The 129992-nt window shown below is 38.7% G+C and overlaps 1 protein-coding gene and 1 non-coding gene across 2 annotated transcripts; one reads left to right on the forward strand and one right to left on the reverse strand.

The window, feature by feature from the left end:
* Window positions 1–30584: 30584 nt before the first annotated feature.
* Window positions 30585–109776, forward strand: MAP3K1 (mitogen-activated protein kinase kinase kinase 1). Its single transcript, XM_065874777.1, has 20 exons — window positions 30585–31066; window positions 71398–71548; window positions 72193–72393; window positions 76136–76336; window positions 76761–76877; window positions 77260–77408; window positions 86696–86817; window positions 87418–87499; window positions 87617–87800; window positions 89683–89961; window positions 99460–99581; window positions 101204–101295; window positions 101567–101756; window positions 102067–103348; window positions 103724–103876; window positions 104978–105140; window positions 106299–106430; window positions 107453–107595; window positions 108208–108339; window positions 109627–109776. The coding sequence occupies exons 1-20, from the start codon at window positions 30585–30587 to the stop codon at window positions 109774–109776; spliced, it is 4527 nt and encodes a 1508-aa protein (XP_065730849.1).
* Window positions 109777–121731: 11955 nt separating this feature from the next.
* On the reverse strand, window positions 121732–121895 carry LOC136121770 (U1 spliceosomal RNA). Its single transcript, XR_010655781.1, has one exon. It is a non-coding gene; the product is annotated as a U1 spliceosomal RNA (small nuclear RNA).
* Between the last annotated feature and the right edge of the window lie 8097 nt (window positions 121896–129992).

Here is a 129992-nt window from a genome sequence, read left to right on the forward strand (position 1 = left end):
ACTAAATGGGAGGTGTAGGTAAGAAGCCCAGGAAGACACTGCACCCACCAGGTCTTACGACCAAAACAAAAAGATTTAATGGGACAAGTAAGTAGTTGATAAATAAGGATTCACTTAGTATTGATATATAGTCTCTGACTAGACCTTTTATGAGTTGCTATTTGACTTTAGTTAGACCATAAGATTTCTCTGCTTATTATCTCTATGTATTTAATGAAAGTAGGGCTTCAATTTGTTTTCTGATAATGTTTACATTTGTCCTTTGGATTCACTTTATGCATGCTATTCGTTGATACTACCAAGACCAGCTAATTTTTATTTATAGAAGAAATAATATAAAGATATAATTTTCAAGTAAAAAAGAGGACTGGTCTGTTAAAAATCTTTTCAATCTTGTTATGATTTAATCTTAATTAAAAGTTGTGGCAACAAAAACCAAGAAATCTCAGGGTTCCTCAGGTCTATTTTGTTAGTATAAACCTCAGAAAACCACCTAATTGATTTCCGTACTAGATTCCTCATCTATAAAATAGGTTTAAAGTTAAGTTTTCTCAAAGCATTAATGCTGAAAGATGCTAAGAAAATATATTGATTCCTCTACATAAGTGGGTCTCAGAGAGTGGTCCCAGGTGATGCCTACACAGCTAGTATGACTCCAAGGTCAGCAGCCCCAGCAACACCTGAGAACTTAAGAAACAAATTCTCAGAGCCCACCCAAGACCTACTGAATCAAAAACTGTGGGGACAGGGTCTGGGAATCTATGATTTTAACAAGCTCTTGTGTGAATCTGATATATGCTAAAAATTTTAAAACCCCCGCTCTCTCTATAAAGTGTAACAATAATCATTCTTAGTCAGATTTTCCCAATTTTTAAAGGACTTTTATATTTAGTTACATAAGTTCATAGGGTTGCATGGTACAAAGATTTTATTTCTTTTTTTAATTGATAAATTTATTTTTGGCTGCATTGGGTCTTCGTTGCTGCACACAGGCTTTCTCTAGAGTTGCAGCAAGCAGGGGCTACTCTTCGTGCGGTGCGCAGGCTTCTCATTACAGTGGCTTCTCTTGCGGAGCATGGGCTCTAGGCGCATGGGCTTCAGTAGTTGTGACACATGGGCTCAGTAGTTGTGGCTCGCGGGCTCTAGAGCACAGGCTCAGTAGTTGTGGCGCACGGGCTTAGCTGCTCCGTGGCATGTGGGATCTTCCCAGGCCGGGGCTCGAACCCGTGTCCCCAGCATTGGCAGGAGGATTCTTAACCACTGTAGCACCAGGGAAGTCCCCAGAGATTTTGTTTTAACAGTATAAAAGCAATGTAAACTGGTTCCAAGAACATGGAAGACTGGGGTACTGGAGAATCTCTCATATCACAGCATATAGAAATGTATAATACAAAACTAAGCTCCAAAGAAATAATAGGAAATCTCAAGATGAAAAAAGTGATGTGGGAACTCACAGGCAGAAAAGTAAGCAAGGACGACAGAGTGTCCCAGGGGATGGGGTTTATTACCCACAAGGGAACAGAGATGTGGCCTGGGCCCAATGAAGTCAGGGACCTAAAATTAAGACTCCTTCAGAAAGCTGAGACACACACCCCCTCCCATAGTGAAAGGAGGATTAGAAAAACTCTGCTGTCTGCCCAAGGAAGCTTGTCTTTTCCTCAGGCTCTGAGGAGAAAAAGGAAAGATTATGTGGGAGATTTCAATCCCCAATGGGCCGTGTGTGAATGTGGAGACTGATTTAACACTGCAGGATGTGGAAATCCCAAAGTGAAATACCTGAAACTCCCGGGACCAGCGGAAGCAAAACTGAAACCTCCTTGCAGGAATGTTTCCACAGCCCAGAATAGCAGGCAAAAATGAAACCTCCTTGCAGGAATGTTTCCACAGCCCAGTATAGCAGACTGTCACAAGAAGACAGAGAGAGAAAAGGTAAGTGTAAAAAAAAAAAGACATTTTCAAACAAGGAAAGTCTACCATCCAAAAACCTTGGCCAAAGGAGCCACTAAAGATTGTACTTCAGTGCAAAGAAAAATGAACCCAGAAAGAATTTCTTACAATTCCACAATAAAAAGACAACCCAGTTTAAAAATGAGTAAAGAATTGGAATAGACATTTCTTCAAAGAAGATAAATGAGTGACCAATAAGCATAAGAAAAGATGCTCAACATCATTAGCCATTAGAGAAATGTAAACCAAAATCACAATGAAATACCAATTCATGCTCACTAGGACAGCTACAATTTAAAAAACCGATAGCAGTAAATGTTGGCAAAGGTGTGGAAAATTAGACCCCTTGTACCTTTCAAGTGTGAACGTAAAATAATGCAACCATTTTGGAAAATAGTTTGGCAGTTCCTCAAAATGCTAAACGTATAGTTGTCATGTGACCTCACAACTCCATTCCCAGGTATCTACCTATGAGAACTGAAACATGTTCACATAAAAACTTGTACATGAATATTCATAACAGCACTATTCGTAATAGCCAAAGGTGGAACAACTCAAATGTTCATCAACTGGCGAATGGATAAAGTGTGATGCATCTATACAATGAAATATTATTTAATAATAAAAAAGGAATGAAGTACTCCTACATGCTACAACATGGATGAACCTTGAAAACATTACAGTAAGTGAAAGAAGGCCATCCCAAAACTTGGGAAAATGTCTAAAATCTTTATGGAGGAAATTAGAAACATTTATTCCAGACAAAAATGAAGACTTAAATATTTGGTGGAAATCTCCCACCATATTTTCCTGTAGTAACTAACACTTTAGGCCTTGCTTCCCACTCCTTAAGTGAGTTTTTAGTAGAGAGTTTGTCTGACCTCCATGGGTCCCATTTTCTCTATTGGATGCAGCTAATCCATTAAATTGCTCCAAGCAGTGCAGATTCTCCCTCTCTGTTGTCCTTCTTCACTCTATCTGACCTTAAGTAACAAAGCTGGTTGGAGTGTTTACTTTGCAAGCCCAAACTTTCCCTAAATCCCAAGGTCTCCAAGACTGACTGGGGAAGAGAGTAGAGGAAACCATGTCTTCACAGATCTAAAGCACATTCCCTAACCACTTTTATCAACAATAAAAGCAATACTTTGATCACCATTTATCCATCTCTGCTAGAGCAATTTGGGAGGAAAAGGGGGGAATTATTTAATGATCTCCGAAAACCCCAACACGACATCATCACATTGAAGGCTTACTGTGTGCTGTACCCTATTCTAAGTGTGCTTTGTGAATTAGCATTCTTAAGCCCCACCAAATTCTGAAATAAACACTATTGTTAGCCTTTTTGCATATGAGGAGAGTGGGACACACTGAGTAAATAAAAGGATGTATCACCTCATGAATGGAAAGATCCAATAAAATAAAGTGGTCAGTTCTCTCCCAAATGATCCTGTAAATCCAGTGCAAACTACAGTCAAAACTGCAACAAGTATTTTCACTAAACTTGAAAGTGGATCCTAAAATACACATAGAAGAGGAGAAACAAGAATAAAAAGCAAGAATATTCAAGATTTTGAAGAAGAGTGGGGAGAGGGAGGTTAATCCTTCCAGATATTAAACTTAAGATAAATCAATGTGGTTGGTAGATAAATAGATCATCAATGGAGATTAACAAGTCCAGAAACAGAGCCAGTGTCCACGAGAACTTGGAGTGTGACAGAAGAAGCTTCACAAATCAGTGGAGAAAAGGGTATGCTCATCTAATTAGCTGTCCCTATAGAGCAATAAATTAGGCCTCACCTCACAAGAACATAGATTTATTTATTTATTTATTTATTTTTGCTGTGTTGGGTCTTCGTTTCTGTGCGAGGGCTTTCTCTAGTTGTGGCAAGCGGGGGCCACTCTTCATCACGGTGCGCGGGCCTCTAACTATCGCGGCCTCTCTTCTTGCAGATCAGAGGCTCCAAACGCGCAGGCTCAGTAGTTGTGGCTCACGGGCCTAGTTGCTCCGTGGCATGTGGGATTCCCCCCAGACCAGGGCTCGAACCCGTGTTCCCTGCATTAGCAGACAGATTCTCAACCACTGCGCCACCAGGGAAGCCCAAGAACATGGGTTTAAATCAACACTTATTAAAGGTATATGTATGAAAAATAAAACATTTAAAACTTTTTAAAAATTTTAATACATTAAAATTAAGTGTCTAGACAACAAGAGACACAACATACAAAATTAAGACAAATACTAAGAGAAGATACATCCAATGTAAAGTTCTTAAAATCCAGTAGCCCTAGTATAAATTTCTTAGAACTTTACAAATCAATTTGAAAAACACTATCCTTTTTTTTTCAAATGGGCAAAAGATAACAGCTAGTTCACATAAGAATGATCAATAAATATGTGAAAAGATTCTCATCAGCAATCAAGGAAACACAAAGGAAAAGAATATGGAATGCTATTTCTTACACAAAGGATTGGCAGAAGATCAAAAATCTAATAATATAAACATTGAGGGGTATGTGGGGAAGCAAGCACCCTAAGTGTAAATTATAAAATATGGCAATATCTAGTAAAACTGAAAATGTACATATCCTACAAACTAGCAATTCTACTTCTAGGAACTGACCTAGAGGCTCTCTTTCACATTTTCACTGGAAAGCTATACAAGGGTATTCCAGGTAGCATCTTTTATCTTCGGGAAAAACTGGAAGTAATCTAAATGTTCAATGATAGGCCAATAGATTAAAATAAAATTGAAGAATATTTACACCTAAGTGTTCATCAACACAGTGGAACACTATAGAGTCTTAAAATACATAAGATAGTTCTACACGCATGAAGGTGATGAAATCTCAAAAACATTTCAAGATAGATTCATATAAATTTTTACAAACCATGAAACAATGTTATATTTTGTTTATGGATACAAACACACATAGTAAGAGCATGAAAGTATGGAACAATTTCAGGATGGTGATTACTTTTGGGGTTCAGGGAAGGGAATAGGAAAAGGAAGATTTCATCCTTATCTGTCATACTGTTTTATTTCTGCAAAACAATATTTGAAGCAAGAGCAGTGAAGTATCAGCGCACATTAAAACTGGTTAGTGAGTATTTAACTCTTTACTACCGCCAGCAATTTTTGTAATTTTATATGGTTTAATAATTTAAGAAACAAAATATAAGCTTCATTTATTTCTGTGTTCCTCAAATTTTTTCTGTGCTCCTCAAATTTTTCTAAGTCATCAGCTACCTTTACGTCTCCTTAACTACATATGAGAAACATATGCTTTAAAAACTAATAAAAAAGTAACAAACTTCATTTTTATCGATTGTCACTATGATATCAAATATCTATAAAATTGTGAAGAAAACAAAAATATATGTACAAATAAAACCTTTCTAGTTGGTTTTGGAGTAGGGAAAATGCCAAAGTAGAGAATTTTCTGCATCTTTATGTGGTGTAGAAATGGACTTGAAGGCTATAAGGAAAAAATCAAGACCATAATTTATTCCCATGAATCCATCTAGAATGCACTGCTTGAATGAAGGAAAAAGTAGCTGTTTACCAATCCAAAAATGGGCAGAGGACCTAAATAGACATTTCTCCAAAGAAGATACACAGATTGCCAACAAACACATGAAAGGTTGCTCAACATCACTAATCATTAGAGAAATACAGATCAAAACTACAATGGGGTATCACCTCACACCAGTCAGAATGGCCATCATCAAAAAATCTATAAACAATAAATGCTGGAGAGGGTGTGGAGAAAGGGGAACCCTCTTGCACTGTTGGTGGGAATGTAAATTGGTACAGCCACTATGGAGAACAGTATAGAGGTTCCTCAAAAAGCTAAAAATAGAACTACCATGCGACCCAGCAATCCCACTACTGGGCAAATACCCTGAGAAAAGCATAATTCAAAAAGAGTCATGAACCACAATGGTCACTGCAGCACTATTTAGAATACCTAGGACATGGAAGCAACCTAAGTGTCCATCAACAGATGAACAGGTAAAGAAGATGTGACACATATATACAATGGAATATTACTCAGCCATAAAAGGAAACGAAATTGAGTTATTTGTAGTGAGGTGGATGGACCCAGAGTCTGTTACACAGAGTGAAGTAAGTCAGAAAGAGAAAAACAAATATATGCTAACACATATATATGGAATCCAAAAAAAAAAAATTATTCTGAAGAACATAGGGGCAGGACAGGAATAAAGACGAAGATGTAGAGAATGGACCTGAGGACACGGGGAGGGGGAAGGGTAAACTGAGATGAAGTGAGAGAGTGGCATGGACATATATATACTACCAAATGTAAAGTAGATAGATAGTGGGAAGCAGCCGCATAGCACAGGGAGATCAACTTGGTGCTTTGTGACCACCTAGAGGGGTGGGATAGGGAGGGTGGGAGGGAGACGCAAGAGGGAGGAGATATGGGGATATATGTATATGTATAGCTGATTCACTTTGTTATAAAGCAGAAGCTAACACACCATTGTAAAGCAATTATACTCCAATAAAGGTGTTTAAAAAAAAGTGGCTGTTTAGTGCTTAGGGGCTTTTTTAGAGGACTTAAGGGACTTATTAGATGCTTAGATATTTGAAACAGGATAACCAGCTTTCAGGCACAGGTGGGCCTTAATTCCAGTTGGTTTCCTTCTGGTAGGACAAAGTTTCCATATGCCCAGCTTCTAAAATGTTATCTCAATTTTACCTGCAAAAATTAGATTATCCAATTTATGTGTGGGGAGTTAGAGAATTGTCACTTGACTTTGTACATATAGGGTGTGGCTTCTCACAGCCAGGGCCCTTTGGAGACCACAAACACTGAAAAGATTATGGAGTCCTCTCACCCAATTGGTAATTCAAATTTCTATTTTGACACAAGATTTTCATGCATACTGAAATTAAAAGAATCCCTCTCTCCATTTTTGAGTGTGAAATTCTAGAAAACTATGTCAAAGTTAACTTGTTTATTTGTAGAGGGAGGATTCCCTTGCTTTTCTGGTGCTCTGAACACATCATAATCTATGGAGTAGTCCTGCACTGTCTCAGCTATCTGTAAAGCTAAAGGGCTCTTTAAGGCAACCCGTTATTTTAAACCTTAGAAGTGACTAGAAAAAGCTACTAGAAGCTGTAAGTTTTCTCACTGGTTTCAGGACTCAGATTCTAGTCTGAAAAAGCAAACACTCTAGTAGTTGAATGAGTAAGTACCACAGGGCTGAAGCCTAATGTTGAGATAGATGTTCATTTACACTCTCCCGTCCTCTGCCACAAAACGAGAATGTAAGACATCAGTGGAATTTGGACCTAAAACCTTATGAATGTGCTACGTGAATGCTTATTGGAAAAGGTATACACTTTAGCTTCAGGACTTCTTTTGTTGTGTTTGACAGAGTGCAATTACTGGAATAAGATTGCCAAAATGCCTTTCCCAACCAATGCTACAGACTTCTGCAAATAAAGGTCATGTAGACATGCTCTTTTAGGTTTCAAAAATAAGGTTAATTGTAACAGTAGGTATAGCTTTAAACCAATTAATTTTAAGCCCATGCAATCTTACCAAAGAGCTTTATATTTTTATAAACTTGTTTCAGCAAACTTATTGAGAGCCGGGTCTATCTATCTGTGACATTCTGCTCAGTGCCCAGTGAGGCGATGGGTAAAATGTCTACTTGTTACATTACAAATCATAAGTCACCTGTTTTCAAGTTATGTAAAGACATTCAAAAGTATATGAGTTAGGGACTTCCCTGGTGGCACAGTGGATAAGACTCTGCACTCCCAATACTGGGGGCCTGGGTTTGATCCCCAGTCAGGGAACTAGATCCCACATGCATGCTGCAACTAAGAGTTCACATGTCACAGCTAAGGAGCTGGCGAGCTGCAACTAAGGGGCCTGCCTGCCACAACTAAGACCCAGCACAACCAAACAAACAAATGAGTAAATACTCTTTTAAAAATAAATAAATAAAAATTTTTAAAAAGTACATGAGTTAAAATTCACATTAATCTAAAAATTTAATTTTTTAAAACACATTCGTGGAACGGTAGTAGGAAATACCACCTGAGACCTTTTTGTAAAAAGTCCTTTTTTTGTGTGATTCTCCAAATCAGTTTAGTAAATCCAAGAACACCACCAATCAATCTGTCAATTAATCAATGTTCTTGAGTCCTTGTTATATGAAAAGAATCATAACAGTTGTTGTGTGGAATTTTTTTTTTTTAAGTATAAAGGGTTTGCCCTTAAGAGATTTATAATTTGGTCAGGAAGAAAAGGCTTAAGTGCATTAAAACATAAATTACCACGTAAGAAAACAACACAAAAGCAGACAAAGGCAATGTATGATCAGTTGTCCAATCTAAATAAATGTGATTCTTTCATAAAAGGAAGAAATCATTGTGGAACAAAATTTGGTATGTGAAAATTTCACTATTTAACCAAGAAATGCTAAAGGACAGGCCAGTCACAGACCAGTTGAGCAAGAGGGCTCCCTTGCTCCAATGTTAAGACCAAACTAGGTCAAAACTATTGGGTATTTACATGTCTTTAAGGTTGTGAACTGAGATTGTAAACAGGGGAAAGATTAGGATAGCAAGCTGAGGTTGGAGAACCAAAATGCTGAGAGCTCCTTGCGCACTTCCTGGGAACCCTTCTGGTCAGCAATTCTGACACATTTGACGTGCTTATTGCGGATGGTTACATTTGCATGTGTTCTCACAAAACGGATAGTATTGTTTTAACTGCAGTTAACTGTATCTCAACCTTAATGATATAGTTCACGTACCATACAGTTCACTCATTTAAAGTGGACAGTTCATTGGTTTTTAGTACATTCACAAAGTTGTGCAACCATCACCACAATAAATTTTACTATATTATCTTCCCACAAAGAAACTCTGTACCCCCTGATGAGTCACTACCTATCTTCCCTCTGCCCAGCCCTTGGCAACCATGAATCTGCTTTCTGTCCCTATGGATTTGCCTCTTCAGGACATCTTGCATACGTGGAATCAGACAATATATGGCTTTTTGTGTCTCACTTCTTCCACTTAGCATAACAAGGTTTATCCATGTTGCAGCACAAATCAGTACATACTTCATTCCTTTTTATGGCTATATAATATTTCACTCTATGAATTTACCATACTTTGTTTTATCCACTCATCAGTTGACTGGATAACATTTGGGCTATTATGAATAATGCTGCTATGAACATTCATGCACAAGTTTTTGTGTGAACATATGTTTTCAATTCTCTTGGGTATAAACCCAAGAATGGAATTGCTGCATCATATGGTATGTCCATCTTTAGCATGTTGAGGAACCACCAAACTTTTTCAAAGTAGTTGCACAATTTTATATTCCCATAAGCAATTTCTCCACAATCTCACCAACACTTGTTATTATTTGTCTTTTTTTAAGTTATAACCATCATAGTGGGTGTAAACTGTTATTTCAGTGTGCTTCTGATTTTCATTTCCCTGATAGTTAATGACGTTAAGCATATTTTCGTGTGCTCATTGACCACTTGTATATTCTCCTTGGAGAAATGTCTATTTCAATCTTTTTCCCCCTTTTTAAAATAATTAATTAATTTTTATTTTTGGCTGCATTGGGTGTTCGTTGCTGCGCACGGGCTTTCTCTAGTTGCGGTGAGTAGGGGCTACTCTTCATTGCGGTGCACAGGCTTCTCATTAAGGTGGCTTTTCTTGTTGCGGAGCGTGGGCTCTAGGCATGCAGGCTTCAGCAGTTGTGGCACGTGGGTTCTAGAGCACAGGCTGAGTAGTTGTGGTGCACGGGCTTAGTTGCTTCGCAGCATGTGGGAACTTCCTGGACCAGGGCTCAAACCCATGTCCCCTGCATTGGCAGCCAGATTCTTAACCACTGAGTCACCAGGGAAGTCCTGCGCCTTTTTAAATCAGGTTATCTGTCTTTTTATTATTGAGTTGGAAGAATTCTTCATATGTATTCTAGATACAAGTTCTTTATCAGGGTTGTGTTTTCAATTTCTTAATAGTGTCCTACGAAACACAGAAGTTTTTCATTTTGATGAAGTCCACTTTGTCTATTTTTCTTTTGTCTCTTGTGCTTTTGGTGTCACATCTAAGAAATGATTATGAAACACAGGTCACAAAGATTTACCTCTATGTTTTCTTCCAAGAGTTTTATAAGTTTAGCTCTTACATTTGGCCCTTTGATCCAATTTGAGTTAATTTTTGTATATGCTATGAGGTAGGGATTCCACTTCATTCTTTTGCTTATGGTTATCTCATCCCAGAATCATTTGTTGAAAATACTATTCTTTCCCCATTTAATTTTCTTAGCACTCTTGTCAAAAATCAACTGACTCTAAACGTGAGGGTTTATTTCTGGATTCTCAATACATTCTATTGATCTAGATGCCTGTCCTTATGCTAGTACCTCAATGTTTTTGGGGTTTTTTTGGGTTTTTTTGGGGGGTTTTTTTGTGGTACGCGGGCCTCTCACCGTTGTGGCCTCTCTGGTTGTGGAGCACAGGCTCCGGACGCGCAGGCTCAGCGGCCATGGCTCACGGACCTAGCCGCTCCGCGACATGTGGGATCTTCTCGGACCGGGGCACGAACCCATGTCCCCTGCATTGTCAGGCGGACTCTCAACCACTGCGCCACCAGGGAAGCCCTCAATGTTTTGATTACTGTTGCTTTTTAAACTGTTTTGAAATGTTTGACTCTTCCAATTTTGTTATTTTTCAAGACTGCATATATTTTTTTATTTATAACATATTTCATTTTTTATCCACATATCCCTTTTATAGTTGATTTTGAAACAAAGTCCTAGTGATAATTTACATAAAATCTGTCTTTTCCTCTTTGTGGAGGTGTCCTGTCATTCTCTTCTTTGGGTTGATGTTAAACATCAAGGCTCCTCTTGCTGGAACTGACTGAGGCAAAGCTCCCGAAAAAAAGCCTTCTATGACGGTGGCAGTTCTTCCTTCTTCCTCAAAGTTCCTTCTTAAACCAGATCTTGTCTCTTTGCATTGTTTTCTTAAACTCTTGAGACCTTCAGGACAATTGCTCTATCTCTGATAATTGCAGTTGAACTGCCCAAACTGAAACTGAGTGAGTGAATGCCTTAATAATAGGCTTTTTAACCACACTATAAACTTCTTTGCTTTATACCTCTTTCAAATGCCCTCTTGGTTCCACATAGCTAGGGATATAATAGATTCTCTATAAGCAATCCAAATAATCCATGGTTAATTGATGATGTTAGGCGAAAAAACACCAGCTTTAAATATTGATAGCAGTTAGTGAAAAGAAATCCAAATCTATAATTTCTAAATTTCTTTACCTGTAACTACTTCATATATGTTGTTTTATATAGAAGTATAATAACTAACACTTATGTAGTACTCTCTGTGTTCCAGGCACTATTTAAGTGTTTTTCCTATTTTAACTCATTCACTCCTCTCACTGATACCACAAGTTTGGTATTACTATTAGTCCCATCTTACAGATGAGGAAAACAATGTATATGGAGATTAAGTAATTTGTTCAAGATTACATGACTATTAAGTTGCAGAGTCAAGTGCAAACCTGGACAGTCTTGCTCCAAAGTTTGTGTGTGTGTGTGTGTGTGTGTGTGTGTGTGTGTGTGTGTGTCAGTCGCCTGTTTATATCAACATGGTATGATACCATTATGTGGTAGAGGTAATTAGAGAATAGCATGCCATACCATAATGTACAGTGTGGTTCAGAGAGAGAATGTAAAAGGGATCAGAGAAGAGAGAGGTCCTTATGCATAGAAATGACTGGAAAAGAATTTCCTAAGTAGAGAAGATATGAGCAGGCCTTAGGTCCGTTTGCTCTAAGTCAATTTACCAAATGATCAATTTGCCAAATGACAAATTAGCTAAAATGTGTCAGAAAATTCATTGCAGCTATGGTACTACAAGAGCCATCCACATGGCCAAGAGCAGAAAGGGACAGAGCTATCTAAGTTGCAAGATTGATAACCAAAATTGATAGTCATTTGACAAGTCTAACAAGTCTCTATCTACAGAATTATGGCACAGCTTTAAGGAAGCTGAAATGTGGGAAAAGTCCCCATTAAGGCAATGCATTGATGATTCAGCACATTAATCATTTGTGGAACTGATTTTTGGTGAACTGGCTTGTGGCAAATTCACTGTCAATGAGTTGATTTTTGCTGCATGTGCCTGATTCAGCATCTAGAACTGTAACGTATAAACGTTGGTTTGATCCTACAATCCCCAACCTGATGACCTTGAATCCTTTTTTACTGTAACCTACAATAAGGAATACACTTTACAGTGTGACCACACACACACACACACACACACACACACACACACACACACACACACAAGATTCACATTGCCCTTACCTCAGGCAATGCACTCTGGTATTTTCTATTCTATTCTATTTCTTTTTTTCCCCAATACTGATTACAACCCAATAACACGATTTCATCATCACTCAGTTGGTTATGACCTGCAGTTTAGAAAACCTCCTAACAGAAAACCTGTTGTAACTTTGAATATACAGTACAAGGCTAACAGTCCTATAGCACCAAACTAACATGGGTAATGCTATTTTGGAGATAATAATGGATATAATCCCAACTCAGTGTTTCAGGATACAGTTCTCCACTTACAATGAAACCGGGAACATTCTGTCTACTCTAAATCCTGCTGTGGGGCTGTAGGGAGATCTTGCAGATCCAAATAGCTTGTATGGCTGCCATGGCCTGGTGGGTAGATGTAGAGCTAGTTAAGGGGCTGGGAGGCATATGCCTTGACCACCAGATGCCTCACTAGTGAGGCCATTTTTTTCCCTCTACCAAACCTGCAAGTCTCACTTTCCACTGCTAGAACTTGCTATCTGGTGCCCATAGAAATTGCTCTTTCCCTTGTTCCACTAATAAACCAAAGAGCATCTTTCAAGTCCTGGAATCAAGTCATCAATCCTTCGAGATTTTCTAGGGGGATATAGTGCTGGTGATAAGAAGGTAGAGATGGGATGGGAGTTTTATGCTGTGTTTGCCTCATGCCTTTCTTTTTCCCTTGGGCCATGTAGGAACGACAGAATTGCACATAGATTCTTGTGGTGGGTAGTCAAGTACAGTAACATTGATTCATCATCATTTCAAGAAAAACCAGACTTGGGCGGGTCTGACTGGGCTTTCAGATCGTCTGGCTAAAATCACTATTTTATGACATTATTTCTAATTCAGTGACATATATTAGAGGGAACAATAATTTTAATAAGTACGCCATGTGCTATTTTATAATGTCCTTTCATTTAGCCACGCATTTAAACAAGTTAGATGCTGATTATACTTCAAGTGTAAAATGCTGAAGGCCTATTCTGCTCTTTTGAGTCCAATTAAAATTTTAATTACTTGGTAAAGTGAAGCACTTCAGGAAGGAGAGGTGACATTTCACCCAAAGATTTTTCTAAAGTTAAGGGTTGAAAAACAATGTTTTTATGTGCTATTGTTCACTGATGACCAACCAGTGCTTTTCTTATGAGCTCATTTTGTTCAATTTTAACTCTCTCCATTTGTTCATCTCCACTGGATTTGTATCAACGCTACTGAATGCTAATAGAAAATATTCGAGTCAAAGACAAAGAATAAGGAAAATATCTGGGATTTGCAAATCTCTGGGATTACATCCTTTGCAGCTGGAACTTCCCATATTGGCGTCAACCCAAACTTAATTTAGAGAGAAAATTTGATTAGCATCCCTTTAGTTATGAGGACTTTATAAAGCAAAATGTTTTCTTGCCACTTTTGTTAGATTTTTTTCCTTCTTCATCCACGTATCTTTAGAAGAAGAAGGAGAAAAAAGAGCTGCCCTTTGAAACAGACTTAAGAAGATGAATGTGGGGACCCCCTGGTGGTCCAGGGGTAAGACTCCGTGCTCCCAATGCAGGGGGCCTGGGTTTGATCCCTAGTCGGGAAACTAGATCCCACACGCATACCGCAACTAAGACTTTGCATGCCGCAACTGAGTCCACATGTTGCAACTAAGAAGCCCGCACGCTGCAACTAAAAAAAAGATCCCACATGCTGCAAGAAAGACGCGGCACAGCCAAAATAAATAAATAAATAATATAAATAAATAAGGAAAATGTGAAGTACTCAATTTGCAAAACTGAGAAAATACAAAGCTGAGAGTATTACATTGGCATTTGAGTATCTCGAATGCCTACTGTGCGTGTTGGATGATCCTAGTGAATGCATGTGAATCTGTTGTGCAACTCCGGTCCCATGTTCTCTGGTGTGGCCCTGCTACCTCTGTGAATTAAAGTATAATGCTAATGAGGTGACATGGCAGGCATGGTCCCTGTTTGAGTTACTCAGCATCATTCAGAGAAATTTTACTTTTATCACCAGCTAAACTTCTAACTCCAGTGAACTGCTGGGACATTTTGTGCTACTGCTGACAATAGCACTGGCCGAGGACTGTGAGTGATAACGCCATCGATACTCAAGAAATCTTCAAGTGCCTGGTACCTCATAGGCACTCGATAAATATTTGTTGACTGATTAAGTGGTGCCTGATTGTTATACGAAGAATACATTTATTCTTCCTGGAAGCAGTGACGTAGAGTGGGAAGAATACCAAATATAGGACAAGCAGCCTATCCTGCCTGTTTGCCAGCTTAGTAATTTGGGGCAGCATAAAAAAAAAAAAATCTCCCTGAGGCCCCATTTCCAAGTCTGTAAAATGAGAGGAAGAACTCTGTCTCGAAAAAGAGTTGTGGGAGAATTAAATGGGGTGACAGAATGCAAAAACACCTGACACACAGGGGGGAACCTCAGTAAATGCTGGTTGAATCAAATCCCAAATTACTCATTCTCATGAATGAATTTGTCCCTAATTTTAGTCTTTCCACCAATAATTTTTATCTATATATTTATTTTGTTCTCTGCGTTATTTAGTATTCCTCCTCCCTTAAAAATAATCAACTCATTTTTGGCAAAGTACAGATGCAGGCAAAAATAATAAAAATATTAAATATTACAATGTCAATAAAAAAAGATTAAGACCTTCTTTGAGATATTAGTCAGCTCACAGAGCAGGCTCCTAAGTGTACATTAGTAAGGGAAGCAATGAATCCAACAGTAAATTCCCTGGGTAAAAACAACTGTGCTCTTCACAGAGAACCCAACTGATTGTAATTTTATGCCATCCTCTCATCAAGGATGGCCTCTTGGCAGTTACCTAAGCTGGCATTATTATTAGGTTAATATGAAAATTTATGACAGATGCTGAGATACTTCCCTTCAAATAAAATGAAAATAGCGTCCAAGGAAGAAGAAAGACATACATGTGAAGGGGCCAAAAATCAGCTGAGTTAGAAAGGGGCCACTCTGAAGCTGTGCTCTGCCTAATAGGAGACTGACAGCTCCAGTCTGTGACAGGCCAGACTTCTTGGGAGCTGCCTCTTCTCTTCCAGACCAGACCAGATGATAATCAGTAACTGTCACATGAATAGGCAGAGCTGGGCCTGGGCCTGAAACTGCAGTGAGGAACACCAGTTCCAGCCAACAAACCTGCAAAGCAGCTGGGAAATAGGAAAATGCAAATATCCTGGGTCTCCTCAGCCTTCAACGCAGAATCTAAGTACCACCCAACATACAGTCGGCTGTTTCGGGAACATAAAGAATTTCTTTTAGGGACTTCCCTGGTGACACAGTGGTTAAGAATCTGCCTGCCAATGCAGGGGACACAGGTTCAAGCCATGGTGCAAGAAGAACCCACATGCCATGAAGCAAGTAAGCGTGTGTGCACAACTACTGAGCCTGTGCTCTAGAGCCTGTGAGCCGCAACTACCGAGCCCACGCGCCTAGAGCTCATGTTCCGCAACAAGAGAAACCACTTCAGTGAGAAGCCCACACACCACAACGAGGAGTAGTCCCTGCTCGCCGCAACTAGAGAAGACCTGCGCACAGCAATGAAGACCCAACACAGCCAAAAATAAATAAATAAATAAATTTATTTTAAAAAAAGAAAAGAATTACTTTTAGGAAAAGACGGCAATTTAAAACTGGCTTTGAAATGTCCTTAATTTCAGAAGCTTTTGATTTCCAACGATATTCCCATATAATTTTCATCCCTGCAAATTTTAGTGTTTGAAAAATTAAAAAAACCTAAATCTTCTTGGAATTAGTTCAATTTACTTTGTCAGTATTTATTTCTAAAGAAGGAGATGACTCTTTTAAAAGAAAATTTTGAGACCTTCTGAGATATCAAGTGATTTGAATAAGAGGAAGTGTTTATTTACATGGTCTCATTCTGCCTAGTCCACTGTTTTCTTATCTTAAAAGGAGTTGGCATTCCAATGTTTTCATATGTACTAATGAGCTATAACAACAATTGCCCACCCACTTAAATGAATCTATTTAGTAATAAAGAAGGTAGTCTTGTGGTTTCCCCACCATTAGGAGCACTTCCCAAAGAAAAGCCGTTCTTAGTTTACCTTTGCCTCCTCTCTCAGACTGGGATAGGGTACAACTTGCTTTGTAGACTACAAAGTTGAGGAGAGTAAATGCTCCTTTTTAAGCTTCCATATCTTGCCATATTCTCCTACAACCTGTCCTGCAGGCTCTCTGCCCACTAAATCATCTGAAGCAACAGATGCATTCTGCAATTGCCAGTAAATATGTGTGAGGGGAGGGCTCTCTGCAGGCGTTTCCTGTGGTTTAGAGCCATTACTATATTGACACTTTTACTTTTTCAACTTAGAAATTATTTTTCTTTATAATTTAATTAGAGATGGAAGTCAATGATAGGTGTCCTCTTAGGAAAGGCAGAGCGGTACTAAACCAAGTCCCCAGGTCAAGACTGTTTCCCCCACCTCATGAGTTGTATTTCTTTTTTACTTTGGTTTCTTTTTTTGTAACTTGACAAAACCACTTTAATTACTTAATGTACTGAAGAACATACTGTGTCCACAACGTGCACTGAATATATAGCAAGGACCAGTCTCTCTGTGTTGTAATTTCAGACTGAAATGCAAAGTCTTCATAAGCAATTCAAATGTTCACCACTAAGGTTTGGGGAAAATAAGTAAATAAAATCAGTTGTAAAGTTTTATACTTCCAGAAGAGAACCTGGCATTCTAGCATTTATTTATTTATATATATATATTTTTTCTATTTATTTATTTGGCTGTGTCGAGTCTTCGTTGCTGCATGCAGGCTTTCTCTAGTTGCGGCAAGCGGGGCTACTCTTCGTTGCGGTGCGAGGGCTTCTCATTGCGGTGGCTTCTCTTGTTGTGGAGCACGGTCTCTAGGCACGCGGGCTTCGGTAGTTGCATCACGCAGGCTCAGTAGTTGTGGCGCACGGGCTTAGTTGCTCCATGGCATGTGGGATCTTCCCGGACCAGGGCTTGAACCCGTGTCCTCTGCATTGGCAGGTAGATTCTTAACCACTGTGCCACCAGATAAGCCCATTCTAGCATTTAATGTCACCCTGGCTATTTCCTAAAATGTAAACTTTGTAATGTATGTAAATTGGGGGATTCATTATAGAAACACTGATTTTCAAAAGTTAGGCAAGTTATATCAATCTAACTAAAACTTAGCCAAAACAATATCACTGATAATCAGGAACACTTTTTGGAAATATTTATTATGTTTATACATATTATTTAAATGTATTATTATTTATTATTGAAAAACTGATACATGTCTGTTTTAAAATGTACAAATAACACAGAAATAAAAAGTGTAAATTCCTCCATCCAACTCCCAAGAGTACTATTAACCATCTTACATGTATTTGAAATATATTTTTTAAAATTTTATCATATCATATTAGCATTATATATAATATACATATATATATAAAATAATATATGTATAGATTTTACAAAACTGGAATTATATAATGTTCTGCTGCTTGCTTTTCCACTTAACTACATTTCAGATACCTTTCTTTCTGCGTCAATACAATAAATAGGCAGAATGAGCTATTTCACTCTTCTTTATTACTGAATACTAATTCAGTTTGCATAATTTTTTAAATCTAGCCACTACTAATTGACATTTGGCTTACTGTTACTCTTTAATGAATATAAACACTGCCCTAAAGGACATTCTTGGTCTCTGTAGAATAGAAATTATTCTCTGCAGAGTAGAAATGCTGCTTCAGAGGATAGGTTTATTTAAATTTTTGAACAATATTTCACATTGGCCTTCAACTATGGGACTATATTGGATGCCTCTTGTGCCCACCTCACATCTCAGCCCACCGTTTACTTCCACTATTGCTGCAGCTTGGTGCAGCTGTCTGCAGCCTGACAGCACCTCACTCCAGCCTCACCTCGTCTCTAACCTCTGCTCCAGGTTTCTTAGGCTGTGAGGAGGGTGCCTGTGGGACCCTGATCAGCTTTGGCTCTTGCGCAAACCTTGGAATGTGAAAGGCTGACATCTCCTGGTGCAACCCTTGTCCAATGAGGACAGGAGCTTGTGGGGAAATGGTCCCCTCCCCTCTCCCATTCTTTAAGAGGGCAATTGGGAGGCCAGATCTACATAGCTCCTCAGTAGGTCCTGGAAGAATCCAGCCCTGATTGCCCACAAGGGTGGTGACCAGCTGGAAAAGGGTCCCCTGGACTGGTTTTTCTCTCACTTTTTACTCCCCTACTCCTGTTCCCCTGTCTCAGGCTCTACTTTCTGGGGGGACCTCAGCTAACACAGGTACAGATTAAATCTTACCACTGATGACTGGTTCTTCTTGTCCTCAGCCACAGCAGGCACTAGCTACGTTTTTAAATATTGTCTAGCTGATAGGAAATCTCACTGTTTTAATTTGCATGTCTGATTAACAGTAAGTTAAACATAAAACATGGGTTTAAAAATCAGCAAGTGAACCACAATCAAGAATCAGTCATTTCGTCTAACATTAAAACCCTAAGGAAAAACACTTTGTTGCCTCCCTCCCCATCAGGGTAGTACTTTCTGATTTTCACATAATCATTGATATAACAAAGGCAATACCAAGGAAACAACATGACCAGAAGTCTTTTCTTACTGCCTTATAGCCCTTGAAATGTTAAAAGAGGACCAGCAAATGATAACTACTTAATTTGAATTGGAGCTTTTGTCTATATGTGTTAGACTTTCATAAAATGTTAGAGCTGCAATAGATGTTAAATGTCCTCTGGTTCAGGATTCTTACTTTGAAAATGGAGGCACTAAGACCCAGGGAAGGGAAGTGCCTGAACGACTCACCCTATATGACACAGACAGAGGTAGCAACAACTTGGGACTCATGGCCCTTGGTTTGGCACTTTTTCTACTAAATCATAATGCCCTCTCCTCGGAAACTGATCATTTGGCTTTTCCAAAACATCCTCAGTTCTGGTATCTGTTAGGACCCCATTTACTTTTGTTTTTTTTGTTTTTCTTTTAATTAATTAATTAATTTATTCATTTATTTGGCTGTGTTGGGTCTTCGTTACTGCACGTGGGCTTTCTCTAGTTGTGGCGAGCAGGGGCTACTCTTCGTTGTGATGCGTGGGCTTCTCATTGCAGTGGCTTCTCTTGTTGTGGAGCATGGGCTTGAGGCATGCGGGCTTCAGTAGTTGTGGCTCTCAGGCTCTAGATCGCAGGCTCAGTAGTTGTGGCGCATGGGCTTAGTTGCTCTGCAGCATGTGGGATCTTCCCGGAGCAGGGATCGAACCCATGTCCCCTGCATTGGCAGGTGGATTCTTAACCACTGTGCAACCAGGGAAGTCCCAAGACCTCATTTATTTTGAAATAAGAAATGTTATTCATACTTTCACCATAAAGACACCACAAAGGACTATTTTTAAAGAAAAATATCCAGAGAGGTTATATCTTTGTAAGCAACTTTGTAACAGTGACCTCATGAAAGAGCTTTCCGGTGGCTCCAAAATTGTGATTTATTACTAGGATACTGGGATCCCGGCATACATCACTGTTCCAAGTTGACATAAAAATATGAGGTCAACACAAATATCTAAAATAAAAAACAAAATAAAATGAAACTGACAATTGCTAAGGAAACATCAAGATCAATTAGAGGTCAGAGGCCTTAAATTTATTAGAAGCCTATAGCTACCAGCAATGTAAAGGGAAACTGGAGATCTGTATCTCGCAAGACTAGATTCCAGAGTTAACTTTGTCTCTTTGGATGTATTAGAGATTTACCTTGAATTTTCATATGTGTAATTTTTATTTATTATGGTAAAACTCTATTTAAAATAATGAAAGTTTTAAAAAGTCATTGGAAGTGATTCATGTATTTGGGCAATTGAGTTTTTAATGCATACTTTCAATTCCTATTATGGTTAACTAACCTATAATAACTCTGCTGAGTTTGCTTTAGCCATATAGTATTTCAGCACAGGGAAGAGGTAATATTTGCGGTGCACCTACTAAGTGCTATGTACTTTGCATGATTTCAACTTCATTGCTAGACCCTGTCCTAGTTTGAGTTCCCATAAAAGCAGACCTTGAGACAAGATTCTAATGCAAATAGTTGTTTGGGAGGTGAAGGCAGAGTAGTGAAGAAATGATACAGGGAAGGCAGCTAATAAAGGTTTATTTCCAAGCTGGCTACTACTATGAATAACTGGAGCTTAGTCTTGCTGGGAAAAAATCGAGAAATCATTGTAGAACACACTCCTGGGTTATCCCACATCGAGGGTAAGAAAGCTGGTATGTTGGTCAATGTTTAACAAACAGCTCTGGGAGAGGGTGGGAGAGTTTTGATTTGTAGCGTTTGTTTATTCCTGTGGTGTAAATACTCCCATCATGGCCAGTTTTAAGCTGTCAACGTGACATCACTGAACTTGGAGTTGGGAAGACATGTGTATTCCAGGTTCTCATAAGTTGGTGCAAACCACCTGTAGTAGTACACCACTGCAACTTCCAACATTGGTTAAGGACCGCTCAGGATTGAAAATTGGGGCCCACTTCCAGCTGGCCACATGGTCAGCAAAGTGAGCTTCAGAGGCCAGAGAGATGCAGTGGCCAGCATGGCAAGCTGGCTGCTGTGTTCCAAAGTAGTGGTAAGGGTGAGAGGAAAAGGGCGAGGTTCCAACAGTATAGCCCCGCATTGATGATGACTAAAGTGTGTACAGCTTGCCAAAGGTCACACAGCTAATAATGGAAGAGCAGAGATTCAAACAGAGACCTGGCTAATACTAGAGCCCTCTTGTCTCTATGGCATGCTGCTTCTCCTATAGAAAGTTGTAAGTATTACAATGCATTAGTGAACAAAGAAAATTATACTGTGTTACTTAGGGTAGATTAAACTGCTATAACAAATAGATCTAAACAAGTACACTAGAATTCTATTCCTTGGTCAGCAAAATAGATTTTTTTTTTCCCCTGGGAAGGAATTCAGGAGGTTGTCTAATGGGGCTGTCCTCTACCTAATCATTTGGGGACCCTCTTATTCTGTGGCTCTGCCATCCCATGGGGCATTATAGTCATCTGTATCCAGACAGTGCCATGGCGCATATCCTATTGGTGAGAACAAGTTGCATGGCCATACCTAGCTGCAAGGCAGGCTAGGAAACATAGTCCCTGGCTGGGTAGCTGCTTTCCAACTACAACTATATGGTAATGGATGGAGAGAGGGAATTTGGTGGGCAGCTAACTGTTTCTAACACATCTTTCCAGAGAATATTTAGGCTAGATATTAATTTCCATTTCTTTGTATAATAAATTTAAAGATCTATAGTAATTCAAAGGTAATTTTTATGTTTGATAGACAATGATTTTTTTCAAATATAAGATTTGAAACAGCTTGCAACTTTGGGTTAAAAAATAATACAGAGTATAATATCCTTTTTCCCATTCAAAGGGATGTGTTAATAAAGATCCCCATGGTAAAATTTTCACTTGAGATGCTTAAATCGTTGGGGAATAAAAATTCCCCATTCTCACTGAGGCAAGAACTCTGAAAGATCTCATGAATATTTTTATGGTCACTAAGAGAATGATATCTAACCAGTGAAAATCAACAAATATATTTAATATGTTATATATCCAATATCTATAATGGATATATATTGCATTTTTAAGATTTGAAGAACAGGCTGTGCAGCCAGAGCATATAAGTTCAAACCCCACCTCCACCACTTCCTGGCTGAGTAACCTTGGTTAAGTTGCTTAACCTCTTCGTGGTTCAGTTTCATCTGGAAAATGCAAATGATAGTGCCTACTTCATAGGGTTATTGTGTAGATTAAATAAGTTAACATATATGAAGCACTTATCACCATACTGGCATATAGTAAATGCTCAATAAATCATTTATAACTATAAACTTTCTAGGATCCTGTTCCTACAAACTTTCAGATTTGTTTCATGTGTTACAGATATGGCTCCTTTTCTGCCATTCTCTTCTTCTGCATTTTAGATTCCCACTCCTCAGTTCTCTCTCATTTTCTCTCTGTCTCTCCCTTCTCTCCTTATGTTCCTCCTTCTCTCTCTCCCTCCCTCCCTCTCAATTATCCCCAATAAGAGACAATTAGAATGCATATAGAAATAAATTCTCACCTTCTTCTAAAGAAAGTGCAAAATTATATTTGCAGATGCATTCATATTCTTTTAAGGAAAGAGAACTTTTCCCCCATTAGGGATGGAATGTTGTGATTGAAGCTCAAATCCTAAGGAGTCTTGGACAGTTTGTGTTTTGTAACAACTGGAGTCAACTCCTTTTAATTGAGCATCTACTACATGAAAGGCACTGAGCTAGAGGCTCTGGGGAGACAAGGATGATGAAGGGGAGATGGTTCCTCTCTCCAGGGTCTCATGAGCTGGTGGAAAATGCAGACACGGACAAAAGTGGCTCTCCCACAAGGGCAGCCTCTGGAAGTTCTCTGAGGGAAAGGGCATCGTCTCACTTTCTCTACTCCCAGCACCTGGAACAGGGCCTGCTCATTAGCAGGTGCTTAGCAGTACCTCCCTCAGACCTGGGCAGGAGAATACAGTGCACCATGCATCACAAATCTGGAAAAGCAAATGTATTAAAGAACACACAGCTACCCTGGTCACTCAGATCTGGTGTGCAGTGCTGGCTTAGCATGACCCAGAACCCTAAACATCTGCTCTAGAGACCAGTGCCTTTCAGGCCCTAGGGAAACACTGCTTCACATGTCTTGTCCCATGACCTTGACGTGTCGAGAAGGTCTGTGGCTGTGCTCCTGCCGATGTTGGACATCAACGTTAATTTGCAGTCGGGGAGAATTTCACTAGTTGAAGTGTTCAGTAGGAGAAGAGATAAGCTAACTTGTCAAATCTGCCCCTCTGATAACAGGAATGCAATAGATTCCTGTATAACAACGTGTCATATCCTCTTCGTCGGAGTGCTCCTGTTCTTGCTTCTCTTTTTTTTTTTTTTTTTTTTTGCGGTACGCGGGCCTCTCACTGTTGTGGCCTCTCCCGTTGCGGAGCACAGCCTCCGGATGCGCAGGCTCAGCGGCCACGGCTCACGGGCCCAGCCGCTCCGCGGCATGCGGGATCCTCCCGGACCGGGGCACGAACCCGTATCTTCTGCATCGGCAGGCAGACTCTCAACCACTGCGCCACAAGGGAAGCCCTTGCTTCTCTTTTTGGCCTATTTCATAGGTCCTGAGCTAGTCACCCATTAGGCCAGTATTCGCAACAGTTGCTCACAAATGCTGAGGAAAATTTTGCAGTATTAAGCAATATGTATGACTTAGACTTGTATTTATGGAAGTATAAATAAAACATGTGAAGTATGTTGCTATTCCTTACATTGGCAACTGTATGGATGTTGAATGCTAGGACTGCAAATAGTTTTATCCTAATAAAATATTTGATGACATTTAATTAAATTTTCAGAGTTAAAGACTCAGCTTTATTTGAATAATTTTTATTTAACATTTTGATATTCATCAAATTTGTAGTTTAAAATAGAATTTTGCCTCTTAATAATAACAGATAATTGGATTGTCTCAAGTGATCAAATGCCAATTATGTGAAAATCCCAATTATAACAACATAATTAGTAATTTTGTTGAAATAAAAGTAGGAAGTTAATGTTTGTCTTTATTTTAGTACTCATCCAAACACTCTCAGCCCATCAATGGAACACCAGATATAAATACAATTGTCTTTAATATTTTGTTGCCAGTCATATAAAAATCACAACTTTACATGTAACATTCAAATTTGTCTTTATATATATCCAGGTAGGAGCCTAGAACATATTTTATTTACTGTTGGTTTACAATTTGACTTTTAACTAATTTAAAATGTTGTATGGGGCCTTCATGTGTACTCACCCTGGCCCTCCAAATGTTAGGAATGGGCCAGACCCAGGGGTAGTGGTGTCCAGACTTTGGGGGTGGGGTGGATATAAGGAAGTGTTTTCAGAAGAAGAGGGCTCATGGGTGAAAGCACGGAGGAAAGAGAGCATGATCTGTTCCTAATCTGTGGCTGGAGCCCAGGCGCAGGACAGGGTGAGCTGTGTTGAGAACTGAACAGTCAATGGTGGAGGCAGAGGGACGTGGTAGACTGGGAGTGTGATAAGGGCAGATGGTAGGTCTACTCTGATCTCTGTGACATCCTTCGGCCTTGCATGGTGCCCAGCACATAGGAGCTAATGCATTTAATACTCACTGAATGAATGAAAGAAGGAATTTGGACCCTATACTGTATGTAATGTAGAACCTCTAAAGAGTTTGAGGAGATGGGACAGAATCAGAACCGTAGTTTGGAAAGATAGCTGACAATGGTGCCTGAAATTTGTTTGAAAGTTTAGCTGCTGGAAGTAGAAAGATTAATATACTTAGTTATAACTAAGACTATACTTAGTCTTAGTTAAAGACTAATATACTTAATTAACTAATATATTAGTTATATGTTACCAATTTATATCTATTTTGATTCTTTATTTCCTGAACATATAAATGTGGATATTTAAAATTATACACTAATCTGGCCTAACCAGACATTTAATGGTCCATGAAGTCTTAGGTACAATGGCTTAGGTCCTAAGTCTTAGGTACAATGGCTCTAGGGCTATGCTGTCTGTTAACACTGGCCACTATCTACATGTGCCCTTTTAAGCACCTGAAATGTGGCTCAAATTATGTTCAAGATGTTCTGAAGAGTAAAAAACACACCAGATTTCAAAGATCTAGTACAAAAAGAAATGGTAAAAGATCTCATTATAATATTTTACAATGTTGATTACATATTGAAATAGTAATATTTTGGATATATTGTGTAAAATAAAATATATTATTGAAATTAATTTCACTTGTTTCTCTTTAGTTTTTTTAATGTGGCTACTAGAAAATTTTTAATTACATATGTGCCCTGCATTTGTAGCTTGCGTTATAGTTTATCAGGCAGCACTGTTCTAGTGGATGCCAATTTTGTATATATCTTTAGCAGTTTGGACCCCAAAACAATGCACATCGATTGCAAACTGAAGGTGCAAATGTTGCAAAAGATGCAGAAGTTGACTAAGCCACAGGAAGTGGTACTAAACTTCCCAGATTACATGTAAAGTCTTGTCAGCATAGGATTTAGCGGAGTTGGATCAATGGACCACAAAGGAAGAGAAAACCAACAAGGACACTGATTCAAAGAAAGAAATTGAATATTACAGGAGGACCTTGGGGAAACACAGGAAGTCTTCAAATATTTTTTTGAAAAAATGATGGTCATGATTAAGCCACAAAAGTTAAATGGAAAAAGAATATCTCATCATACATCAAAAAAAAAAAGCAAGCAACAGGGCTCATGCAAAGAATTCAAAGAATCAGTGCAGAGTTGTAAAGGTAAGCAGAATTTTGCTAACTGTGAGATAAATGAAACTTCATTAATTGTAGTTGTATTTTTAAATATAAAAATCCCAATTCAACTGGCTTTCATTATTTACCATAAAATTAGTTTCTGATTTTAAATACAAGTAAATACATGCAAAATGTTTAGATGGCTGGTTAATAAAAAGGAATCTTATATATATGCATATATGTATATATAATATAAAATATTTTCTTTTAGCCTAAAACATAAATAACAGGGTTTTGTTTTGTATAGTTGGGGGGTTTTAACCAGTATTTGGCTGTAGGGCCTTGGTCTTTTGAGTGTGGGTCCACTATTCAGAGCCCTATGTATCTTTCTCCCATATCTCGTTGACAATTTTCACTTTTAATCTCTTTCAAGCAAAGTGAAAACTGATAGATACGTGCAAAGTTCTTACAGATTTGAATGCTTTTTTCCCCAATCTTTCACAATCATCATACCCACAACTAATGTGACAGAGATTCTTCTGTGTCTCACCTTCATTCATTCTTTCAAAGCATTTAACTTAGTTTTCATTGGAACAACTTTCATTTTGCACTTACATACTCATGTTTAATAGTATTTAATTAAATTCCATAAGGATAGTTATAACAGGTATAGTCAGATTTGTGAAAAAATATGATGGATTCTCTTGGGGTCCATAACTCTCCTGGTGTGCAGGTGTCATGAGCATTCATTGTGCTGTGGCATCCCTCTGCCTGCTGCATACCACACCAGGAACGACAGGTATCTGTTACTGGATGAGTCAGCTAAGTGGAGGCTTGTTAAGAAACTTTTTACTATAATGTCACCTACAGTGTACTTGTAGAGGGACAACTATCCCATAAATGACAAGATTTCCTGACTTAGGACATCTGGAAATACCTGGGAATTATGGTGTCTGGAAAGAGCACAGAGAAACCAAGTTCCAGCCCCAATTCTCCTGCAAGTATTCCATAATAATATTGATAACTCTGTTAGGACACCAGCTTTTACTCTGTTCTCAAGGTTCTCTACTTACTCTCTATGTCTACCTAAGACATAGATCTCACAGAGAAATGAAACCACGCATACTGATGGATCTGAAATTCTATCAGAGTCAGCCTGATAAATACCCACTAATAAAAATACTTGCAGATGGGAATGTTTTATTTATTTACTTTTATAAATATGAAAAACAACCAACAATATCCCCAGAGAAGAAGAAAACTTCTTGCATGTGCATAATAGGTGTTTAATAAATACATGATGAATGATACATGGGCTGAAATATTTCTGCCAGTGCATATTAACTCCATTCATTCTAATATCAGTGATGTTTATGCACGATGAGGAAATGCACCAATATTAAACTGGATCCTCCAAATGAATGTGATGTAGGAACTGAAGTGTGACTTAGGGATCCCAGAAGCACTATGTGGAAGCAGTGATCTGTAAAGCACTGGCGTAAAGGTTACCATAGCTGTCATGGCATAAATGAAATCACTGCAACATGTGTACCTGAGTGAGGATAGAAACAAAGAAAATGAAATCACTGCAACATTTGTATCTGAGTGAGGATAGAAATAAAGAGCTTGGAAATAGGAACTGGAATTTTCAGTGTACAAGCAACCTTGGAAGAGACACCATTATGTCATTAAAGAAATCACATTAAGGCAATTTGACATATGCCTTTATGCATTAATATAAAGCAGGCTCCTACAGCACCAAACTAGAACTAGAATCTTAACCATGCTTAAGATGCAAAATCTATGGTAGCAATTCGATGGGTTAAAATCTCTTCAAATATACGTTGTATCAACATATGGCAGAGGAAGAACACCCTTTTCAGTCAAGCACGTCCTTTATTTTTCTACCTTAAAAAAATGTCTGGGGCTTCCCTGGTGGCCGCAGTGGTTGAGAGTCCGCCTGCTGATGCAGGGAACACGGGTTCGTGCCCGGTCTGGGAGGATCCCACATGCCACGGAGCGGCTGGGCCCGGGGGCCATGGCCGCTGAGCCTGAGAGTCCGGAGCCTGTGCTCCGCAACGGGAGAGGCCACAACAGTGAGAGGCCCGCGTACCGCAAAAAAAAAAAAAGTTTGTCGGTGTATAGATGCATGATGACAACATGAATATTTACATAAAAGATTAAGGGGAAGGGCTTCCCTTGTGTCCCAGTGGTTAACAATCCGCCTGCCAATGCAAGGGACACGGGCTCGAGCCCTGGTCCGGGAAGATCCCACATGCCGCAGAGCAACTAAGCCCGGGCACCACAACTACTGAGCCTGCGCTCTAGAGCCTGCGAGCCACAACTACTGAGCCCGAGTGCCACAACTACTGAAGCCCATGCACCTAGAGCTCGTGCTCCGCAACAAGAGAAGCCGCCACAATGAGAAGCCTGCGCACCGCACCGAAGAGCAGCCCCCACTCGCCACAGCTAGAGAAAGCCCGCTCGCAGCAACTAAGACCCAACATAGCCAGAAATAAATAAAATTTTAAAAAAAGATTGGGCTTCCCTGGTGGCGCAGTGGTTTAGAGTCCGCCTGCTGATGCAGGGGACACGGGTTCGTGCCCCGGTCCGGGAAGATCCCACATGCCGCGGAGCGGCTAGGCCCGTGAGCCATGGCCACTGAGCCTGCGCGTCCGGAGCCTGTGCTCCGCAACGGGAGAGGCCACAACAGTGAGAGGCCCACGTACCGCAAAAAAAAAAAAAAAAAGATTAAGGGGAAAATGACTCAAAGTACCAAAAGCTAGATGAAAGACCAGCACTTAAGGTTTCTCCACGGTGGTGTGATGGATGGAGGTCAGAGAACTGTGGCTAGTTGATAGTGTTGTATTTGGTGCTCCTCTCACTTGGTTCCATTTTCATCACTGTACAAATGAAGAGGCAAAAGTAAATGTTTTGCTGGAATTCCATTTCCACTTTTCTACTCTGGCCGAACTTCAAAACTGGAACAATTTTGAAAAGCTGAAGGCGTGTACTTACTTTTCTCATTTACAGTTACCTAAATATGTGTGTGCAAATTTAAAGGTTTTCTGATCTAAATAGGAAAGAAAAAAGTTTATCCTTTCCAATGTAGGATTTGGTGGGTGTGGCAATCCGGGAAGACCTGGGAAATAACTACTGTTTTCTTTGGATGATACACTTGGCTACCGTTAAAAGAGTGTGTAATTATAGCCTAAATGTAGACTTAAACTTTTAACAGATTTATCTAAAGTTTCAAAATTTGTGCCATTGGATGTAATTATCTAAAACTATCTTATGGCAGATGTTGCAGTACTCAAAACACTGAGCTGATACGAAATCTGAACCCGCTTTAAAAATCCCTCGGATATCACCATCCTCCTCAGTTACCATTTATAGCCAGGAAGGAGGTTTTCATTTTATCTATTCCCAAAAAAATCAAAGGAATTATTTTGTAGACAGTTTAGACTCCTGTCGAAATATATGAATACTGACAGGATACCGCTCTCCTTTCTGTTCCTGAGGAGCCCTCTGCCTCCCCCCCCAACCCAGCCCCCGCCTTAATTCCTGTTTCATAAAATAAATCTAGGGACTCTGCTCCCGGGTTGTGGGAGATTTTTCATCACAGACAAACCGGCTGGAGGAAGAGAAGGGAGGGGAGAAATAAACGCGACACGGAAGCCTGAAGAAAGGTCGAAAATCATTAACATGTAAATGGTGCTTTTTCCATTCCAAAGCACCTTATCGCCAGACGCCCCCAGGGACTGGAAGGGTTCGGAACTCCGCGTTAGGCAGCTCCGGCACTGCAGGGGCGGGGGCGGAGAGAACCCGGACGGCGGCCCGACCCTGCTGGGAAGAGGGACGTGCAACTAAAGGCATAGGATTCGGGGAGGGCCAGAACCTGTCCGAGGATGACAATATCACACACTTCCTGGTTCATTCCCCAAACGTGCTCTCTGTGGTCCTGTAAATCGCTGCCTTCCCCAAAGACACCGGAGGAAAAAATAGAAATCTATAGAGATCCCCCGGACCCCCGCCGCCCGCTCCTGTCTCCCTCTAGCCGGGGGCGGGATAGAGGGTGAGAAGAGTGTCCCAATCGGTGACTTCAGGTTTTGAACAAGATATTCCAGGAAACTTTTATTTGTAGCATGATTTGGGGGGTGGGGGGGTGGGCAAAAGATGAGGAAAGCTTTTATAAAACTTGTTTTTTTTGGTGCGCGGCACCAGGGCCGCTGAACGTTGGGTTTCTTTCGCTTTGCAGCAGGCGACAGCCCTGGGCGCCACCTGCGCGCCCCGTACGGAATGGAGGCGGGGTCGGGGGTGGGTTGGTCCGCGCCCGGGTTCCCCGACGCCCACTGCAACGGGCAATGCGAATGACAGACTGCAGACCCTCTCGCCTGCGTCCCCTTCAACGCCCCATACATCGAAGTTCGAACTGCGGCTCCCGTGAGGCGAGCCCCGGACGAGCCGGGCCGAGATTGCGGCGGAGAGGAAGCGGCGCTCCTCCACCGAAGCTTCTCCTCTCGCCGGTGCAGCCCGGGACTACCTGGCGGCGCGGCGGGTGCGGCGCGCAAACCGCAGCGCGCCCCCACGGCGGCCACCTCGGAGCCCACCTTGCTGGCCAGCGCGCAGGACGGAGCGCACAGCCGACCCCCCACCAACCTGCTGCCGGCTGTCCTCCCTCCACCGAACCCCGCGCGCCCGCGCGTCAGCCCCTGCCGGGCGCCCAGAGGGCCGCGCTCACGCAGTTGGCGCAGGCGGCCTTACGCTAGAGGCGCAGCGCCCGCCCGTCCGCCCGCCCCCTGCACTCTCCCCGCCCCCTCCCTCCCTCGCAGGGGCCGAGCGAATGTAGCCCGCGAGAGAAAATGGCGGCGGCGACGGGGAATCGCGCCTCGTCCTCGGGATTCCCGGGCGCCGGGGCGGCGAGCCCCGAAGCGGGCGGCGGCGGAGGGGCCCTCAAGGCGAGCAGCACGCCCACGGCAGCTGCGGGGCTGCTGCGGGAGGCGGGCAGTGGGGGCCGCGAACGGGCGGACTGGCGGCGGCGGCAGCTGCGCAAAGTGCGGAGTGTGGAGCTGGACCAGCTGCCCGAGCCGCCGCTTTTCCTCACCGCCTCGCCGCCGTCCTCCTCCACTTCCCCGTCGCCGGAGCCCGCGGACGCGGCCGCTGGCGGGAGCGGTTTCCAGCCTGTGGTGGTGCCGCCGCCCCACGGAGCCGCGAGCCGCAGCGGCGCCCACCCTACAGAACCAGCGGCCGCACCGGACAGCGGCGCCCCGAGCCCCGCGGGGGCCGAGCCCGGGGAGAAGCGGACGCCAGCCGCCGAGCCGCCTCTTGCGGCGGCCCCAGCCGGGTGAGCAGCGCGGCCGGGGGCGCGATGGGGACTTCGGGGGCGGGCGGGCGAGGGCAATGAATGAACCCCGGGCACTGCGCAGGGCGTCCCGGGGCTCCGTGCAGCAAGGCTGCACGCCGCTCGCCGGGAGCCCTCGGGCACCCCCTTTGACCCTTCCGGCGTCGGGCGGCGCCCCGGACCTGGCCTGGGGTACGGGACGGGACGGGGGCCCGGGGCGGGGACATGCGGGAGAGTTTGTTATTGTTTGCAGACATGTGACAGGCGTGCGATCCGCGCTGCGGGTACCAGTTGAGATAAGGTGTGGGGGCCTGGGCTGGCTTTTGGGGGCTCCCGGAATCGGAGCTCTCCGAGGAGCCCCGGAGCGGCACCCTGGCCTTGCCCTCCGTGTCGGGTTGGGAGGCGGGCAGCCGTGCAGCGGCGGCGACCCCGGACGAGAGTCCTCGGGGGCGCCGGGGTGAGGCCCGACCCTGCGGGCGGGCGGTGTAGGTGGGCGGGGTAGGTGGGGAGCCCTGCCCGAGGCCGGGGGTGGGGGGGCCGGAGCGCTGCGGAGAAAGCAGTGGGGTCCCCGCGGCTGTGACAGGCAGAGTCTCTCGGCAGGTACCGGGGGCCGGGCTGGGACGAAGGCTGCGCGCTCGGAGCGCGGCCGCAGGGGGTTCCGGGTGGACGGCTCCGTAACGTCTGTCAAAGCGGTGTGGGCTGACCGGCTGCAAATGCTCGGGGGCTTGCGGTCTTTTAGGACGTGGGGTTTTCTGATTGCGTCCCCCAATTTCCTTGGGAATGAAGACTGCACCACTAGGACTTGAGTGACTTCTGTTTGGAGTTTGAATTTGGCCTTTGAGGTTTGTATTTGGCGGAGTGGTGTAAGAGCCAGGACCGGATGTGTCAGCCATTCAGTTTCAAAGCGGTGGTGACTGCTCCCCGCAGCCTCTCCGGCGTGGTTGGGGACCGCGGCGCGGGTGCGGTACTTCCTGCTCCGTGCAGCTGCGCGGGCCGCCGCCGACTGCCGGCTTCCAGGGGACACAGTGCTGTGGCTCCGGCTCCGTAAGAGCCGTACTGCCTGTGCGCTACGGTGTTTGTAAGGTAACTCAGACCAGCCGTTCCTGGCCTGACCCTTTTTGGCAACTGGAAATTTTTATGTTTAAGGAAGTTCTTTTGACTGTGACAGCCATCATCCTTGTTTTAAAAGAATCTGACTAGTGTATGCAAAGCACAAGTTTGAGAGGTATTTTGAGTTGCTGGAAATGTTTTTGTGATTGTCACCCGTTTCCCTATAGGGTTTCCTGACCTTTATTCTGAGTATTTTAAAGACTGCCTTAGGTTTGTTTCCCTTGTGAAACGAATTTGACAGCAGGACTCATTGGCTTTGGTTAATTATCTAAAGTGATTTTGGGGGGAACTTGATTGTTTAAAACCACAGTTCGTTGATTCCTTGGAAGTTTCCCGTTTCCCTCTCCCCGCCTCAAACCCTCCCCCCCAAAAAACCAACTAAAAATATGGTCAGCACTGTGCCATGGCAGTATTGATAGGAAAGATTTGTGACTGTGGTAGTTTTCTGTGTGCTCTTGTCCATGTAACTTAGTCTTAAAGGGTTATTCCTCTACACTACTGCTTCTGGGAAGATTGGATTAAAACTTGACTAGGATAATTCGTTGTAGGCAATTGTTACTACAAGTGAGCTCCAGATAAAAATATTAAACCCAAAATTTGAGAGATTAATTTTGTCTGTTCTCATGAGACCGAATATTTGGATACAGTAGTTTAGCAAGTGTCAGCATTCTAGTCATCTTAATGAGCTATTGAATATAGCAGAAGAGGAACTACTGTAAAATCAACATATAGATGTTGTTTAGTGTTGTCTCCACACAAAATAAGAGGATGAAGGTGTAAGCAGATAGAATTCAGGTACTGAGTAATCCATGCTTAATTTTTGCATTTTGTAACCTAGGTTTTTTCCCCCCCTCTTTGTTTAAGGGGTGGATAATAATTGCACAGTATATGAAATTATGGGCTAATCAGCATAATCATTTTTTAAAATGAATGTCACTAGCCAGAATGCTGTTTGTTCATCCCAAATCTTATACCTAAACATTTCATTTATAGTAAAATGTTGATTCCCTCTCCTCTGGAAATAGTGATTTTTTTTTTTTTTACAATTTCCTTTTTAATGGGGTTGAAATTCATTTGATTCTATTGGTATAAACACTTTGATTGTAAGCAGTTAGTAAAATCTCAGTTGAACTTTAGTTTTTTGACAGTAGTTGCATTCATACTTTCAGGAGGAAAATCTAACATTGAGATTTTGAAATATTTTTGTTTCAGTGGTACTATAGGTCTGGAGACCCCTTCTGTTTAAAGACTTATTGTATTCTTTTAAAGAGAATTCTGTGAGATTTTTAATTTCATAATTTCCTCCAGTTTTTGATCTTCGGATGTAGAAATTTAAATTGTAGAAAATACATTTTTGTAGTATAAGTTATATAAAGAATACTCATATTAAAACAAAAGATTTTAAGTACATTCCTCTTTTACAGGTTAGTAACTGAAATCAGTGGAAGTTTTTTGCCTGTAAGTGGCGCCCAAGGGTTTGGGATTTTTCCTTATATTGCAGAATTAGGGGCATTTTCTTCCTATTTACGGTCTTTGAAGAGAAATTACAGTGTTACTCTCCATTGAACAGGCTATTGTGAGTTGGTAGATATAATTACTCCATTCTATTTTTGTAACTTAAAAAAAAACAACTATCAATTTGCTGGCCCCATGAAAGAACAAGATATGCTGTACTTGTTAATGTTAGTTTTGTGTAAAACTAAAGCTATTTCATAGGCTGCTTTTATATCCTCATAGAGCCCTCAGCTTTCACTTCCTTTTAGAAGCTGCTAGACTATAAATATAACTTAGTGAATTTTTACTAGAGGAGGTATAGGAACATTATTACCTAAAAATAAGTTTTTAAAAAAGTTAAGTTGGTGACTTTATAAAACAATAGAGGTAGTTACATAAGTTAGTCTTACATGAATTTGTAAGTTTTGTAATTATGAATTGTCTCCAAGTTCTGTTTTAAATTAGGTAAGGAAATTAATGCATTCTTCAAAGACTAACCTTATTAAATATAATTCTGAAAAAGAAATATCAGAACTAGAATTGTTGCCAACTTTTGTTGTCTTTTCATATCTGATTTTGGCAAGGGTGACTGGTTAACCAACATTCCTTAATATATTATCCCCAATACACTATAATAACTCCATTTTGTTAGATACAAAAAACAGGAAGTAGCTCTGTTCATTTATATTCTTTCACATCTCCTGTAGCACCTCAAGCATATGTTGCATGTTTTAGAAATGGTCGCGGACTTATTGACATAAAGATTCCAAAATATGGAATGAAAGGAGTGTTCTTTGCTTTCAACAAGAACAGAAGAACCAGCTACAGCTTGCCTAGGCTGTCTGCTGATCAGCCCTTGACAGTTGCTGTGAGCATTCCAGAAGAAGAAATGATGGGGTGGCAAGGCAGTTAATGGGGAGTGGATTCCCCTGAGGAAAAATGTAGGGCATTCAGAAGTGCTCTGAGTTAGAAGGCACAACTTTTGCATTTTGTACCCAATTTTCTTGGGTTGAGAGTTATTTCTTTATGAAGAAGGCAATAGGAGAACGTGGCATGGAAAAGTAATAGTCTCCAGAGGCTACTTAAGAGCTGCAGTATAGCACTTCTAACCTTCAAATGCCTTGCTATATCAGATATACCAAGTATATTCCTTAGACTTGGTTGTTTTCTTCAGTCTTGGCCTCCTTTTATATCCTGAGTCAAAAATTAGAGCTACTTTAGAATGCAAACGGGTAAAAGATTAATGTGAGGAAATGTGCAGTATTAGGAATCAACCCAAGTTGTTTTTAAGAAATAATTTAAGAACATTTTTAAACACGAAGGAAATAATCAGGAACAGAATTAAATGTTCATTTACAAATGCTCATTGCAAAGCAGTGAGGTGAGTTGGGTGTTCTTATTGCAAGAATATAAGAGGTTTTTTGCTGTGGCTAAACATGTTCATTGAGCATAGAGATGTATTTAGATACCTTTTATATAGTCACTTTTTTTGCCTTCTGTGTGTCAGGCAAGTTATATATATTATCTCATTTCATCATCGCTGCAGCCTTCCAGTGCATTGTAGTTTCTGTTTTCAAGAGGTGGAAACTCATGTGCAATGCTAAAGCCCCATTATCACACAACTAGAAGACAGGCTAGGATTCAAACCCAAGTTAGTCCCACTCCACAGTCCATTTCTTTTCACCACTCTCTAACGTCTCCATTTTCTTTTTCAAGTTAATAATCAGATTAACTAATGATTTTGAAGGAGAAAGTTGTTCTTCAAGAGTCAATAAGCAATTGATAGGTTTCTACCCAGTGCCATTGCTAATACATTTGTCTCCTGATGTGTATGTAACGCATAGCTTTCTGTAACCTGGCCTCATCCATGTAATACAAGTAAGCTGTGCTTAGATCACCGTATCATGTTAGGCAGGGAGAATAATTGATTAGTGTTGAGTGTTTTTTAGGTTCCTTGATTTGTGCTGTTTACATCGTAAGTGGAAGGAAATAAAGAAGCTGAAATAATATCACATTTATTTTTAATCATCACACATGGAGACGAGCTGTTGCAGTATAGCCAGACCCTATCCCTTTGTACTTGTTTTAGATTTCATGCATCCAACATTTATGGACCTCTGCAAGGTGATGTTCTGGGTGGTAGAGAAAAATATCATCAACGCACAGCCTCTATTTCTGTTGGCAGATTGTAGCATGAACATGTTTCACACTACCATGTTAAGCGTTGTAAGAGAGAGAGGAATAGAGAGGGGCATCCAGGTTAAAGAGTAGTGCTGTGAATCTCACCCATGACATTCCACACTGTATTCCTTCAGTGAATACAGTAGTTCCTCACTAACTTTCTGAGGAATTAATTGACCTTCTAGGTTTGTAGTTAAGGGTGGTAGCTTTGTTCTGCTTTCTGCTTGTGCATTTGGTCTGCTAGTTTTTGCTCTTTCCCTTTGGTCTCTTTACCTTTTCTTAGGACAGATATATGCTGTAGCTTTTCCATTTCCACAGCAATGGCAACAGGAATTCAGATACAGATTAGTTTCAAACTATTTCTGCCTACTCTTAGGAGGTATATGTATGGAACTGCAAGTTCAGACATGATTTTTTTCTTTCTTGAAAGAGAAAATTAAAATGGGGGTATAGGAGCAAGAAACCGAGCATCTACCAATGCTGGCTTTAGAATTCAGACTTTATTATTAGTAACAGCAACTCTGCTAGTTAAGAAAACAACATTGGGAAATGTAAAATATGCTCTAGGATGTAAGATAATCAAGAAGATATCCTTGTCTTCATTTACTCTATGACATATCATGGTTGGTTTAGGTATGTTTGGTATGGAGAGGAGCTCTGTACTGTTAGTGATTGAGTCCTTTGAAATACTAGTCTGGTTAGTTTTGGTTTAATAGATTGAGATGTTGTAGACTGCCAAGAACTCTTCAAGTTCTTAAGACCCACCAAGCGTGTGTTTCTGTAAGTACAGTCTGTCACCTGGGAATTATTAACGAGACAGTCAGACTTCTTGAAGACTGGAGGAAGTGCCTGGAGCTCACACAGTGCTGTAGTTAGCGTGTTTACTAAGTTTATCACATGTAAGCATGATGATGATGAGTATATGCGGAGCAAGGAGAGGGTAGATACTGGGCGGTGGGTGGAGGTGGTACTCTTGACAGATAAGATGTGATTATTACCTTTCTTTATTGCTAAATAGCCATTTGACTGATATAGCATCAAATAATCTTCAGACTGGTCTTACAGCATTCTGAATACTAAATATCGACTGCTGACAGACAAGGAGCTCTGTCTTATTCTTTGTCATTGCTCAGCACCTAGGCTAATGTCTAGCACCCATGAATATTGGATGCCCATGAGTGTTGGGATGAATTCGTTTTCCCAAAGTGGTTATTTTTACATAAGTGTATAAGAAGATACACTAACTCATGACTTACTGTGATGTGATGTGATTTTAATCATAATCTATCTTGAGGCAGGTTTTGAAGGCAGGAACTATTTCTTATGAGTTTTTGTGCATTGCTTGGTATTTTGTAGCAGTAGTTGGTATTTAGCAAGCAGTAGTTAATAATAATGACCAATTTTATATACTGTAAACCAAACAGTAATTAGTTCAATAACTAAGTGTAGTTACAAAATAATTGGAGCCATGTATAAACTGTCAGATATTGAGAAAATTGAGTTTCTGGTATTTGAGTGTCTAGTTATTTGGGCTGATAGGTAAGCCCTGCTGATTTTCTTCTTAACCCTGTGGCAACCCTTCCTGAATGGCTTCTCCTCATCTTCTTGAACATTAATATTAGAACACACTCAGGCCCAGGCCTTCTGTCATTCCCTGTCTTCCACCCCCACCCCAGGCTCATTAATGCATTTAGATCAATTTTTGGCCATTCATGAATGATTGCAGAGTTTATTTTCCTAGCCATGATCTCTCCTAAATGCCACACCTGTCTACATGACACATCCATACTCAGATATCTAAAACCAAATTTAGGATTTTCCCTGTACCTTGCCCTACTAATACATTCCCTGCTCATGAAATGGCAGAACCAGAACCTAGGGTTGTCCTTGACAACTTCTGGTCTTCAGGTGATTTCATCTATTATCACATCCCTAGTCCACCTTCCGTGATCTCTCATTTGGACTAATGTAATAGTAAGTAGCCTTCTAACTTGCCCACTCTCTCCTACTTTCTCTCTTCCAGTTGGTTCTCCACATTACGTGGCCAGAGGGATCATTTTACAATGTAAATCTTATTATAACAATTTTCCTCTAGAAAAGTAAATTAAATTGAATTTTGAAACTTTCAAATGCTTTCCATTTGGATAAAGACCACAGGATCCTTCCCATGCCCCACAGAGTCCCTGCCTGGTTTAGCCCGTGACTGCCTCTCCAGGCCCATCTCTGATCACGCTCGCCCTTGTTCTCTGCAGGATTGCCGTAACTTCCTCAGACTCAGCACACCACCTCCTGCCATAGGGCCTTTGCACGCACCGCATGCGCCCCCTGCCAGGAGCACTTTGCCTAGTCCCAAGCCAGCTCCTCAGTGTTCAGGTCTTAGCTCACTGATGCTTCCTCAGGGAAGCCTTCCTTCCCTGATCTCCCAGACTGGCTTTGTAGCTCAGTGTCCCTACTGTCAGTGTTGTGATTTTATATTTGTTATGTCATTTGGTGAATGGCTGCCTTCCCTGGAAGACTGTAAAATCTGAGTGGGCAGAGCCTTTGGCTGGTAGCAACCCAGCACCTAGCAAAATGCCTGGCACAGAGTAGACCCTCGATAAATATTTGTTGACTAAATGGATGAGGGTAATAATGACATGGCAAGTTCAACCTAGTCTATGGATTATCTGTTCTTCCCCTTTGTCAGATGTAGTCTGGGACCTAGCTAAGACGGGGTTAAATGGCAAAAGCCTTGTCGGTTTGTGATAGATTCATTAGGCCGTATCTGGACTATTAAACACACCAAGTGCCTCAGGTGAAGTAGGACAGCTTAATGTGGTACAGAGGAAATAGCTATATTGCATGATTATATGCTGTAGGAAGAAGTGTTTGCTATGTGTATTTAGTTCTCCTGCTCTTACCAGGGAGTTGAGAGAGAGAGTATATGTGTGGGCTCATGTGTGTGCATATATATGAATAAATATACACCTGAAGGTGTTATGCATTAATATAATGATTCCTTCTTCCGAGTTCTCAGTGTCATCTAAACTTAGGGTACCACTTTTAGGATTTTTGTGTCAATAACCCTGCTTCATCCAAAATTTAATTTGTTATTGATGATAATTCAACTTGGGATAAATAGTTCACATTTGCATTAAAGAAGAGGTTTGCTAGACAAGTACTATATGAGATTTCAGGAGCCAAGAACCCACGTAACAGAAAACGATTTACCGGTGGTAACTAAACCTGGCAGCCTCCCTTATCTAGAACATGGTTTAGCACTAAGAAGTAAGTAAAAAAGGCTCTGAGCTGCCAAAGGGCCTGTAACAAAATCTGCACTTTGAAGTTCTTTGATTTTACACATAGAAGAGTTCCAAGGGCATTCACTCAGAATTCACTGACATTTATTTATTATTCTTGCAGTCTTGTCCATTTGGTGTCCCTAACATGCAGCAATTAAAAGCAGCCAATTAGAAGGCGAGTAGTGTGAGCAAGAGACAGGTTCCCTGAAGGCAGCATATAAGCAAAGACCTGACAGGTGAGGAGAGAGAAGGGAGGAGAAAGGGAGAGATAAGAGGACGTTAAAACATTGCAGTTGGGGCCACCTGGTGTTTGAACGTTAGGTTCCACATACCTGGATTGCCTCTAAGATTATAAATTTATTAAATCACAGCACTTTCCAACATTACTTTTTGGGCATCAGCTTCCTTATTTGTAAAATGAGAGTGATCAAGGTTATGTGATTGGCTTTGTTTTTTGTAATGCTGATTACTGTGGCTCATTATTGCAAGGTTGTTGTGTTTATAGTTTTAGAAAGTATTTTGATCCTGAGTGGTAAACATCTAAATTATCTGGAAGGGGTCGTCCTGTAGCCTTGATGATGCTGAATTAATACAGTGCTGTTTGGAATTACATGAAATTGGATGCTGCTCATTACAAATGTCTTGTGGATTGGCTTTGTGGGAAAATCGTTTTGCTTTATTTGTTGGCCTGAGTCATTTTATATCCTGCAATTTTTAAAAAATGCTTGATAGTTAATCACCACCACCAGTATGTACTGCCCTTTCTCCTAGCTAGACTTTGAGAAGTCAGGCTGTAAGCGCCAGCTTTGCAATGTTGACCAAGTTATTTAATTACTGCAAGGACTTTGGTTTAATAAGATGGCTACTTGTGAAAGGATTCTTGATGTTCACATGCTCTTAAGATGCTCAGTGTTTTGAAAAAGACATTTCACAATTCCTTTTTTCTCTTTCAAAATAATTAATTGGCTCTACCTGTTATTTATGGTCTGGATTTTATTGGTATTCTTAAATTCTTCTTGGGTAATAAATCAAATTATTTTCACTGAACCTTAGATTTTAAAAAAGATGTGACATATTAATGTAGATGTTAATATTCCTGGAGAAGGTTTAGTGTCTTAATATAAATTTATTTTGAATTTTGAAAATATATTTCAATTATTCTGGTACACTGGCACCTCCACACTGTTATACAAGGTCCTTATGATTTCTCTGGGATTCAGAATTTATAGAATTAAACTTCATTAATAAAATGATTAGACAGTCCTTTTGAAAGCAACAGAAAAATTTATTTTTTTAATTTATTTATCTTTTAACAAAAGAACAGTATTATGTAGACTGCTATATAGTTTGCTTTTTTCTTAATAGTATTTTGTTCATTATCTTAATGATGAACATAGAGCTGTCATTTTCCATGACTGCATAGCATTCTATCATTTGCCTGTCTCATTAACCAGTTTCCTATTTTTAGACATTTATATTGTTTTGTTGTTATATTGAGCTGTAGTGACTACCATTGTACCTACATTTTCATATGTTTGTGCATTTGATTTTGTAAAATAAATATTCAGAAGTGAAATTGCTGAGTCAAAGGACATGTATATTTAAAAATTTTATCATATAGCCAAATTGCCCTGTAAAACACTGCCAGTTTACATTTTTCTCATGGTCAGAGTGCGCATTGCCCCATATTCTTGCCAGTGTTGGATATTATCAATCTTTCATTTTTGCCAATGTGGTGGATGAAAGATGTTTTCTTATTTTAATTTGCATTTCTTAGCTTTTTAGCATCATAGTACAACTTGTGTTTATTAACAATTTCCTACTTCTTTTGTGTATTTCCTTTCACACATGGGAGAGAATTGTTTTTTCTTATTGATTTTTAAGCATCCTTTGTATGTTAGAATATTAGCTCTGACATTTATTGGGATTGTTTTCTTCTACTTTTGTGTGATGAATTTCAATTATAGTATTTTTCTATAAAGAAGCTTTAAATATTCCTTCAAATTTCAATCCCTTCCTTCCTTCCTCCCTCCCGCCTCCTCTCCTCCCTCCCCCCTCCTCTCCTCCCTCCCCACCTCCTCCCTCCCTCCCTCCCTCCCTCCCCCTCTCCTCCCTCCCTCCCTTCCTTCCTCCCTCCCCCTCCTCTCCTCCCTTCGCTCCACTCCTCCTTCCCCCTCCTCTCCTCCCTCCCTCCCCCTCTCCTCCCTCCCTCCCTCCCCCTCTCCTCCCTCCCTCCCTCCCCCTCTCCTCCCTCCCTCCCTCCCTCCCCCTCTCCTCCCTCCCTCCCTCCCCCTCTCCTACCTCCCTCCCCCTCTCCTCCCTCCCTCCCTCCCCCTCTCCTCCCTCCCTCCCTCCCCCTCTCCTCCCTCCCTCCCTCCCCCTCTCCTCCCTCCCTCCCTCCCCCTCTCCTCCCTCCCTCCCTCCCTCCCCCTCTCCTCCCTCCCTCCCTGCCCCCTCTCCTCCCTCCCCCCTCCCTTCCTCTCTCCCTCCCTCCCTCCCTCCCTTCCTTGCCTTCTAGAGAGGGTAGGCTGTGTAGTGGTTCAAAGTACAGATGCCTGAGTTCTAGTCAGAGTTTCACCACTATCAAGTAGTATATCTGGGAAGTTACTTAACTTCTTTGCACTTAAGTTTCCTCAACTATAAAATGAAGATACTACTTCAGAGTTGTTGTGAGGACAAAGTGTTTGTATAGTTCTTAAAACAGTGCTTGATGCATGGCAAACACTGTATAGGTAATAGCTATTATTATTCCCTACTGCAAGATTATAAAAATTCACCAGTCTTTTCTAATACTATTTTTCTAGGTTTAAAAAAAAAAATATCTGTATGAAGTTTAAGGGGTGACACAGGGCCCTAACTTAATTTTCTCCAAATGATTGGCTAGGTGTCCCAGCACTGCTTATTGATTAAAAGTTTCCCCTTTATCATATACTAAATTTTCAAATATTTCAAAGTTCCCAAATACATTTCTTTAGATCTTATTCTTGCACCAAGGGCCTAAATTCCTATATAACCACATTTCAAGTTTTGTACGAAGATTCTAAAAGAATGTCATTGACTAGAGAGAAGAAGATCTATCAGAAGACTATTAGCTGTATCTTTGCTGAATCGTTCTTATTAATATTTTGGTGCCTAAAATATCTTGGCTTCAATGACAGAGCCTCTGGGATAGCTTCACCAGGAGGTACAGCTCTGCCAGGCACTGCAGCCGGCGCAGTGTCCGAATTGAATCCCTGTCTTCTGCAGCCTCTCTGTCTTCCCCTTCAGATCTCCTGGTCCTTTGCGGTGTCGTTGGTAATTCTTGTCACCATCTCCCTCATCACCGTGCTCTTACTCCTCTGGCTTTCTCACCCTCAGCTTCCAGTCAGTGTCCAGTTCTATTGTTGCCGGTTGTCTGCTAGCCCTGGAATCACCCACGCAGCTGCTAACCCAGGGTTAGGCCTCTGTCACCTTGTCCCAGTTCTTGCAAACCTTCTTTCTAACTAGCCTCTGGCTTTTGGACATGTTCTCCTCAGTCGTTTCTCTACACTGCAGGTAGAGTGAGGCTTCTATGATGCAAGTCTGATCTTGACACTTCAAAATATCTAATCTAGTCTTCTCATTTTAAAAATGAGGAAACTGAAACACAGGCTTAAACAGCTCAGATAGCTAATCAGTGGTAAAGCTGGGAAATCCCAAGTCCATCAGAAATAATTGGCACTTTTTCTGGCATTCAAAAATAATTTCTTTTCAAATATATGCATAATAGATTTTGCACCTTGTGAGTGGTGGATAATTTATGTGATTTGAATTGCTGGTGTTCAGCATGCCTTCTACACACAAACTGAGGCCAGGAGAATGATGAAATGCTGTAGAATGAACTCCTGCTTACAGTATACTATACAGTTAAAAAGATGCTTTTGTATTTGCTGCCATCTCATTGAAATATATAGGTTATTATAATCTTCCAACCTGAAAATCAAGCAGTATCACTCAACTTAGATACTGTTAGTTACTTGTGTCATTAGTGTCTTAATAAATCTTAAAATCTACAATTGTTTCTTTTAAGATACTTATTCATGTAAAGGAAATGTAACAATTCAATTTAATTCCCCAACTTTATTCTGTGTTGATATTGTGTTCCACACTTTCAAATGGCTGTGTTTTATCTTTAGATAAATGAATTCAGAGGGGAAAAAAAAAACCAACAACTTTTCTTCATCCTGAGAATAAAGTCCAGACTCCTTAGTGTAGTTCAGAAGCTCTGGTAATTGGCTCTGCTCCCCTCTCAGCTCCCCCTTCCAGAACTCCCTGCTCCAGTCATTCAGTGCTATGTTCACATTTTTGTTTCCCCGGCTAACTCTTCTTTTCTTTCAATGTGCTAAATGTTGTTTCTTCTGTCTGGAACACTCATTTTGTCTCCGCTGTGAGATACTTTTTAATATGTTTTTATTCCCTCTGCAATAAAGAATTATTGGTATCCTACTAAATATAAATGTGTCTATTTACAGAAGTCAGTACTGTAGTGTGAATTTTGCTGAACTCTTTGATTTAAAGTTCCTTGGTATCTGAGTTAGATATCCCACTTTTAAAACTTTTTAGTTTTTCCTCTGTCATTGCATACATAGTCGTGTCTGACTGAACAAGTGTTTACAAAAAGTTCTTTTAAAATTATACATTATTGTAAAGTGAATCAGATTTTTCTGTTAATATTTGTTAAAATTTCAGAGGTACAGTCTCAGGAAAATATTTTGGTGCCAAGCAGTGTACAGTCAGCCCTCCATATCTGAGGTTGCAGAACTCGCAGGTACCGAGAGCCGACTGTACTAAACAGTTTTATAGTATAAGGGCTTGAGCATCTGTGGATTTTGGTATCCGCAGGGGGTCCTGGAACCAGTGTCCCGTGGCTACTGGGGGACGACTGTATTGCTGTCATCCAGAATAATCCAAGACCATCTCAAGTCAGAGAACAAATATGCTCAAATGCTTCAAGCACAGAGCTTGACTGTGGCCTAGGCACATCCATCACAAGGTTTGTATCAGCTGCCCAGCCTCCACGGGCAAGGTGCCGGGGAGCTGATAGGTTATAGGAAAACAAGCACATCAGATGTAGGGTCATTCCAAATCTTTTTGTCTGGTCTGTGGGTGCTCTTTCTAGAAAAACGAAAGGGCAGAGTAGTAAACATGCCAGGATGAATGCCCGTGGTCAGTGCTGTCATCGCTCCTGACACGGGCAGGGTCATGCCTTCATGAACACTCTTGGAGTGACTGCTGTGAGCCAGGCTCCAAGGTGCTGGGGACCCAGCAGTGGGGAAGCCCATGAAGGAGTTTAACAAGGTAACAGACTGCCTGGTGACAGATGGGAATGAGGAGGGTATAGGGAGGGTTTTCTGGGAAATGGGAGGTCCACCAAGTTGTGAAGAATGCCGAGGAGTTAAACAAGTGAAAAGGACTTGGAGGGAGACTGTGGCCTGCTGGTGGGGTTGTGTGGAGAACACACACAGGCCCGGAAGTCCATGGTAGGCTTGCGCGCTGATACGGAGAACTGTGAGTGTAGTTCAGGTGGCCCTGTCTGGGTGGGAGCAGGGTGCAGACAAGGCTCAGCAGCCAGGCCTGGGGTAGGGTTCCTGGCTCTGGCCAGAGAACCATGCAGAGCTCCCTGCCTCCTCATTGCCGCCACTGGGCAATCCTTAGATCGCCGTGCTTGGGACAAAATAAAAAGCCTTTGTAGTTCGGTAAGTAACTACAGTGCCCTAGGAAGTCGGTCAGGAGGCCCAAAGGGGGAGTTACATCAAAGCTGGTGCAAGACAGTCTGAGTCTGAGATCACAGTCTGGGAGCTGTGTGGCTCTTGCATTTCCAATAGCTTCCCATAGTTTCAGAGGCTCACAGATTGGGAAATGTAATCAGGCAAATGAATTCCATCCACTCTGGTCGTGAATGTGTTTTGGAACTGCACGATTACATTTCAGGGGCGGCACAGGGTAGTGATGAGGGTGCTGGACCTGACGAGTCAGGTCCTCTTAGGCACTTACTGTCGCTGGACTCCAAAGAAGTCCCTTAACTTCTCTGAACCTCACATTTCTCATCTTGAAAATGGGGTGAGTGGGGGTGATTAGACAGGATAATGAAGTCCGGTTCTTAACCCAGAAAAGCACTCAGTAAAAATTAACTGTCTATAAGTGCAAGTAACTATGAAGACTCACTGCGTAAACCTTGACTGTACAGATGAGGATGAGATAAAGAGACTCATGGTTCCCTTACTAGTTACCATTAAGGTAACAAAGGCAGTTTATATAGATTATGCATCATCTTGGGAGCAGTATATTTTCCTTATTATTTTGAAATTATTAACGAGAATAATGGAAAATGCAACTTTCAAAATTATGTGATGTGGGATAAAGCATGTCATCGGTAGGACATAATGAGGGTTCTCATCACTTTGTGAGGACCTAAGGCTGATCCCCTGGGTCTCTTTCTCATCTGTGAAAAGAAGAGGTTGGCTTACATAATTTTTTCGTTCCCTTCAAGCTCTAGCAAATTATATTCCAAAATTTTAATTTGAAAATTATTTCTTGTGGCTAAATTTAGTTCTATTTGTTAAAACAAGTGGATTTTTGAACTTATAAACTCCTGAAATTTTAAAGCTGGGTACCAACTATAAAAAGAAATGCAAATGAAAAGCAATGAAGGCTCAGAAAAGAGATAATCATATTTATTACCTGACATTATATGATGAGAAGTATTTTTTAGAAAGCATATAACTGTCGGGAGAACAGTATTTGGCAAAATGGAGAAAATAAATTAGGGTAAGGTCGTTTGCATGTTAGTGTTTAGCAAATATGCTTAGAGAGTAGTTTTGAAAATAACTTTTTACGCCTAATTTTTAGTAACTTTACTGCTGTTAAAAACTATCTTTTTTTCCTCAACTTTAATTATATAAGGAAGGGACATTCCCTAGGGATAACCTGTAATAAGCAAAGCAATCCTTTGACTTTTCCCTGTGTTTACAAAGACCTTTTTGTAAACATGCATGTGTATACATACTCTTTCGTTTAACTAAAACTTTTAAAAGACAGTTGTATTGTTTCCTAATTGTGAAAATTCAGATTTCGTTCTATTTCAGGAGTTCTTTTCACATGATTTATATAGAGTTGGCAGTTGCTGGAAAGTATGAATTTCACTATGAATTTTTTTTCTTTTTAATCTAGTAATTTGGGGCCTCAAGTGGTAGAAAATCTTGAGTTTCAAATAGTTTTGGAATTGAACTTTTAAACTGATTTAATCATTGTGGTTACACCAATTTGAAGCATATTCACACAAAACTCCCTTGCCCGTCACTATTCTTCATATATAGAACTGAAGCTGCTTATAATTCATTGCAGAGCACCCGGACATCCAACAGTAATTACTCTTTTAGATTCCTGGTAGTGAAGAATACTTGACCCTTCCTCCTTCCATTAAAACCCACACAGCTCTCTAATTCTGATTGTTGTGATCAGTTATTCAGATATTTGGGAGCACTTACTGTATGCTACCAGCACGTGATTTCCAGACAAGGCTGTGATAAGAAATAGAGCAAAGTCCTTTTGAGCCTTGGTTGCCTTAGCACCATTCTTCCATCCTATCGTGACTGATTATGGTAACTGGCTATAGGTTTTGTCACCAATAAATACGGCAGCTAGACTGGCATTTGCACAATGCAAACTGAAATCATCCTGCAGTTTTATAAGTGGATAGTAGAACATTCCCTCCACTGCAAGAAGATTTGCTAGGAGAGTCTTAAATAATGCCCAAAACACATGAGAACAAAGCTTTCCCTTTTGGCACTTAGGCCCGTAAAGGCAGTTTTGGCATCAAAGAGAAAAGGTTTATGTTCAAGAACTTCTTGATTTCTATTCTCCCTCTTACTTCCTAGGCCAAGTTTTGGTGATAACATATAAAGCCATTAGTGTGTAAAGTCAGCTTATCTCTAAGTACAGCAACTTGAAAAAGAAATGTGTTCAGAATTACATTGTATAATATAATGCTTTATTCTTGTTGAAGATTCACCAAAATAATGTATTTTAATTACTAAAAACAAATTAGTAGAAATTTCTTATCTAAGTAGAAAATACGGTCAGCCATGCACTGAGCCAAGATGAAATTGTTTTTTCTGAGTTGTGTTTTTGTTTCTTATTCCCCCAGTCCCCAACACATAGACTTGCCACCTCCCCCATACACACACACACACACACACACACACACACACACACACACACACGTCTTGCTAAAGTATTGACTTTTCATTCCATGCTGACAAGTTGTGCTGGAACTTGCCATTACAGGGTCTTCAGTAAGCAACTTACACTGAATTCTGTGCTGTAGCAAGGCTCGTGTAGTGCCAGTGCATTCACACTTTTTCCTATATTTCTCTGTTCTTTATTAAAAATAAATCTCATTTTATAAATTATTTATTGAACATTTATAGGGTTTGCATTTTTTATCAAATCTGCTTTACACTTTAGATTACCTATACCATACTTTTACTCCTAGGCTGACTTCCCGTCCTTATACTGTTGGGTTACCCCTGCCCTGGTATATCATTTCTTGTGAATGTAGGGCATATACCCTGAAAAACCATAATTCAAAGAGAGACATGTACCACAATGTTCATTGCAGCCTATTTACAATAGCCAGGACGTGGAACCAACCTAAATGTCCATCAACAGATGAATGGATAAAGAAGATGTGGCACATATATACAGTGGAATATTAGTCGGCCATAAAAAGAAACGAAATTGAGTTATTTGTAGTGAGGTAGATGGACTTAGGGTCTGTCTTACAGAGTGAAGTAAGTCAGAAAGAGAAAAACAAATACTGTATGCTAACGCGTATATATAGAATCTAAAACAACAACAAAAATGGTACTGATGAACCTAGTTGCAGGGCAGGAATAAAGATGTAGACATAGAGAATGGACTTGACACAGGGTGGGAGGGGAAAGCTGGGGCGAAGTGAGAGTAGCATTGACATATATACACTACCGAATGTAAAATAGCTAGTGGGAAGCAGCCGCATGGCACAGGGAGATCAGCTCGGTGCTTTGTGACCACCTAGAGGGGTGGGATAGGGAGGGTGGGAGGGAGGCTCAAGAGGGAGGGGATATGGGGACATATGTATGCATATGGCTGACTCACTTTGGTGTACAACAGGAAACTAACACAGTGTTGTGAAGCAATTATACTCCAATAAAGATACATTTTAAAAAATACATTTTATTTAAAAGCCAGAGAGTTTTTAAATCTGTGGCAAAGGTTAGCCCAAAGACATAGAAAATTGCATACTATTAATTATTCATTTTTTAGATACCTAATCTAGGATTTTTTTTTTTTAGTGTGCTGTGGAGATTGCCTACATTAAAAACATTGAAAATAACACCCAAGTTTTGTAAGAAGTTTTTACTTAAGGAATAATATATTTAAAATGTTGATTCATCCTTTACCATGTGCTTAGGCAGCCACGTGTCACATCTTTTTAAATACAATACTGTCTTCTGTCCATAAACCATTGAAACTTCAGCATTCCAGCTCTGTCTTCCACAACTCTTACCCATGAAAATGAGATAAAATTTTGGTTTCTTAGGATCATGTGTGTGAATTTGAGGTTCAGAGACTGTGGTCACTATGGTGATCTGACAGCCATCACCAGCTCTCCTCCAGGATTATGCCACCTGTAATTGTCGTGGGGGAAATGGTGACATCAGCACTCTTAGCTGCTATAATTTCAGAATCGCAGCCCAGTAACTATTTTGGAGTCTCTCCTATAGGTCTGGGAAGTGAAACATCACTAGTCTCACGTTGGATTGGGCAGCAGAGGGATCCGCTGCTGTGCTGCAGCTGAAGCTGGGGTGAATTCCTTGGCATGGATCACTTCAGGTGTCTCTAAGAGCTGTTCCTCCTGCATAAGGCTGGCTCAGCAGGATGCTGAACTGTTCTTGCCTGCTGGAGCACAGAAGCAGCCACCGGGACGTTTTTTAGGAGACAGGTCAGGAATGGGATGGAGAGCAGGAAGGGCGGGTTGTGGGGGCGGCTAGAAATCAGTCTCTAGACCCAGTGAACTCCGAAACCTCATCGGGCTGCTTCCAAGGTAGTTAGACTCTGAGAGAGGGAGGTGGGCCACAAAGACCTAGGCCTCAATTAGCTTTAACCCCTGATTTGTAACTTAAGTTTTCCTAATTGTTCATTTTGTAATTAAAGTTTAATTCGACTAACCACCAAGTGGGCCTTTAGACTGCCATTTCAAAAAATTGGTAGCATGCTAACTTTCACACTTATTAAATATTTAGAATCATTGACCATTTGTTTCCCTTAGAACTTTAAATATTACAAAAAACACTTTTGAACATTCTAGTCTATTCAAAATATCTATGATTGTTTATGTAGGACTGATAAAAAAATTAGAAACAAATGAATTCCATGAGAATTCTTTTTTCTTTAATAACCATGAGAATTCTTTTTTGACCTCTCAGTAGTCAAGTAGCGCTACTTGAAGATGAGATAAATGTGGATAATACTTTAAAAACCAAAATTATTCTGATGCAAAACTTCTGTCTTTACTGTCTCAGGTAAAATGAAAAGCCTACTCAAATTGCAGTTCAAATTCAAGAGTTCCTTATGGACATATCTGATTCCTTCTTTCTCCCTTGTTGTAACTATTGGATAGGGAATTGCCAGGTGTCTTTAGTTGAAAGGTACTTAACCTGCTTTCCGACTGCTTATTGTGGTGGACTAGGTGTTGGCATTGGCTCAGGCCCATCAGGCCCGTCTCCAGTATTATCTTACCACTTCTGCAGGACATTGAGTAAAGTTATTTAACTGCTTTGAATCTGACTGTCCTCATCTGTGAATTAGAAATAATGATACCTTTCCTACTACCAGAATTTGAAAAGATCGAATGAGATGGTGGATATGAAATTACTTTCTAAGGGTGAAAATAAAGCCCTAAGGGACTTCCCTGGTGGTCCAGAGACTCCATGCTTCCAGTGCAGGGGGTGCAGGTTCGATCCCTGGTCGGGGAACTAAGATCCCACATGCCACGTGGCACAGCCAAAAAATTAAATTAAATTAAAAAAAAAAAAAGCCCTAGGATTTATGGTCACAGTATTTTAGAATTCAAAAGTACAACCTCCTGACTCTTAGAGTGGCATTAGAGAGGTTCCGTCATTGTAAGGAGGTTGAGTGCTGAAGTGCAGTGTGGGGCTAGGGTGCCCCTGCGTAGCTTACCTTAGTCCATCCTAGTTTAGCTGCATTCTCCTGCTGTGCTTGTCTTATTGGAAATATCAATAGTGGTTAATTTCCTCTGTGCCTGGTACACTGGTACATTATATAGCTTGTCTCATTTTAAGCCTTGTACTATCCTTGTGAAGTAAGTGCGGTTTTTATTCCTATTTTACAGATGAGAAAACAGAGACCCTGAGAGGTGAGGTAACCTGGCACCTAGTGGGTGGGTGAAGCCTGGGTGTGAACCCTGGCAGTTTGACTCCAAGACTGTGCTCTTTAACCTTATGGTAATCTTTTATGCATATTTTAATATTTTTTTTAAATCAGGAGATGGGTTTGAGTTGTATCAGAGAACAAATTTCATTGTCTGTTACTCATTTTCCCTGTCTTGGCTGTTTAGGTCCTCCAAAATATACAGGAAGCATCAGTGAAATGTTTTAACATTTTTCATTGTTATGTGAAGTTCTTATAAAAGAAGACCAGTTGTAAACACACATTTAGACTTCGGTGTGTTTACTGTACCAGAAAAGAGAGTAGGCTCAGGGTGCAGGTGTGGCTGAACTTCCTTCATGCGCACACCTTTGCCAGCAGAATGGGAGATGTGCTTGGAGTGCATGGTCAATGTTAACACTTGTGGAGCCTTCACCCTTTACAGAGTGCTTGCACAGACTGTCTCATCCTCGCCCTGCGACACAGGCATCTTCCCATTTTACAGCTGGTGGGAATACCTTAGAAAAGTTAGGGGGCAAGAGGCAGAGTGAAAACTCCTGACCCTCTACTCTGTATATACACACGCTCCCTCCTCTGGGCTTCTCCTAGGCTCACACCTGCATGTCCTATTGCATGCTCTGAGGTAGCTGCCTTGGGTAGCTCAGGCATTTAAAATTTATTTGTTTACAACTAAACATAGCTGTTAGAGCTCTTTATAAATGGGTCATGAAAATAATAGCTAGTTTTCATTTCCAGTGGTTTCAAATTAAAGCTCAATTTAGACTTCGGCATTCTTTTGATTGGTGTGTTTTGAATGTTGGTTGTGCCTGTTTACTCATTAGAATAAAGATACTAATTTCTAAGGCACACATCCAATATAGCGTTATGCCTAAATGGGCTTCAGTTCATTTATTCTCTTACTGTTATTTGTTCTCCACTAGTAATATAAGTTAACGAATGCCTGCCTATCAAGTATTTTGTCTTCAGCAGGCATCTTCTATAATTAAAAGAGCTTAGTGGCTCTGAGAGAATTCAGTAATTTCCCTGACCCTATGCCTCCCCAACAAACAAAGGAGATTATCTTTGAGTTTAACTAGAGAAAGGTCACTCAGGTAAAACTGAAATCTCCTTTAAGGCAAGATAAATATCTTTGCCCTTAACTGGGTCTCTAATATTCCATTATTTTGTTTCTTAAATAACAGTAGTAATGTGTTTGCAGTCCCAGAAATCTTATATATGCGCTGCTTCTGGAAAGTTTCACTGTCATTCCAAACTCAGTAATGTTTACTGATATACCATGTGGCTACTACTGTTCTAGGAACTGAGTCATCCCCAGATAAGAGCTGGTAGGTAACAAGATAATTCAGTTCTTGTGTTCTCTAGCTAGTTACTGATTACCAGTAGCTAGTTTCATGAGAAACTCTTGGAGAAAACTGAGGAGTAGTTGTAGGTTCTACCTGGGTTTGACCATTTTCATGTACACACTGGATATGAGACAACTTCATGAATGCTGCCTGTTGATTGTCCTTTTAGGGTACAAATGATGTAGGCAATGAAGAAAAAAGATGAAGAAAGAAATACTGTTGCACTTTAAGAAAGCCCTCTTAATAAAAACGTGAGTTGACACCCCCCCAAAAAAAAATCAAGAATGATTGTGTCAGACTCCTGAAAATGATTTTATTATGTGTATTGTATTTATATACAGCTTTTAAGAAAACAACTTGTAGAAAGTAAAATATGCTTAGCTTTATATCTTATTACATTGATAGTAATTCCACCTCTGGGATTGAAGTTTCCTGGCTGAGACGCTTCTCTTTAATGGTACCTTTGCTCAGTTCAGTCTTGGGTTTCTCAGAATCTCTCACAATGGCCAAGAATTGAGGAATGAATGGGGACTTCCTATGGGCAATTTTGATTTCTTGATAGGCAGGCCCCGGCTTATATCCATACCTCTGAAAGGATAGTGGGGAATTCTAGCTCAGATTCCTCCGAGCAGTGCCAGGATTTCCTGGAAGAGAGCAGAGAAGAACCTGCAGGAAAATGATACCTGAGAGGAGACTATTTTACCCAAGGAGAAAATGGTCAGCAGTAGTAATGCCACTGGGCAGGATGCAAGGGTAGCTGTGACTGCCTCAAGGCCAGAATTTAGTGGAGTACTGAGCATTGGAGCCACTGAGCTTCCTTAAGGGATGACAGGGCAGTGAGGAAGCCCAGGCTCCTCTTGAGAAGCTGGAGGAGGACGGAATGGGAGAGAGGCAGAAGCCTAAGGATTTGTAAAAGCGGGGAAGCGTTTTGGGGTTGGTTGGGTTGGTTTTTGTTTTAAGGCAAGAAGGGAGAATGCTCATAGGCTGAAGAGACGGAGCATAAGAGGGGAGGTTTGTTGTTAAAGTAGTGAGTGTGCTTTCCTGGAACACTGACATTTCTTAAGGGAGGGGCTTGGAGGGTGCTTGACTGCATAGTGAATAAGAAGCCAGTCTGTGATGAAGTTTGCCATGGCTATGAAATATGTTGGTAGGGGTTTTCTCGGTGTTTAAATTATTATTGCTCATGGTGTAACAAAACATTCAGCCACCTGGCAAATTTATTAAGTATTGGCTACATGCCAGGCACTAGGAATATAGCAGTGATGAAACAGACAAAAATCCCTGCTCCCACAGAGATTATGTCTTCACAGAAACATGGTTGTAAGTATTCTTGGAATCCATTACATGGTTTCTGCTTGCACTTTTTTTCATGTTTTGTGGCCTTCCCTTAGAATGACATGAACACTAAAGTGACCTTCCTGCACCAGATGTTCAGAGGATTGCATTCTGTCCAAGCCTTCTGGGTGGCTCTTGCATTTTTCTACCCTCTTCCTAATTGCTGTTAGTAGTTACCTTATGGAAATACTGTCCAGGTCCCATTTTAACTTAGGCAGCATGTGTACCTGACTGGTAGCCAGTCAGATTTTGATGTTGAAGGTGTGGGTGTGGCGATAGTCTGGGGAGGTAACCCAAGAGTACTTTCTTAGTAATAATAAAATATCAGTTTTAAAATGATTTCTTTTTAGAAAAATAATTTAGAACATATTTAGAAATATCCTTGTAAATATTGCTTATTATCTTGCATAACTGATAGACTTTCTTGGATGGAAAGTGGTAGAGATATGGCTGATACTTTGGCACTTAGGCGGTTTATCTTTGCTTCAGGTAGAGGGTGACTTGTTACTTATATGTCGCTAGTGGTTGTGCCATTGATAAACATTTGTTTATGTCCCCTAAACAAGTTTTTGAAGTTTTGTCATACATATGTGATCGTCAGATTGTGGGAAAGTTGTTGAGAACAGCTGCTTTAGCTTATTGGTGAACATCCATTCGGCAAACTTCTGTTGAAGAGAAAGGACCCGGGAGCACGCTCTGCAGCCTGCCATTCTGGGAATGCTTACTTGGAACATTGAACAAAATTGATTCAAGTCCCTAGTCTCATAGTTTACCTTAATTCATTTGAGTTTTATGTTTTAGTCATATTTGTTTTTTGTTTTTAGTTTCTTTTTGCGGTACGCGGGTCTCTCACTGTTGTGGCCTCTCCCGTTGCGGAGCACAGGCTCCGGACGTGCAGGCTCAGCGGCCATGGCTCACGGGTCCAGCCGCTCCGCGGCATGTGGGATCTTCCCGGACCGGGGCACAAACCCGTGACCCCTGCATCGGCAGGCGGACTCCCAACCACTGCGCCACCAGGGAAGCCCCATATTTGTATTTTTAACACAAAACTGTCACTGCACCCCCCTCCCAAATCTTGGAATAAAATTGACATTCTAGAAGTAGATGCTCTATGTTTTTCATGCTTATGCTGTGGTTTCAGATGCATCCTGCTAGCCGTATCCCCTCCAAACTAGGAGAATCCAGGTTTGAGGAGTCTGGATTGGGGGTTCTAGCGCTGTCCCTTCCCTGGAGACACCTCATTCATTGACCTCCTCAGCTAGTTCCCTTTCTTCCACTCAGGTTTCTTCCTAATAGGATGTAGTCTTGTCTTCTGCCTCTTCCCTCCCAGGCACAAAATCTTTTGGGATTTTCTTCAGAATTCTTTCTTCCTGTTAACTACAGGAAAATCAATAGGTATTAACAAAATTAGAGATATGGACAAGTTCCAAAGTTATGGAAAAGTTTTTTCCACTGAAATACATGCATCTAAGCTTATGGTTTGGGGCTTATTTTACTGACCATCTCAGTGTTTTACTGGGGGTGAAATCTGTCACTCTTACTAGAGCTGGTATCCCCAGCTCTTCTCTCTTTCTGCAGTGTTCCTAAAACTAATGGTGGGGAGTTAGTTTACACAAAGGCCTCAGTGAAGCTTATTTACATCTTATAGATCTTTCGTATTGGAAGGGTGTTACTTCCTCATAGCCTGCTGTGTACAAGTATCAGGCATTTCAGAGTCAGTACTGTTAGAGTGGTGGATGAGTAGGACATAGGCCTTGCCATCAAGAAAAAACACAGCCCGAGGGGAAAGATCAATCTGTTCCTTTATTCAGCACATATTTATTGAGTGTCTGCCATATGCCAAGCTTTCTGCTGGGGCAAGGAGCATAAAGTTAAGACTCATTTCTGCTCTCAAGGATTTCACAGTCAAATGTTGGAGACAGACAAGTAAGAAACCATTATAACAGAGTGCTATTTGCTGAGTTGGGACTGAGGAAGGACACCGCCCCCCCCCCCCCCCAGCCCCGACTGAGTTAGAGGGGCTGTGACCAGTGGGGAAGGCTGAAGGCAGCTTCTGGGATAGTTTCTCCAAGGAAGGGAGGACCCTAGAACTTGTGATGAGGTGGGAACTACAGGATATACCTAAGGAAAATTAGACAAATTTTATTTTTATTTTTTGCTTCTTCTGTATACTAGATAAACTCACATTTTATTAATTGTCAACATTGTTTCTGTTTTTCAACGTAAAGGGTTTGAGTTTCAGCCAGAATGATAATGAATTTAGTCAGTTTTTTTGTTTGTTTGTTTGTTTGTTTTTTTGCGGTACACGGCCCTCTCACTGCTGTGGCCCCTCTCATCGCAGAGCACAGGCTCAGCGGCCATGGCTCATGGGCCCAGCCGCTCCGCGGCACGTGGGACCCTCCTGGACCGGGGCACGAACCCGCGTCCCCTGCATCGGCAGGCAGACCCCCAACCACTGCGCCACCAGGGAAGGCCTTAGTCAGTTATTTAATTAAAAAGAATATTAATATGCATGCTTATGAAAGAGTTGCTGTCATGTTTTAAAACAGAAAACAATAATACAATTTATAAAGTACAAGTATAGTTCTTTGCCCCATTTCCATTCAGGTTATTCTTTTATAATTGAATTCTTTAAAATTAGAAAATGGCTAGGAAGAATGGCTTTTGAAGCATATATCAGGCTAAACTGTAAGTCAAAACCTGCCAGTTTAAAATAAATGCGATTCTTTGGTTCTCCTAAATTGTAGCTTTTGCTACAGTGAAAAGAAATTAGCATATTTATGAACATCTACAAAATTCCATTGAAATGAGAAGACATTATTCAGGTAGACGGAATGTAATGATTCAGAGTATATTTGGGACAGGATATCGGAATTAATGTGGCTTCTCTTTCAAGTTATTTGTGGGCAGATGACATCTTTAATATTAATAATTGCCTAAGTTACATTTTTAAGGAAAGAGTGCCACCTATTGAATGAAGGTTTTTTTTCTCTCCTCCCATTCCATTCCTAGAATGTTCTGTTTCACTTTGAATCCTTGGTTTCTCCAACTGTGTACTATAATTAATTCCAATAGGTAATTTATGCCAGACAGTGAACAAAGAAGTTAGATTCACTCTTGATCCTATCTTCCAATGGATTAACTAGGGTGGCTAGTATTCTTAGAGGGAGTTTGTGCCTCCAAAACCAACTGTAGAAACAAAACCTACACATAAGCATGATTCAGCTCTTTGCAAGTTTCAAAACCTTCCCATTATTTTAATGTATTCTCTAGCTGAAGGGTTTTTTGTTTGTTTTAAGATGGGTGTATGGACACTCAGTGAATAGGAATTATTCCGGAATAATTGAAAGGGATTGAGGAATTTATGACATTGGTCAAGATCTACTGGGGAGACCTCAGTCTCCCAGGGGATATTAGTACAGAGATTGTTGGATCACAACTTGGCCATAGGTCACTTGGGGAGATTCCTGAGGTTCAAATCCAAATACCTACTTCAAAATAAACCACGTGGTACTTTTCGGTAGTTCTTATCTGTGAAAGGTTGAGAACATGAACACTAGCAAACACACCAGTATCAGAAGTAAAAGATTTCATTTGAGAATTTACGTGGCCATTATTTGTAGTTTATTGGCACGTTTGTGGTGTATTGGCTTAATACATTGCTAGGCATCGATTGTCTCCAGCTTTTCCACTTGTTTATTGGACTGTGCAAGTAGGGAGTGATTTTTTTTAAAGGAGGTGAACTGTATGCTAAATTGATTTATACTTGCTGATGTAGACAGATTAATCGTACAGCCCACTGAGGGATGATATTTTGTATTAAAATCCTAAAGTCAAAAACAAAAAAATAGGGCTTCCCTGGTGGCACAGTGGTTGAGAGTCCGCCTGCCGATGCAGGGGACACGGGTTCGTGCCCCGGTCCGGGAGGATCCCACATGCCGCGGAGCGGCTGGGCCCGTGAGCCATGGCCGCTGAGTCTGCGCGTCCGGAGCCTGTGCTCCGCAACGGGAGAGGCCACAACAGTGAGAGGCCCCCATACCGGAAAAAAAAAAAAAAAAACCAAAAAAATATATTGTGTAAGGTATTAAAATTCATTCCATATAAAATGTTTAAGTTGTCTAACCCAAATATGTCAATCTTATGTCCTAAATACCAGATGTAATTAACCAAAGATGTCACTTTTTTTTTCAGTTTAAAGAATAAATTGCGTCTGAGAGAGTAGATCTTAAAAGTAAAATAAATAAGTAAATAAATTGCAGTGACATCTATTCATGTTACTTAAATAAGGAGTACTAATTGGCTGGATGGCAAGCATTCTCTGAAAATATTATGATTTTCTAATAATACAAAAGCAAAAAAATTTTAGCAGTAATTGTGTTTTCATATTAGCAGTCAGAATGACTCATTAAATGTTAACACTGTATCCCAGCTTTTCTCCATTTAAAAAAAGCAAACTCTCACTTCTCTAACTTGACACAGATTTAAGCATTTCTGAAATGATGATACCACATTATGGGAAAAGCAGGCTTTGTGGCTGCAGAGAGCCCTGGACAGAGAGCCCTGGACTCGGGAGTTAGAATTCAGATTGGAACATTGTCACAACTGAAGCTGAGACTTGGCCAGAAAGCCACCATGCTTCGTTTCTCATTTCAGGCTACTACTTCGTATCTTTTTGACTCAGAGCACTTAAATATGCAAAATGGTTATGTATCTTTTAAGGAAGAGAAATCTGTGGTTCTTTCATTTAAAAACAAAAAAACTAGAAAGGTTAATGTTTTCAGTGTTTAAAAAAAAACCCTTGAAACCCATGTTTTGTGGTCTCTCCTTTCTTGAATGTTTCTCCTAACGGTTGTTTTATCTTTCTGAGAGAGCTTTGATAGAGTCCCTTGTACATAATACATACCCTTTTTAGTAATTAGATTTGAATTGCTTTTATCATAGTGCCTATCAGGGGTACTGAGTCTAAAAGTTCAGTAATTTCTAGCTTGAGTTTTCACAGGGTCTGTGGATCTGTATTTGTTCTATGGTGTTGGTAACGTTGAGAAAGGATTCTCACATTTTAAAACACCAGGAGCCACTGGATTATAGATGTACAAAGAATATTTTATACAAATAAACTATTGGGAGGTACTCTCCAGATATAACAATTAGAGGGAGTTTGTGGATCCTGTCGAGCTTTATATTTTCTGATATTATTTCTCCCTCACAGAACTATAGCATTTACATCGTGGCATTAATAAATGAATCATGTTCATTCTGGATGGCCCTGAGTCTTGTAGTCTGATCTGATTTGGTAAATTCTTAAATTCCAGAAAGGTAAAGATTATGTAGCTGGCTAATGGCCTAGTTATGACTTGGCTCTTAATCTCAAGACTCCCCAGTCCTGTTATTTTTCTTTGGTTCTGTGAAGCCTCCCACAATGTAGAGAAGAGTAATTCAGTAGCACATGTTTATTTTTAAGGAATATATCAGCCATACAGAGGGAAAACATTAGAGCATAATATAACGAACAGCCATAAAACCGTTGCCTGTATTTAATGTTAATATTTTATCATATTTGCTGCAATTGGGTATCTGTGCTTTAAAGAAACGAATATTAAAGACACAGTTGGAGCCTCCTTTGTCTTCTTACCTCCCTCCTTGCACCCCACCGGTAGTGGGCCACGTAGTAGCCTTGTTTGGCAGTCTTCACATTCCAGATGTCTCTAATCAACATTGTTACCTCCTGAAACTAGAAAAAAATAGTTGTATTTTGCTATTTTCATCTGTTTTTCAACTAACATATTGTTAAAAGAAATTATGTGTAACATAGACTAGAAGGAAGAGCACAGGGCTTTGAAGCCAGAGAGACCTGGTTTTGAAACAAAGAATTCCCACTTACTGTGGTGGATCCTTAGTCAAGTTACTTATCTTTCTGTAAGAGTTTCTTTGTCTGCACAAGGGAGACAATGTGTCTTACTTACATTGTAGCCTCATGTGAGAGTTGGAGCCCCTGTAAGGATAGTACCTAGCATGTTACCCAGTTCAGAGGAGGTGCTCCATAAAGAGTAGCAGATCATAAATAATGATCATAGTAATAGTTGTAGTAGTTGCATTTATTGTGTGCTTGCCATATACTTGGCACTATTTTAAGTGCTTCATCCATGTTCATTCATTTTAAAACTGTGAGATGAGAACTATATGCTAAGGGCTTAAAACAGTGAAAGGCACAGAGAGGTTAAATAACTTGGGCCAAAGCCACACAGCTAGTAGGTGTCAGACCTTGGATTTTAACTCAGGCATTCTAGCTCCAGAGCTCATGCCACTGATCACCATGCCATCCATCTTGATGATGTTTGTGGTATGACTTCTTTATCTACCCTATCCTAGGAATATGTCCTTCAAGTTATGTCATTTCTGTTGAATAAGAAGCCCTTTTGATTTTGCTGTGTATACAACCAAGATTTTACTGGTTTGGGTGGCTATTGCCCCATCAGTGCCCCTAACAAACCCCACCGCCATACTTTCTAAACTCCCCAGTGTGGGCCTGGCATGACTAGTGAACGAATTTGGTCAGTTCCCTGTAGCCATCTCTGGACAGCTCTGCCTCCTCGGCCATTGCCCTCGCCTCTTTCAGCCGCACTGGTCTCACTGCCTCTGCTGAGCACTGATGCTGCTTCTGCCCTGATCTGCTTCCCACCAGTCACTGCCAGGAGTGCTGTCATCAGTGCTGAAGACACACGAGTGCTTCCACTGTGCCAGAGCTCCAGCGGTTTGCAGTGAAGTGAGGTCCGTGCCCCAGGCCCCTTTTTTATTTCAGATTCTGGGGCTTTGCTCTAGGCATATAGAGCTATTTAGAGCAAATGGCTTATCGGGTTTTTGGCTTTGTTTTTTTGGCTGATACCTTCTTTGTCTTCACCCCGGACCTAAGTCCTTGGCAGAGAGTGAGCAGACTGGGCCTGGGGCAAATCTTAGTGACAAACTCTGGCCTCTGCTAGTGGTTAGATTGGGCCACGTTTGTATGTCTGACATCCACTTCTCTTAAGATGGGTTTGTACCAGGTGAATTTACTCATCTCAAGCTGGCTGTCAGGTGATCTTTTTCCCACATATTTTGATTCTTATAGGCTTAGTTGCACTAAAGACAATTGCTGAATTTTATGATAGCTCGTGAAGCCTTAATTAAGACATTAAAACAGCTGTTGTCAGTTTCGTCTCTGGATTTTTCTTCTTAGGCCTATTCACTCATTTGAGCCAGAAAGGATATAGAGATGATCACATACACATTTCTCTCTAAGGACCACTACTACTCTGTCAAAGATGTTTTGCTTAAAGGACTTCTGTGCCAAATGAGTGCAAGGAATACTGTGTTACCTTCTTTTTTTTTCCCCTCTTGGAAAAATATGATGCACATAGGTCTTTAAATGAACGTGTTTATTTTAGTGTTTCCTAAACAGCAGAATCATAAACTGTTTAATATTCTATAGAACATTATTTTCACCAGAGCTGTTTCTTTTGTCAAGAAAACCTTTCAGCCTTCATTGGCTCCAAGCCTGCCAGTCCTGTTCTTTCATTAAATATTATTCAGGAGGGCTTCCCCGGTGGCGCAGTGGTTGAGAGTCCGCCTGCCGATGCAGGGGACACGGGTTCGTGCCCCGGTCCGGGAAGATCCCACATGCCGCGGAGCGGCTGGGCCCGTGAGCCATGGCTGCTGAGCCTGCGCGTCCGCCGCAACGGGAGAGGCCACAGCGGTGAGGCCCGCGTACCGCACACACACACACACACACAAAATATATATATATGTTATTCAGGCATCACCTCCTCTGTAGACCTTTCTAGGACTCTCCTAGATAAAATTAAGATGGAGATCCACTCCATCCTTGCAACTATTTATGATATATTAAAATACATCTATTATAGCAGGGTTGGCATCTGTTTTCTCTGTTCTGCTAGACTAAGCACCTAGAGGGATAGAGATTCTGTCTTACTTTTCTTTATCCCACTTTGTATTTGTATCTCTGTTGCCTACCCCAGAGCTTACACGTAGTAGGCGTGCCAACATTCATTGAACAGAGTGGTTTTCTAGCATTAAAAGCATAGAGAAGAAAAGCTACATTTGTCAGGAAGTCATTCTTCCTCATTCTGAGCATCCCAGTTAACATGCCTTTCCACCAGCTAGGAGGAAGTACTGTAGAAATAGTGCTAGCTGTTCCACGGGGTTTGAAAGAAATCATTCTCCTAGCAAAAAGGCTGTAAGAGGGCTTTGTGCTCTACTTCAGCACTATATGCCTTCTCATCCATTAATCTGGGAATGTTAAAAACAGTCCAAGGGTTTTTATTAACACAGAAGGTACTCAAAATGTTACATTTTAAACTTTAAACCACTTTTCTTAAACTGTGGGAGGGAAAATGTGCAGTAACATACCACTTTTGCAATTATTAGTTTTGTTCATTTGCTCTTTTAGAATATTCAAACTGAAGCTGCCACATTTCTTTCAAGATAATTGACTTAGTGAAAATGTAATCACACACCCATTGGAGAAGGTTCCAAAGAAAAACATACATCAGAGCCCCCCATAACACTGACTTGGGAGCTTTTTGATGAAAACCAAAATGGTGAAGGAGCAGCCATCTTTTCCCCCTGGAATACCTGCTTTGTGCCATGGATTATGTACCAGTGCCCTTAGATGGAGGACAGGACACATTGCTTTTCTGAAAACTGCCCCAATAGTAGTAGTGTAGGGAGTTCCGATATACTTCTGTAATGTAGTATAAAAGCTCACTTACATTTATGCATCAGTTGTCTTTTACACATTCCCAACCCTAGGTTTGTCAAGTAGCATGAAAGAGGAATTCTTGAAAGCAAATACACATTTAGCCAAATACTGTAAAAAATTAGCATCCTTTTCCTTGCTTACTGATCTATATTCAACAATTAAAGAAGAGGATGTTCATACGTCCCATTTTTTCCCCAAAGGTTTCTAAAGGTTCTTCGTCAGTTATCAAGGACACAACAAAGGAAGGAATAAACAGTGGAATTTTTAGCACTGAATATTAAAAGAATACAGGCTTACAGAGTAAAAAGTATTTGAAGCTTTCATGGGTTTTTATTGGAAAGGAACAAATGAGAAATGCAACCACATTGGTTTTAAACTCCCCCTGTAAACAATGACTCTTAAAAAATAGTTTACATTAAACCTGTAGATTTTCTTGAGTTCATGAGTGAGAAGAAAAGAATAGTGTGAATCTTATCCCATAGGAAGACGGGTAGAAGAATAGTAGTACTTAGAAATTTTGTTACAGAAGTGATTACTCTGATGAGTAAATAAAGTATTTTTGTAAAATATTTAGTTTAAGTAATAAATGTTCCAGGGACACCTAGCAACTTTTCAGTCCATTTGTTTTATCATTGGTAACAGAACTGCATTCAGTTTTTCTGTCACTAAGATATTCATATATTTTGTGACACAATGAATCTTACAAAATCACAAAACTCATTTCTGTCCAGTTCTATTTTTACAATTTTCACTTGTCTGCATAAATACTGCCATCAAATTTCAGCTCATAATTTGTGACAAGTCAGTGAATTTCATTGAACTTGAATCATAAGACATTATAGAACTGACGTGTTGGTTTCACTTTAGTCTGATTTGTTTTCTTTTATGCCCACACATGAGGGGTGTTCACTTGAAGAGACACCTGCCCTCACCTTCTCTGGTTTTCCTCCTTGACTACTTTTTAAAAAATAATATTTTTTATTTCGAATTGCTAAATCGTCTAGGATATTCATTTCCTTACTAACCTAACTTGATTACTGACTTGATTCATCTTATTTCCTTTAATTTTCTTTAAATTTCTTATCAATTTTAATAGTCATTGCATATACTTGATTGTCTCTACATAACTACTTCCCGCCTGAAATTGCTCTATGTTTGAGCTGTCTGAATTATCTTTTCCTCCTGATGAGTTTTTTTTTTTTTAATTTATTTATTTTATTTATTTTTTATCTGGGTTGGGTCTTCGTTGCTGCCCACGGGCTTTCTCTAGTTGTGGTGAGCAGGGGCTACTCTTCATTGCGGTGCGCGGGCTTCTCCTTGTGGTGGCTTCTCCTGTTGTGGAGCACGGGCTCTAGGCACGTGGGCTCAGTAGCTGTGGCTTGCAGGCTCTAGAGCGCAGGCTCAGTAGTTGTGGCACACGGGCTTAGTTGCTTCGTGGCATGTGGGATCTTCCCGGACCAGGGCTTGAACCCACGTCCTCTGCATTGGCAGGTGGATTCTTAACTACTGCGCCACCAGGGAAGTCCTCCCAGATGTTTGTTGATTTGAAGTGATAACCAGCTGCTCTGACTCCAAATCATTGGTTGCTTATCAAGTCCGTGGCATCTGTTGCTCTGGTTGCTTTGTTTGTGGCTGCAGGACATGCCAGGGGAAAGGACCTGCCCTCAAAGAAGTTGCACTTTCCTTGTCTAGGCTGACCTAGGTCAGCTAGAGAGCAAGTATTTGCAGTATGATTATCCACTAATTTTTTGGTTTAATTTTGGTTAATTTCAAACATACTTATCACGATTCTGTACCATGTTCTACTTTTCAGAATTCTGTAATTTTTAGTGGAGAATAATTATAATCTTAAAACTCAAATGGGGTGATATTTTAATAGAAAGAAATCCTTGATATCAGATAAGTTGACTTTTAGTATGTGCAAGACAATTTAGAATAATTTATAAATATGAATCAATCAGAATAACTAAGGTGGTATTAAGCTGCTTGTAATCATTGTTGATAGTAAGCTATATTGTCATCTTTGTTGTTTGACCTCCATATTATTTAATTTTTGATGTAGTTAACCACAACGTGAGCTTTTTGAGGATGAAATTCTGTGCCTGTATCCTTCAAAGAACTAAATAGGAAGGTTTGCACACAATACTAGAAATAGTTTTTCTCACCCTGATGAAGATTTCTGATATAGAGTCAACATATTATAAAACTGATTATACCATGGCCATACCCATATTAAGAAATCAACAGTCCTTTGTTGTGCTAAAGAGAGGATATTTACTCTGTATTGAGGGGAAAAAAAGTAGTTGCCTGTTTCTTGGTAAAAATAAATAGGAGTTGTGCCATCTTTAGTTCTTAGGGCCAAACATTACCGAGCACACCTGGAATGAAATCTTCTGGGGACTAATTTTCATAATGTGAGCCACTTTTATATATTATTTCTTATGTAAAATTAGACATGTTGTAAATGTTGCATTACATAAAGATGGAAGGGTTGGCCTTACCAATGATTTTATCTAATCCTTCTTGCTCAGAAGAGGGAAAAGGCCAGCAGTTGCCAATGACAATATATCTCTGGAGGAATTATCTTAAGGAAAAACAGAGTTGTTCCACCACTGAGATACAGATTTTTTGGCCTCAGATCTAGGTGTATGAATTTTAAGCACTTGTAAATACTAAGTTTGCTTTTGCCCTGGAAATCATTCATATCTGAGTTAAATCCAGTATTTTTCACAGACTTTATCACCTTGGACACATAACCTCCCTGCTTTTTTTCTTATCTGCCAGTGGGGTAGTTAAGAGTCCCATCCTCATGAGATGACCCACTGTTAGCACAGTGCCCTGTCGATGGTAAGGGATGGTTAGCCTCTGTTGTTAGCCTTTATGCTTCACCACATTCTCGTCATCCTTTCCGAAGTCATTCCTTCTCCTGCCTTTTGCCTGGCAACTTAAATTTTAAGGGTCCCAGAGTGGTCTAGTTTTGTTTTGGGAGATAGTTCCTCCCTTGCTCTCTCTCCATAATCTAAACTGTTCTGGAACTCTTTATGTATGCTAAGGTAAAACGCCATGAATTTCCAGAAGGGTTTCATATAATCATTATACTTTGTTACTCCTATTACAGTGACGCACTCTACTAATGAATAAAATTAATGTGCTTCTTTAATTCTTGTAACGAAAGTCACCATTTAAATAACTTGTTTAAACTTCTTTGAATCCTCATCAAGTAGATATCAACTTAGATATCTGATGCTGACTCGCTGTAAAGACAAAATCAGATTTGACAGTGACCTGCTAGACCAGTGAAGAGCACAGGCTTCAAAGTCAGATTGAGTGGGGTTTGAAGCCTGTTCCTACCACTTAAAACTGTGTGACCCTGGGCTTGTAACCCAGCCTCTCCAGACCTCAGATGGTAAAGACCTGAGAAGTTTGTCGGGAAGATGAAATGAGTTAATACTCGTAAAGCACCTAACACCTTGCCTGACACATAACATTCACGTTTTCTGTTATGACATAAGTCTGGCAGTTACTTCTCCGATCACTAGTTGTTGACTAACATTATATTTTCACACTAAAGATGAACCATTTAAGAAATACCTTAAAGAAATTATAGTAAACTTGTAGGATTCTGTTTTTCAGTGTTTATCGAATGTCCTCTGTTTGCCAGGGAATGTGCTGAGTTAGTGTTTTCATCCGGCTCTTCGGGGTTGCAGGGAAGAGAGACATGTTAGGGTTTATTTCAGTGCAAAATAAAGGACCCGTGGAGTTTCTGCACATACATGTGGCCTCTGGAGAACATGGTGATTCACCACCTGGGGAGGTATGTGTAAAAGTAGCTCCAGCTGGCTGACATCATGGACAGGGGACCCAGGTACAACTCTTACGTTTATTGCTTATTCCCTTCTCCTTGTCTCTAACTACATCTTCCTTCTGACTAATTTCTCTCTTCTGCCTTATTTCTGTCTCATTGATCCTATTTACTACTTTGCTCTTTTTCTCTATTTTGATGCCATTCTTCCTGCCATAACACTCTCCATGTATCTTGTACTCAAACTCCCATAGAGAGGAGGTCTGGTGAAGATGTATAGCACCATCCAGTGTAGAGGGTGTTTGGATCAGGGCACATTCTTACACCAGCCAGTTGTGGACTTCAGGATGGGTTCAAATATATAAAGCATGGTGCCACGGGTGTCAGACACCATCCTGGGAAGAGGAATTGGCTATGGCTGGATAGGCCCTCTGGCTTCTTGTAGGGTGCCTTTTGTGGCCTGTCCAGGACATTTGGCACTGATGATAGAAGAATGAATAAGATGTGGCAACCTGTCCCAGAAGAGCTCCCAGTGTGGTGAGGGAAGCAGATATTTAAACAAATACTTGAGTTTATGCTGTATGATAATTAATACTAGCATACGGGGAGGAAATGGCTAACTGCTGTAGAATGGCAGTAGGAAATTCTTTACTGAAGGCATATGAGATGACAAAAGGCGTATTCCTTTCAGGATATAAATCATCTGCAAAGACAGAGAGATGTGAAATATCTTGGTGTGCTTAAGAAGAGAGTATTTTAGTGCTGTGAGAAGAGGGCAATGGCTGGCATTTAAGGGGTTCCAGGAAGAGGGTCTAGTATATGATACCAGTGAGGCTAGTCAGAGTGTTAGAAACAGAACTAGGGAAAAATCATCTCCTAGAAAACAGGTGGGGGAGAGCTACAAGAGTGGCAGTCTTATCAACAATGGCTGGTACCACAGTGGGTCAGATAAAGGCAGGACTGAGTGGCTTCACTGAGAAGGGGCCGTTGAAGCATCTCGTTTTATAGCAGGTAAATTCTGTAGGTCTAGGAAGAGTCTAAACTAGAAACCTAACCTCAGGGGAAAAAGGTTTTTTGAAGCTCTAGGTCAATCACAAATTCATTCTGAGGAATGTTTAGAAACCAAAAAATGCAAGAAACCTCATGTTTTCTAAATAAATAGGAAAGGAGGATAAAGCTTAATCTGTAACAATGTTAAGTTTCTCATAGTTATCTGAATAAAATTTTATTAGGTCTTCAAAGTAGTTTCTCAAAATATATATGTTTGTTTTGTTAAAAAGTCAGAAATATACAAGCTACTATTTTAGTTAAAATAAGAAGTATGGTTCTAGGTAATAGATAGGGCAAGAGTAACTCTCTTATTCATGTTTAACCAAAATGGATTAGAGGCCCTCTAATCTCACAGTGATTTTACAACTATCTGTTTAGATTAGTTTGTGTTTAAAAAAACAAACAAACAACTTTCCTGTTATAACTATGATATTAACTGGATAAGATGCCTAATCACTGCTATATACATGTAGACATACACACATAGCTGGTAAAAATAAAAACCCTGTTTATGTCTGATCTGTGAAGACTATATGTTAAGGTTATAACAAAACGGTAAGTATGTAAGGAAAACTTGTTTTTCTTTTCAGAGATAAATGAAGCTAAGTAGGTATGATTTTTTTTTTTTCTGGCATGTAGAATAGAATTTACTGTATATTTCATTGAATCTAAGATTCCATTGGTTATAAATTGTACCATTATTTTCTATACCATGAAGAAATTTTTAAAACCCTGTCCATTAAATTATAACAGCATTTGATTCTAAGAGGCATTCAGATTTCAGAGATATTAAAATGTGAGGCACAGGCATGGGAAAGTTGAACTAAGAAAGGAAAGTTTAAAAAAAAAAAAAAAAGAAAGGAAAGTTTATACAAGTGTATTGGAGATGGCAATGGAGCCAGGGACCAGGAGCCCCCATGGCAGGTTCGGAAGAGCTGGGGCTCCAGGAGGACACGCTGAGGGTCCTAGCTGCCTTCCTTAGGCGGGGTAAATTTTTTTTTTTTTAATGTGAAAAACTACACATTTTAGAATTAATGATATATAGTTATTACTTATGAAGACATTAGAAAAAACACTTAGGTTTATATTTGCAGATCAATTTAGGAACAATAAAAATTGTTCTACTGAATAAGATCTAAATTACAAACTGAGTCTTAATTAAATACAGAACTGTAAAAAGATTAACATGAGTAATCATTAAATTTTAAAACTAGGAAGATCCTTACAGCTGCCAAAGATGTTAGTAAATGATCATTCATTTAATATTTGTTTTAACACCTACTGTAAGCCAGACATTGTTAGATGTTGGTTGTATAGCCATGGATGAAACACTCACTGTTCCCTCCCTTTGTGGAGCTTACATTTTGGGGGAGGGGGGTGGTTTATAGGTTTGCAAATTGCAATGAGCACTTTAAAGCAAAAGTACAGAGCTGTGAAAGAGTGGAACTCGAGATTCCTAATTTGAGATTGGGAAGGTCTGTAAGGAGTTGAAGAAAAGCAAAAGAGTGGGTAGAAATGAACAAGGTAAAAAGTAGACAAATAAGAAACAGCCTGTGCAAAAAACCCGAGCAGGAAAGATGTTGGAGCCAGGCAGTGAAAGAAACAACAGAAGCGGGTGGGCGGTCCGGGTGACTTCAGTTGAGCTAAGACTGGATGATGCAGGGCCTCACAGGCCATAACATTCTGGATTTTAGTCTAAGCCCAGGGGGAAGCCACCAGAGGGTTTTAATGGGGGAGGTGACCTTGGCTGCTCTGTGAAGCCTGGATTGGAGTAAGATTCAAAGTGAAGAAGCTGTTGCTAGTTCAGACCAACTAAGTTGGCAACTTGGCCTGGGTGTTTTGAACGGAAGATCTGTTTTCTTGAAAATAATTTGTCAGTATTACCCGAAGTCTTAATTTTGTGTACATTTGGACCCAGCAGTTCCACTTCAGGGCATTTATTCTAAAGAAATAATCTTAGATGTGTGCAGAAGTTGAGCTACTAGTATGTTTATCCTCTATTATTTATAATAAGAAATTGGTTGGAAAGATGATAGTATTTTGAAAACAAGTGGAAAGGAAAGAGGAAAATCATACTGACTTTAAGGAAGCCACATCATCCAGGAAGATTTGTTTAGATAAGGAGAGTTCTCTGTGTGTTTGAGCGGGTACTAGGGAAAAGACACTGAAAATACAGAATTGAGAAGAGATGCTCATAAAACAAATTTGGGGGAGGAGAGACATCTAGGACCAGGGGAAGATAAGGAGTGCTGGGAGTGCTGCACCATCTGGTGTAAAAATGCACTGCAGTTCTACAATGGGACTTACTAGCCTGGGAACCTAAGCCATGCCTTGCAACATTGTTACAGGGGGGAAAGTGCTTTTCAAACCAGAGTTGTAAGTGAATTTGTAGTATGCAGTCAGCCCATGAATTTGATTGCCTATAAATCTGAGCTTCCCTGGGTAAGTACTGACTGAGCAGGATGAATTTTTGAGAGAGTATTGCTCTGTCTCTACCCTCCCTGCCTTCTTTCCCTCTCCCTTACTTTCTCCCTTACTTTCCCCCTTCCCTTTCCTCCCTCCCTTCCCTCCCTCCCTTCCTTAGCCTCTCGTCCCTCCCTATTCCTCTGACCCACCCCTAACATTTACACTTCAGGATATATTTAGGGAAGGAAAAACAGCCAAACACTTAAGTGTTTTATTATTTAAGTAAATAATAAAATCAACTTCCCCCCTCCTTCCCTCCCTTCCTTCTTCCCTCCCTCCTTCCCTCCCTCCCTCCCACATTGCTTCTTTCTTTGTGACAGTTTTTGTACCTGTGTGGTGGAAATATTTTACTATACGGTCTTAGTGCCCCTTTGCAAGTTTCAAATGTTAGTGTTCTTTGCATTACTAAAAATACCTAGGCCAGTCTCTGGCACAGAGGTATTTAACATACTGGTTTTCACTCCCCTCACAGTGTTGATGCTTAAGTAAAACCAGTTAACTGTTATTTCCTTTCTAGTGCATATTTAGTTTTAAGTAGGGTTTTTTTGTCTTGTTCTTTGGGTTGTTTTTTTTTTTTCTGGTTCTTTGCAAATACTGCTGCTTTACAGTTATGATTAGCTGGAAAATTCCTAGAGGAGTTTAAATTTGACTTTTTGGTAAGCTTGCAGTTATCATCTCTGGTATTTCCTTGAGTATTTCCTTTTCCTATCAGTGTAAAGAAATAACTATTCTGTAGCTCTACAGAATTTCCAAAATAGTTACTGAAGTTAGCTTAGTATTTTTAAAATTGTTACTTCTCCCAGAATGCAGTTGCTTTAACTCTTTCCTTATGAACCAGTTTTAAAACCCATGGCTGTATATATATTGTGTGTTGCATATATCCATGTATGGATATGAGTGTATTTTGAAGTTAGTGGATATCTTACCTATTAGGCTTTGTAGAAATAGTTCTCAAAAGTTACCAGCCTGCAGGTTATTTTATTATGGTAACTCCACAATATATTATGGAGTAAAGGTTAAAATGTTTGTACCAGGTAATTTTTACTATTTATATGTGGGGTACCCCAAGTACTATATCATGTTCTGAGAAAACAAATTTGATCATTGAGGTGTTGAAAAAATATGTGGGATCACAGAAGATGTGGTTAGGTTTCACCTAGCTTATTAAATATTTAGCTGATTTCAGCAAATGAGCATATCCACCAGATTTTATCTGTATTGACTTAAATTGTTGGAATTCCTGGGATAAACAGTAGTAAAATACTCTTCTAAATATTTGTCTGTTATATACTTGAGTATGTTAGAATGGTGTAATTAGGAACAGTGCAGTTTTCATGAATGTATTTGTTAATGCAGTGCTTAATGTCTTAGGATGCTTTTTATTAACTACCTAGAAACAAAGGTCTGCAGTAATATTACTAGTAAGCCTGCACCGTCTATATAGAACCTTTCTGTTTTTTTTATATATAAATTTATTTATTTATTTATGGCGGTGTTGGGTCTTCATTGCTGTGTGCAGGCTTTCTCTAGTTGTGGTGAGCGGGGGCTACTCTTCGTTGTGGTGCGTGGGCTTCTCATTGTGGTGCTTGTTGCAGAGCACGGGCTGTAGGCGCACGGGCTTCAGTAGTTGTAGCATGCAGGCTCAGTAGTTGTGGCTCGCGGGCTCTAGAGTGCAGGCTCAGTAGTAGTGGCGCACGGGATTAGTTGCTGTGCGGCATATGGGATCTTCCCGGACCAGGGCTCGAACCCGTGTCCCCTGCATTGGCAGGTGGATTCTTAACCGCTGTGCCACCAGGGAAGCCCAGAACCTTTCTTTTTAAAGGCTAATATTATTGAACTCATGTTATCAGGCAACATTCAACACTATCCATGTTATAATTTCAACAATATAATGTGATTCACAATGATATTTTCATATCTTGCTTAAATCATTTAGGGGTTTTAGCAGTTATCTTTTTAGTTACATGTCCATTGAAAGTATGAAATAGAACCGTATTGTTCTTGGAAATTTTTTTTCATATATAAATCTCATTCTCCTTCCATTTTAGTCGTGAGATGGAGAATAAAGAAACTCTCAAGGGGTTGCACAAGATGGACGATCGCCCAGAAGAACGAATGATCAGGGAGAAACTGAAGGCAACCTGTATGCCAGCCTGGAAGCACGAATGGCTGGAAAGGAGAAACAGGAGAGGCCCTGTGGTGAGTGACTGTGGGTTACCTGCTAATAAGGAAGAAAGCATAGGAGGAAATGAAAAATTAAGCATAAATAGATCCTCTTGTAAGCTTTTTTTTCCTTCTTCATTTTAAATGCAGTGGTTTTATTTGCCTTGATATTTTCTAGACAATTGAACAAAACATAGCTAAAACTATTAAGCAACTTAAACTGTTCTAAGAACGAATCCCTTTGGTTGAGTGGGAGAGGTAATGCTTAAAGCAACACTGCCCTCTAATGTTAGTATCTAAAATCCTTTAATTAGAGATTTACATTGTACTTAAAAAAGAAAAGCAATTTTTCCAATTTTATTTTGATGTTTTATCTCTAAGGTAGGATCTAAGGATCTTAATTCCAAATCTTCTAAAATCATGTATGACAACATTTTAAAATGTATTATGTATTATCAACATTTAGTTGATAAAGCCTAAATGACTAAAATCTGTGTGGGTAAAAAATAGTCTTCATTTATGGCTTAAAGTAATAATAAAGAGAAGCTGATATATTGTCTGTTGTGTTTGTATAATACTGCATAATAAAAAACTCACTGAGCTCATGCCTTAGTCTGATGTTCAAATTTACTTATTTTTTTAATTTTTTAACTAATAAACATATTGGCATTTTAATTTAGGTGGTAAAACCAATCCCTATTAAAGGAGATGGATCTGAAATTAATACCTTGGCAGCTGAGTCTCAAGGAGAGGGCCAGGCAAGCGCTGCTTCCTCAGCTCCCAAAGGCCGACGCAGTCCTTCCCCTGGCAGCTCCCCATCAGGCCGCACAGTGAAATCTGAATCTCCAGGAGTAAGGAGAAAAAAAGTTTCCCCGGTGCCTGTAAGTTAATGATTTAGCAAATATGTTAAGTTTCTACAATCTTTAAACTTATTTATAACACAGAAAAGATTGGCTAGCCGTCTGTTAGAGCAACAATTCCCAAAGTATGGCCCACAGACCCTTGCTTGGGGGAACCTGCCCTGAGATGCTTCCTGTGGATCCATTAGGTCAAAACTAATTTTGTAATAAAACTGAGATGTTATTTGCCTCTTTTACTGCATTGACATTTACAGTGGTGGGTAAAACTGCTGGTGAATTTGCCTGAATTAAAGCTCTGACTGTAGAAACTGTATTCTTCACTTGGGTATTTGGCAAACATTTTCCTTAAGAAGAATTAAGTAAGACTCACTTCAAGGAAAACAACTGATATGTTTCTTCACTAGTGGTAAAATTTGAAATTTCAAGCAAAAATTAAGAGTTTTGGAAAACTCATATCCACCACTGTAAGCTTGAAAGCTTCCCAATACTTAGACTTTTCTATAGGCCAGTGATATTATCAAATGTGATTTTTTTTTTGTATATTGCATAATGAAATGTATGAACTTTTAGAAGATCTGCATAACTTAGTGAACCAGAATTTTCCATATGACCAGTGAATGATGAAACAAAATCATTCTTTAGTAAATGATCCATCCAAGTATATAAAATAAACCATCTAGATTTAATGTAACAGTAGGAAAAATTTGTTTATGTGGTTTCAGATTCCACATTACAGCCTCCTTTAAGGAAACCACTCCTTTGATGTAGTATCAAAGAAGAATATTCATCATGATTTGAAAAGGATTTTCCAAATACGTATCTGTGTGAGGCCAGATTTTCTTCATGTACTTTAACCAAAACACCGTTATCACAGCAGATTGAATGCAGAAGCATAGATGAGAATGTAGGTGTCTTCTGTATAGAGCCAGACATCAAAGAGACTTATAAAAAGATAGGTGCTAACCCCTCTGAGAGAGACAGACGGACTTCCACTGGCAGAAAGCAAGTTAAACATTCTAACCTTGAAGAACAAATGAGTGAATGGCAAAATGACTGAGATATAGTGACCACAATGGGAGATTTGGTTTTCCTCACATCCGAGGTTGTTAAAGCATATAAATACTTCAAAAAGTAAATTTTAAGTAAAAATTGTTACAGTAAATACAATAAATAGTATTTATTGGCTTTATGTGGACACACCTTTAAATTAGCTGCTCAAAACAGGATCTTATTAGCTCAAGAATCTGCAAATTGGGCAGGGCTCAGCAGGAATGGCTTATGTCTGCTCCCCATGGCATCTGCAGAAGCTGGAATATGCAAGACTGCTTCTTCACTCACATATCTGGTGCTTCACCTCGAACAGTTGGGGGCTGTTGGCACCTCTTTCTTACAGTATGGAAATTGGGTTGCAACAAGTGTTTCAAGCTAGGAGAGCACAAGGAACAGATTCTCTCTCACAGCCCTCAGAAGGAACCAACTCTGCCAGCACCTTGATCTTGGACTTCAAGCCTCTGGAACTATGAGACAATAAATTTCTAAGTCCAAAAAAAAAATTTGTGATTCAAGAGGGCAAATCTCAGCGTGGAAGCTCTTATCAAGGCACCACTTGCATCATGTTTACTAATGCCTTATTACCCAAAGCCGGTTACATGCCCAAATCCAGAATCCACGTGGTAGAGGACTACAGAAGGGTGTAAATACTGGGAGGTGTCGTTCATGGGGGCCATTCAAAGTAAAAGTCTACCACAAGTAAATACAGAATTGGGTCTCCCCTCCCCCTACACCTGTTTTGGGATATGTGCTAGACAAAGTTACTTCCTTATTCTTTATAACAGCTACCTAACATTTCATTATCTGGATAAATCATGGCTTATTTGGTAAACTACATCCTAATGGACATTTATATTCCTTCTTAACTTCCATTACTAAAAACAATGGTGCAAAAATATTTTTTATGCATACATCATTTTGCACATCTTTGAGCATATCCATAGTCTGAATACTTAGCAAGTCCAATAGCAGATGCATGTGTACTTGTTTTTGGTTTTGTTTTACTTTTTAGTAATTGCCTATTAAAAAATAATGGTTTTATTAAGATATAATTCATATAATGTACAATTCACCTGTTTAAATTGTACTGTTCATTGAGTTTTGGTATATTCACATAGTTGTAGCCATCACTACAATAAATTTTAAAACACTTTCACCACCCCAACAAGAAACCCCAGGCTAATTAGCAGTCTCTCCCCAGCCCTAGGCAACCACTAATCTACTTTCTGACTATATATAATTTGCCTATTCTGGACATTTTATATAAATGGAATCATATAATATGTATGGTCTTTTGTGACTGGTTTTTTGCACTTCGCATCATGTTTTCAAGGTTCATCCATGGTATAACTCCATTCATTTTTAATTGTAGAATAATATTCTATTGTATGGATATACATATTTTGTTTATTCACTGCTCAGTTGATGGGCATTTTGTTTCCACTTCTGGCTATTATGAATAATGATACTGTGAACATTTCTGTACACAGTTTTGTGTGGACATATCTTTTCATTTTTCTTGGGTATGTACCTAGGAGTGGGATTGCTAGATCATATGTTTCACAAAGCAGCTACACCATTTTACATTCCCGCCAGCACTGTATGAGGCTTCCAGTTGCTTCGTTTTCTCGTCAGCTTTTATTACCTTTTAACTATTTAGGTAGGCATCAGAAAGAACTAGAATTTCCACTGGGCACTGATGGAAAGACCAAGTTCTAGGGGAATCAGTGAAGTGGAGTGAGAGTGACATATATCACCCTCACCACAGGAGAGTTTTTATCAGCCTCCAGTGAGATGTCTTAATCTGGGAAGAGTCACTTGCCACTAGTTCTCTACAGAGTGTACCATGGGGGGAATTCCATGGAGCTGTTTGTAAATTACCAGTCACAAAAGAGCATTTAGTAATCCCTTAAGTGGAAACCAGGAAATTGGATGCTTAATTTTTATCACTAGAAACAAATCATTTTACCTGCTTATAAGGCGAATTTTCTGTGCTTTTTATTTTGATTTACATAATACTTTTCAAAGAAGTCAAATACTTACATAGTAATTCGTAAAATTACCACATGGTTGTCTCTCTAGGCCAAAGATTTATTATTAGTTACAGGGATGACAGATTTTAGAAGTTTACTCATAATGAGTATATCAGACAAATACATTTGCAAAATACATTTTGTCCCATCATATTATACATTAGGCATTTTTTCAGAATATGAAAATGGTGTCGGCTATGACCTTTTTTAGGTAACATTTTTCTAATGGAGAAGTGAGCAATTTACCTAATTTTTATTTTTTTTAAAGCATTTCTTAATTTTTTTAAAAATTTATTTATTGTATTTTATTTTTGGCTGCATTGGGTCTTTGTTGGTGTGTGTGGGTTTTCTCTAGTTGCGGCCAGCAGGGGTTACTCTTCTTTGCGGTGCGCAGGCCTCTCATTGCGGTGGCTTCTCTTGTTGCGGAGCACAGGCTCTAGGCGCGTTGGCTTCAGTAGTTGTGGCACGTGGGCTCAGTAGTTGTGGCACGTGGGCTGAGTAGTTGTGGCTCGCGAGCTCTAGAGCTCAGGCTCAGTAGTTGTGGTGCACGGGCTTAGTTGCTCTGCGGCATGTGGGATCTTCCCGGACCAGGGCTCGAACCCGTGTCCCCTGCATTGGCAGGTGGATTCTTAACCACTGTGCCACCAGGGGAGTTCCCCTAATTTTTAAATGTTGTGAAGTTTCAGAGCGGGAGAATCACACCACCTCGAAGAGCCCCTTCACCGGATGGCTTCTCACCATACAGCCCTGAAGAAACAAACCGCCGTGTAAACAAAGTGATGCGGGCCAGGCTGTACTTACTGCAGCAGATAGGGCCCAACTCCTTCCTGATTGGAGGAGACAGCCCAGACAATAAATACCGGGTGTTTATTGGGCCTCAGGTAGGAATTGTCACCATTTTACTTTTTATTAGGATGTGGTACTAACTCTATGCACTGTAACATTCTTAAATTTAGATCAGTTGTGTGATTCTCTTTAGTGAACTAAAGAGAATTCAAATTATATTGTGGGAACTAATAAACACTTTTACTTAATGTGTTTATGAAGGGTTTTACTATGATTTAATATACTTCAGAATACAAATTTGGTCTTTTTAAGAAACCAAAAATAAGAGATTAATTCATGGAGATAGCTGTAGGCTTTTCTTGCGTATCCTTATATATCTTATTATATAAGGATAATGAAGAAAATTATAGAAAGTTTACTATAATAAACTTGGAAATATTTAAAAGTGATCAACTTAGGAGTTCTAATAGAACACAGATTTATTAAACTATAGGTTTGTGTTTTTTTTAAACTCTTTAGAACTGCAGCTGTGGGCGTGGAACATTTTGTATTCATCTACTATTTGTTATGCTCCGAGTGTTTCAGCTAGAACCTTCAGACCCAATGTTATGGAGGAAAACTTTAAAGAATTTTGAGGTAATTTTTTAATAACTCCTTTATAGTAAAATTGTCAACAGATTTTTATGATATTCCTGACATTTTTCCATGAGCTTTAAATTTAAATAGACAGTGGTCATTTTAAAGGTGTGAAGGTATGTAAGGATTACTTGATGTTTGTAAATAGTTCTCTTATAGTCTATTGACTAATTAGTTTTTTCTTCTAGACTAAAAAAAAGTGAACACTGACCTGCTGTAAAAATACTATCCTTAGTAAGCTATATGTATTCTTATTTTTGAAGCCCTTAAATTGGCTTTGTGAAAAACTTAGAAAATAAAAGGCAAATAATTCAATCTCTAGAACTCTTCATATGTATATTATGGCACAAATGTCATTGTTACTGTCTTTTTTCAATGTTAGGTTGAGAGTTTGTTCCAGAAATATCACAGTAGGCGTAGCTCAAGGATCAAAGCTCCATCTCGTAACACCATCCAGAAGTTTGTTTCACGCATGTCAAATTCTCATACATTGTCATCATCTAGCACTTCTACATCTAGTTCAGAAAACAGGTTAGTACTTTTTAAGGAATTAAAAGCATTAATCCAGTGTTACTTTTTAATTTTAGGGGTAATTTTTATATATATACTTGTTAAGTTGCTCTAAAATGATATAATTATTGAATCTTGGCTTTCAAGGTAAAATCAAGGGTAAAAAACAGTAAAGGTCATCTAAGTATATATATTTGGATATTTTGTCCTGAAAACTACAGTGTTGAAAACGGCACCTTAAATATCAGAATATAATAAATGTCCATTTCACAAGAAAAATCAAGTGGCAGGTATAAAATAAGTAGCTACTGTTTATCAATCATTACTTTGTGCCAAGCACCTTATATGTTGGTCTCATTAGGTAGGTTTTATCACTTTTGCAGATAATGAACCTGAGGCATTATATAAAGAATATGTCTATAATTTTTTGATATAAATAAATTGTGTACAAGGCAAAGTGGTTATCCAGAATCACTTTCAAATATAGGATGTTTAAATTTCATGACATCACTCCTTCTCTCATAGATACTCTCAGGGAATCCTCATTACAGCCTATTTTACATGTGAGAACATAAGCAGGCTCTTCTGAACAAAGAGACTAATAAGCTGTAATTAAGAGATACAGTAGCTGTTAATCATAGTTGTTAATTAAAATCTGCAGTGCTTCTCAAACTTTCCCATTGCTTAGTTGCTGATAAGAATAAACTCATGAAGGATCTGAGATGTATAGCCCAATATGACAGGTGTGAAAAAATTAAGAGTATTATCATAAAAAGTCATGTCAGTTTTCTTTCTTTTCCAAGATTTCTTTATTGCTTTAATGAAAAAATGAGGTTCTTAAAAATTACTCCAGAAAGGAGTGCTGCTTCTCTTAGGAGGGCACCCCCTGTGTGTTCCCAGGAACCTCAGTCTGAGAAGCACTGGTGTAAGTGCTTTTAAGTCTCATTCTCATCCCATCAATCTTTTAAGTATTGTAACTACTTCAAAATTCATGAGGAATAGAAAGTGATGATATCAGGACAAGGGCATGATGAAGTCAAGAATTGAGAGAGAAGTTTTTTCATCTATGGAAAAAGTAAATGTTTGAATTTCATTATTTTATATTAAATGAATTGATTTTAGAATGAGAGTTTTATGAGTTTTTTTGGACATTAGAGATTTTCCAGTTTACATGATAAATAAAGCCAGAAGAGGTCATTTGAACAAAGGCAGAACTGGAACCTGAGTATCCTGATTTCTAGTTCAGGGCTCTTTCTCTTACCTGTTATCTCTTCTAAATAAATGAAAAAATTAGCTTTACTTCTCAAGCTTCCTTACCCAAACTTCTAGAGCCTTTCTCCTTTTGATTGATACTTCTGTAGCTTTTTATTTTGGGAAAAAAAAAAAACTGCTTAAAAAACCAGGTGGCCAAAGTTAAAATAGAAAGTCTCTTTCTCTAAGATGAAAAAAAGTACCCTTTCAATATGGGCTGGCCATAATTGGGGGGTTTTATTGATTCATTTGAATTTTTTGTATCCAAGGGGGGAAACCAAAGAAGTTATAATCTTCCTAAGATTATACTGTGTAGGTAAGTAGGTTAATGTTTCATGTAATCACAAATTTTTATGTCTAAAATAAATATTTTAAGACTAAAATTATTAAAAATATTATCTGGAGATCTTATTGCAGTATATTAATTTTAAATGGTATATAAGTGAAACAATGAAAAACAGAATTGGGACAGATTGAATATGCATATAAAAAATAATTAACAAAACCTTACCAACAAAATAAAAGCTGCAAACAGAAACCTAGGGTCCAGGACATAAATGGGCAAAGGACATGAAGAGAATTTCCACAAAAGAACAATTTCAGGGTGCTGACAAACATGAAAACTGTTCAGGCAACCTAATAACTTAGGAAATGCTCATTTAAAAAAATATATATATATCAGATTTATTTACAGAATTAGTAGATCCTTTGTAATGCGACAGTTCAGTTCTTATAAGATGCTTTACTGTACGTAGTGGTATAGCCTTTCTGGAAAAAAATAAATGTGACTTTTTAAAATGTTTATAGTCATTGATCCAGTAAATGTATTTTTTTTTAAGAAAAAAATTTTAATTTGAGAAATGTACAAGACTTACATATATGGCTGTTTCTCACAGTACTATGGTGAAAAATTGGGAACAACTTAAATATCCAGCAAATGAATGGTTAAAATATACCCATATTATGAATATTTCATGCAGCCATTAGACTTATGCTTTTGAAGAACACTGAGTGGCATGAAATAAAATCCAGATTATAATACTGTCATGCACGAACCCATTTTTTATATATAAAAGGTATTATAGGTACATAAATATTGAAATGAATAAAAAAATTAATGGTTATTAATGGGTGGTATTATGACAGGTGACATTTTTATACTTTAAATACTTTGGGCTTTGAGGGTCATTGGGTCTCTGTCACAACTATTCAGCTCTGCCCTTGTAGCTGAAGTAGCTGTAGACAATATGTGAATGAATTGGTGTGGCTGTGTTGCAATAAATCTTTACTTACAGAAGCTTGACTAATTTGATCCCCCTTTAGTTCGCTAATCCCTGCTCTCTACTCAAGTGATTTTACTTCTGAAGAAACTGCTAGAAAGAAAATCTGAAATGTCAAAAAAAGAGGGCACAAAGAGGTTTCTAACGGTTTCTTAAAATGTGGAAACAACTCAAATGTCCAGCAATAAGTGGGTGCTTAAGAAGTTAGGATCTGTCTAATCAATGAAAAATTATGCCACCACTTGAAGAGTTTAATAAGTAGAATTTTTACGATAAATCTCTTAAGAACATGAAATTGTACATGTATATAGATAAATGATCTGAATAATGTTTACAAAATATGTACTTGGAAAAAGGGCAGAAAATACCCCAGAATGGAATATTTTTAAGTCAGAAAAGCATTTAAGAAATAAGTTGCACTTACAATTTGACTAAATTGTGGAACTTTATTTCTCCTGTATTTAAGTCTTTTGAATAAGCTAATTTTGGTGTAATTATTTGAAAAATTATTTGATCTTGGGTCATCTTTGCCATTAGTATTTTTATTTTAGATTGTTGTGTAAATCATTTCTGCAGTGTTTCGTTAATTTTTGTCATTAATACATGCATATTTTAATAGCTTTTCCCGCCTCCTCATAGCTCCATAATTGTGAAAAGAGATAGAGAGACAGGATAGATAAATGGGAGGGAGAGAGACTAGTAAGTGTGCTTCAGCTCAGGAATCACACATCACGACATTGATGACATATTTCTTCAGCTTTCAGGGAAGTTTTCTGGGGAACTGTTATTTCCTGTCAGTCACTCAGACCTGTTTTTCAGGAATTATAGCTTAAGGTAGTAGAAGTGTAATATTGAGCCCACGGGAAAGCCTGAGCTTAGTAGAAGCACGAATTTGTAGGGATAAGTAGGTTATGGGATATTCTCCTCAAGTTAAAGCCAAATGATAGATTTGCCACGAACTGTTCTGTGATCTTGGGCAGCTTACTTATAATACCCCAGAATCTTGTCTTTATGTTGTAATGGAAATATTGTTATTTTATTTATTTTCTTTTTCTAACATCTTTATTGGGGTATAATTGCTTTACAGTGGTGTGTTAGTTTCTGCTTTATAACAAAGTGAATCAGTTATACATATACATATGTTCCCATATCTCTTCCCTCTTGTGTCTCCCTCCCTCCCACCCTCCCTATCTCACCCCTCCAGGCGGTCACAAAGCACCGAGCTGATCTCCCTGTGCTATGCAGCTGCTTCCCAGTAGCTATCTACCTTACATTTGGTAGTGTATATATGTCCATGCCTCTCTCTCGCTTTGTCACAGCTCACCCTTCCCCCTCCCCATATCCTCAAGTCTGTTCTCTAGTAGGTCTGTGTCTTTATTCCTGTCTTACCCCTAGGTTCTTCATGACATTTTTTTTTCTTAAATTCCATATATATGTGTTAGCATACGGTATTTGTCTTTCTCTTTCTGCCTTACTTCACTCTGTATGACAGACTCTAGGTCTATCCACCTCATTACAAACAGCTCAATTTCGTTCATTTTTATGGCTGAGTAATATTCCATTGTGTATATGTACCACATCTTCTTTATCCATTCATCTGATGATGGGCACTTAGGTTGTTTCCATCTCTGGGCTATTGTAAATAGAGCTGCAATGAACATTTTGGTACATGACTCTTTTTGAATTATGGTTTTCTCAGGGTATATGCCCAGTAGTGGGATTGCTGGGTCGTATGGTAGTTCTATTTGTAGTTTTTTAAGGAACCTCCATACTGTTCTCCATAGTGGTTGTACCAATTCACATTCCCACCAGCAGTGCAAGAGTGTTCCCTTTTCTCCACACCCTCTCCAGCATTTATTGTTTGTAGATTTTTTGATGATGGCCATTCTGACTGGTGTGAGATGATATCTCACTGTAGTTTTGATTTGCATTTCTCTAATGATTAATGATGTTGAGCATTCTCTCATGTGTTTGTTGGCAGTCTGTATATCTTCTTTGGAAAAATGTCTGTTTAGGTCTTCTGACCATTTTTGGACTGGGTTGTTTGTTTTTTTGTTATTGAGCTGCATGACCTGCTTGTAAATTTTGGAAATTAATCCTTTGTCAGTTGCTTCATTTGCAAATATTTTCTCCCATTCCAAGGGTTGTCTTTTGGTCTTGTTTATGGTTTCCTTTGCTGTGCAAAAGCTTTGAAGTTTCATTAGGTCCCATTTGTTTATTTTTGTTTTTATTTCCATTTCTCTAGGAGGTGGGTCAAAAAGGATCTTGCTGTGATTTATGTGATAGAGTGTTCTGCCTATGTTTTCCTCTAAGAGTTTGATGGTGTCTGGCCTTACGTTCAGGTCTTTAATCCATTTTGAGCTTATTTTTGTGTATGGTGTTAGGGAGCGATCTAATCTCATACTTTTACATGTACCTGTCCAGTTTTCCCAGCACCACTTATTGAAGAGGCTGTCCTTTCTCCACTGTACATTCCTGCTTCCTTTACCAAAGATAAGGTGACCATATGTGCGTGGGTTTATCTCTGGGCTTTCTATCCTGTTACATTGATCTTTCTGTTTTTGTGCCAGTACCATACTGTCTTGATTACTGTAGCTTTGTAGTATAGTCTGAAGTCAGGGAGCCTGAGTCCTCCAGCTCCGTTTTTCGTTCTCAAGATTGCTTTGGCTATTTGGGGTCTTTTGTGTTTCCATACAAATTGCGAAATTTTTTGTTCTAGTTCTGTGAAAAATGCCATTGGTAGTTTGATAGGGATTGCATTGAGTCTGTAGATTGCTTTGGGTAGTGGAGTCATTTTCACAATGTTGATTCTTCCAATCCAAGAACATGGTATATCTCTCCATGTATCATCTTTAATTTCTTTCATCAGTGTCTTATAATTTTCTGCATACAGGTCTTTTGTCTCCTTAGGTAGGTTTATTCCTAGATATTTTATTCTTTTTGTTTCAATGGTAAATGGGAGGGTTTTCTTGATTTCACTTTCAGATTTTTCATCATTAGTGTATAGGAATGCCAGAGATTTCTGTGCATTAATTTTGTATCCTGCAACTTTACCAAATTCATTGATTAGCTCTAGTGGTTTTCTGGTGGCCTCTTTAGGATTCTCTATGTATAGTATGATGTCATCTGCAAACAGTGACAGCTTTACTTCTTCTTTTCCGATTTGGATTCCTTTTATTTCCTTTTCTTCTCTGATTGCTGTGGCTAATACTTCCAGAACTATGTTGAATAAGAGTGGTGAGAGTGGGCAACCTGGTCTTGTTTCTGATCTCAGTGGAAATGCTTTCAGTGTTTCACCATTGAGGATGATGTTGGCTGTGGGTTTGTCATATATGGCCTTTATTATGTTGAGGAAAGTTCCCGCTATGCCTACTTTCAGCAGGGTTTTTATCATAAATGGGTGTTGAATTTTGTCAAAAGCTTTCTCTGCATCTATTGAGATGATCATATGGTCTTTTGTCTCCTTCAATTTGTTAATATGTTTTATCCCATTGATTGATTTGTGTGTATTGAAGAATCCTTTCATTCCTGGAATAAACCCCACTTGATCATGGTGTACGATCCTTTTAATGTGCTGTTGGATTCTGTTTGCTAGTATTTTGTTGAGGATTCTTGCATCTATGTTCATCAGTGATATTGGCCTGTAGTTTTCTTTCCCTGTGACATCCTTGTTTGGTTTTGGTATCAAGGTGATGGTGGCCTCGTAGAATGAGTTTGGGAGTGTTCCTCCCTCTGCTGTATTTTGGAAGAGTTTGAGAAGGATAGGTGTTAACTCTTCTCTAAATGTTTGATAGAATTCTCCTGTGAAGCCATCTGGTCCTGGGCTTTTGTTTGTTGGAAAATTTCAATTTCAGTGCTTGTGATTGGTCTGTTCATATTTTCTATTTCTTCCTGATTCAGTCTGGGCAGTTTGTGCATTTCTAAGAATTTGTCCATTTCTTCCAGGTTGTCCATTATATTGGCATAGAGTTGCTTGTAGTAATCTCTCATGATCTTTTGTATTTCTGCAGTGTCAGTTGTTACTTCTTTTTCATTTCTAATTCTATTGATTTGAGTCTTTTCCCTTTTTTTCTTGATGAGTCTCGCTAATGGTTTATCTATTTTGTTTATCTTCTCAAAGAACCAGTTTTTAGTTTTATTGGTCTTTGCTATCGTTTCCTTCGTTTCTTTTTCATTTATTTCTGATCTGATTTTTATGATTTCTTTCCTTCTGCTAACTTTGGGTTTTTTTTGTTCTTCTTTCTCTAATTGCTTTAGGTGCAAGGTAAGGTTGTTTATTCGAGATGTTTCCTGTCTCTTAAGCTTGTATTGCTATAAACTTCCCTCTTAGAACTGCTTTTGCTGCATCCCATAGGTTTTGGGTCGTCGTGTCTCCATTGTCATTTGTTTCTAGGTATTTTTTTATTTCCTCTTTGATTTCTTCAGTGATCACTTCGATATTAAGTAGTGTATTGTTTTGCCTCCATGTGTTTGTATTTTTTACAGATCTTTTCCTGTAATTGATATCTAGTCTCATGGCGATACTTGATACAATTTCAATTTTCTTAAATTTACCAAGGCTTTGTGACCCAAGATATGATCTATCCTGGAGAATGTTCCATGAGCACTTGAGAAAAATGTGTATTCTGTTGTTTTTGGATGGAGCATCCTATAAATATCAATTAAGTCCATCTTGTTTAATGTATCATTTAAAGCTTGTGTTTCCTTATTTATTTTCATTTTGGATGATCTGTCCATGGGTGAAAGTGGGGTGTTAAAGTCCCCTACTATGAATGTGTTACTGTCGATTTCCCCTTTTATGGCTGTTAGTATGTATTGAGGTGCTCCTATGTTGGGTGCATAAATATTTACAACTGTTATATCTTCTTCTTGGATCGATCCCTTGATCATTATGTAGTGTCCTTCTTTGTCTCTTCTAATAGTCTTTATTTTAAAGTCTATTTTGTCTGATATGAGAATTGCTACTCCAGCTTTCTTTTCGTTTCCATTTGCATGGAATATCTTTTTCCATCCCCTTACTTTCAGTCTGTATGTGTCTCTCGGTCTGAAGTGGGTCTTTCGTAGACAGCATATATATGGAAATATTGTTATTGATTTTAAAAGCTGTTCATCACATCATGAAGGTTCAAACAAAAATCTGTAAAATAGAAACAAACCTCCTCCCACTCCAGTCTGGGCTGCACACAATATGACTACTGTTAACAGTTTTTAATACATCTTTTAAAATTGTATAAAGCAAAGAATATAAAACTCTTCTCTGCATTCTGGGTATGCACACACACACACCCCAATACTTCCCTCATCTTTCCTATTGTTAAGCAATATAGTCATGACATATATTTTGATCTGCAACTTTTTAAATTAAAAAAAATTTTTACTTTATATATCAAGAACATTTTCCTCAATACAAAAAAATACACTACTTCAGCTATATAAGATTGTATGGATGTGACACAATATATTTTGCCATTGCCATAATTAATGGACATTTAGTACACCTAATTTTTTGTTGGCCTATTAAATGCAGTAAATTTTATATTTTTTGTTTACTTAAAATATTTCTGAAGGATAGAATTCTAGAAAATAGGTTTTTTTAGGTCATGGATATATACATTTAGTACGTTAAGAAATACTAGCAAATTCCTTTCTAAAAATTTCAGGGTTTTTTTTACTCCCACCGTTAGTGTATATGAGAGCCTGTTTTCCTATGCAGTTATCAACCTACTTAATTTTTGTCAATCAGATTATCCCATTCCCCCCACAAAGACAAATAAAATAAGATAGAGCTTTATTAATTTAACATGTATTTTGTACTTCTCTTTTCACATTTATTGGCTATTGGTCTTTTTTATTTCAACTGCCTTTTTATCTTCTTTGCTTGTTTCACTGTTGAGTTAATATTTTTCTTACTGATTTTATATTCACTTTGTATATAATAGGAATAGTCAAATATATACAGTATAATTTAGATACACATAATAAAGTTAAAATTTTGCCATAAATGGAACCATTCTATACGTTTGAATTCTGTCAGGTTATCTGCTTTTTTTCACCATATGATATATTATGGATATTTTTCTTTGTCATCATTTATGGATCTCTGATCATTTTCAAAGGCTTCATAGTGTCTGGGTGTACCATTTTTTTAACCTTCTTTTGATGTTCCTTTGGTTGATTTTTTTCCTTATGCTAAATAGTTCTGCAGTGAACATTCTCACACATATATCTTTATTATGTCTCTTTATTTCCTAGAAGTCTAGTTGAAAGGTTGTGTGCATTAAAAATGTGACATACTTGTTTCTAGGAAAGTTGGACTATACATGCACCAAAATTGTCTGAGATGGGTCTTCATACTTAAGGACGTGGAATAGATGAGTTCTACAGTCCTTCTAATACTTGAAATCTTGAAACTGTTGGCATGTAGTATGTTTGTACATAGTCAAATCTTATAGCAGTTTGTTTATTCAAAAGGTACAATAACAGAATTTGTGGGATACATATCTCTCTCAGGTTGTAGTTCATATATTGAATTATATTCATAGCAAGGAAAGGTTAAACCATATCCACAACCTATAAATACGTGGTGGTATGAGTCTGATTCAAAATTACTGTATATTAATAAGAGAAATATTTCTCAAATAGTTCATACACAAGACGCTCCTAAACAAGAATTTCTAATCAATTTTTTCCTAGTCTAAAGAAGCCACAGTTGTTTTTAGCATATGGTATTAATTCTGTTCTTTTGTGGTTAATGCTTTTGTTTCCCCTTCTTTATAGTATAAAAGATGAAGAGGAACAGATGTGTCCTATTTGCTTGTTGGGCATGCTTGATGAAGAAAGTCTTACAGTGTGTGAAGATGGCTGCAGGAATAAGCTGCACCACCATTGCATGTCAATTTGTATGTGGCTCTTTTTCTCTCTGTGCTTACTCAACATGGTTACTCTATCAGCTAACTATATTATTTAGGATTTTAACGTGGCCTTCAGCGAGACTGGTGAGAGAAGAAAAGAAGTATACCTAGGCCCTGTAAGAAGTTTTCAACAAGTAGGAGTTTAGGATCTCTTAGGGATGAGCAAAGAAATGTTATAAAGTGTGACGCGTGGTAATGGAAGGCGTGCCCGGAATTAGAAACAGTTCTGATCTGGAAGGTGCACGTGGAGGGAAGGAGGTGGAAGAAGGTCTGGGCAGGCCTTCCAGAGAGGGTAACGCCAAAGCAAGTTTTGGAATAACATTACCAGGTTATCAGGTGGGCAGAATGTTTTGAAAAACAGTAAACAAAGTATATGTTATATATAGCATGTTTAATAAAATAGCATTTGCAACAATTACAAGCATCAGAATAATTTAACCTTCCATGTTTGCCTGTGTTTAGGTAAACATGTAACGTTTTGAGGTTCCTTCCATATAAATCCTATACTAGCCATTATGAACAATTAATACATAAATACTTAATGGTAAACATTTATACTTTTCTAAGTTTTTTTCCATAATTTTTCAGGGGCAGAAGAATGTAGAAGAAACAGAGAACCTTTAATATGTCCCCTTTGTAGGTCTAAGTGGAGATCCCATGATTTCTACAGGTAACAATTAAGACTTAATGATTTGGGTATGTTTAATAAAGAATAAAAATGATGCTCTCAAAGTGTTATTTAAATCTGTTAATTATTTTTAGCAAGCTTTGTTAATTTTTCATTTAGCCACGAGTTGTCAAGCCCTGTGGATTCCCCTTCTTCCCTGCGAGCTGCACAGCAGCAAACCACACAGCAGCATCCCTTGGCTGGATCACAACGAAGGAATCAAGAGAGCAATTTTAATCTTACTCATTATGGAACTCAGCAGATCCCTCCTGCTTATAAAGATTTAGCTGAGCCATGGATTCAGGTAAGTAGTTCTGATTCTTCATTTCTCAAAGAAACATTTATAGACTAATTAATATAGTTGTCTCCCCAGTTTATAATTGAAGAAAGTACTTTTGCTTGCCTCCATCATGACTCGTATTCCATTGAAAATTTTAATTTTACCTTTGATGTTAATACTATGCCACTTATTATAGAGCTTAAACTTCAAATTTTCTTTGTAATCTCACCTCCCATCTCTAGAAACATCTTTCTAAACTAACAGACAATAAAAGGTTATTCAAGGATAGACACCAGAACCATTTAATGCTAAGTTGCTCCAATGTTTAATCCTGCCAAGAATTTGTCATTTTCTTATTTGTTGCCATTTAAACTCAGTTTCTCCTATTCATATTCTCATGGCATATGTTAGGTACTCAATAATTGCTGAGTGGATGAGTAAGAAAAGAATGTGGTATTTACCTTGTATTAGTAATTTTTATTTGTAAGGACAGTTTCCATTCCTTTACTTTCTCTTCTGCTTAAATACTTTTTCATCCTTAGTAAATCGGAATTTCGGTTGGTTGGTTGGATTCTAATGATTTTCTTTGTTGTTATCTGCTTAGTCCATATGTAGAATCCAAAAGCAGACAACATCTCCAGATTATAGTGAAGTAAAATGTTTTTGATAATCTGGTAAATTCTATTAAATTCGTTAACAGACACAATAACTCATTAAGCTTATACACCAGAAGGATTTATCTCCTTTTTCTTTTTGTGACCATTATAGTCCTGCAGCTTTTGAATCCTCTTTTCTTAGCATGTTAACAGCCTAATAGGAATCTAATAAAATTTACAAACTTAATAAATATATTATTTATTTTATCTAGTTCATTAATGGTATTTAACATAGGCCCTTACCTGCCCCTTCATGAGTCCTCAAGAAAACTCTCAATTTGATACTGAGCTATTGGATGCCATTTTTTCAAGGCAGTGGTTCAGGTTTGTTTTGCTTAAGCTTTAGGTTGGCCTAGGCTATATATTCCTAGTTTTTTAAATTAGGAATATCATATAAGACATAATTAAGACTTATTGGTATGCTGTTTAACAATGCCAGGCATACAACAAATTCACTATACTCTAATTGATTTATTCTCCTTTACTATCACTTTAAAACAGAACACATAAAAAAGTCATGATTTATTTCCCCCAAAAATGTGTTTATTCATCCCTAATATTTAGAACTTTTTCAAATGATACATTATCTTAGATATTAAGTTTACTTTTAGCTAACTGGTCCATAATGTCAAGACCATGCACCCTTTCTTTTCTTTAGGGATTCTCTGGCTTTGCAGATGTGATAATGATGACTATAATCACATGCACTTTAAGTATTTCATTATCCTTTGCTGATTTGAACACAGTGTTTTTCTTTAGTCTTGATTTTTCCACTCCATTCATTATATTTTTTCTAGTTAACCAAATAAGAGCCTTTGACTTACTACTATCATTGGTAGGAGAAATACTCTTATCTCTTGAACACCTGCCCCAGTGCCTTTCTTGATTTGGCTTTTTTTAATCTTCAGGGTTTTTTCTGTAAACTACCTTAACACGAATACAAATTTGAGGTTCTTCACAGATATGTTTATTTTGTTTTGTGGTAAGCGCCGGAGTACAGAAATGCATATATATCCATCCAATTACTTAATGGTGTTCACTCTTAGTTTTACTTGAGCTAATAAATGTTAAGGAGTTTTGCTAATTACCAGTTAAACTTGAGTATGTCCTTACGGACACATTTGAAAATTGTATAGTATGGTGAAGACTTAAGAAATGTCCAACTTTCCTTTAGTAACCAAAAATCATACTTAATTCAAAACACTTCAGTTTTTCTTCACATTGAATTCATTTTGTTTGTCTGATTATAGGTATTCGGAATGGAACTCGTTGGCTGCTTATTTTCTAGAAACTGGAATGTAAGAGAGATGGCTCTCAGACGTCTTTCCCATGATGTTAGTGGGGCTCTGCTGTTGGCAAATGGGGAGAGCACTGGAAATTCCGGGAGCAACGGCGGGAACAGCCCAAGTGCTGGAGCTGCCAGTGGGTCTTCCCAGACCAGTGTCTCAGGAGATGTGGTGGAGGCATGCTGCAACGTTTTATCAATGGTCTGTGCTGACCCTGTCTACAAAGTGTACGTTGCTGCTTTAGTAAGTAGCTTTATTCTACAACCATAGCGTTATGGGTTTCTTGGGTTTTTTTTTTTTTGACAGTTTGCAGATATCATTTTTAAGATTCAGTAAAACTACTTTACCTAATTTAATTTTGGAAAATCCAAATATTTTTTTTATTCCATAATCCCAGGAAATTGCAGTCTTCCATTTAATCTCTTCACTTGGATTTTACTCGTTTTAACCTGGTCAGGATTTCTTATATGCTGTTTACTTTTCTCTACTCTATAAAGTAGCAATAGTAGGACTTCCCTTATGGCGCAGTGGTTAAGAATCACCTACCAATGCAGGGGACACGGGTTCGATCCCTGGGCCGGGAAGATCCCACATGCCGCAGAACAGCTAAGCCCTCGAGCCACAACTGCTGAGCCTACGTGCCACAACTACTGAGCCTGAGTGTCTACAGCCTGTGCCCTGCAAGAAGAGAAGCCACTGCAATGAAGCCCCTGCTCGCCACAACTAGAGAAAGCCCACGCACAGCAATGAAGACCCAACACAGCCAAAAAAAGCAATAGCTTGCTATTCATACCTTCACGTTTGCCTTACATTATACATGACCAAATTAAAGATTCTTTATGGGATAGCAAAGTAACCAGAGTTACTTTGATTTTTAAAAATTTGATATTAGACATTTTTTTTTATTAATTTGATATTAGACATTAAGAAGAACTGATTTGGGGGACTTCCCTGATGGTCCACTGGTAAAGAATCCGCCTTGCAGTGCAGGGGACGCAGGTTTGATCCCTGGTCAGGGAACTAAGATTCCACGTGCTGTGGGACAACTAAGCCTGCGTGCCGCAACTACTGAGCTCACAGGCCTCAACAAGAGAGCCCATGTGCTGCAAACTACAGCTGACACACCCTGGAGCCCGTGAACCACAGCTAGAGAGAGAAAACCCACATGCCACAACTAGAGAGAAACCCGAGCACTGCAACGAAAGATCCCACGTGCCTCAACGAAAGATCCCGCGTGCCGCAACTAAGACCTGACACAGCCAAAAATAAAATAAATAAATATAAAAAAAAGAACTGATTTTTAATGAACGTTGTATGGAAATTCAGAAACCTTTTCACAAAAGAGGATTCCATGACATAGATTACTGAGTTGTTTTTCTACTTTAACCTGTTAGAAGTTGTCTTTCATGAGTGAGATGGAATGACAAGGAGGCTGTTCTGTTTGTAATTTTGTATGCTAAAATTTGACTTTCTCCATTACGAGTATATATATCTTTAGAACAGGGTTTCTCAACCTCAGCACTTACTGACATTGACACATAATTATCTGTTGGGGGCAGGGGTGCTGTCTTATGCATTATAGGATGTTTAGTAGCATCCTTGGACTATACCCACTAGATACCAATGGCCACCCTATCCTCCCCTTAGTCATGACAACCAACAATGTCTCCAGGCATTGCTGAGTGTCCCCTGAGGGCCAAAACTGCCCCCAGTTCAGGACCACTGCTTTATTTATTTATTTATTTTTACAGCAGGTTCTCACTGGTCATCAATTTTATAATTTTATCCACATCAGTGTATACATGTCCATCCCAATCTCCCAATTCATCCCACCACCACCACCACCCCGCCCCCCCCCCGCCACTTTCCACCCTTGGTGTCCATATATTTCTTCTCTACATCTGTGTCTCAATTTCTGCCCTGCAAACCAGTGCATCTGTACCATTTTTCTAGATTCCACATATATATGATAACATATGGTATTTGTTTTTCTCTTTCTGACTTCACTCTGTATGACAGTTTCTAGATTCATCCACATCTCTACAAATGACCCAATTTTGTTCCTTTTTATGGCTGAGTAATATTGCATTGTGTATATGTACCACATCTTCTTTATCCATTCGTCTGTCAGTGCGCATTTAGGTTGCTTCCATGACCTGGCTATTGTAAACAGTGCTGCAGTGAACATTGGGGTGCATGTGTCTTTTTGAATTAATGGTTTTATCTGGGTATATGCCCAGTAGTGGGATTGCTGGGTCACATGGTAATTCTGTTTTTGTTCTTTAAGGAACCTCCATACTGTTCTCCATAGTGGCTGTATCAATTGACATTCCCACCAACAGTGCAAGAGGGTTCCCTTTTCTACACACCCTCTCCAGCATTTGTTGTTTGTAGATTTTCTGATGATGCCCATTCTAACTGGTGTGAGTTTTGATTTGCATTTCTCTAATAATTAGTGACGTTGAACAGCTTTTCATGTGCTTCTTGGCCATCTGTATGTCTTCTTTGGAGAAATGTCTGTTTAGGTCTTCTGCCCACCTGTTGATTGGGATGTTTGTTTTTATAATATTGAGCTGCAAGAGCTGTTTATATATTTTGGAGATTAATCCTTTGTCCATTGATTCATTTGCAAATATTTTCTCATTCTGAGGGTTGTCTTTTCGTCTTGTTTGTAGTTTCTTTTGCTTTGCAAAAGCTTTTAAGTTTCAGTAGGTCCCATTTGTTTATTTTTTTTTAATTTCCATTACTCTAGGAGGTGGATCAAAAAAGACCTTGCTGTGACTTATGTCAAAGAGTGTTCTTCCTATGTTTTCCGCTAAGAGTTTTATAGTGTCCAGTCTTACATTTAGGTGTCTAATCCATTTTGAGTTTATTTTTGTGTATGGTGTTAAGGAGTGTTCTAATTTCATTCTTTTACATGTAGCTGTCCAGTTTACCCAGCACCACTTATTGAAGAGACTGTCTTTTCTCCATTGTATGTCCTTGCCTCCTTTCTCATAGATTAGTTGACCATAGGTGCGTGGGTTTATCTCTGGGCTTTCTATCCTGTTCCATTGATCTGTATCTCTGTTTTTCTGCCAGTACCATACTGTCTTGATTACTGTAGCTTTGTAGTATAGTCTGAAGGCAGGGAGTCTGATTCCTCCAGCTCCTTTTTTTCCCCTCAAGACTGTTTTGGCTATTCGGGATCTTTTGTGTCTCCATACAAATTTTACGATTTTTTGTTCTAGTTCTTTAAAAAATGCCATTGGTAATTTGATAGGGATTGTATTGAATCTGTAGATTGCTTTGGATAGTACAGTCATTTTCACCATATTGATTCTTGCAGTCCAAGAACATGGTATATCTCTCCATCTGTTTGTATCATCTTTAATTTCTTTCAACAGTGTCTTACAGTTTTCTGCATACAGGTCCTTTGTCTCCCTAGGTAGGTTTATGCCTAGGTATTTTATTCTTTTTGTTGCAGTGGTAGATGGGAGTGTTTCCTTAATTTCTCTTTCAGATTTTTCCTCATTAGTGTAAGATTTCTGTGCATTAATTTTGTATCCTGCAACTTTACCAGATTCATTGATTAGCTCTAGTAGTTTTCTGGTGGCATCTTTAGGATTCTCTATGTATAGTATCATGTCATCTGCAAACAGTGACAGTTTTACTTCTTCTTTTCCAATTTGTATTCCTTTTATTTCTTTTTCTTCTCTGATTGCCACAACTATGACTTCCAAAACTATGTTGCATAATAATGGTGAGTGGACATCGTTGTCTTGTTCCTGATCTTAGAGGAAATGCTTTCAGGTTTTCACCATTGAGAATGATGTTTGCTGTGGGTTTGTCGTATATGCCCTTTATTATATTGAGGTAGGTTCCCTCTATGCCCACTTTCTGGAGAGTTTTTTTATTATAAATTGGTGTTGAATTTTGTCAAAAACTTTTTCTGCATCTATTGAGATAATCATATGGTTTTTATTCTTCAGTTTGTTAATAGTGTATCACATGACTGATTTTCATATATTGAAGAATCTTTGCATCCCTGGGATAAATCCGTGTATGATCCTTTTAATGTGTTGTTGGATTCTGTTTGCTAGTATTTTGTTGAGGATTTTTGCATCTATATTCATCAGTGATATTGGTCTATAATTTTCTTTTTTTCTAGTGTCTTTGTCTGGTTTTGGTATCAGGATGATGGTGGCCTCATAGAATGAGTTTGAGAGTGTTCCTTCTTCTGCAGTTTTTTGGAAGAGTTTGAGAATGATGGGTGTTAGCTCTTCTCTAAATGTTTGGTAGAATTCACCTGTGAAGCCATCTGGTCCTGGACTTTTGTTTGTTGGAAGATTTTTAATCACAGTTTCAATTTTATTACTTGTGATTGGTCTGTTCATATTTTCTATTTCTTCCTGGTTCAGTCTTGGAAGGTTATACCTTTCTAAGAATTTGTCCAATTTTTCCAGGTTGTCCATTTTATTGGCATAGAGTTGCTTGTAGTAGTCTCTTAGGATGCTTTGTATTTCTGCAGTGTCTGTTGTAACTTCTCCTTTTTCATTTCTAATTTTATTGATTTGAGTCCTCTCCCTCTTTTTCTTAATGAGTCTGGCTAATGGTTTATCAATTTTGTTTATCTTCCCAAAGAACCAGCTTTTAGTTTTATTGATCTTTGCTGCTATTTTCTTTGTTTCTATTTCATTTATTTCTTCTCTAATCTTTATGATTTCTTTCCTTCTGGTAACTTTGGGTTTTGTTTGTTCTTCTTTCTCTAGTTCCTTTAGGTGTAAGGTTAGATTGTTTGTTTGAGATTTTTCTTGTTTCTTGAGGTAGGCTGGTATTGCTATAAACTTTCCTCTTAGAACAGCTTTCGCTGCATCCCATAGGTTTTGGATCATCATGTTTTCATTGTCATTTGTCTCTAGGTATTTTTTGATTTCCTCTTTGATTTCTTCAGTGATCTCTTGGTTATTTAGTAACGTATTATTTAGCCTCCACGTGTTTGTGTTTTTTATGTTTTTCTTCCCTGTAAGTGATTTCTAATCTCATAGTGTTGTGTTCAGAAAATATGCTTGATATGAGTTCAGTTTTCTTAAATTTACTGAGGCTGATTTGTGATCTATCCTGGAGAATGTTCTGTGTGCACTTGAGAAGAAAGTGTAATCTGCTGTTTTGGGATGGAATGTCCTATAAATATCAATTAAATCTATCTGGTCTGTTGTGTCATTTAAAGCTTGTGTTTCCTTAGTAATTTTCTGTTTGGATGATCTTTCCTTTGTTGTAAGTGAGGTGTTAAAGTCCCCTACTATTACTGTGTTACTGTTGATTTGCTCTTTTATAGCGGTTAGCAGTTGCCTTATGTATTGAGGTACTCCTATGTTGGGAGCATATATATTTATAATTGTTACATCTTCTTCTTGGATTGATCCCTTGATCATTATGTAGTCCTTCCTTGTCTCTCGTAACATTCTTTATTTTAAAGTCTATTTTATCTCATACGAGTATTGCTACTTCAGCTTCTTTTGATTTCCATTTGCATGGAATATCTTTTTCCATCCTCTTACTTTCAATCTGTATGTGTCCCTAGGTCTGAAGTGGGTCTCTTGTAGACAGCATATATATGGGTCTTGTTTTTTGTATCCATTCAGCGAGCCTGTGTCTTTTGGTTGGAGCATTTAATTCATTCACGTTTAAGGTAATTATTGATATGTATGTTCCTATGACCATTTTCTTAATTGTTTTGGGCTTGTTTTTGTAGGTCCTTTTCTTCTCTTGTGTCTCCCACTTAGAGAAGTTCCTTTAGCATTTGTTGTAAAGCTGGTTTGGTGGTGCTGAATTCTCTTAGCTTTTGCTTGTCTGTAAAGCTTTTGATTTCTCCATCGAATATTGCCAGGTAGAGTAATCTTGGTTGTAGGTTCTTCCCTTTCATCACTTTAAATATGTCATACCACTCCCTTCTGGCTTATAGAGTTTCTGCTGAGAAGTCAGCTGTTAATTTTATGGGAGTTCCCTTGTATGTTATTTGTCGTTTTTCCCTTGCTGCTTTCAGTAATTTTTCTGTCTTTAATTTTTGCCAATTTGATTACTGTGTGTCTCGGTGTGTTTCTCCTTGGGTTTATCCTGTATGGGACTCTCTGCGCTTCCTGGACTTGGGTGGCTATTTCCTTTCCCATATTAGGGAAGTTTTCGACTATAATCTCTTCAGATATTTTCTCGGGTCCTTTCTCTCTCTCTTCTCCTTCTGGGACCCCTATAATGCGAATGTTGTTATGTTTAATATTGTCCCAGAGGTCTCTTAGGCTGTCTTCATTTCTTTTGATTATTTTTTCTTTATACTGTTCTGAAGCAGTGAATTCCACCATTCTGTCTTCCAGATCACTTATCCGTTCTTCTGCCTCATTTATCATGCTACTGATTCCTTCTAGTGTATTTTTCATTTCAGTTATTGTATTGTTCATCTCTGTTTGTTCTTTAACTCTTCTAGGTCTTTGTTAAACATTTCTTGCATCTTCTCGATCTTTGCCTCCATTCTTTTGCTGAGGTTCTGGATCATCTTCACTGTCATTATTCTGAATTCTTTTTCTGGAAGGCTGCCTATCTCCACTTCATTTAGTTGTTTTTCTGGGGTTTTATCTTGTTCCTTCATCTGGTACATAGCCCTCTCTGCCTTTTCATCTTGTCTGTCTTTCTGTGAATGTGGTTTTTGTTCCACAGGCTGCAGGATTGTAGTTCTTCTTAGGACCACTGCTTTAGAATAATTCTTATCTGGTCTGTTTTTATTTTTATTTTGGGGGTAGGAGTTTATTAATTTATTTTTGCTGTGTTGGGTCTTTGTTTCTGTGCGAGGGCTTTCTCTAGTTGTGGCAAGCGGGGGCCACTCTTCATCGCGGTGCGTGGGCCTCTCCCTATCGCGGCCTCTCTTGTTTTGGAACACAGGCTCAGTAGTTGTGGCTCATGGGCCTAGTTGCTCTGCAGCATGTGGGATCCTCCCAGACCAGGGCTCAAACCCGTGTCCCCTGCATTAGCAGGCAGATTCTCAACCACTGCGCCACCAGGGAAGCCCTCTGGTCTGTTTTTTTTTTTTAATTCCACTTCATTTTAAAAATGTATTTATTTATTTTATTTATTTGTTTTTGGCTGCATTGGATCTTCGTTGCTACACACACACACTCTCTCTAGTTGCAGTGTGCGGGCTTCTCGTTGCAGAGCATGGGCTTTAGGCGTGCAGGCTTCAGTAGTTGCAGCACACAGGCTCAGTAGTTGTGGTTCGCGGGCTCTATAGCATAGAGTCAGTAATTGTGGCACACAGGATTAGTTGCTCCACGGCATGTGGGATCTTCCCAGACCAGGAATCAAACCTGTGTCCCCTGCATTGGCAGGAGGATTCTTAACCACTGTGCCACCAGGGAAGTCCCTGGTCTGTTTTTAAAACTCATTTCATTTCTCTGCTTCCACTCTTAATCTTTTTCTAATCCATCCTATAACAACTATGCCTAGCAAATCTTCTTTTTGAAAGGTAGTATAGTATAGTGTTTATGAACATTAGTTTGGAGTCAAAATTGAGTGACCTCATAATTTATCATCCCAAGTGGGATACTTGGATAATCTGCTAAACTGGGCCTAGCCTAGGCAATCTGGATATTTGGTCAAAATCAGAGAGACTTTGATTCGAATTCTGGTTCTCCAGTTTGCTAGCAGTGTAACTTTTTAGGACTCTTAAACTTCATCTTTTTCACCTATAAAATAATGAAAATATGTACCTCTTAGGTTTGAAATGAGATTGTGTAGATACCTCTAACTGTAATGTCTAGTACATTGTGAGAACATGGAATATAATAGTCATCATTATTCCTTAAATGCCACTTTATTCCCCAGCTCAGAAACCTACAGAGGTTTCTGTTTCTTCAACAGCATTTCCTAAGGCATATTCTGTGGAAGTTTGGCTGGACTATGAAAAGTTCCTTCCCTTTCTTCCCTGAAGAAAGAGTTCTGTGTTCAGTTAAAATTGGTGAATACTAAATTACATGAGGTTAAATGGGTCTGTTCACTGAAAGGCTTCCAGGAACCTTCATAAGTTAACATACATTGGGAATCTAATCATGGCATAAGATGCATTATTTCCCAAATTTATCTTAACCGTGGTCTTTTTTTTTTATATAGCATCTTGAGGGACCAAAAGACCAGCATACTGTAGAATAAAGACCAGCATAATGTAGAATAAAGACCAGTGTTCTTGGCCCAACTTTTTACCTCTTTCTTCTTACTATTTTCCAACACAAACCTTCAGACAGACATATTTGACTGTTCAGTATAATGCCTTACTATCTGGTTGTTTATTATCACTTCACATGGTTTCCCAGTGTGTTCATGAGCTCCTAGAGTGCAGGGACTCTGAATGATACTGTATTCTGATTCCTCTACAGTTATTTAGTGTGCCAGGCACAGTGAGGGCAGACATGGTTCCTGCCCTTAGAGCTCTCCCTTCCCTTTCTCCCCTCCCTCTTGCCCTTCTTTGTTTTCCCTTCCCCTCCCTCCCCATATATAATTTTTTGCTGAACAATTTGAAAGTTATGTGCAGGCATCATGACATTTCACTTCAAATACTTTAGCATGTATCTCTTAAGAACAAATAACATTCTTCTGTATAATCACCATGCAATCAGCAAACTCTAAAAATTTAGCATTAATTACAATATTATTATGGACTATAAAGTCCATATTCAGATATCCCCAGACTGTCCCAACAGTGTCCTTTTCAGCTAAACTACAGACTTTATTCATATTTCACCCATTTTTCCATTAATGTCTTTTTTCTCTTTTAGGATCCAATCCAGAATCTCACATTGCACTTAGTTATCATGCCCCCCTAATTTTCCCATCTGTGACAATTCCTCAGTCCTTACTTGTCTTTTGTAGACCTTGACACTTTTGAAGTATTGGCCAGTTATTTTGAAGAATGTTCCTCAATTTGGGTTTATCTGGTATTTTCTCATGATTACATTATGCATTTTTCGCAAGAACACCAGAGGTGATGTGCCCTTCTCAGTGCATTGTTATCAGGGGGTATATCATGTCAGTGTGTCTTATTATTGGTGATGCCATCCTTCATCACTTGCTTAAGGTGCTGTCTACTGGGTACTGTAAAATTACTATTAATAAATGTCTTGGGGGAGATACTTTGAGACTATGCAAATATCCTGTCTCTATTCACAGATTTTAGCATTTGTCAGTGGATCTTGCCTACAGCAATGACTACTGTGGTGTTCTAACGGTGATCTTCTATTTCCCATATTCCTCCTTTATTAGTTAATTGGAATTTGTCTATAACGAAGAGCTGTCTCTTCTCTCCTATTTATGTATTTATTCAGTTTTTTTATTTCTATCACCATAGACTCATGGGTATTTATTTTATTCTATGGGTTATAATTCAGTACTATCATCATTTACTTTGTGACCAAGTTATTCCATCTTTAGCCATTGGGAGCTCTTTCAAGTTGGCTCCTTTCCTCATTTTCTTTTTAAAATAACTTTTTATTCTGAAATTAATTCAGACTTTTAAAAATTACAGAAATAGTTGAGAGTTCCTTTCTACCTTATCTATCCAATTTTTTATTTGTATCAGTATCAACTCATGGATTCTTATTTTATTTATGGGTTATAATCTGTTCCTATCATTATTTTATTTCTCAAATTGTCTCAGATTAGGCCATTGTCCCTGATGCTTTTTAAATGTAGTTAAACTGACCTTCAGTTTTTTTCCCCCAGAAAACGTTGAGAGCCATGCTAGTATATACTCCTTGCCATAGTTTGGCAGAAAGAATCAAACTGCAGAGACTTCTCCGGCCAGTTGTAGACACCATCCTAGTCAAGTGTGCAGACGTCAATAGGTAAGGCCCTATAAATGAAGTGCTTCAAACCGCCTTGTCCTGAAAGCCTAGCACAGAGCCTCAAACCTAGTGAGTATTTGATACATACTTACTAAATGAGGCTTTGAATACTGTTTTATAATGTGAGATTTGAAATTAACATGTAACATTTAAAGCTCTTAAGGACTAGGGAGAACTAATGGCAAGTAAAAACCAGGCTAACAACCTGCGTGGACCTCCAGATTATTGTATGGTGATTGAATCTCTTTTATTTTAAAGTAATATTCTTAAAACTGAAGTCCAGTTGATAAGAACAGCAGGTGATATATGAGATATTATCTCATTTTAGAGAATGAGTTACACAGGATAGGAACCAATAAAATCATTATACATGCTTTGCATTATCAGGACCAAAAAAACAAAAACCCCATTCCATTATTTTCTTTGTGATGGAATTTTACTCTGTGATAGTTTTGTCAAATAACAACAACAACAATTCCATATATCCCTGCAATATCCTTAAAAATCAGCAAGGAACAAGAACAGCCCTAACTGGAGGTAGAGAAATGAGGGTATGGTGATAGGGAAAATGAGCACAAGCTACGCTTTTATTAGACCGCTGGTTCTCTCTCTATATTTTTTCCCTTTCCATAAAGTGGGAGGAAAAGACCACTTTTCATATAATGAGCATAGCCGCAGTAAACACTTTTTTGGCAGTTCTCATCTCTTCGTGTCCCAGCAGATCTCAGGTGGTAAGAAGCACTGACTCTCCCTTGGTTTGCCTCTGCCATTACCTCCTTTTGGAGCTCTTCTAGTCCAATTTTGTCTTCCTCCCTAAGTCACATGATATAGTCTGTAGAGGATCTCAGAAATTAAGTACTTAATTTTGACTTGTTTCTCATCTCATAAAGTCTGTCTTTTGTCTCCATTGTTTCTCTACACAAGCCTATAGATTGTAAGTATTAGAGGTTTTCTTGTTGCTTAGAGAGAATACTATAAATACCTGAAAAAAATTAACAAGTAATTTGAAAAATGCATAGAAAAATCATTTCATTTCTTAATATTATAATAGGGTTTTTTCCCCTAAGAATTTCAATGCTTTTATGGCATTTGTTTTGTTGTCCGCTTTCTGAAATTCTAAAGTTAGGTTGTTGACTTGGTCACTTGAATGACTGAACATCATAAGAAATATGGTAAAGAGATTTTATGATATTTAGAAGTCATTCTGGCTATATAAAGAGAATATAAAGGTTTTGGATGGGAAGACTTTGTTTTTAATTCAAGAGAACTTAATGAAAATTCAGAAATCAAAATGTCTAAGTCTTTTCTTTCTTATTTTAACAAGATATGATAATGAAAATAAGCCTTTTATCTGGTTTCATATTTAATACTTGCTGTTTGTAAGAGCCAGTAGTGAAGATTCTGTGCTTAACACAGAAGATAAGGTAAAATTTATGGAATCAGACCTAATAATAAATATTATTACTTATAGTGACATCATTAATGCAGTTTTAGTGGTTGAGAAGCAAACACTCCTAAAAACATTTTTTCCCACCTTTTCACAAGGCGTTACATTACTACTCTCCTTTTAATATGTATTTTATCCAAGATTAAAGTCTGATGTTGCTTCCTTTCATTTTTAGTCGCACAAGTCAGCTGTCTATATCAACGCTATTGGAATTGTGCAAAGGCCAAGCAGGAGAGTTGGCCGTTGGCAGAGAAATACTTAAAGCTGGTAATAACTTTTTACTTAAAATTAATATAGCATGTTTTATCATTTTCCTTAGACGGTCTAATCTCATAATCTCTAATAGGGCAGTTACAGGATTTTGAAATAATTTTGTAAATTGACTCAGCTAACATTAGAAATAGGAATTAATCTAAAAGGGAGATTCTTGAAATTAATATAATTCAAGTATTTTTGTTAACCTTAAACCATTTGATCATGTTTTGTTTTAGATTTTAATATCACTGTTTTTCATTTATTTTTACTTTACTTTCTGTAGGATCCATTGGTATTGGTGGTGTTGATTATGTCTTAAATTGTATTCTTGGAAACCAAACTGAATCAAACAACTGGCAAGAACTCCTGGGCCGCCTTTGTCTCATAGATAGACTGCTGTTGGAATTTCCTGCTGAATTTTACCCTCATACTGTCAGTACTGATGTTTCACAAGCTGAGCCTGTTGAAGTCAGGTAATTTTTCTTCTGAAAATACATTTCTTTCCTCCTTTTACCTACCCCATCCCACCGCCCCCCGCCACACCCATCCAAGAAGGACACATTTTAGATGAATGAAAGACTCAAATTACAGCACACGTGTAGGTTACTGATACCTTAATATTTGATTGGTGAACACCTGAAGTCTAGGCTATTTAATTAAAAATTTTTAGATCCTTTATACTGATTTTTTTAATGTAAAAGCTGTGAATAAGTACCATTTTATTTGTATATATTTTGCAGTAATTTTAATTTGTTTCATAATTGAATGTGTTTTTTCTTTCAGGTATAAGAAGCTGCTGTCCCTCTTAACCTTTGCTTTGCAGTCCATTGATAATTCCCACTCAATGGTTGGCAAACTCTCCAGAAGGATATATTTGAGTTCTGCAAGAATGGTTACTGCAGTACCCCATGTATTTTCAAAACTGTTAGAAATGCTGAATGTTTCCAGTTCTACTCATTTTACCAGGATGCGTCGTCGTTTGATGGCTATTGCAGATGAGGTGGAAATTGCTGAGGCCATCCAGCTGGGCATAGAAGACACTTTGGATGGTCGACATGACAGCTTTTTGAAGGCGTCAGTCCCCAACAGCTGTACGGAAGCCACAGAGAACAGTTCCTTTGAGCGCACAGACCATTTAGAGAAAACTGGAAAAGGATTGTGTGCTACAAAATTGAGTGCCAGTTCAGAGGACATTTCTGACCGACTGGCCAGCATTTCAGTAGGACTTCCTAGTTCAACAACAATGGAGCAGCCAAAGCCAATGGTTCAAACAAAAGGCAGACCCCACAGTCAGTGTTTGAACTCCTCTCCTTTATCTCATCATTCCCAACTAATGTTCCCAGCCGTGTCAAGCCCTTCTTCATCTGCCCCATCTGTACCACCTGGCACCGTAACAGATGTCTCTAAGCACAGACCTCAGGGGTTTGTTCCCTGCAAAATACCTTCTGCATCTCCTCAAACACAGCGCAAGTTTTCTCTACAGTTCCAGAGAAACTGTTCTGAAAACAAAGACTCAGATAAACTTTCCCCAATCTTTACTCAGTCAAGACCCCTGCCCTCCAGTAATATACACAGGCCAAAGCCATCTCGACCTACCCCAAGTAATACAAGTAAACAGGGAGATGCCTCAAAAAATAGCATGACACTTGATTTGAACGGTAGTTCCAAACGTGATGACGGCTTTGGCAGCAGCAGCAATAGCAGTAATGCTATTATACCTAGTGACGAGACAGTGTTCACCCCAGTAGAGGAGAAATGCAGATTAGATGTCAATACAGAGCTCAACTCCAGTATTGAGGACCTTCTTGAAGCATCTATGCCTTCAAGTGACACAACAGTAACTTTTAAGTCAGAAGTTGCTGTGCTGTCTCCTGAAAAGGATGAAAATGATGATACCTACAAAGATGATATGAATCATAATCAGAAGTGCAAAGAAAAAATGGAAGCTGAAGAAGAAGAAGCTTTAGCGATTGCCATGGCAATGTCAGCATCTCAGGATGCCCTCCCCCTAGTTCCTCAACTACAGGTTGAAAATGGAGAAGACATCATCATCATTCAACAAGATGTAAGTATAGTCTTTAAGAGGTTAGAGAGTTTCCTCGGGCCGTGCTAAAATAAAACTAATTCAGAAATACAGCTTTTAACATGAGTTAACTGTTAGAAGCAGAGTTTTCACATAGAATTAATTATACAACAATTTTTGTATCATTATTTGAACAGAAATACTCATTGCCTATTTCAGAGGTGCTTCTGGTTGATTCTACAGTGGTGATCACTTATGCATTTGACATTGGTCACCAACACTGTCCACTCAGAGGTCAAGTTTATAGGTGATTTGGGGAAGCCAGACTGAACAAGAGTAATATTTTGCCAGGCTGATTTCACAAACTCTTACTCTTTTAACTTAACAGTAAAAGGATTGCTCTCATTTAATATGCAGACACCAGAGACTCTACCAGGACATACCAAAGCAAAACAACCTTATAGAGAAGACACTGAATGGCTGAAAGGTCAGCAGATAGGCCTTGGAGCATTTTCTTCTTGTTATCAGGCTCAAGATGTGGGAACTGGAACTTTAATGGCTGTTAAACAGGTAAATATCTAGTGAGCATATAAATGATTACAATTATAAAAGTGAGCAAATAAAGGATATATCCCCATATGTATATATTTTAGTTTTTAAAGTTTTCAGAAACCTAAATTTCTTTTTCTAAAATATTTATTTATTCATTTTTTTGCTGCGTTGGTTCTTAGTTGCGGCACGCAGGATCTTCATTGCGGCACGTGGGCCTCTCTCTAGTTGTGGCTTGCAGGTTTTCTGTCTCTAGTTGGGGCACGCAGCCTCTCTCGTTGAGGCATGTAGGCTCAGTAGTTGTGGCGTGAGGGCTTAGTTCCCCGACCACGGATCAAACCCACGTCCCCTGCATTGGAAGGCAGATTCCTTACGACTGGACCACCAGGGAAGTCCTGAGAAACCTAAATTTTAAAATAGATGTTGCCACAGCACCAAAGGTATCATGAGTTCTATTTGAAAGTTGAAGCATGATTATTGTCATGGTTCATCAAGATGAAACATCAGGATGGGCCCTATAAAGGTTGCAGTTTTTGTTTGCACTCTTTTATATTTATTAGAGGTATGGTTTTATACTCCCTTCAGCAAAGTTACTGATGCAGTGTCATCTTGGGATTTCTGTGGTTTACTTTTTATAATGAGCATGCTTATCAAGATATGACAATAGTTGGGAACTCCCTTGTGGTCCAGTGGTTAGGACTTGGCGCTCTCACTGCTGGGGCCCGGGTTCAGTCCCTGGTCGGGGAACTAAGATCCCACAAGCCTCATGGTGAGGCCATAGTAAAGTTTTAGTCATGTTTAAGTCATGTTTAAGTCATGTTGGTTCTTATGATTGGGCTTTTCTCATTTTTTTAGTCTGCCTTCAGACAGTTTGGAAAGATTGGTTATGTCTCAGTCTTCTTTCATCTCCTGATATTTTACTGCTGCTTGTTAGATTCTTATTATTTAAAAGAGTTTGATTTGGTTTTTTTTATAAAGTATCTACATTGCATCCATGAGCATAAATGCCTTCTATTGATATATGTTAATTTGGGTTTGTCCATTTTAGATCAGTAATTAGTGAAAATTATAAATAGAAACCCATCAGAATTCAAAACTTTGTAAATATGTTTACTGAAATAGGTGACGTATGTCAGAAATACATCTTCTGAGCAAGAAGAAGTAGTAGAAGCATTAAGGGAGGAGATAAGAATGATGAGCCATCTGAATCATCCAAACATCATTAGGATGTTGGGAGCCACATGTGAGAAGAGCAATTATAATCTCTTCATTGAATGGATGGCAGGTATGTTCATGTTTTAAATTACAAATAGTGATACATAGATTTAACTTTTGCTTGATATTAAATTTAGGAAAAACCGTTTAATGAACACTTATTTTTATTAAATAGTTTAGATTCCTAAAAGTAAATTGCCTCAGCATAGTAGTATGAACTGTAAATAGTTTGTCTTTCATTTAAATATAAATAAAATATTCATTAACTCTAACTTTTAAACTTTTTCAGTGTGTCTTTTAAAATGATTGTGTACCATTGTTTTATAGGAATAATTTTTTTAAACCTGCCATGGTAAGATCCATATTTGTCCAGTTGGCCATCATTAATAGGACAGATTTAGGAAATATTTTAACATAACAATATAAAAATAAAATTAGTTAAGATATAGCTTTAAAAACTAACAGGTAAACTAGCACTGAAGCGTAAGTTGAACCTTGTCATCTACTTGAACAAATAGAGACTGAGTTTTATTTTGTATTAAACCGTATATACAGTAAAATAAATGACTTGGGACGTAATGAATACACAAGCACTTGGTTTCTTACTTTTTTGTGTTTGAAGAGTGTATTTCTATTTACAAATCAGTTCTTTAGTACATTCTCTGATGTTGGTTGTTACCTGGGTTGATGGTTGTATATAGGTTGACTATTATAAACAATTTTAGATATAAACAATTTTAGATGAGGCTTATTGAGTTTGTGACTTGTCCTAGGTCAGAGCTGGTAAACAGTAGGATATGAAGCCTAACTCTGGGTCTTCTGGCTCCTCCCATTCTTTTTACCTTCTGTTAAATAACATGTTACCACTGTTTACTTACATCATTAAGAAAGAGATTTTGTATATCTTGGTCAAAAAGACAGAGAGGTGAATTGTACATAAGAGGAATAGTTCCATCCAAAATTGTTAACTTTTAAAGCTTTCTGAAATCTTGACCTTCCAGAAAACCAGTTCATGAGGGTTCCATGAAAATGTCTCCTAATTGATAGGTTTTAAGATTACTGGAATGTGTTAGTCTTTAAACCAGTTTCACTTCTGAAGCAGATGATAAATTTAATATTTCAAATGTGAATGTGAGCTTATGTACTGCAAGCTTATGTAACCAAAGTGTAATAAACAATTTTAATTTTGGCTTAAGTTTATGACAAATTATTATTATTACATGTTTAGGGGGATCTGTGGCTCATTTGCTCAGTAAATATGGAGCCTTCAAGGAATCAGTAGTTATTAACTATACTGAACAATTACTTCGTGGCCTTTCATATCTCCATGAAAACCAGATCATTCACAGAGATGTCAAAGGTAGGAATTCTTTTAATTATTATCTTCTTATTATCAATAATCAGAAAACAAATGTAATTTTAAAACTTAGACCTTTGTTGATAGTTTCTAACTTGAAATCAACTATGGGATTGTTTCTCCTGAGTAACTCAGATCACTAGAATTATCAGAAGTGAAAGGAACTTTTCAGGGTAATATATTCTGCCTTCTTTAGGCTGAGACTTTTTCCACAGTCTTACTGCTAATTGATGACAAACCAAGTACCGAATCCAAGTCTCTGATTCCCCTGTCTTGGTCTCATGATGTACTTACTGCCTCCCCAAAGGTTCCTGTTCCTGGCTTTATTTAAAATAACTGGGATACTGTAAGACTCCTTTTAAGAAAAATCCTCTCTAATCTTTTGCAGTTTGGTTTATTAAAGAGCAACTTCAGGGAATTCCCTGGTAGTCTAGGTTAGGACTCCGTGCTTTCACTGCCGGGGTGCAGGTTCGATCCCTGGTCAGGGAACTAAGATCCTGCAAGCTGCGTGGCCAAAAAAAGAGAGCAACTTTGGTTTTCTGACATGAATGCCTTTAGGATTTGATATAACACATTCAAGTAATTTTATAACATTAATTTTTTATTAAGCTATAATTATGAAATTATAAAGTCTGAATTGGTCTAGGTCAGTATGTTTCAACAGAGCTTGTCTCAAAGTGTAAACTACACTAAAATTGGAACTTTGAGTAAAGGTTTTGCTAAGAATCATTATATTAAAGGTTTAACACTTACTATTTAAAAGTTTTACGAAATCTCTGCTTTTGTTCCTTATGCCTTGATGCTTTGTCTGATTTTCCCTCTGAGGCTTTGGATTTTTTTTTACACTGCAGAGACCTATGTGCCTTTACTAAAGAAGTGAATTGAGAGGAAGAGTAGATTTCTCTGTCACACAGTCTACTTTCTTTCTTTTGTCATTATCCTATTTTATTAGTAGTATTTTACTGAGTTTTTAATCTGTTCTTTTGTTTTTAACATATAAGGTCATTTGCTGTTTTTGTTGACAGGTGCCAATTTGCTAATTGACAGCACAGGTCAGAGACTGAGAATTGCTGATTTTGGAGCTGCAGCCAGGTTGGCATCAAAAGGAACTGGTGCAGGAGAGTTTCAGGGACAATTATTGGGGACAATTGCATTTATGGCACCTGAGGTGAGAAGCAGCTTTGAGTGTGATGAAAAAAAATATTTTGGAGTTCTGTGTGACAGCATTACACCAAATAAATTTGCAGTGTTATCCACTATGTGATTACTAATTAGAAGTCCACGGCCCTAAAACTAAGGTCTTAATGATATCCTTGATTTCAGACCTTAATCCCTGCCTTTCCATAGCCTTTAAGCAAATCTATTAAAACCTATTTCTAACAAAGAATTATTCGGTAATTTATAGTAGTTGTTTTCTAGTAAACCCAAGGTGCATAATTGCTATTCTGAACTCGGCCTCTTCTGTTATGTTCAGAACTCTTCACGTTCATATGTAGTGATAATTGGTTGTCCTCTTGCTCTGTAGTTTACTACGCGTACTGAGGCGGCTTTGAAATTCTGTGATATGCCTCTCCTTCAGAACCTCACAATTCTCCAAAATATTTTTGTCCCACATAGGAGATTGAGCGTGTTAATGAAATAAATGAGACATCAGGTAGTCTGTGGAATTGTTCTTTGTACATTGTTTTGCTCTGAAGTAAAAAAACCAGAATCCGTAACTACAGAATGGCTTTCTTTTTCTAATGAGTCATATTTCCAAATTAACTCTGCTTTATTTTAGGTCCTAAGAGGTCAGCAGTATGGTAGGAGCTGTGATGTATGGAGTGTTGGCTGTGCTATTATAGAAATGGCTTGCGCTAAACCACCTTGGAATGCAGAAAAACACTCCAATCATCTTGCTTTGATATTTAAGGTACTCATGAGATAAAAATTACTTCTTTCTGCTAAAATTGGCAGAAGGCAAATTTTCATGGGTTCTCTCCTTCCCTGTCAATCTAACATGAAGGCATATCTTCTTTGAAATAAATGTATGTGTATATATCTCCAGGAATTGATATGATGTGGTGAATGTTGGCAGCATGAACAGTCAGTTCTCATTATTCACGGTAGTCATGCTCTGTCAAGTCACTGAGAACACTGAATTAGCAAATACTGAATCATTGCTCCTGGGTGAAATATGTACATATATATATATATACACACACACACACACGCACACCAAACTTTTAAATTAAAATACTTGAAGCTCTTTATGTATTGTACTGTCACAAATTTTTTAATCTGTTATTTCTTGTATTTAAAAAATTCACACCTAAGTCAGAGGCCAAGGCTGTTCTACCTTTCTGACAACTTCCAAATCCATTCTCTCCACTTCCACCAGAGAATAATGTAATGTTTGAGATTTAGCGTTTGAGTTGCACATGTGCTCATTTAAAAGCTTGGGCTTTGTAGTTATACAGACCTGGGCCCAAACCCTGGTTCCATCCTTTAACAGCCATGTGACTAGGAGAATTACTTATTCTGTCTACTGTCTGTTTTCTTGTTTATAAAATGGGTGTAATAATAGCACCTCCTTGATGAATTATTTATATTACATCATGAGGATAAACAGAATTACCTCTGGGCCTGAGAGTAAAGCACTTAAAACACACAGTCTGTGCAGAGTGGGTAGTATTAGTCCTCCGAGCTGATCCCCAGCGCCTCTCCCCTGCCATAATCTCCTCCAGGTCTCCCCATGCTTATATAACTTCCTCAGTCACCTGAAAATAAAAAATCAGTGCAGTTGTGTTTCTGATATACTAAATTGACTGGCCAGGTTTAGTCTTACTTACTTTGAATAGCTCTCTGTGCTGAAAAAACAGAAAATGTGCAATGAAGGAAAGAGGACAAACCATTTTGGAGAGTGAGTATGAGGAAAGCAGAATTGATTTGAGTGACTGTTTCACCTGCCTCATCATTGTGATGCACTTCGCCTTGTTCATTTGAGACAATAAAGAGAACTGTAGCTCCATCTGATCAGCATGTATTTGCTCAAATTCATGAGTTTTTCCATAGACACCTTGTTAGCAAAAAGTCCACCCACTTTTAATTCTTCTATGTATAGGATGCATATATAGAGGTTATGAAATATATGCACGTGTACTTCTGTATCAGAAGCTCCAGTTGTGGAGAACTTTAACCCTAGTGTTTTCTCTTACAGATTGCCAGTGCAACTACTGCTCCATCAATCCCTTCACATTTGTCTCCTGGTTTACGAGATGTGGCTCTTCGCTGTTTAGAACTTCAACCTCAGGACAGACCTCCATCAAGAGAGCTACTGAAGCATCCAGTCTTCCGTACTACATGGTAGCCAATTATACAAATAAACTGTAATGGAGACAGGATGCTCAACAAGAGAAAAAACTTTTGTGGGGAACCACATTGATAATCTGCTGGCCTTCATGCCACTGAACAGCTATGAACAAGATCAGTGGGGAACCCTTACCTAAGTATGTGATTGACAAATCATGATTTGTACCTAAGCTTAGTATGCAAAAGTCCACAATTTGTGCAGAAACTGTAAACTGTGCCTTTCAAAGAACTGGCCCTAGGTAAACAGGAAAGCAATGAAGTTTGCATGATTAATTAACAGAAGCATAATTTTTTGGAGCACTTTTTCAGCAATATTAGCAGCTGAGGGGCTCAGGATCTGTTTTAATGTTTCAGTTATTCTTCCATTTCATATTGTGATCACAAGCAGGGGGTTCTGCAGTTCATTTTTTTGTTTTTTTTTTTTTTGGTCACTGGCTATAAAAATCAGTATCTGCCTCTTTTAGGTCAGAATATGCTATAAGTAGCAGTAAATAAATATATTTTTAAAAGTTGATAACTTCTTTATGACCCACAATTGACCTTTATCTTTTTAAATGCCTGGGCAATTGTGGTTCATTGTGCATTTTACTGTTGGCCCATTCATTTCGTTTTTGGAAATTATGGTTCTATATTTTCATTTCACCTTCATTTATGTTTAATATTCAGGGAAAGGTGATCTTTCAAACCAGAAAAAAAAAAAAAGAACTAGATGTGAACCAGAGTTTATTAAATATCTTGCTATTGCAAGAGTTTTTTAAAATATAGATGCAATTTTGTTTGTTTTTAAAATTGGAATATGATAAAATACTACCTTCATTGAGTCAGTCACTGCTCTTCTTATGCAGGTTAAATATAAATTAAGTGAAAATCAACTGTTCTCTGTGATGCAGCTCACAACCAAGATCAAGATGACCTTGAAATGTATTTGAATTTTTTTAATGTATCGGTTTCTTTTGTAGGAAACTTCACACCATTTAAGTCTTACTCTGTATGTAATTATCCATCATGCATCATCACCACTGATAACAACATTAACTGCTGTTTTCCTTCTACCATGCATTATCTCTTTACAGTAGGCCTGGCTGATAGATAGATAAAGAAAAATTAACTTACTCAACTACAAACGAGTGTTTCTAAACAATAAATTTGCTTTGAACTTGGAAAATGTGTTCAGAAAGATAAGTGAAACAATTTCATTTACACACTAATTCCTTGGATTTTGCACAGTTATCTAATGGTTTTTGTCTAAACTGAATTCAGATGCATGGAATCCTGAAGGAAAATGGCAGCTCTTTTACCCTTTTTTCTGTGAGTCTTTTAAATTAAGTACTGATTAAGTATTTAATACAGCTTTTTGAGATGTTAAGTTTTAACTCTTCAGAAGCCAGTTGAATTGTTGTAGAGTTAAATAAAATTGGTTATTCTCAAAGACTCAGGATAAGCTAAATAAGCTATATAGAGTACATTTTAAATGTACAACACAAATTGGAAGTAAAATAAGTTACAAGATAAGTTTACAGGGATATATTGCATATAATTTTTAAAAGGCAGTTTTTTTATATGAATGTGTTTCTTAGTGAAATTTTACATTCCTTTGGTTGGAAGATTGGCAATATTTGAAGAGTTAAACATAGTACAGAAATGTGAAGTTTGGTAGCTCTAAATGTGTTGTATTTTCTTTCTTTCTTTTTTTTTTTTTTTTTGATTACTTAGAATTTTCACAGTTCTAATAAGATTGTTTCCAAGTCTCTCATGTGCAAGCTTTAAAGGATGCACTCTTGCCATTTTATGTACTGGAAGATCATTGGTCAGATTAATACTGTGTCTGACAGAGATGTAAACTGTATAAACTGAGGAACCTCAGCTAATCAGTATTACTTTGTAGATCACCATGCCCACCACATTTCAAACTCAGACTGCCTGTAGATGTCAGAAATCCATTGTTTGAGTTTGTTTGCAGTTCCCTCAGCTTGCTGGTAATTGTGGTGTTTTGTTTTTTGTTTTGTTTTCAATGCAAATGTGATGTAATATTCTTATTTTCTTTGGATCAAAGCTGGACTGAAAATTGTAATGTGTAATTATTTTTGTGTTCTTAATGTTATTTGGTACTCAAGTTGTAAATAACGTCTACTGCTGTTTATTCCAGTTTCTACTACCTCAGGTGTCCTATAGATTTTTCTTCTACCAAAGTTCACTTTCACAATGAAATTATATTTGCTGTATGACTATGATTCCTAAGACTTCCAGGGCTTAAGGGCTAACTTCTATTAGCACCTTACTGTGTAAGCAAATGTTACAAACAAAATCTCTGGGTTAAGATAATTTGGCTTAAATGTATCCTTTGTTATTTTAAATATATCAAGATATTTTAATTAAAATTTTTACCCCATTGAACCACTTTTATAGTATTTGTACCTATTTTGGTGTTTTGTCTTTATAGTAAATAAAAGTTTTTGAACAAAGGTTGTTATTTTTATTTATTTTGAAATAATTTCATACTGACAGAAAAGTCCTAAGAACACCACAAAGTGCTCCCATATATACCATTCACCCAAAAGCCCCATTCAGATTTTGCCAGCAGCCCAGTTATATCCTTTATAGCAAAAGGATCCAAACCAAGATCAGCTTTGCTCTTGGCTGTTTCTTGAGTCCCATTCAATCCAGAACCATTCCTTATGCGTTCCTTGACCCTGACGACCTTAATTTACTGTTTTATAGAAGTCCCTCAATTTGCATTTGGTGATTCCTCATGATTCAATTCAGAGTATGCATTTGTGACAGGAATATCTCAGAGATGATGGTGCAGGCAGTGTTCTTTTCAGTGTCTCCTATCCGGAGGTATACAAGGTCAGTTTGTCCCATTGCTGGCGATACAAACTGTGATCATCTGAGAAGGCTTTGCCACTGTAAAGTTACTCTTTCCCTTTATAATTAATATCTACCTTTATATTAAATATTTTGTGGAGGTGACACTTTGAGGCTACATAAATAGCTTGTTATTCATCCAACTTTAGCTCTCTGCTCTTAACTTTCTTGCCTGAATTATTACTCTGATGGTTGCCAGACACTGGTTTTCTGGTTCCTGCACTCCTTCTGTATTCTGTTAATGGGCATTTTTCTATAAGGAAGACTTTTCTTTGTTATTCATATATATCAAAATGGGTTTGTGGATTCCTATTCAGTGAGATAAAATCCATTACTGTCATCACATATTTCCTCAAATTGTCACATTTAGCCATTGGGAGCCTCTCAGAGCTAGCTTCTCTATGGACTGACAAGCCACCATTATTCTTTGAACACTTCTATACTTCAGACCCATCTCGTGAGTTTGGTTCATCCCTGGGATCAGCCATTTTTCCAAAGAGCCCTGACTGGTATTTAAAAACTGGGTGCTAGATACACTCATTATTCCTGGGTATCACTGCTCCCAGGCCCTCTTGGTAGACAAAGCTAGAATATATGTTTTTTTGCATACGTATGCAAAATACATATACATATACCTACCCATACACACACATAAACCATGAGTTCACACCAACCTTTCCATTTCAATATACCACCATCCAGGTTCATTCAAGCTTTCCCTCTTTCCATATTTGTAACTCCTTTTCTGGACAGTAAGAAACCTGGCTCCCATTTGCCTCAATACGTTGACTGACTTGCTCAAGCTCTCCACCCACCCATGTAACCCATCTCCTGATCCCCAGTTAGGCTGCCACCTCAGTCGGCTGCCTTCTCTGCATGGGCCCCAACCCCTGCTGGACTGCCCTTGTTCCAGCTTACCTAAAGCCAGACATACACGTATGTATATTTTTTAGGGCAGTTTTAGGTTCACAACAAAATGGAGCAGAAGATTCAGGGATTTCCCCCCGTTAACTCCTGGCCTCACATACTGCACAGCCTACCCCACTATCAACACTGAAGGGCTTTTTGACAAAATAAAGGAAAGCTTTATTTAAAATTGTTCTTTAAAAAAAAAAATTAACGGAAAATTATACCTTTTTTAAAAAAATCTTATGTGGTTTGACATGTTATATACTTGCACATAAATACTACTACTGTTCCCAGACAGCACAGATTAAACTTAATTGATCCTGTTCATACAACTCTTTTTATATCAGACATAAAAAAAGCATAAAAACCATCCTCTTATGTTAAACTGTTGGGACTAGGAATAAAGATTTATTCAACAGCTACTATTTGTCAGGCATACTTTACAACACAGTGATTATACTCCATTTCACAAATGAGGAAATAAGGCAATTTCAATCATTCTGCAATTCAGGCTGTACCAGGGAACTCACTTGGCCTACCGCAGAGTTCTAGTCTTAGATTGTACCTTGTGGTTGTGTGTTACTGTTTTCTACTTTCATCCTTCGTATTTCTGCTCAGTAGTTGTTTCTCACATGATCACCCTGCAAGATAGGTAATGTCACTGAAAACTGAGTTCAGAAGCTATCTTGTGTCTCTACATTTGTTTTAAACTTTCTGTATAACGTGATTTAAAATGAACACCTTTTAAATAGGCTCTGGATATTTTCCCTAAAGGGCACACTTCAGTCATTTCAGGAAAATATTAACTTTGAGAAAAGCTTTCTGTTTCAGAGGAATTAATAAATTAATTCTGTTCCTTGATTTTACTTCAATGATATTAACAGTTTTACAAAATGACCAAATCTGCAGGTTAGATGGAATCTAGAAAAATGTTGGGGTATCATGCCCACATGGAAATGCCAATGAATGCATTTGTGAACTGATACAGTAATTCACTTGTTATAAAACAAAATGCATGAAATACTGCAGTCACTGGAGAACACAGTGACAAACGTATGCAAACTGCCATATTTCCATGTCATGCCAATTTTTAGGTTTGTCATTTAAAAAATTTCTGCTATAAGCAAAAATCAGATGTTGAATTGAGACGTAAGGTAGGAAAGGATGGGTCTTTTAAAGTAGGTGATGATAATGGACTTCGTGACCACAGAGCCTGAGACATCACCTGGGTCAAGTCTGGCTCTGCCACTTGCTAGCCGTGTAACCCCACAACAGCTTTGTAAGAAGTAAGAGAACCTATGTAAATGGCTAAGAACAGTACCAGGCACAGTGGATGCACAATATGTATTTTATGAATGAATGAGTGACCCAAAAGTCACAGACTCAAATGCCTGTGGACCTAGAAGTGTCCTTAGCAGAGCTTTTGGCTGACCTGAGAGTTCATGCCAAATTCATGTCCAAGCGGGGTCCATGTTACCATGTTGGAATGAAAAAAAAAAAGCCCAGTGTTTCCAAAGCCTCTGAATTTTCAAAAGAAGCTGGAGAGATCTGGATTTTACATGCAATTTATTGATGTTTACATATTGGAAACTAATATTAAATTTTATAAGGAACAGTAGGCTAAACAAAACTCATATGCTTGATCTGGCCTGTGACTAGCTGCTTTTTGACCTCTGATCTGGGTCCAGGCTTATAAAACAAAAAATGAAGTAGAAAATCAGAGTGAAATCTCAGCTTTAGGAAACTGGATCCAGGACTTTTGTCTTCTGAGATATATGAGATAAGGGGGAAATGGAGATGCTGATTATAGATGCTAGAGAACTAACCTATGAAAATTAATGTCTAGTTTTATGCACTAATGTGAAATGCCTACCGCTAAAGCCTAATTATCATGTAGCAAACTATGTATATAGCATTCAAATATGCAGGACTTCCCGGTGGTCCACTGGTAAAGAATCCGCCTTACAATGCAGGAGACATGGGTTTGACCCCTGGTCTGGGAACTAAGATCCCACATGCCGCGGGGCAACTAAGCCCGTGGACCACAACTACTGAGCCCACACGCCTCAACTAGAGAGCCTGCATGCCGCAAACTACAGAACCCACGTGCTCTGGAAACTGCACACCACAGCTAGAAAAGAGAAAACCCACACACCACAACTAGAGAGAAGCCCTCGTGCCACAAGGAAGAGCCCGCACGCTACAACAAAAGATCCAGCATGCCTCAATGAAGATCCCGCATGCTGCAACTAAGACCCAACGCAGCCAAAAACAAATAAGTAAAATCTTAGAAAAACAAATATGCCATCACAGTGGTATAGCTAGTCTGTGAGTTTCATTTTACAGTAGGTACTCTGCATGATCTGTGACTAAAGAACTTCACCCACAACCGAAGCCAGTCTCATCACTTGCGATCAACCTGGTATTACTGTGGCCCATGCCCCATGGCCCTCAGTTCAGAACTTTGCCAAACCTGTAGAGATAAAACTAGGCTAAGCCGATGACATAAGAGGCAAAGTCTTCATGCCCCAAAGTTCCTTTCCCACAACGCTGAAATTCGTATTGGAGTTTATTTTTGAGATAACTAAGTGCTATTTTCCCTTAAAGTCAATTTGCTTAATGAGATCTCACAACATCTACGTAGACATACTCAGAGGATGAGGGTCGTAACTAGGATGAAAGGGAAAGAAAGAAAAGGAGGAGGAATAATGAGGTATGGGGAAATATTGAAAAATCTTTGGCAGGGAGTAGCACAACTGTATTTGCATTTTATAAAGATCACTCCAGCAGTATCTTGAAGAAGGAATCAAAGGGGCGGTACCAGAGGCAGAAAGAAAGTCCGAAGACAACTGCATTATCTAGATAAGAAAGTGTGAGGGGAGGGCTTCCCTGGTGGCGCAGCGGTTGAGAGTCCGCCTATGCAGGCGACACGGGTTCATGCCCCGGTCCGGGAAGATCCCACATGCTGCGGAGCGGCTGGGCCCGTGAGCCATGGCCACTGAGCCTGCGCATCCGGAGCCTGTGCTCTGCAACGGGAGAGGCCACAACAGTGAGAGGCCCGCATACCGGGGGAAAAAAAAAAAGGAAATGTGAGGGGAGAGTGATGTCAGCATCAGGGCAGAATACAATGTCCCTAACAACACTGAATCATGAAGAAAGAGAAAATCTGAACAGACCAATAACAAGTAAGGAAACTGAATCAGTAAACAAAAACCTCTCAACAAAGAAAAGCCCAGGGGGGCTTCCCTCTTCGCACAGTGATTGAGAATCTGCCTGCTAATGCAGGGGACACGGGTTTGAGCCCTGGTCTGGGAGGATCCCACATGCTGCGGAGCAACTAGGCCCGTGAGCCACAACTACTGAGCCTGCGCGTCTGGAGCCCGTGCTCCACAACAAGAGAGGCCGCGACAGTCAGAGGCCCGCGCACTGCCATGAAGAGTGGCCCCTGCTTGCCACAACTAAAGAAAGCCCTCGCACAGAAATGAAGACCCAACACAGCAAAAATAAATAAATAAATTACTAAACTCCTACCTCCAACATCTTCTTAAAAAAAAAAAAGAAAGAAAAAGAAAAGCCCAAGACCAGATGGTTTTGCTGGTGAGTTCCATCAAACATTTAAAGAATTAACGCCAATCCTTTTCAAACTCTTCAAAAAAACTGAAAAGGAGGGAACACTCCCAAGCTCATTTTATGAGCCCGGCATTACCCTGACATCAAAGACAGATACGGACACTACAAAAAAAGAAAACTACAGGCCACAGGTGGTCCAGGATGGCGGTGTAGGAAGATCCTGAACTCACGTCCTCCCACAGGTACACCATATCTACAACTACATATGGAATATTTCCCTCTGGAAAAGACCTGAAAACTAGCTGACCAGCTCCTTCACGACAAATGATAAAAGGGCCACATTGAGGCAGAGGCAGAGAAGTGATCTCACTAAAACCCCACCCTCAGTGCAGCGACGCACAGTCAGGAGGGATGTCAAAAATACAGAGCTTCTCCCTGAGGAGTGAGGGGTTTGTGCCCCACATCGGGTGCCCTGACCCTTGGGACCTGCAGTGGAGAGATGAGCCCCCAAAAGGTCTGGCTTGGGAAACCAACAGGGCTCACGTCCAGGGGACCCAAAGGGCTGTACAGAACTGAGACATTTCTCTTAAAGGGCTCACGTGCAGACTCACTTGCCCTGGGGACCAGTGTAAAAGCAGTTTGAAAAGTGCCTGTTCTCCACCGTGGCTGTATCAATTTACATTCCCACCAACAGTACGAGAGGGTTCCCTTTTCTCCACACCCTCTCCAGCATTTGTTGTTTGTAGACTTTTTGATGATGGCCATTCTGACTGGTGTGAGGTGATACCTCACTGTAGTTTTGATTTGCATTTCTCTAATAATTAGTGATACTGAGCATCTTTACACGTGCCTGTTGGCCATCTGCATGTCTTCTTTGGAGAAATGCCTATTTAGGTCTTCTGCCCATTTTTTTGATTGGGTTTTTTTGTTTTGTTTTTGATATTAAGCTGTATGAGTTGTTTATATATTTTAGAAATTAATCCCTTTTTGGTCTCTTCATTTGCAAATATTTTCTCCCATTCTGTAGGTTGTCTTTCTGTTTTGTGTATGGTTTCCTTTGCTATGCAAAAGCTTTTAAGTTTAATTAGGTCCCACTTATTTTTGCTTTTGTTTCCATTAATCTAGGAGACAGATCCAAAAAAAAATATTGCTGCAATTTATGTCAAAGCGTGTTCTGCCTATGTTTTCCTCTAGGAGCTTTATAGTATCTGGTCTTACATTTAGGTCTTTAATCCATTTTGAGTTAATTTTTGTATATGGTGTTAGTGAATGTTCTAATTTCATTCTTTCACATGTAGCTGTCCAGTTTTCCCAGCACAAATTACTGAAGAGACTGTCTTTTCTTCATTGTATATTCTTGCCTCTTTTGTCATAGATTAATTGACCATAAGTGCGTGGTTTATTTCTGGGCTCTCTATCCTGTTCCACTGATCTATGTGTCTGTTTTTGTGCCAATACCATACTGGTTTGTGTTTTTTTTAACATCTTTATTAGAGTATAATTGCTTTACAATGCTGTGTTAGTTTCTGCTGCATAACAAAGTGAATCAGCTATACATATACATACATCCCCATATCTCCTCCCTCTTGTGTCTCCCTCCCACCCTCCCTATCCCACCCCTCTTGGTGGTCACAAAGCACCAAGGTGATCTCCCTGTGTACCATACTGTTTTGATTACTATAGCTTTGTAGTAATTTATAGTATAGTCTGAAGTCAGGGAGTGTGGTTCCTCCAGCTCCATTCTTTCTCAAGATTGTTTTGGCTATTGGGGGTCTTTTGTGTTTCCATACAAATTTTAAAATTATTTGTTCTAGTTCTGTGAAAAATGCCATTAGTATTTTGATAGGGATTGCACTGAATCTGTAGATTGCTTTGAGTAGTATAGTCATTTTCACAATGTTGAATCTTCCAGTCCAAGAACATGCTATATCTTTCCATCTGTTTGTGTCATCTTCAATTTCTTTCATCAGTGTCTTTCTTTTATTTTGGCTGCACCAGGTCTTAGTTGCAGCATGTGGGATTTTTGTTGCAGCATGTGGACTCTTTAGTTGTGGCATGTAGGCTCTTAGTTACGGCATGCATGTGGGATCTAGTTCCCTGACCAGGGATCAAACCCAGGCCCCCTGCATTGGGAGCACAGAGTCTTAACCACTGGACCACCAGGGAAGTCCCTCATCAGTGTCTTATAGTTTTCCAAGTATGACTCTTGTATATCTGTAAGTAGGTTTATTTCTAGGTATTTTATTCTTTTTGATGCAGTGGTAAATGGGATCGTTTCTTTAATTTCTCTCTCTCATATTTTGTTGTTAGTGTGTAGAAACTAACAGATTTCTGTATATTAATTTCCTTCAACTTTACCAATTTCATTGATATGAGTTCTAGTAGTTTCCCGGTAGCGTCTTTAGGATTTTCTATGTATAATATCATGTCATCTGCAAACAGTGACAGTTTTACTTCTTCTGCAATTTGGGTTCCTTTTATTTCTTTTTATTCTCTGATTGCGGTGGCTAGTACAAAAGTGGCGAGAGTGGACATTCTTTTCTTGTTCTGATCTTAGAGGAAATGCTTTCAGATTTTCACCATTGACTACGATGTTAGCTCTGGGTGTGTCATATATGGCCTTTATCATGTCAAGGTATGTTCCCTGTATGCCCACTTTCTGGAGAGTTTTTATCATAAATGGATGTTGAATTTTATCCAAAGCTTTTTCTGCATCTATGATCATCTCCATATGAGATGATCATATGGCTTTTATTCTTCAATTTGTTAATGTGGTGTATCACATTGACTGATCTAGGGATACTGAAAAATCCTTGCATTCCTGGGATAAATCCCACTTGATCATGGTGTATGATCCTTTTAATGTATTGTTGAATTTGTTTTGCTAGTGATATTGTGAGGATATTTGCATCTATGTTCATCAGTAATATTGGCCTGTAATTTTCTTTTTTGTGGTATCTTTGTCTGGCTTTGGTATCAGGGAGATGGTGTCCTCATAGAATGAGTTCAAAAGTGTTCCTTCCTCTGCAATTTTTTAGAATAGTGTTAGAAGGATAGGTGTTAACTCTTCTCTAAACTTTTGGTAGAATTCACTTGTGAAGCCATTTGGTCTTTTGTTTATTGGGAGTTTTTAAATTACTGATTCAATTTCAGTATTCATAAAAGTTTTAGGGCATGAAAAACAAATAAAAGCAGAGGTAGATTAAATTAGACTAGATTAACTTTGACCCAGTTTAAAAAACAAATAATAAAAGAACAGTTATAAAAGGTATTTTTGAAATTAGAGAAATTTAAATATGGGCTATATTCATGATATTGAAGTACTGTTCACTTTTAAAGATACAATGGTAATGTGATTATGTAGAAAATGTCATTCTTATATATGTGTGTGTGGAGAGAGAGAAAGAGAGAGAGGAATTGTTACAAAATGTTAACAACTGGTGAACCTACATAAAAGATATATGGCTGTTCACTGCACTTTTCTGTAGGTTAGAAATTTTCAAAATAAAAAATTGGGAAAATATTTATGTTTGTATATTCTTTGGTTTGTTGTCATTTATTTTTTTGTATTTTACCTTGATTTCCTTTTTTTTTTTTTTCCTGCAGCCGGGCTCCTGTATTTCAGTGGCAATTCAGCCTACTACACTAATTGACCACCAGTGAAAGAATTATTTACAGAATTACACAACATCCAGAAGAGGGCAGCAGAGTAAAAGTTTTCTTTAATTAAAGGATGATCTTAACAGTGTACTGACTTTGCCAAATATCTGAAAATCAGAGTTTACATCACCTCTTTCTCAGGAATAAGCAGTTAGCTCAGTGTTCCTCTTAGAAAACTGAAAAAACTAAGGCAATTCACCGATAACTCCATTGTTCCAATCAAAAACTTAGACTCAGTTTAAGAATAAGAACAGGACATTCTTATTCTCCTATCCCCTTCAGACAAGAGTAACAGTTACAACCAAGGAGAGGCTCTAAAAAGACACTTGATGCCTTTTTCCCGGTTTCCTGTTCTCAAGACCACCTTGCTCTTGAATTGCCACCCACCCACCCATCCATTCACCCATCCATCTTGCCAACCACTGTTCGTCTTGAGCTTCCCAAACTATTCCTACATGCTAGTGCTCTGCTTAAGAACCTTCAATGACTACCTACCGCTTACCTCAAGATTTCCTAATGGTCTGATCTTACTCTGCCTAAAAATTTTATTTCCTACTATTCCTAATGCAAATTTTTGCTCTACTCAGATTGTTACACTCTTGTTCTCTGAACCCACAGTATTCATTCCCACCTCTGCAGTTTTGCTCACGCCAATGGTTCTCAAACGTTTTGGTCTCATACTCTGGTCTGAGAAGCATCTGAGAGCCAATGGCATAGAATCTTCCAGTTGATATATTCAAAACTGCCATAACGAACTGTGTACTAATACACAGCTCTCTGGGGCATCATTCCTAAATATTTGTATGTTTATTATAATCATTTTCCACTAGATGGCAGTAAAGTGGCTGGAGGCAGAGGTGAATTTTGCTAATTCAGACTAGCAGAGACAATTTTTTTCTTCTCCTTTTTAGGCAGTATGTTATTTTCTTTTACTTTTACTTTTTTTTTTCAGGGGAGAGCATGAACACAGTCCCCCACTACCGCAAATTATGCAGTCGAGTTTTCCACATTTGGGGAAATCGCAGGAGTCAACATATCCGGAGTACAATGGATAAGCCTTGCCCTGGGAAAACCACCTTTAAGATCATGGTATCTCCCCTGCCAGGTAAGTATTTCATGCAGTATTTTATAAATTTATTTATTTATTTATTTTTGTCTGCGTTGGGTCTTCGTTGCTGTGCGCGGGCTTTCTCTAGTTGCGGGGAGTGGGGTCTACTCTTGTTGCAGTGCACGGGCTTCTCATTGTGGTGGCTTCTCTTGTTGCGGAGCACGGGCTCTAGGCGCGCAGGCTCATAGTTGTGGCTCGCGGGCTCTAGATCGCAAGCTCAGTAGTTTTGGCACACGGACTTAGTTGTTCCGCAGCACGTGGGATCTTCCCGGACCAGGGCTCGAACCCGTGTCCCCTGAATTTGGCAGGCAGATTCTTAACCACTGCACCACCAGGGAAGTCCCTCATGCAGTATTTTAGACCCTAAAGCACAAAATAACTTTGAAATAAGTTGCGTCTAATTTTATCAATAGGCAATATACTACTGTAATTCATAGAATTGACATTAACTTCAATATCCAAAGTTAATGAAATGCCTTGTCACAAACTTTCCTTCTCAAAATTTTACATCACAGTATGTGGCTCTAACACTCAATTCTCAAACATTTTTGTCTTCAGACCCCATTATACCTTTAAAAATTACGAGAATCCCCAAGGAGCTTTTGTTTATGTGGGTTATATCTATTGATATTTACTGTATCATATTAAAACTGATAAATTTAAAAATATTTACTTATTAACTCATTAAAAATAACAATTTAAAAATCTATTACATGTTAATATAGGTAACTTAACTTTATGAAAAATAGCTAACCCCCCCAAATAGTGAAAAGAATGGCATTTTAATATTTTTGCAAATCTATTTTATTTCTGGCTTAATAAGAGACAGCCAGATTCTCATATCTGCTTCTGCATTCAATCTGTCTTACCACATATCATGTAACCCCTAGAAAATGCCACTGTACCCTTGTGAGAGAATGGAAATAAAGGCAAATAACCTTTTAGTACTGTTATGAAAATAGCTTTGACCTTGCCAATCTCTAAAAAGATTGTAGGGACCCCCAGCGTCCTTAGGCTACACTTTGAGAACTGCTGGTTTATGCTATCCCTTCCTTTCCACCTCTCTTCTACCTATTTCTCTTTGAGGCACTCCTTACTCCAGTAACTCATATTCAAATTCTATAGTAATATTTAAGTTTTTCTAAATTATATGTTTTTCCAACTACACCATAATCTTTTGAAGCTGTACCTAGGCACACAGCTATCAATGAATAAATATTTGCCAGTTATGTTACCCACATTAGATGATGTACCTATTCAAATAGCCTCCAGAATACCCACTAACTTTAAACATCCACTCTCTTACAGCAGAGAACTGTGAAATCATGATTCATGCAAAGTAAGCCTGTCCTCCAGTTTATAGTTTGAAAAACAGTTCTTTCTTGAACAAAGTCAAAGCTCTTAGTTATTTACTGATCTTGCCCATAAAGAATATTAAGCGGATAAATACTGCCAAGAATTCATAAAATGTTTGAATATCTGCTAGTTTGTCAACATAAACTCAGTCTTTTCATCACTTTCCACAGAGAAAAAACCTTAACGCCCTCCTCTAAGGGTGGGAAGAGGACCCTTCCTTGCTTGCCCAGGAGCAGATAAACATTGGTGGGTTCACTCAAAGTAGTTCAGCAGTTCCCTCCTGCATTTCCCTACAAGACTGGCTTTCCAATTCTGGGCTATTTTAAATCTTACCTTCTCATCTCAAACCTCCAATATTCCCCTATAACTATTCTCAGTTGAAGATCTTGCCTCATAGGTCAGTGAGAAACTAGAAGCCATCAGATTTAGCCCTCAACTTTCTCCAACCAAATCCCCTAGTATCCATTGAGTGCACATTCTCCGCCTTCCCTCTTACTACAGTTGAAGATGTATCCCTGCTCCTGTCAGAGGACAACCTCTCCACTTATGCTCTGAACCCACTCCCACCTTTTCAAGAACTTTATTCTGGAAATTACTCATACATCTATATAAATTTCTTTCTTTCTGTTGGATCATTCTCACCAGTACACAAATATGCTATAGGATCTTTCATCTTACAAAATTTCCCTTCACCTTTGGCCCTATTTCTCTGCCTCTCTTTCAGTAAAACTTACTAAAAGAGTTGTGTACATTTGTTTCTCCTTCCTCACCTCACATTTTCTCCCCAACACACTCAAACTTTTCACCAAAACTGCTTTTAATCAAGTCATCATGGGCCTGCATCTTGTAAAACTCATGGTCACTGATCCATCTACATTTTTGCCATCTCCTTTTTCTTCATGTCCTCTGGCTGAAGACTCTGAATTTTATCTCCAGCTATGGCTTCATTTCAAAGCTCCAGATATGGATATTCAACTAGTTACTTGTCATTTCTCACAGGTATTTTAAAACTTCACCCTCCCACATCCAATCCATCATCAAGTCTGGCCAGCTCCTCCAAAATATAATCCTAATCCACCCACTCTCTCCATCTCCACAGCTACCACTCTAGTCCAAGCTATCATTATCTGTCACCTAAACTACTGTACTAGCCTCCTAATTAACCTTCCTTGTGTGGTAACTGCCCATCTAATTGTCCATAAAATACTCAAAGTGATCTTTTAAAAACAAGAATCAAATCATGTTACTTCTCTGCTCATAACCCTCCAATGACTTCCCAAGCACACTAAGAATGCTAAATCCTCACCCAAACCTGCAAGGCCCTCCATGATTTGGCCACTTCCCTGACATCACCTTTCCCCTCTCCTTTACTACCATGTTCCAGCCACGTGGCCCTCTTTTCCTTCCCCACCTCAGTGCCTTTGCATTTCCTATCCAGAGACTCTCCCCATAGATCTTCCCAAGTTTGGTGCCTTCTTGTCGTTTAGGTCTCAGTCATACATGGCACCACCCTATCTAATGTTGCTACCCCTATTCCCACCCCAAGTGACCCTTAAGAGGGTAAAGTCCCAGGAGGAAACAGATGACACACACAAAATTATCCATTCCACTTCCTTCTCAGTACCCTACCTCATTTTCTTCAGGGCACTAATCGCTATCTGATATTATTTATGTGTTTAATATCTGTCTCCTACACTAGAGCCTGGGATGCAGTAGGTGTTCAATAAATTATTTGTTGAAATCTCATTTTGAACTCTGGAAGTTACAATCCATTTAGGGACACTATTTGTGGATTTTAAGGATATTAATAATAAAGTTTATCTATTCTACATGGCATTTTTGTGATTAATAGCATAAATGGCCTTTAAATGAAAAAATACAGCACACATATCTTTAGTTGGGTAGAGTATTTCAAGAGACTGGAAACAATAGGAAGTAGGGGTAAAGAATCAGCAAAGAAGGCAATTTTGGACAGCAGCACATCTCTATGCCTACCAATGCTAACCTTTTGCTTGTTGTATATTATATATTAGAAAATTGTCTTCCTGTCTGTTGTTTCTCATTTATTTGTATTTAAAATTTTATGTAAATCATTAAAGGCAAAACAACTACAAAATATACACTTTTCAACTGCATTTGGTATGTTCATCAAGAGAGAGCATACCCTGGGACATAAAACAAGTCAATAAATTTAAAAGAACTGAAAACATACTTGTTCTCTGACCACAACAGAATTAAGAACCAATTACAAGATATCTAGGAAAACCCAAAATATTTGGAAATTAAAAACACTTCTAGGGACTTCCCTGGTGGTGCAGTGGTTAAGAATCCGCCTGCCAACAGGAATAAAGATGGAGACATAGAGAATGGCCTTGAGGATACGGGGAGGGGGAAGGGTAACCTGGGACAAAGTGAGAGAGTGGCATGGACATATATACACTACCAAATGTAAAATAGATAGCTAGGGGGAAGCAGCCGCATAGCACAGGGAGATCAGCTCGGTGCTTTGTGTCCACCTAGAGGGGTGGGGCAGGGAGGGTGGGAGGGAGACGCAAGAGGGAGGAGATATGGGGATGTATGTATATGTATAGCTGATTCACTTTGTTATACAGCAGAAACTAACATACCATTGTAAAGCAATTATACTCCAATAAAGATGTTAAAAAAAAAAAAAGAATCCGCCTGCCAATGCAGGGGACATGGGTTCAAGCCCTGGTTCAGGAAGATCCCACATGCTGCAGAGCAACTAAGCCTGTGCGCCACAACTACTGAGCCTGTGCTCTAGAGCCGAGCCACAACTACTGAGCCCGTGTGCCACAGCTATTGAAGGCTGTGCACCTAGAACCCATGCTCCGCAACAAGAGAAGTCACCACAATGAGAAGCCTACGCACCACTACGAAGAGTAGCCCCCACTCACCACAACTAAAGAAAGCCTGAGCACAGCAATGAAGACCCAACGTAGCCAAAGATAAATAAATAAATAATAAAATATAGTTATTAAAAAATAATAAATAATATAAAAAACACTTCTAAATAATTCCTAGATCAAAAAATAAATCACAAGGAAATTTAAAAAATATTTTATACTGAATGCTAATGAAAATACAATATATCAAAATTCCCAGGATTCAGCAAACATAATGCTTGGAAGGAAATTTTTAACTTTAGATACATATATTAGAAAAGAAGAGAATTACAGTAAATATTAAACTCGATTAATATCAGTGATGTTAAGGTTCCACTTTAAGAAGCTAGAAAAAGGGCAAAATAAACCCAAAGTAAGTAGGACATATAAAATAATAACAAAGAGAAATGGCCAAAATAGAAAATAGACAAACAACAGAAAATTAATAAAGTCAAAAGCTGTTTCTTTGAAAAGATCCACAAACTTCCAGTTACAATGATAAAAGAAAAAAGAAAACATATCACCAAAACCAGGAATGAATTATCACTATAGATCATATAGACATTAAAAGGACAGTAAGATATTTATGAACAATTTTATGCTACTAAATTTGACAACTTAGATGAAATGAACAAAATTCCATGACTAAACTTGAAACAAGATGAAACAAATTCTGAATAACCCTACATCTTTAAAAGAAATTGAATTCATTATCAAAGAAAACTAGAAACCCACAGTTTCACCAGAGAATTCTATCAATATTTAATAAAGGAATAACACCAATCTTATATTAAAAAATATTTTTTTTAGAAAGTAGAAGAGAAGGAAACACTTCTTAACTCATTTTAGGAGGTCAGCATAAGCCTAATACCAAAACTTGAAATAAAACTACAAACAAGCCATGAAACCAAAAATTTTAAAATACTTCAAAATAAACATGGGATGACAACAAAAGCATATAGAAACCGACAGGGTATGACCAAAGTGTTACTCACAATTGAGTAGGGTTATCTCAGGAATCCAAGGATGGTGCAACATTTAATAGTGTGTCATTATAATTCACTCTATTAACAGGAAAACAGAGAAAAGTCATGTGATCATCTCAATAAATAGCAAAGAAAAGCATTTGATATTCATCATTCATTTAAAACTTAAGGCAAAAATTATTGACAAATCAAAAATAGAAGAGAACTTTTTAAACTCTATAAATTATACCTACCAGAAAATTACAGTAAATATTAAACTCAAAGGTGAAACCTCAGAAATAGGAGAATGAAGTATATTCATACAAAATAATAAGGGGCGATTCCAAAATATATCTTTAATAAATAAAAGTTGAATATACAAAACACACTCACACACAATTCTATGATTTTCTACAGGAACATACACAGATAGGTACATACATAGAAATAAGATGGGCAGAAAACACATCAGCGTGATAACCTCTGAGGAGAGTGGTAAGGATCAGGATTGTTGGAAGCACGGGTTACAGGGTGTGGTTATAGGAGACTTTTTAGCCTTATCTACCATGTTTCTATTTGTTAAAAGGAGAATGCTGTTTTCATGAATTACTTAGATAACCAACAGGTAATTTTAACACTATAAATTTAAACTCAACATAGTATTCGAAGTCCAAATCAGAGCAATTAGGCAAGAAAAAGAAATAAAAGACACCCAAATTAGAAAGGAAGAAGTAAAACTGTCACTATTTGCAGATGACATGATATTATATATAGGAAACCCTAAAGACTCCACTAAAAAACTGTTAAACTACTAAACAAATTCAGTAAACTTGTGGGGTACAATTTCAACATGGAAAAATCTTTTGCATTTCTATACACTAATAAAGAACTAGCAGGAAGAAAAATTAAGAAAACAACCCCATTTACAGTTGCATCAAAAAGAATAAAATACCTAGGAATAAATATAACCAAGGAGGTGAAAGACCTGTCCAGTAAAAACTGTAAGACATTAATGAAATAAACTGAAGATAACATAGGAAAGATATTAAATTATCATTGATTAGAAGAATTAATATTGTTAAAATGTCCATATGACCCAAAGTAATCTACAGATTCAATGCAATCCCTATCAAAATCCCAATGTCATTTTTCACAGAAATAAAACAAACAATTCTAAAATTTGTATGGAACCACAAAAGATTCCAAATAGCCAAAAAGTATTGAGAAAGAAGAGCATAGCAGGAGGCAAAATACTCTCTGATATCAAACTATATTACAAAGCTATAGTAATCAAAACAGAATGGTATTGTCATAAAAACAGACAGATCAATAAAACAGAATAGAGAGCCCAGAAATGAACCCATCATATAAATAGATTTACAACAATTAATTTACAAGAAAGGAAAGAAGAATATACAATGGAGAAAGGACAGTCTCTTCAATAAATGTTGCTGGGATAACTGGACAGCCAACATGCAAAAGAATGACACTGGACTACTATCTTACACAATACACAAAAATTAACTCAAAATAGGTTAAACACTTTAATGTAAGACCTGAAACCATAAAAATCCTCAAAGAAAATATAGGCAGTAAGCTCCTTAACATCATTCTTGCCAGTGATTTTTTGGATCTGACACCAAAAGCAAACGCAACAAAAGCAAAAATAAGTAAGTGGGACTACATCAAACTAAAAAGCTTCTGTACAGCGAAGGAAACTATCAACAAAATGAAAAGGTAAGCTGCTGAATGGAAGAAAAGGGGTTAACGTCCAAAACATATAAAGAACTCATACTTATCAACAGCAGAAAAACAACCTGATTTTTAAAATGGCCTCAAGATCTGAACAGATAGTTTTCCAAAGAAGATACCTAAATAACCAACAGGTACATGCAAAGATGCTCAACATCACTAATCACCAGGGAAATGCAAATTAAAACCACAATAGATATCACCTCACACCTGTCAGAATGGCTATTATCAAAAAGACAACAAAAAACAAGTGTTGGTGAGGATGTAGAGAAAAGGGAACCCTTGTACACCATCTGTGGGACTGTAAATTCGTGCAGTCACTATGGAAAACAGTATGAAGGTTCCTCAAAAAATTAAAAATAGAACTACCATATGATCCAGCAATTCTACTTCTGGTTATGTATCTGAAGGAAACCAAATCACTGTCTTGAAAAGATTATCTGCACCCTCACGTTCATTGCAGCATTATTTACAATAGCCAAGACATGGAAACAACCTAAGTGCCCATCAATAAATGAATGGATAAAGAAGATGCAGTATATATATATATATATATATATATATATATATGTATACAATGAATACTACTCAGCCATAAAAAAACACGTTATCTTGCTATTTGCAACAACATGGATGGACCCTGAGGGCATTATTAAGTGAAATAAGACAAAGACAAACAAATAGCGTATAATCTCACTTATATGTGGAATCAAAAAAAACCAAAACAAGTTCATAGAAACAGAGAACAGACTGGTGCCTGCCAGGAGTTGGGGGGTGGAGGAAATGCATGAAGGGGGTCAAAAGGTACAAACTTCCTTTTATAAAATAGTAAGTCATGGGGATGTAATGTACAGCATGGTAACTATAGTTAACAAAATTGTATTGTGCATTTGAAAGTCACTAAGAGAGTACATCTTAAAAGTCCTCATGACAAGAAAATTTTCTATATATGGTGACAGATGTTAACTAGATTATTGTGATCATTTTGCAATATATACAAATATCGCATCATTATGTTGCACACTTGAAACTAATATTATGTTATATGTCAATTATACCTCAAAAACATAAAGAAATAAGTAAATAAGTAAGGTCTGGGCAAAACGGTCCTTTGTACCAGAGG

Source organism: Phocoena phocoena, chromosome 3 (genome assembly GCF_963924675.1).
Source record: "Phocoena phocoena chromosome 3, mPhoPho1.1, whole genome shotgun sequence".
NCBI lineage: Eukaryota > Metazoa > Chordata > Mammalia > Artiodactyla > Phocoenidae > Phocoena > Phocoena phocoena.

What these genes read in the sequence shown, in the direction of transcription:
- MAP3K1 (XM_065874777.1), top strand. Translation starts at nt 30,585, where the DNA reads ATGGCGGCGGCGACGGGGAATCGCGCCTCGTCCTCGGGATTCCCGGGC. An exon ending in GGGTGTTTATTGGGCCTCAG is followed by an intron (nt 76,337 to 76,760) that starts GTAGGAATTGTC and finishes TAAACTCTTTAG; the next exon opens with AACTGCAGCTGTGGGCGTGG. An exon ending in ACATCTAGTTCAGAAAACAG is followed by an intron (nt 77,409 to 86,695) that starts GTTAGTACTTTT and finishes CCTTCTTTATAG; the next exon opens with TATAAAAGATGAAGAGGAAC.